The sequence below is a fragment of the Jaculus jaculus genome, chromosome 8 (genome assembly GCF_020740685.1).
Source record: "Jaculus jaculus isolate mJacJac1 chromosome 8, mJacJac1.mat.Y.cur, whole genome shotgun sequence".
Classification (NCBI taxonomy): domain Eukaryota; kingdom Metazoa; phylum Chordata; class Mammalia; order Rodentia; family Dipodidae; genus Jaculus; species Jaculus jaculus.
The window spans coordinates 41556408-41678303 of record NC_059109.1 but is presented as its reverse complement, the minus strand read 5'-3'; the positions used below and the strand labels follow the sequence as shown (position 1 = coordinate 41678303).

General features: G+C 42.2%; 3 protein-coding genes, 2 non-coding genes and 1 pseudogene across 7 annotated transcripts; 4 read left to right on the top strand and 2 right to left on the bottom strand.

The window, feature by feature from the left end:
- Positions 1-1127: 1127 nt before the first annotated feature.
- Knl1 (kinetochore scaffold 1) lies at positions 1128-74098 on the bottom strand. Of its 2 annotated transcripts, XM_045156168.1 has the most exons (27): positions 73858-74098; positions 62488-62539; positions 61164-61203; positions 59522-59581; positions 55722-55783; positions 51054-51106; positions 49677-49710; positions 46538-46575; positions 41489-41535; positions 35019-37229; positions 32199-34361; positions 30611-30749; positions 28409-28476; positions 23520-23618; positions 20884-20999; positions 19597-19687; positions 17787-17903; positions 13894-13981; positions 11673-11750; positions 11350-11389; positions 9370-9471; positions 7644-7744; positions 5891-5959; positions 5042-5151; positions 4344-4462; positions 3053-3175; positions 1128-1972 (listed from the first exon to the last, which is right to left on the bottom strand). In XM_045156168.1, the coding sequence occupies exons 2-27, from the start codon at positions 62520-62522 to the stop codon at positions 1867-1869; spliced, it is 6309 nt and encodes a 2102-aa protein (XP_045012103.1). In that variant the 5' UTR covers positions 62523-62539; positions 73858-74098; the 3' UTR covers positions 1128-1866. The 2 variants fall into 2 exon arrangements, with proteins under 2 accessions (XP_045012103.1, XP_045012102.1); XM_045156167.1 differs by having other exon boundaries at positions 32199-37229.
- LOC101599281 lies at positions 70123-71338 on the top strand (annotated as a pseudogene).
- A 183-nt stretch (positions 74099-74281) lies between the features above and the next one.
- Trnas-gcu lies at positions 74282-74363 on the top strand. Its single transcript has one exon. It is a non-coding gene; the product is annotated as a tRNA-Ser (tRNA).
- Positions 74364-81717: 7354 nt separating this feature from the next.
- Positions 81718-94669, bottom strand: Rpusd2 (RNA pseudouridine synthase domain containing 2). Its single transcript, XM_045156980.1, has 4 exons — positions 94537-94669; positions 88328-89094; positions 85013-85309; positions 81718-82640 (listed from the first exon to the last, which is right to left on the bottom strand). Exons 1-4 carry the CDS (start codon positions 94667-94669, stop codon positions 81918-81920), a joined length of 1920 nt encoding a protein of 639 aa, XP_045012915.1. The 3' UTR covers positions 81718-81917.
- LOC123463066 lies at positions 90699-90805 on the top strand. Its single transcript, XR_006638678.1, has one exon. It is a non-coding gene; the product is annotated as a U6 spliceosomal RNA (small nuclear RNA).
- Ccdc32 (coiled-coil domain containing 32) lies at positions 94469-111637 on the top strand. 2 transcript variants are annotated; one of them, XM_045156768.1, is made up of 4 exons: positions 94469-94579; positions 98122-98377; positions 104014-104170; positions 110686-111637. In XM_045156768.1, the coding sequence occupies exons 2-4, from the start codon at positions 98134-98136 to the stop codon at positions 110819-110821; spliced, it is 537 nt and encodes a 178-aa protein (XP_045012703.1). In that variant the 5' UTR covers positions 94469-94579; positions 98122-98133; the 3' UTR covers positions 110822-111637. The 2 variants fall into 2 exon arrangements, with proteins under 2 accessions (XP_045012703.1, XP_012804747.2); XM_012949293.2 differs by having other exon boundaries at positions 94511-94579; positions 98127-98377.
- The last annotated feature ends 10259 nt before the right edge of the window (positions 111638-121896 follow it).

Below are 121896 nucleotides of genomic sequence, written 5' to 3'. Positions count from 1 at the left end.
TTATTTGAGAGAGAGAAATAGGCAGGGAGGGAGAGAACGAGAGAGAGAGAGAGAGAGAGGGAGGGGAGGGAGGGAGGGAGGGAGGGAGAAAATGGGCATGCCAGGGCCTCCAGCTGCTGCAAACTTCAGATGCATGCTTGTGCATCTGGCTTATGTAGGTCCTTGGGAATTGAACCTGAGTCCTCTGGCTTTGCAGTCAAGTGCCTTAACCACTAAGCCATCTCTCCAACCCAAGGACCATATGACTTTTTTACGTACAGCTCAAAAGTAAAAATCTAATGGAAAGCTGGACGTGGTGGTGCACGCCTTTAACCCCAGCACTCAGGAGGCAGAGGTAGGAGGATCACAGAGAGTTCCAGGCCACCTTGAGACTACATAGTGAATTCCAGGTCAGCCTGACCCAGAGTGAGACCCTACCTCGAAAAACCACCACCACCACCACCACCAACAACAACAACAATAAAAATCTACTGAAGGCCTGGCATTGTGGCACACACCTTTTAATATAAAAGATAAATAAATAAAGAAATGTAAAAAAAAAAAAAAGTAGCATGATTAGGATTTGGGTAAAAGTACTTTCATATTTGTTTACCTTAGAGATAATACTGTTCACTTAATAACCAATGCATATACTTGTTTTTGTGCATAAGAAAGATGTGGCTAGAACTATCCCAAACTAGTTTTGGATGTGATATTGTCTGAAATATTATTTAATAAAATATGAAAAATCTTGCTGTAAGGCAGCCTTTATAAACATGTAAAAAAGAAGACATACTATCTGTTTACTACATTACAAATACAAAAAACATTAATATATTTACATAATGTACTGGGCAAAAATGAATTAAATTTCCCTAGAAAAAGAATACTCCTCAGGAGTAGACTGAACATTCCATGGGGCTAAGGGACATGCCCCAAAGGTGACCATGTACATGCATGTCCTAACCCCAATAAAAACAAATTCACACACATACACACACACACAAAAAAAAAATACTCATTAAGTAGACATTAATACATTGTTGAAAAAGAAGGCTGTCAGGAAAAGATGACATGTATTCCATTAAAAGAGTGCTACTGGTTTCTCTTAATTGCATTTCTGAAATAAGAGGAAAAAAGATGAGTAGTTTGTAGACATGTTTGTTTATGTTGAATAATAGGGTATCACTACAGATCCTAGGTTTGTCTTGAACATACAGGGTCAAGTACGTAATTCTGCTGCTTGAGTCTCCTGAGTAGCTAGGACTATAGGTGTGTACTATGTCTGGCAGCCAACAGACATGTTTCTACTCCAGAAATATACGCTAGGAAAAAGTTCAAAATATGCAGAACATTTAAATATGGGGAAGGAGTTAATCTTTTTGTCAGTGGTAACATCTTTTCTTATACTTAAAAACTGCTCACTAGGACTATACCACAGTAGAGATCACCACTTTATTAACCTATTGCTTTATGCATATAAGGCAGGTGTGCTACCACTGAGTTTTATCCCAGCCCAAATACCTCTGTAGTCAGGAGAAATTTCCCCAAGTGTCCTACTACTTAACCTCAGATACAAAATAAAGCAACTACAATGTAGGCAACTTAAGGCCTTTCACATTTCTGACTAGAGATTTTAGAAGTAATGATACAAATTAAGGATAACATCATCAAGAGACATTTTACTAGTCCTTTAAAAGCAATGGAGACACTGGCATATCATTAAGCACAGTTTTGTTTCATTTGTTTGAAACAAAGCCCCACTATGTAGCTCTGGATGGCCTGACCTTATACTCTCCTATCTTAGCCTCCCAAGTTATGAGAGTATAAGCATGTGCCACCAAGCCCAGGTAAGTATTTTTCTTGTTACACATATTGTCCATCAGTCTAGTGGTAGATCTTAAGTAGATCTTGGTAAATTTGCTTGACTACATTCTTCAGGTAGTTGTCCTCAAATGGTACTTTAGATATAATGGTAGCAATTTCATTATGGCTGTAAGGAACAAAAAAGTATTATTATTATTATTTTGGTTGTGTTGTTTTCAAGGTACGGTCTTGCTCTAGCCCAGGCTAAATTGAAATTCACTATGTAGTCTCTGGCTGACCTCAAATTCCCATAGCTACCCTGCCTCCCAAGTGCTGGCATTAAAGTTGTGTACTACCATGCCTGGCTGGCCTTGATCCTACTACCTTTATATCTCAGGGGATGGAATTAACCAGGGCTTTATGCATGCTAGGCAAGTACTCTACCAACTGACCAACATTCCCAGGCAAGAATATTTTCGTTCTTGATTTCTGTTTTAGGGAAAAAGAGTTCAAAAAGTAAAGATAAGCTGAACATGGTGGCGCACGCCTTTGATCCCAGCACTTGAGAGGCAGAGGTAGGAGGATCACCGTGAGTTAAAGGCCACCATGAGACTACACAGTGAATTCAGGTAAGTCTGGACTAGAGTGAAACCGTACCTCAGAAAACTAAAAATAGATAAATAATAAAATAAATAAATTAATTAATTTAAAAAAATAAAGATATGCCAGGAGTGGTGGCACATATCTTTAATCCCAGCACTTGGGAGACAGAGGGAGGAGGATAGTTGTGAGTACGAGGCCACCCTAAGACTATAGAATGAACTTCAGGTCAGCCAAGGCTAAAAGTGAGACCCTATCTCAAAAAAAAAAACCAAACAACCAAACAAAAAATCACTAAAGATCAAAGAAACAAAAGTGAAGATAGCATGAGACAACTGACAAATGGACTCCAAAATCCACTGGAGATAGTAATAGATTGATGACTTTAAAAGAACAAATTCTGCAAAATGAAGTCAGAAAGAAGAGACTTAACTTGTTGCATTTCCTGGCTATGATTATTGTTGTTGTTGTTTTGTTTTTGTTTTTTCCAGGTAGTGTCTTGCTCTAGTCCAGGCTGGCCTGGAATTCACTATGTAGTCTCAGGGTGGCTGCGAACTCAAGGTGATCCTCTGCCTCCTAAGTGCTGGGATTAAAGGTGTATACTACCACACCTACCTTGAAGAATCTTTTAAATGAAGTTAGTCTTACCAGATGGCTGTTTACTTACTCAGTATTTCCAATGTGACTTTGAATGGTGAAAGGCAATGGGGTCAATGGATAATGGGCTGAGAGAGAGAAAGTTATCTCAAACTTCACAAATGCTGCATAACTGGAGAATAAAAGCTTCAGTCTACAATAGACAAGATCCGTAATTAAAAATATTAAATAAAAATAGGTTAAAATGGGCAGATTTTCCTTTTATAGTCATACATGTAACAAGTGTTATGTCTTTATCAAATGGGACAAAAGGCAAAACAACTGAGAACAAGGTAGTATAATGGTTACTTTTCATAGATATTTATGAAATACGTTAATTTTTTTTTTTTTTTTCAAACAGGGTGTCATGAAGCCCAGGCTGGGCTTGAAATCAATGTGACAGAGGGTGACCTTAAACTTCTGCTTCCACCTCCCAGATACCAGAATTATAGGCATATGCCACTACACCTTACTGTAGATCAAAATGACTTCCTACGTTCTAGGCCTGACCTACACCCCCTGCCCTAGGGGTGGGTGGGTATGTGTGTAGGGTTTGAACGCATGCTAGGCAAGTGCTCTACCTCTGAGCTATATCCCACTCCTCCTTTTTATTTTGAGGTAGAGTCTGTCTATATTGCTCAGGGTAGGCTTGAATTTACTCTAGTGCAAACAAGATTTAAGTTTGTAATCATTTACCTCAGCCTCCAGAAAAGCTAGGATTGCAGGCTGGTGCTATAAGGCCCAGCTCCCTTTTTTGTTTGCTACAGGCCCTGGCACACATGCCCAGTCCCTCCCACTCTATCTCTTTTCTTCTTTTTTTTTCCTTCAAGGTAGAGTCTCACTCTGGCCCAGGCTGACCTGGAATTCACTCTGTAGTCTCAGGGTAACCTCGAACTCCTGGCGATCCTCCTACCTCTGCCTCCCCAGTATTGGAATTAAAGGCATGCACCACCACACCTGGCCTGGCTCTATTTCTTTCTCTGCTTGCAAATAAATATAAGTATATTAAAAAAAAAAAAAAAGTAAATGGGGGGAGGGGAAAAGATGGCCCTTTTTTCCCCCACAAGCTGCTCTTGGTCAGGTGATTTCTCCCAGCAATGTGAACCTGAGTGCAACAATGTCCAAGCCTAAAACTGCAAATACCACCAAAAGTTATGATATAGGTATGGAATAGTTTTTCTCATAGCCCTCAGGCCAACCCTACTGATACTGATCTTCCACTATTAGCCTCCAGAACTGGAACATAATAAGTTTGTGTTCATTTAAGCCATCCAAATTTATATTAATCTATTATGACAGCCCAGGGAACTGTATACACTTACTTGGTATCATTTATATCTATATTCATTAAATTATAATTCGGTCCCCATCTCTTTAAAAACTCAATTTCCTCTCCAAGTAGTCTGCAATGGTTCACTACCAGTGAGAGTTCTTGAAGCATCTAGAAAACAAAAAGATGAAATTTCAGAGAGGGGCAAATATGAGGAAGGTATATATGTATATATATAATATATGAAAATATTACAATGAAACATTACTTTGGGAGTTGGGGATGTAGCTCAGTTAATCTAGCATGTCTAGCATGCATGAGGCCTTAAGTTTCAATCTCCAGCACCCCATACACTAGGCATGGTGGCACATGCCTGTAATCTCAGCATCTGGGAGGTGGATGCAAGAGGAAATAAGTTCAAGGTCTGGAATTGTGGTGATGACTCAGCAGTTAAAGGCACTTGCTTGTAAACCCTGCCAGCCTGGGTTCAATACACCAACCATACATGTAAAGCCAGAAACAGCAAGAGACCCTGGTGTGTTATACTACATACAACTAACTAAAACCTGAAACCCATCATTTTGGATACTAACTAAAAAAGTTAAAAAGAAAACATTTCAGGGTTTAGTGGTTCTGTCAGAACCCTCAAAATGTTTTAACTCAGGATACTATTTTACATATAAATTTTCGGTTCTGCTTTTTGGAATACATAGTACAAATTTTCCTTTGAATATGACAATCATACTTTACCTGAGGTACTTGATGTTGTGTTATACATTTCTTCTTCCAGGATTCCTGTTTCTCAATGTACTGAAAAATAAGCTTATGCACTAAAAGGGAGGAAGGAGGAGCTTTATCTTCTGGAGAATGAAAAGAAATTAAGCAATATATTATTTATTATTCATATATTTTGCACTGTGCTAATAGCACATATTTTATATGAGGGTAAGGTATGAATGCTATGTAAACTGTACATTCTCTCAAATTACTAGTTATATAAATATTTTGAGATAGGGTCTTGCTTTAGCCCAGGCTAACCCTGAATTCACTATGTAGTCTCAGGGTGGCCTCAACCTTAATAGCGATCCTCCTACCTCTGCCTCCGAATGCTGGAATTAAAGGCATGTGCCACCACGCCTGGCTGTTTGCTGTTTTTTTGGAATATGTTGGCTGGCTGGTGATGGTTCCCTTCCCTCTGCTTGGATGTAAGGAAGCAGCTTCTTCCACCACTTAAGGAACTTCCTCCTGGATCTGTAAGCTTGAAATAAATCCCTTCTTTTTCTAAATTGTCTGGTTTGGATGTTCATCTCAGCAATGTGAAGCTTTCTACAACACTATCCAAGCAGTTTTTCCTAAAGCATACATTTCTTTTTTGAGGGGGGTGTCCAAGATAGGGTCTTACCCTAGCCCAAGTTGACTTGGAATTCACTATGTAGTCTTAGGGTGGCCTAGAACTCATGACAGCCCTCCTATCTTTGTCTCTCCAGTGCTAGGATTAAAGGTGTGCACTCCACACCCAGCTGAAGTATACATTTTAAGCACAAATTATACTTACAAATCACAAACAAATTATAAGAGGCTTAAATGTTTTGAACTTACCATCTAAAATAGACTGAAAATTGAGCTCAGCAATCGCCCTGCAAGTTTTGTCCAAGAATGGGACACCAACTAAGAAGAATCAGGAAAAGAACAATATTTATTAATTTTGTTCCCTTTAAAAATGTTTTATTTTTATTTATTTGAGAGCCAGAAAGAGACAGAAAAAGAGAGAATGGGCAAGTGAGGGCTTCTAGCTGATACAAACAAACTCCAGATTCATGTGCCACCCTTTGCATCTGGCTTATGTGGGTCCTGGGAATCAAACTGAGGTCCTTTGACTTTGCAGGCAAGTTCCTTAACCACTAAGTCATCCCTCCAGCCCTGTTTGTTTATTTTGAGGTAGGGTCTCTCTCTAGCCCAGGCTGGCCTGGAGTCCACTATGTAGTCTCAAGGTGGCCTCAAACTCAGAGATCCTCCTACCTCTGCCTACCAAATGCTAGGACTAAAAGCATGCACCATCATGGCCTAAATTTTTTTTGTTGTTGAGGTGAGGGTCATGTAGCCCAGGCTGGCCTCAAACTCACTATGTAGCTAAGAATGAACTTGAACTTTTGATTCTCTTGCCTCCATCTTCCAAGTACTGTGATTACAGGCATGTGCCAATAAGTCCAGTTTATGCTGTGCTGCCAACTGAACCCAGAGCTTTGTGCATTCTAGGCAGGTATTCTTTTGTTTTTATTTATTTATTTTTGGTTTAATTAATTAATTAATTAATTTGAGATCAACAGGCAGAGAGAGAAACAGGAAGAAACAGAGAGAGAATGGATGCACCAGGGCCTCCAGCCACTGCAAATGAACTCCAGACACATGCGCCCCCTCGTGCATCTGGCTAACGTGGGTCGTGGGGAACTGAGCCTTGAACCGGGGTCCTTAGGCTTCACAGGCAAGCACTTAACTGCTAAACCATCTCTCTAACCCCCTGCTTTTTTTTTTTTTTTTTTTTTGGTTTTTCAAGAGAAGGTCTCCCTCTAGCTCAAGTGTTGGGACTAAAGGCATACATAACTATACCTGGCATTATTCTTGAATTATATTATTTTCTGTGAACAAAATGGCCATCAATTCTCCATACCTACTATCCCTGAACAAATACAATAAAAATGATTAGTGCTTGTAGCATGGCTATAATCAGTTTTGGGTAGCCAGAATACATGTTCATTCTTTTTCTAGAGTTTTGTCCTAATTCCTTCGACTATAGAGTTTTCTTCTGTTTCAAAAATTGTAATTTTTTGAGTCAGGCATGGTGGGGTACATCTTTAATCCCAGCACTTGGGAGGCAGAGGCAGGAGGATCGCCATGAGTTTGAGGCTACCCTGAGCCTACATAGTAAATTCTAGGTGAACCTTGGCTAGAGTGTGACCCTATCTGAAAAAATCAAAAAATATATAAAATGAACAAGAGGGCTGGAGAGATGGCTCAGTGGTTAAGGCATTTGCCCGTGAAGCCTAAGGACCCAGGTTTGATTCCCCAGTACCCACATAAGACAGATGCACAAGGGAGCCCTACCTTGAAAAAAAAATGCAATTTTTTTCTCTTTGTCTAATGTTTTGTTAAATATTTTCTGCTTTAGGAACTACACAGATAGCATAATTAAAAAAAACAGACATGATCAACCCATATCCTTAAAATTTACAACTCAGGAGGATACACGAATAGCTAAACTAATGAACACATAGAACATTTGGATTGACATTTGGATCTTTAGTGAGATTAGTCATTCATTTCTTCACAGAATTACTTTAGCTTTGCTACTCACCTACTGGCTCTCCAAAGAGGATGGTGAGTTCTATTGAGTCATAAACAAAGGTAAATACAGCTTGATCATCACTCCACTCAATGCCATTCCACTCAGACAAACTAGAACAGCATAAATAAGAAAAATGAAGGACGGCATGGTGGCAAATGTCTTTAATTCCCGCATTCAGGAGGTTGAGATAATGGCCAGCCTGGGCTACAGAGTGAGCTTCTGGCCAGTTTGGGCTAGAGACCCAACTTCACAAAACCAGAAAAGGGCCTGAGAGATGGCTTAGCAGTCAAGGTGTTTGCCTGAAAAGCCTAACGAAAGGGGTTCAATTCCCTAATTCCCATGTAAAAAGCCAGACATACAAAGTAGCACGTGCATCTAGAGTGCCTTTGCAGCAGGTAGAGGTCCTGCATGCTCGTTCCCTCGTCTCTCTCTCTCTCTCTGCTTGCACATAAATAAAATAGAAAAAGAAAAGAAACAATTATTTTTTTCTTTCCTCCCTTCCTTTCCACTCTTTCTTTTCCTTTCCTTCCCCCCCCTCACCTTTTCCTTCCTTTTATTTCCTTTCCTTCTCCTCCTTTCTTTTTTTGTGGGGAGGGTGCAGTGCTAGGGGTAAAACTGCCATATGCTGCTACCCAAGAATTTCTTTTAATTTAATTAATCTATTTAGACAGAGAGAGGAAGAAGCAGATACAAAGAATGGGTACACCAGGGCCTCCAGCCACTGCAAATGAACTCCAGATGAATGCACCATCTTGTGCATCTGACTTACATGGGTAATGTGGAATCGAACTTGGGTCCTTTGGCTTCACAGGCAACTGCATTAACCACTAAGCTATCTCTCCAACCCTGTTTTTATTTATTTATTTATTTATTTATTTTGGGGTAGGGTCTAGATCTAGCCCAGGCTGACCTGGAATTTACTATGTAGTATCAGGGTGGCCTTGAACTCATGGCAATCCTCCTACTTCTGTCTGTCAAGTGCTGGGATTACAGGCTTTTTTTTTTTTTTTTTTGGTGGGGGTTTGGTTTTAAGGCAGGGTCTTGCTCTAGCCCAGGCTGACCTGTAATTCACTATGTAGTCTCAGGCTGACCTTGAACTCACAGCAATCCTTCTCCTTCTGCCTCCCACCAAACCAGCTAAAAATATTTTTTAAAAAATAAATGTTTAGCTTGGGCTGGACACACACCTTTAATCCCAGCACTGGGGAGGCAGAGGTAGGAGTATCAAAATGAGTTCAAGGTCAGCCTGAGACTACATAGCTAATTCCAGGTCAGACTGAGCTAGAGTGAAACCTTACCTTGGAAAACCAAAAATTTTTATTTGTTTGCACATGTGTGGTCTGTGCATGCATGCACATGACAGGGCCTATTGCCACTGCAAAGTCATGCTAGGCAGACTCATATATTACTTGGTGCATCTGTCTTTATCTGAGTATAATGGAATTGAACCCAGGCTGGCAGGATTTGCAAGCATACACCTTTAACTGTTGAGCCATCTCCCCAGCCCATGTAGTCACATCTTGAGTTTCTGACATGTCAAATTTGCTTGGCCCATGAATTCTAGGCCAGCGTTGCAGGCAACATAGGGACAGAATATCTCAAGACAACATAAAAGCTCTAAAGTCCTCTAAAGTTATATACTAAAATTTATGAAATTACAACTATTGCCCCAGTAGTTCAGATTCAACTAAGGCACAAGATAAAACAGAATCTGGTGACACTTGATTTTTCTTACCTCAAGTGATCCAGTAATTCTTCAGTTTCGTGTACTTGTTTTTGTGTAAATTGTATCCTACTAAGAGCCTGCTCTTTCTGTATCTCCACTTCTAATAGTTTTCTGCAAATAAAACCAGGTATTCACATAAAAACAAGGTATTTATTAGAACTATTAATAAAATGTCATGACATGATGTATCTGTGGCAAGCATTTCAGGGGCCATCAGGGCAATCCACTTCCCCATCTGCCATATTCCCACAGGATCCAAGACCTAAGATAGCAACAGCCTGCCCAAACCATCCTCCCCTCTGCCTTGGCAGGGTTGGCCCATGCACCTGGGCCCTGGCGAGGGGCAGGTCTTTGGCCCCCTGAGCCTGGGATTGAAAGCACTATCAGAAGAGAAGGCTGCCCAGCCCTCCTCCAGCCTGGAACCCAGCCAGTAATCACCACTGCTCAGCTCATGTCAAAGTTGTTCCATGTTTTGTTTAGTTTCTTTGTAGCTCCCCCACCATTTTTGATTATTGATGTACAAAAGAAAGCTAACAGTTCAGAGCCCTTGGAAATGGGGAGGGAAGACAAGAGTAAGGCTGGAAGGGTGGGGTCTGCCAAAGGCCTGAGTAGAGTGTTCTGGTCATTTAGCATCCTCTGGGTGAGAGCCCCAAGGAAACCTCATGTGGAAGGTCCCTGGGTTCTCAGGTTCTCCCAGTCCCACCCCCTCCTCCAGCCCAGGTGATGATAGAGGCAGAAAAGAACCTGCAGCCTGCTTCTCACTGGAGAGGACAACTTGTGATTAGCTTTGGGGAGAAAGTTCTACCTTACACTGGTAGTACATTATCTTACCATGTGGTAGTATATCACATTCAAAAGGACAAAAAAAAAAGTAAAATACTTGAATGAAAGCCGGGTGTGGTGGCACATGCCTTTAATCCCAGCACTTGGGAGGCAGAGGTAGGAGGATCGCCATCAGTTCGAGGCCACCCTGAGACTCCATAGTGAATTCCAGGTCAGCCTGGGCTAGAGTGAGACCCTACCTCGAAAAACCAAAAAAGAAGTTACATCCTAGATAATTCACAGTGAGGAAATGTTTTTCCGATAAACATTACTATAAAAGTAGTCTACTTAAAGCAGGTCTACTAAAAAGATATAAATCATTGTCTCTCAAATTAGGATCCAATAAGATATCCTTGGGGTCCTAAGTTCTTTAAGACAACTATTAAAATTTTATTTTATTTTTGTGTGTGCATATGGGCATGTATAACATAGTACATGGGTGGAGGTCAGAAAACACTGAGATAACTGTGCTCTATCTTCTTTCAGACAGGGTTTCTTGCTGCTATAAACTGCTAGACTGCTCCACCTTCCCATTGCCTTAGGAGCTTTGGGATCATAGATGCATTTACCACTTCGCATCTGTTTTAACTGGGTGCTTGCTGGGGAGTTGAACCTGGGCTGACAGGCTTTGCAAGCAATGCTATTAATGACTGAGCCATCTCCTCAGCCCTCCCTCCGGGGGAAAAAAAAAAATTACTATTCTTTTCTTTTTTTCCCCTGAGGTAGGGTCTCACACTAGCTCAGGTTGACCTGGAATTCACTATGTAGACTCAGGGTGGCCTGGAACTCTCCGTGACCCTCCTATTTCTGCCTCCCAAGTGCTGGGATTAAAGGTGTGTGCCACCATGCCTGGCTTTTTTTGTTTTACTATTCTAATGCAAACTGTTTATTTCAGAAACTAAGAATTTGGACAATGAAGAGAAAAACAACCCTACAGAAATATGGGACTCTGAAATCAGAGTTGCCATTATTATTATTATTATTGGTTTTTCGAGGTAGGGTCTTACTGTAGCCCAGGACTATAACTCACTATGTAAACCAGGTTGGCTTTAAGCTCAATGTTAAGGCTCATGTCCCTAAATCATATGAGTGTGGAGGTAGGAAGTCACTTCATTTAGTCTTATGGATTGTAACTTTATATTTCGTAACACTCAATTGTAACCTGACCTTTGAAGCTCCTCTTCTTCTATTTTGAGCTGTTCCAGTTCTATGGGAAAAAAAAAAAGAAAAACATAAAAATGACACAAGTAGAATATTGCTACAAAAAATTCTTATTTTACTTAATGTCAACTAATATATAAATTAAGTCAGAAGGGCTTTCTCCCTGGAGTTATCCTTTTTTTTGTTTGTTTGTTTTTGTTTTTCAGGGTAGGGTTTCACGAGTCCAGGCTGACCTGGAATTCACTCTGTAGTCTCAGGGTGGCCTTGATGCTGGGATAAAAGGTGTGTGTCACCACGCCTGACAGGAGTTATCTTTTTAATACAGTTACCTTCCTCTGCAATTCTCATTTCTGAGTCCCATTCTTCTGTAGGATTGTGTTTCTCTTCATTCTCCAAATTCTTAGTTTCTAAAGTAAGCAACATGCATTAGAATAATAAGTCAAAAACAATTTAAACATCAGATATGAAAAGAATAGATGACTTAAAACAAAGTATTAAAATATTTTACAAATACCCATCATTCCCTGCCAATAAATCACTGAATTAAAATCATAATTTGGTATATAGACTTCTGGCAGTAAATAAGTAAACTCTGAGGTAATAGAGAGTGGCCTTTTCTAAAACTATTTGAGGCAAGATCTTGCTATATTGCCCAGGCTGACCATGAACTTACGATCTTCCTGTGAAAACCTCCCAAGTAGCTTGTATTACAGGCATGTGCCACTATGTCCAGTTTTTCTCTATCTTTTTCCTTTCTTATCTCCCTCTCCACCTCTGAGATAATGGTCTCAGGCAGCTCAGGCTGACTTTAAACTTGTGATCTTCTTGTCTCTACCTCAAGTGCTAGAATTCTAGTTATGTGTTACCATGGCCCAGTTAATGTGGTAGTATGGATCAAACAGAGGGACTCATGCAGCTAGGAAAACACTCCACCAACTGAGCTACACTTCTAACAGGCACCTTTCATGTCTTCTTAAAGGTCACTATGAGATAGAATCAACTCATACATATAATTTGCAGGTGTGAAATAGTTATTGTTAGGAAGTCCTCATAAACTAAGTAGTAACAGATATACACATAAAATGAGTATAGTTTAAAAATATAACTTTGTGGGCTGGGGAGAAGGCTCAGTAGTTAAAGGCACTTGCTTACAAAGTCTGATATCCAGGTTCAATTCCTCAGTACCCACATAAAGTCAGGTGCACAAAGTGGCATATACATCTGAAATTTGTTTGCAGTGGCAGGAGGCCTAGAGTTCCCATTCTCTCTCTCTCTCTGCTTGCAAATAAATAACTTAAGTCCCATTTTGCTTTTAAAACCTGGGAGCCCCCCCCAAAATCAATAAACATTGTTAAATTGACACTAGAGTATTTGCAAAGCAGGCATATCTAGCAGCTGGAGTCACTCCTGCTGGTTTTTGCTTGTTTTTTTTTTTAATATTTTTTGTCATTTTTATTTCTTTATTTGAGAGTGACAGAGAGAGAGAGAGGGAAAGAGACAGATAGAAAGAGAATGGGCGCACCACGGCTTCTAGCCTCTGCAAACGAACTCCAGATGCATGTGCCCCCTTGTGCATCTGACTAACGTGGGTCCTGGGGAATCGAGCCTCGAACTGGGGTCCTTAGGCTTCACAGGCAAGCGCTTAACCGCTAAGCCATCTCTCCAGCCCTGATTTGGTTTCTTTTGAGGTAGGGTCTCACTCTAGTCCAAGCTGACCTGGAATTGACTATGTAGTCTCAGGGTGACCTCAAACTCATGGTGATCTTCCTAGCTCTGCTTCCCTTGTGCTGGGATTAAAGGTGTGCACTACCATGACCAGCCTACTCATGCTTACTTTTTAAATTTTTATTGTTTTTGGTTTTTCGAGGTAGGGTCTTCACTTTAACCCAGGCTGACCTGGAATTCACTATGTAATCTCAGGGTGACCTCAAATTCACAGCAATCCACCTATCTCTGCCTCCCAAGTGCTGGGATTAAAGGCATGTGCCACCATGCCCTGCTTCATGCTGACTTTTAAAATTAATTAATTTATTTGTAAGCAGTGAGAGGTAGAAAAAAGAGACAGATAGAGAGAGTGGATATGCCAGGGCTTCCAGCTGCTGCAAATGAACTTCAGTCACATATGCCACTTTGTGCATTTGGCTTTATGTGGGTACTGGGGAATCAAACCTGAATTGTTAGGCTTTGCAGGCAAGCATCTTAACTGCTGAACCATCTTTCCAGTCCCAAGACCCCAATCTTTACTGTAGGTAGGCATTTACATAAAACTATCATTTAAATTTTTGCAGTCCTAGGATAGAACTCAGGGCTTGTGCATGATAGGCAAGTACTCTACCACTAAATTGTATGACCCTAATCTCTACGAAAGTATTAAAAATACCCACAATGATTGAGATGGGGAGGTAATATGATGGAGAATGGAATTTCAGAGGAGAAAGTGTATGGGGGGGAGGGAGGGAATTAACATGGGATTTTTTTTATAATCATGGAAAATGCTAATAAAAATTTAAAAAATAAAATAAAATAAAATCAGGGAAAAAAAATAATTACCCATTTCCACTTCAGTAAGACAGTTATTGATCTTCTTAAGTATGCTGTCCATCTCATTTATCCTTATCTGAAGTTTCTCTTTCTCATTCTAAATATAAAATGTAATACATAGTAAGGTTAAATTGCTAAACATAACATTATATGTTCAAATTGGTGCTTTAACTGTCACGTTATGATCATGAACAGGCACTCTGCCACTGAGCAGACTTCTCTGTCATTCTTCCATTTTTTTTTCTATTTTTTTCCTCACACCAGGGTCCATGTAGCTTACATGGGTCCTGTGGAACCAATCCTGGGTCCTTTGGCTTTGCAGGCAAATGCCTTAATGACTAAGCCATCCCCCAGTCCCCACTTTTTTCTTGACAGAGGGCCTTGATGAATTTCCCAAGTTAGTCTTGAACTCATCCAGTGAGCTCAGGCAGGCCTTGAATTTGTGATCCTCCTGCCTTTCTAATAGCTGAGATTATGGCCTGGTGTCACCACTCTGGTATGAGCAGTCAAATCTTAAGATTAACATCAAAGGAAGCTGTACAACATGATGGTGAATGCCTTTAACCGTAATACCTCGGAGACTGAGGAAGGAGGATCATTGTGAGTTTTGAGGACAGCCTGGAACATAGAACAAGACTGCCTGAGGGGCGGGGCATGAGATAAGGTCAAAGCTATAAGTATGGGTTAAAAAACAAAAGAACTTAATGTAGCCAGGCATGGAGGAGAGGTAGGAGGATGGCCGTGTTTTCGACCAGCCTGGTACTACAGAGAAGAAAACACAAAACAAAATATCCCCTCCCAAAACAAGCTGGGCCTAGTGGTGCACACCTTTAATCCCAGCACTTTGGAGGTGGTGGTAGGACTGACTTGAGTTCAAGGCCACCCTGAAACTACATTATAAATTCCAGGTCAGTCTGAGCTAGAGTGAGACCCTACCTCTAAGAAAAAGAAAAAGAAAAAAGGTTGGCGTGGTGACGCACACCTTTAATCCCAACACTTGACAGGCAGAGGTAGGAAGGACTGCCATAAATTCAAAGCCACCCTGAGACTATAGAGTGACCTCTAGGTTGGCATGGACTAGAGCAAAACCTTACCTCAAAAAACTACCACCACCACCACCACAACAACAACAAAACTGAATATAAAAAGAAGGCAAGGTGCAAACCTTTAATCCCACCACTTGAAAGGCAGAACTAGGAGGATCACCACGAGTTCAAGGCCATAGTAAATTCAAGGTCAGCCTGAGCTAGAGTGAAAGCCTACCTTGAAAGAAAACAAAAAACAAAACAAAACAAAAGGTAATTGTGGCTGGAAGTGCTGGCACACCTTTAATCACAGCATTTAGGAGGCAGAGGTAGGAGGATCACCATGAGTTCGAGGCCACCCTGAGACTATATAGTAAATTCTACATCAGCCTAGACTACAGTAAAATCTTACCTCAAAAAACAAAAACAAGTATGAGTTAATTTTTCTCCTACCTCTGCCTCCCAAGTGCTGGGATTAGTCATGCACCACCACCTGATTTTTTGTTTTTCCAATTTTTTTCTAATATTTATTTGTAAGAGCCAAAGGAAGGGTAGGACTCCTTACAACGTGCTCCCTGGAGACACAAAATGGCCTGGATATCCATGACCTCACAGTGCCTGACACTACCTACACAAGACCATCATAAGAGGAAAAGATCATGACATCAAAATAAAAGAGAGACTGATTGAGATGGGGAGGGGATATGATGGAGAGTGGAGTTTCAAAGGGGAAAACTGGGGGGAGGGAATTACCATGGTATATTTTTTATAATCATGGAAGTTGTTAATAAAAAAAAGTTTTGAACAGAAAAAAAAATTATTTATTTGAAAGTGAGAGAGAAAGAAGCAGATAGAGAGATGAGATGCACCTGGGCCTTCCGCTGCTACAAACAAACTCCAGACGTATGCACCACCTTGTGCAGCTGGCTTATGTGGGTCCTGGAGACTTGAACCTGGGTCTTTTGGTTTTGTAGGCAAGTGCCTTAACTACCAAGCCATCTCACTAGACCTCACATTTCTTTATTATGGTATATCTTTTCTACATGTGTTTCATGAAATATAGGATAATACTTTAAAAAATTCTTTGAACTTTTATTTTTTATAGATTTGTTTTATTTACATATTTGAGAGAGAGAGAGAAAAGGATTTTCTTGGGCCTCTAGTCACTGTAAACAAACTCCAGATGCATATAGGCCATCTTGTCCATCTGGCTTATGTGAGTACTAAGGAATTTAATCCGGGTCTTTTGGCTTCATAGGCAAATGATTTAACAGGTAAGTAAAGCCATCTCTCCAGACCCTATTCATTTATTTTTTATTTTTTTAAATTTTTATTTATTTATTTGAGAGCGACAGACACAGAGAGAAAGACAGATAGAGGGAGAGAGAGAATGGGTGCGCCAGGGCTTCTAGCCTCTGCAAACGAACTCCAGACGTGTGCGCCCCCTTGTGCATCTGGTTAACGTGGGACCTGGGGAACCAAGCCTCGAACCGTGGTCCTTAGGCTTCACTGGCAAGTGCTTAACCGCTAAGCCATCTCTCCAGCCCTCATTTATTTTTTTTTGAGGTAGGGTCTCACTCTATACCAAGATGACCTGAAATTCACGCCTGGTGCCAGCTATTTTTAATTGCTCTAAATAATAATAATAAAATTTCTATTACTGGGCTGGAAAGATAGTTCAGTGGTTAAAGGCACTTGCTTGCAAAGCCCGATGGCCTGGGTTTGACTCCCTAGTACCCATACAGAACCAGATGCACAAAGTGATGTATAAATCTAAATTTTGTATGCAGTATGAGGCCCTGGTGCACCCATTCTTTCTCTTTTTTTGCTGATAAATAAAATATTTAAAGGTGGGCATGGTGACGCACACCTTTAATCGCAGCACTAAGGAGATAGAGGTAGGAAGATCACCATGAGTTCAAGGCCACCCTGAGACTACATAGTGAATTCCAGGTCAGCCTGAGCAGAGTGAGACCCTACCTCGAAAAAGCAAAAAAAAAAAAAAAAAAAAAAAACTTATATTTCTATAAAAGGAGATAATGTAGCAACTTCTCATACTTATTTGGCAGTGTGGTTTAAGCAGAGCTTTTTATTTTTTTTTCATTTTTTGTTTATTTTTATTTATTTATTTAAGAGCAACAGACAGAGAAAGGCAGATAGAGAGAGAATGGGTACACTAGGGCCTCCAGCCACTGCAAACAAACTCCAGACACGTGCGCCCCCTTGTGCATCTGGCTAACGTGGGTCCTGGGGAGTCGAGCCTTGAACCGGGGTCCTTAGGCTTCACAGGCAAGTGCTTAACCGCTAAGCCATCTCTCCAGCCTTTTACATATTTTATTTAAGAAAGAAAGAGTAAAGCAGATAGAGTGCATATGGTAGGGCCTCTAGCCACTGCAAACAAACGTGGGTACTGCGGAAGTCCTTAGGCTTCTCAGGCAAGCGCCTTAACAGAAAAGCCATTCCTCCAGCCCTTACTTTTTTTTTTTTTTTTTTTTAAAGGTTTAGAGAAACTCTGTTAAATTTAGAGAAGGAAAGAGAAGTACAGAGGGGTCCAGCCACTGGGAAGCCCCTACATCCCACATTTTAAAAATTTCTGTGTTTACTTATTTGAGAGAGACAGAATTGGTACTCCAGGGCCTCCAACTACTCCAAACAAACTCCAGATGCATGTGCTACTTTCTGTATCTGGCTTATGTGGATACTAATGAATAGAACCTGGGTCCTCAGGCTTCACAGGCAAGTATCTTAACTGCTAAGCCTTCTCTCCAGCCCTATGTCTCACTTTTAATAAATAAGTTTTTATCTAAGTCTCATTCACACATCTACTAAGACATATTATTCACATTCTATACGTTTCTATATATTGTCTCAAATTACCTGAGCTGAATGCACCAACTTGCTGTACAGAGCCACTTTGCCTTGATGAGTGAAGACTTTAGTCATCTTAGTATAACTTGATTTTATTTTGTTAAGATAAATTCCAAAGGTCTTCAGCTGTAAGGGAGTTAAAAGTACATTGCACTAAAACAAACTAATGAGAGAAGGTTAAGTGGTTTGGGAAGGCAAGTTCAATAGCTGATGTTTAGGCTTTGCCCATTCTAGATTCTGATTCCTAAGGCAAGATACTTCTCATTTGCAAGTTAAATTTTATATATTTGTGGTTGTCTGTACCTTACTTCTTTCCTCCCTCCCACCTCTCCCTCTTCCCCCTCCCTTTTTTCCTTTCTTCTGAGATAGGGTATCATATTTTAGTACTGGATGGCTTAGAACTTGCTAGGCAGACCATGCTGGCCTTGAGTTTGCAGCAATATGCCTTCGCCTGCCTTCCAGTACTGGGATTACAGGCAAGAGCCACCACATACCTATTAGAGAATAGGACCAAAGACTTCAGTTTTAACTGCTGCCTTTAATTCATGTATTCATATTGCAAATTAGAAAATGACTAGCTCTTAGTTACCAAAACACTTTTATGTATTAGGGTACCTGTTAAATAGGTCCATAGAATATAATCAATTAAAGAAAATCTTTTCTTCATTTAAATCTAAATGAAAGGCAAACAAGTAGGAAACTTCACATATAGTTTACACACTAAATTGACCATCACAGGTTTAAAACTATTACTTGTATATAATTAAGAATGCAGGGCTGGAGACATGGCTTAGCGGCTAAGGTGTTTTCCTGCAAAGCCAAAGGACCCCAGTTTGATTCCCCAGGACCCACCCCACGTTAGCCAGATGTACGAGGGGGTGCATGTGTCTGCAGTTTGTTTGCAGTGGCTGGAGGCCCTGGTGTGTCCATTCTCTCTCTCCCTTTCTCTCTCAAATAAATAAAAAAGTTTAAAAGAAAAAAAAAAGAATGCAGTAATAAAGCCGGGCGCAGTGTTGCATGCCTTTAATCCCAGCAATTGGGAGGCAGAGGTAGGTGGATCACTATGAGTTTGAGGCCACCCTGAGACTACATAGTGAATTCCAAGTCAGCCTGGACTAGAGCGAGACTCTACTTCAAAAAACAAAAAATAAATAATAATAAAGAATGCAGTAATAAATAAAAATTTTTTAAAAAAAGAAGTAGAAGGACTGGAGAGATGGCTTAGTGGTCAAGGCATTTGCCTACAAGGCCAAAGAACCCCGGTTTGATTCCTGAGGACCCACGTACAAGGGGGTGCATGCACCTGGAGTTTGTTTGTAGTGGCTGAAGGCCCTGGCATGCCCATTCTCTCCCTCCCTCTCTCCCTCCCTCTCTTCCTGCGTCTTTCTCTATAACTAAATAAATGAATAAAAATTAAACCAAAAAAGAATGCAGTAGCATACTACATCTAAGAAACATTAAAGAATCATCACTTTTCATCAAGTAAGAGTTACTTATTTCAAAATGTCTGTATTGATTTTTTTTAATATTCATTATTTATTTATTTGAGAGAGAGAGAGAGAGAATAGGTGTAGCAAGGCCTCTAGCCACTGCAAATGAACTTCAGACGCATGTACCACCTTGTGCATCTGGCTTCCATGGGCCCTGGGGAATCAAACTGGGGTCCTAAGGCCTCATAGGCAAGAGCCTTAACTGCCAAGCCATCTCTCCAGTTCCCTGGATTGATTCTTACTCAGAAACTAAGATAAAGTACCGCTTAAGAGAACAAGGAAAGAAAATAAAAAAGAAAAACAAAAAAAACCAATAAACATAAAAGTACCTCTTCATCAGAACAATGTCTCATTTTTTCCCACAGGTTCCTATTTACATCAGTCAAAAGTTTGTCTTGATTCAATGCAGACACCTTTAATCTAAAACCACAGAAAATTTAGTACAGTGTTCAGAAACTGGCTTAGATAAAATAACTTATAGCTCAAAAAAATAGCTCAAATTTTCCAACAGAATAAAGAGAAAAATTCACTCAAGAAATATAGCAAGTCTGATTACTCAACACTTGAAATATCCAAAATTTTGGTTACAAGCAGAATTCTCATCTTAATATATTTGCTTGTTCCAATATGAAAACTGCAGAAAACCTGGTGTGGTGACCCTTACCCTGTATTTCTGTACTGGGAAATAGAGGCAGGAGGATCAAAAATTCAAGGTCAAATAAAATAAAATAAAAGAGCCAGGCATGGTGGTACATGCCTTTAATCCCAGCACTAGGGAGGCAGAGGTAGGAGGATCACTGTGAGTTCAAGGCCACTGTGAGACTACATGGTGAATTTCAGGTCAGCCTGGGCTACAGTGAGACCCTACCTCAAAAAAACAAAAATAAATAAATAAATAAAATAAATGAGTCAGGCATGATAGCACATACCTTTAATGCCAGCCCTTGGGAGGCAGAGATAGGAGGATTGTTGATGAGTTTGAGGCCACCCTGAGACTGGTTGCAAATAAATAAATAAATAAAATATTTAATAAAATAAAACAAATAAAGTAAAAAAATAAGATGGGCACAGTGGGGCTAGAGAGATGGCTTAGTGGTTAAGCACTTGCCTATGAAGCCTAAGGACCCCGGTTCAAGGCTCGATTCCCCAGGATCCACGTTAGCCAGATGCACAAGGGGGTGCACACGTCTGGAGTTCGTTTGCAATGGCTGGAGGCCCTGGCACGCCCATTCGCTCTCTCATATCTGCCTCTTTCTCTCTGTGTCTGTCGCTCTCAAATAAATAGATAAAATTAAACAAAAATTAAAAAAAAAAAAGATGGGCAGAGTGGTACGAGACTTTAATCCCACCTCTTGGGAGGCAAAGGTAAGGAGGACCACAGTGAGTTTGAAGCCAGCCTGTAATTACATAGAGAGTTCTAGGTCAGCCTGGGCTAGAGAGACCCTGCCTCGAAAACAACAAAAGGGTAAAACTCTTCCACCTATGTCATATAGTCAGTTAATTTCATTCATTTTTACTCATGCTATTATTCTAACTAAAATAATGCATAGACTACTTTCTTACAAAAATCCCCCCAAAATAAAACAATGACATAGAAAAAAATTAAACTTTCTTACTCTTCAATCTTTTGGCGCAGAATCTCACAATCTTCTCTATAAATCTGTATTTTAGGTCCATAAACATACTGTCTTAACATCAGGTCTTCTGGAATAGGTGATGTGTTTATAGTAAACTGAAAAAAAAAAACAAAAAAAACAATCAATCCTTTAAAATTGGTACCTTTATTCTTTATTATTATTATTATTATTTTGGTTTTTCAAGGTAAGGTTTTGCTCTAGCCCTAGCTGACCTTAAATTTATGGCCATCCTGCTACCTCCCAAGCACTGAGATTAAAGGTGTGCATCACTACATTTGGCTTTAAAAAAAAAATATTTTAGAGCCAGGTGTAGTGGTGCATATTCTCTCTCTCTCTCTCCTTGCAAATAAAGAAATGAAAATATTTTTTAAAGGTACTATAGGGCTGAGGGATGGCTTACTGGTTAAGGCATTTGACTGCAAACCAAAGGACCTTGTTCAATTCCCCAGGACCCAGGTTAGCCAGATGCACAAGGAAGTGCATGTGTCTGGAGTTGGTTTGCAGTGGCTGGAGGCCCTGGCATGACGATTCTCTCTCTCTCTCTGTCAAATAACTAAATAAATCAAATATTTAAAAGACACTATATTAAATGAGGTAATTCAGGATTATAAAGATAGATGCCACATGTTCTCCATCAAAGTGCCAATTTTTGTGCATCTGGCTTTACACGGGTACTAGGAAACTGAACACAGGCTGGCAGGTATTGCAAGCAAGTGCTGTTAGCCAGTGAGTCATCACCCCAACCCTTTTTTTTTTTTTGTTTCTCGAGATAAGAGTCTCACTTTGGCCCAGACTGACCTGGAATTCACTATGTACTGTCAAGGTGGTCTTGAACTCATTGAGATCCTCCTACCTCTACCACCTGAGTGCTAGGATTAAAGGCGTGCACCACCATGCCCAGCTCCTCAGTACCATTTTTATAAGTTATAAAAACAAGGCCAGAACACATATAAAAGCTAGATGTGTTTGGGGTCTATAATCCCAATGTGCCTCAGGTAAGATGGGAAGCAGAGATAGGAGAATTGCCTTAAAGCTCATGGGCCACCAAATTTGTCAAAAGTAGCAATGTTAAGGAGACGGCCACAAAGACGGTAAAAGGTGAGGACATTCAAGGTTGTTCTCTGAACTCCACACTGACATACATACAAGCATGTGAGTGCATGCTCACACACATTGACATGCTCTTTTGGGGGTAGTAATGGGGATAGAACCCAAGATTTTGTACATGCTAGGCAAGCACTCTGTCTCTGAGATATTTAAATTATTTTTTATTTTTATTTGAGACCAACAGACAGAGAAAGAAAGAGGCAGAGAGAGAGAGAGAGAGAGAGGGAGAATGGGCGTGCCAGGGACTCCAGATGCATGTGCCATCTGGCCTACGTGGGTCCAGGGAAATCAAACCTCGAACGGAGGTCCTTAGGCTTCACAGGCAAGAGTTTAACTGCTAAGCTATCTCTCCAGCTCTTTTCTTTTCTTTAATTTGCAGAGAGAGAAAGAATGGAGAGAAAGAGTGGGTAAAGGCAGGGCCTCTAGCCACTGCAAATAAACTCAAGAATCATGCACCCCTTTGTGCATCTGGCTTTATGTGGGTCCTGGGGAATCAAACCTGGATCATTAGGCTTTGCAGACAAGCACCTTAACTGCTAAGCCATCTCTCCAGCCCTTGTTCTGTTCTTTTTGAGATAGGGTCTCATGTAGTCCAGGCTGGCTTGTGACTCACATATAGCTGGGGATGACCTTGAACCTCTGATCCTCTTGCCTCCACACTCTGGGGGTAGAATTATAGGTGTGTGCTATCATGCCTTGTTGCATGTGATGTTAGGATGGAACCCAGGGCTTTATGCGTCCTATGTAGGCACTCTAGCAACTGAGCTATATCACTAGCATATGTTTTCGTTTTTCAATAAATACTTCCTTTGATTAGTTTTGTAAAAATATCATGTATTTTATTTTTTTTTTTTTTTTTCAGGTAGGGCTTGCTCTAGCCCAGGATGACATGCAATTCACTATGTAGTCTCAGGCTGGCCTCAAACTCACAACGATCCTCCTGTCCTACCTCTGCCTCCCAAGTGCTGGGATTAAAGGTATGTGCCACCACACCTGGCTAAGGTCACTATTTTAAAAATATTTATTTAAATTATTTATATGAGAGAGAGCAAGAGGCAGATAGAGAGAAAATGGGCGTGTCAGGCCATCTAGCCACTGCAAACGAATCTTGTTCTAGCCCAGGCTGACCTGGAATTCACTCTGTCGTCAGACTGGCCTCAAACTCACAGTGATCCTAACTCTGCCTCCCAATTGCTTGGATTAAGGATGTGTGCCACCATGCCTGGCTTTATATATATATATATTTACTATATATATATATATAAACATATATATTTTTCTTCTGGTTTTTTGAGGTAGGGTCTCACTCTAGTTCAGGCTGACCCGGAATTCACTATGTAGTCTCAGAGTGGCCTCGAACTCACGGTGATCCTTCCAAGTGCTGGGATTAAAGGTGTGCACCACCACACCCGGCTCCCAGCTTTATATTTTATATCTTTCCCTCCTCACCCAAAACACTACCATGTATCTTAGCCAGAATAATTATTTTGCCAGGATACTGTACTTACTTTAGCTGGGAGATTGCTCTGCCGAGGTTTTTGTATCAAGATATGGACCTGAAGAAGTATAAAGAACTCCTTTATGGTAATTCTCCCATCCTTGAGTTTCTGACAAAAGAAAATAAAGGTTTTGTGAAAAAAATTAAGTTCACTTTGACTATAACCACATATGTATCCAAGTAGCTTAAGCTGTTCAGATATATATGAAAATAGCTAAGTATTAGTAGTTTATACATAAGCAGATTTTATATTAGATTACTTTTATTACCTAACAGGGTATCTCTATGAAGTCCAGGCAGGCCTTGAATTCATGATCCTCCTGCCTCAGCCTTTCTCTTGCTGAGATGAAAACTGTGCACCACTTAGCCTAGCCTAACATCATCATCAATATATTTTATTCTTTGGTTTTTTGAGGTGTAAGACCTCAGTCTATCTCAGATAGACTAGAAATTCACTATGTACTCTCAGGGTGGCCTCAAACTCATAGCAATCCTCCTTCTACCTCTGCCTCCTGAGTGCTGGGATTGAAGGCATGCACCACTACACCTGGCTATTATTTTTAAAAATATTTTAATTTCTCCCTCTCTCTCAAATAAATAAATAAATTGAGGCTGGAGAGATGGCTTAGTGGTTAATCCATTTGCCTGCAAATATTCAATTCGACTCTCCAAGATCCACATAAACCAGATGCACAAGGGGCCCATGCATCTGAAGCTTGTTTACAGCAGCTGAAGGCCCTGGCGTGCCCATTCTCTCCCTGTCTCTCTCTCTCTCTGCCTCTTTCTCTCTCTCAAATAAACAAATAAAATATATCTAAAATATATATATATATAATTTTTTTAATTTTTTATTTATTTATTTGAGAGCGACAGACACAGAGAGAAAGACAGAGAGGGAGAGAGAGAGAATGGGTGCGCCAGGGCTTCCAGCCTCTGCAAACAAACTCCAGACGCGTGCGCCCCCTTGTGCATCTGGCTAATGTGGGATCTGGGGAACCGAGCCTCAAACGGGGGCCCTTAGGCTTCACAGGCAAGCACTTAACCACTAAGCCATCTCTCCAGCCCTATAAAATTTTTTTTAAACATTGAAAATAAGGACTTAGCGGTTAAAGTGTTTGCCTGCAAAGCCAAAGGATCCCAGTTCAATTCTCCAGAACCCAAATTAGCCAGATGTACAAGGGGTGCATGCATCTGTAGGTCATTTGCAGTGGCTGGAGGCCCTGGCACGCCCAGTCTCTCTCTCCCTCCCTTACGCTCTCTCAAATAAATAAAATATTTAAAAAAATTTTTAGTTGGGCTGGAGGAATGGCTTAGCGGTTAAGGCATTTGCCTGCAAAGCCAAAGGACCCTGGTTCGATTCCCCAGGACCCACGTTAGCCAGATGCACAAGGGGGCGCATGTGTCTGGAGTTTGTTTGCAGTGGCTGGAGGCCCTGGCATGTCCATTCTCTCTCTCTCCCTCTATGTCAAATAAATAAATAAATAAATAAATAAATAAATAAATAAGGGCTGGAGAGATGGCTTAGCGGTTAAGGAACTTGCCTGCAAAGCCTAAGGACCCAGGTTTGATTCTCCAGGTCCCACATAAGCCAGATGCACAAGATGGTACCTACATCTGGAGACTGTTTGCAGTGGCTAGAGGCTCTGGTGCACCCATTCTCTCTCTCTCTCTCTTTCTCCTCCCTCTGCTTCAAAAAAAAAAAAAAAAGTAAAACAAATTTAAAAATAAATAAATAAATAAAATATTTAAAATAAAAATATTTATTTATTTATTTGCAATGAGAGAGAGAACACATGCTAGGTCCACCTGCCACTGCAAACTCCAGGTACATGCACCTCAGTACATCTGGCTTTATGCAGACACTGGGAAATTGAACCTGGGTCTTTAGGTTTTGCAAGCAAGCACCTAAATGGCTGAGCCATCTCTACAGCCACACTAGCATTATTATTTTTATTTTTTAAAGATAGGGCTTCATTCTAGTCCATGCTGACCTGGAATTCACCATGTAGTCTTAGGGTGTCCTTCAACACATGGTGATCCTCTCATGTGCTAGGATTAAAGGCATGCAGCATCACACCTGGCCTAACATTATCTTATTAAGGTTCTTCAAAACCCCAAACACTGGTCTCTTATGTTCATTTCTACTTAATAAAGTTTGGGTATTTTATCCTTTCCAAAACCATGTTAATCCCCAAGGTCACATGTTAATAGTACGTGGAAGTAGAGGATAATTAGAATTACATGAGGTCTTAAGGTTGGGGCCCCATGATACCACTAGTTGTTTAAAGAAGAAAGAACTCAAAATGTTAAGCTTGCTTTGTCTTGCCACATGGCACCATAGGCCACCTAAAAACTACAGATTACCTACTAGCATGGAGGCCTCAACAGAGGCTGAGCACATGCCAGTGCTATGCTTTTCCCAAGAGCTATTCTTTAAAAACTACCCAGTTTGTGGTACTCTGTTACAGAATAAAAATGGATTATGATACCATACACTTCATGTAACTGCTACATTGAGAGTTGGAGAGATGGTTCAGTGGTTAAAGACACTTGCTTGCAAAGCCTAATGGCCCAGTTTCAATTTCCTAGTACCCAAATAAAGACAGCTGCACAAAGTGGTTTACACAGCTAGAGTTCATTTGCAGGGGCAAGAGGTCCTGGCACACCCATATTCCTCAACTCTCCCTCTGTCAAATAAATAAATTAAAACAATTGCTATGCTGACACATTAACAAATTAAAACTGCCCTGCATATTTGAAATACTTTAAAAATATTTTATTTGTGTGCATACATGTGTATATATGCACATGTGTGTGCAAATGCCCCACATGCACACTTAACAAGGCCAGAGTTGGGGTGTTCTCTATTGTTCTGCTCTATTCACTTGAGACAGCCTCTCACTCAGCCTGGACCATTCCACTTTTCAATCAGACTGGCTGACCAGTTAGCCACAGTGATTCTATCTTTGCCACACTTAGGACTGGAGTTACAGGCGTACATAGCCATATTTTTTTAAAATATTTTTTGTTCATTTTTTATTTATTTATTTGAGAGCGACAGACACAGGGAGAAAGACAGATAGAGGGAGAGAGAGAGAATGGGCGCGCCAGGGCTTCCAGCCACTGCAAACGAACTCCAGACGCGTGCGCCCCCTTGTGCATCTGGCTAACGTGGGACTTGGGGAACCGAGCCTTGAACCGGGGTCCTTAGGCTTCACAGGCAAGCACTTAACTGCTAAGCCATCTCTCCAGCCCCATAACCATATTTTTATGTGGTGCTGGGAATCAAACTCAGGTCCTCAGGCTTGTGCATCAAGCACTCTTACCCACTGAGCTATCTTTCCAGCCTCTGAAATACATTATAACTTTAAAAAGTCCTAAAACTGGGAATATAGCTTAGGAGAATATTTGCCCAGCATGCATGAAGCCCTGAGATTTATCACTAGAACCACATAAAACCTAGCATGTTGACCTACATCTATAATAAAGTTCAAGGTCAATTTCATCTATGTGGAGAGTTGGAAGCTAGCTTAGGCTACATGAGACCCTGTCTTAAAACAATAATAACCTCTAAAACAAGAAGAAAAGATGTGTATTAAAATAATATGGGCTGGGTGTGGTGGTGCACACCTTTAATCCCAGCACTTAGGAAGTGGAGGTAGGAGGATCACTGTGAGTTCAAGGTCACTCAGAGACTACGTAGTAAATTCCAGGTCAGCCTGGGCTACAGTGACACTGTATCTTGAAAAACCAAAAAATTAAAAATTAAAAAAAGACATGGAAGGTTGGTGTGGTGGCACACACCTTTAATCCTAGCACGTTGGAGACAGAGGTAGGGGGATTGTTGTGAATTTAAGGCTACCCTGACACTACATGGTGAATTCCAGGTCAACTTGGGTTAGAGTGAGACCCCACCTTGAAAAACCAAAGAAGAAAAAGATATGGAGTTGGGAAAATGATTTAGTGAGCAAAAACACTTGCTGCATAAACATGAAGACCTGAATTTAATCTCCAGCACCCACAAAGCAATCTTGCTATAATCATGCATGCCTGTAACCCTTGCACTGAAAGAGGCAGGGGCAGAAAGATCACTAGGAATTGCTGGTCAGCCAATCTTATAAAAAAAAAATGGGGCTGGAGAGATGGCTTAGCGGTAAAGCCCTTGCCTGTGAAGCCTAAGGACCCCGGTTCGAGGCTCGATTCCCCAGGACCCACGTTAGCCAGATGCACAAGGGGGCACATGCATCTGGAATTCATCTGCAGTGGCAGGAAGCCCTGGAACGCCCATTCTCTCTCTCTCTGCCTCTTTCTCTGTCTCTCTCAAATAAATAAATAAAAATAAACCAAAAATATATTAAAAAAAAAAAAAAAGGCATAAGCCGGGCATGGTGGCACACGTCTTTAATCCCAGCACTTGGGAGGCACAGGTAGGAAGACTGCCATGAGTTCGAGGCCACCCTGAGACTACAGAGTGAATTCCAGGTCAGCCTGGGCTACAGGGAGACTCTACCTTGAAAAACCAATAAATAAATAAATGAATGGCACAAGAGCTGGGCATGGTGGTGCACACCTGTAATCCCAGCACTCAGGAGGCACAGGTAGGAGGATTGCCATAAATTTGAGACCACCCTGAGACTACACAGTGAATTCCAGACCACCCTGGACTAAAGTGAAACCCTACCAGAAAAACAAACAAACAAACAAACATCAGACAGCAGCTCAGATTCAGTGAGATACTCTATCCCAAGGAAATAAGGCAAAAGAGCCTTAGAGGTGGACACCTGATGTCTTCGTCTAGCCTCTATATGTACATACATGTGCACAGAGTGCATACATCTGCACATGCATACATACAACACCCCCCACACACAAAGAAAGAAGAAAGATAATTTAACATACCTCCCTCAAGTTCTCTTCACCGATAGTGTCATCAAGAAACTGTGATTCCATTTGGCTATTGCGGTGTGCTAGAATTAAAGCAAATATATGTGATAAACAAGTCAAAACTAAATTGTAAACAATCTATGTTATCTTTCAGATTTATGTGTTGTTCATGATTGTGAAATCATCAACTGGAATGTTTCTGGAAAGATACACATTTAGCAGGGCAAATACTATACTTTTAAGGCTCTATTCAATGTTTCCCCAATAAGCTTCTGAAGGAAATAAGTTTTCTCTGTAGGATAACACATCTCATTTTATTAAAATTAAAAAGCAATTACAATAAAGCTGGGCATGGTGGTACACATCTTTAATCACAGCACTCAGGAGGCACAAAGGAGGAGCACATAGGAGGATTGCTATGAATTCAAGGCCACCCTGAGTCTGCATAGTGAATTCTGGGTCAGCCTGGGCTACAGTGAGACCATACCTTGAAAAACTAAAAACAAGAAACAATTACAATAAACTAAGTGGTGCTGGGCTGAAGAGATGGCTTAGTGGTTAAAGTGCTTGCCTGTGAAGCCTAAGGACCCAGGTTTGATTCTTCAGGACCCACATAAACCAGATGCACAAGGTGGCGCATGCATCTGGAGTTCCTTTGCAGTGGCTAGAAGCCCTGGCACACACATTCGCTTTCTCTCCCTTTATCTCTAATAATAATAATAATGAAAACTAAATGGTAGTAAAACACTGCAGCTAGGTGTGGTTATAGACTTTTGCCGTTGTGATACAGTCAGGATCTCAAACTGCCTTCTAAATATTTATACTTATGGTCATAACTCAGTGCTGCTCTCAGCATCTAAGAAGTTTCTTGTTTTTAAATATTTATTTATTTATTTATCTGTGTGTGTGACAGAGAGAGAGAGAGGGACAGAGAGAGAGAGAGAGAGAATGGGCTTCTGACCACTGCAAATGAAATCTAGATACATACACTGCCTTGTGCATCTTGCTTATGTGGCTACTGAGGAATTGAACCTGGGTCCTTAGGTTTCATAGGCAAGTGCCTTAACCACTAAGCCATCACTCCAGCCCAGAAATTTCTTTTTGTAGTGAGTAGAGCTTAATGCAGAGATGCCTATCTCGCCAAAGTGCTGAGAATAAATGACTATGTGCACTTGAACCCTAAGCAGGACATCTGTATCACCCCTTCCAAGGCTCAGAGAACACTGCAAAACAAGGGCAGAAAAAAAAAATTTAGGAGTTGGAGGATAGGGATGAGTGCTGTACAACACTGCCTTCTGGACACGACATTGACATTACATTAACTCATAGCAGCTGTGGTTTCTTGAACAAGACTGAGCCTGTTAACATTCCATCCTGAATGTGGAAGGGTCTCATGAAATCTACTCTTCCCAGGGGATCTATATGCAGTTAATGATTGCTATGGAAAGGGAGATCACATTCTTCAGTAGTGTACCCATTAAATTACCCATGAACCAGTAAAAAAACAAAACAAACAAACAACAACAACAAAAAACCCAATACATGTTCATGGGAACAACCCTAATTAAATTCAATAGGTCATAAAAACAAAACAAAAAGAAACCCTTAGTTAGTCATCATGGCTCACATCTTTAATCCAAGGCTGAGGTAAGAGAATTACCATGAGTTCAAGGCCAGTCTGAACTACAAAGCAAGTTTAATGTCAGCCTAGGTTAGAGTAAAACCATGCCTCAAGGAAGGAAGGAAAAAAAGGAAGGAAGGAAGGAAGGAAAAAGAAGACACAGAGAGAGAAAAGAAGCTCATGAAGACATAAAAGTGGGAAGGGGATGAGCTGGAAGTTTATGCATGGGAGGAGGATAAAAGAGGGCAATGGAAGATAAATATGATCAAAATATATGCATGGGGCTGGAGAAGATGACTTAGTGATTAAGGCATTTGCCTGCAAGGCCAAAGGACCCCGGTTTGATTCCCGAGGACCCATGTAAGCCAGACACACAAGGAGGCGCATGAATCTGGAGTTCGTTTGCAGTGGCTGGAGACCCTGGCGTGCTCATTCTCTCCCTCTCTCACACTTAAATAAACAAAATGTTATCTTATTCTTTATAACTTGGAAAAGGCTTAAATACCATTCAAATAATTCCTAAATTGAAAAACACCAGTTATGAATCAAGAATTTAGATAGCTGCTATTATTTAGCCTTTGTATAATAAGTCTTACTGCTGAAGTCCAGAGAGGTTCCATCAGCCTTGATAGAATCCAGAGAGCTGCTGCAACTAGACGGGGTCCTGCTCAGGCTTTTTATCAATACACTGTTAACATTTTTATCATTATCCTCTTCAGTGTGGTAATCAAAAATCTGAAAGCATCAATTAAGAAACATCAGCCATATAAAGTTATGACACTGTGTATTTAGAAACATTTCTGGTTTAAAGTACTTTCCTTCACAGCTGATAATGATTTGTTTGGCTGAAATGAGTTAAGTCATATTAAAGCTTTATATGAAGCCTGATGTGGTGGTACACGCCTTTGATCCCAGCACTTGGGAGGCAGCAAAGCCAAAGGATCCTGGTTCAATTCTCTAGGACCCACGTAACCCAGATGCACAAGGGTGCACACGCATCTGGAGTTCCTTTGCAACAGCTGGAGGCCCTGGTACAACCATTCTCTCTCCCTCCCCCCTCAAATAAATAAAACATATATATTTTTTAAAAAGATGCAAAAAGAACCGGGCATGGTGGCACATGCCTTTAATCCCAGCACTTGGGAGGCAGAGGTAGGAGGATCACCGAGAGTTCAAGGCCACCCTGAGACTACAGAGTGAATTCCAGGTCAGCCTGAGCCAGAGTGAGACCCTACCTCGAAAAACAAAACAAAACAAACAAACAAAAAAAATCAACAATTTGAAGATGGCTTAACCTTTTTTTTTTTTTTTTTTTTTTTGACATAGGGTCTTGCTCTAGCCCAGGTTGACCTGGAATTCACTCTGTAGTCTCTGGGTGGCCTCAACTCACAATGATTCTCTTTGGCTTTCCAAGTGTGTGCACCACCACGCCCAATATGGCTTAACTTTCCACTGCATTTGTGTAGCTATCAAAGAAAATTATAAATTATTTAAAAATTATGTTATTATAATTTTCTTTGATGGGGTCTTTTTTGATAGGATCTTGATATATAGCCTAAGCTGGTCTCTAAATCATAGCAATCCTCCTGCTTTAGCCTGATAGTGCTGTGATTATAGGCTTGTGCCACTAGGTCCTATTATCTTAATGTCTTAGACAAATGATTCCTGAAGATTCCAAAGAGGAAATTTCTCTGGCCTATAAGTGGAAATAATTAATTTCTACTTAAAATTCAGGAACTTAAAACTTAAAATTCGTAAGTTAGAAAGTATAAAATTTAGGGACTGGAGAGATGGCTTAGTGGTTGAAGCATTTGCCTGCAAAGCCAAAGGACCTTGGGTCAATTCCTCAGGACCCACACACACTAGATGCACAAGGTATCACATGCATTTGGAGTTTGTTTGCAGTGGCTAGAAGCCCTAGAGTGCCCATTCTCTGTCCCTCTCTTATTACTCTACCTCTTTCACTCTCTGAAATAAAAAAAAAAGTGTGTGTGCGTGTGTGTGTGTGTATGTATAGGTATATATAAAATTTAGTTAGACATGGTAATGAATCTTAAGTATTTGGGATATTGAGGTTATAGGATCCTGAACTACAGGCCGGGCTGGTCTTCATACTTAGCGTTCACCTCAAAAGCAAACAACCATACAAAACTCACGAACATTCCTTGGTTCAAAGCAGCTTACTTCCTTTTCTTGTGTAGTATCAGCTTTTCTGACTTTTTTCTCAGCTGGTACATCATCATCTTCTTGTACCCAGGTCCTTTTTTGGATATTGCAGGTTTCTTCCATTTTGTTTTCAAATGGTAATATCTCTTTGTGGCTTATTTCAGTCAAAGCCTTTTCTTCAATCTCTGTACTGATAGAGTCTAAGGAATTAATCTCACCAGGATATATAGGGAGATTTTCCTCATTTATATATTGAGATGGACTTAAGTTCAGTTTAGCTACAATAGATCCAATGCCTGAATCTTTACTGGAGACTGGCTGGTTTTCTAAGTAATTTAAATCTGCTGGAATCTGCTCTAGGTCATCAGTACCAGTGACACTACAATTTCTCTTATTTGGCAATTTGGGCAAAAAGATTCCCAAAGAACATCTTCTCATTTTGTCTTTAACAGCTCTCTTTGGTGGGACAGCAGTAGTTCCAACTCCAGTATGTGTTTCTTCATCTCTCTTATCTTTAACATCATTAGAGACTATGTCATGTGTTTCTATAGCTTGCACTCTCATATTATTGTGTGTTTTATCTTCTAATTCTAGTAACTGGTCTGAAGGAGGTAGCAACTGAACAGCTTGAAAATCTAAAATCTCTTCTGTTTTTCCATTGAAATTATTCAGACTTGGTCTGACAATACTAGAGCCCGGAACATTAGATATGACTGTAGATTCTGATGCTTTTCCATCATTGGCAAGGGTTTGAATGACTTGTGTAGTCAAGTCCAAGTTACTAATGCAATCTACAGATGTATTACATTTAGCTTTTTGGATACTTTCCTTCAGTTCTTTTTTATGAGATACAATAAGGTGTTTCTCATTACTGAGTATTTTAGATTCTTTTTCACATGTAGGTGTAGAAGACTTTTCTATGAGAAAAGCTGAAGTCTTATTTCCAGCATTAGACAGTGTCATTTCATCTTTATTGACAATATTCTGTCCTTTTTGAATTAATGGTTGAAGTTGTTGGGTTAAGAGATGAGGCTGAGAAGCAACACAAATGTCATCAACAAAAACATTTACTTGCTCATTTGGGAGCTTAAAAGACACACGCTTATTAACTTTAGCCATCTCTTCCAGATTTTGACTACACACTAATGTTTGATTTTGAGGCCCCTTCATCATATCCTGATCTGTCGGTACTGTTATGACAGAGTCTAAGTGTTGTGTAGAAGTAGTCTGAATTTCTTCCTTCAAAGGACACGATGCAAAGAGAGGCAGTCTTTCAGATACTATACAATATCCACTTGCTAAATTATCTACATTAATAAGCTCATTTTTCACTTGGCAGTTATTGGCTTTCTCTTTATTTTTATCAGCAAAAGATATGGAATTTCCCTCCAAGTTATCAGAAGTAGTAACATTTGGTAAACAGAAATAATTATCACTGGATCCACAAACAGCATCTATATGACTGGTTGTAAGATGCACATTTCTTCTCTCTGTACTATTTAAGTGGCAGCTTTCAGTTTTAGCTTCTTCTAATACACAGACCTGGTCTTTCCCTGTGACCTTCTCTTCTATATCAGTTCTATGGCACTTTATGATTTCCGTTTTATTCTGCTCACCAGACAATGTATGTGTAGGAATAAGCATTGTCATAAGATGCTTTTGTTCAACTGCTGTTTGTTTTTTAATGATTTCTTGGGCACAGCTATGATTCAAGTTTTTTCCTGTTGCTATTTCAAATTTAGGGTACTCACGAAGTATTTCTGTGGCTTGACAATCAATGAAAACAGTGTGGGACTTGGTGACTTCCAGATCATCAGCTTCCTTTCTAGGCCTATTACTAGACTCTTCTTCCAGCATTGATAGCTGACTACCTTTTGCTGCTACACGGACACTTTCATTATTTTCTGAAAAGGAAACACTCTCTTCAGCAGGGGCAGATGTAACCTTTGGTTCTCGCAGGCTCTTCCTTTTGGATTGTTCAAGGTTAAGTCTGTCCGGAAGTACAGTTTTGTCTTCTGCTTGATAGTCAATGAAGACAGTGTGGGACTTCGTCATTTCAAGTTCATCATGATCATCTACAAACATCACAGTCTTGTCTAGAGGCCTGGAAGTTTTTTCATGTGGTGAGACATTTCTACAATCTGAGACACTTGAGTGACTTCTAGTGATCTCCATGTCATCCTGCCCACAGGCATACAAAGCTGTTTTAGAAGTTTCTGCTAATGGCACCAAATTGAAGTCCTCTCTCTCTCTCAGAGTGATTTTATTATTTATTCCCACCATAGGACTCTGGGGGTTATCTATGTTGTTTTTATCATTCTCTGAAAATTCAATGGTCTTGCCATCCTTGAACTCAAGGCTATTTCTTCTCTGACTTTTGCCTGACAGTAGTTCATTGAGAAATCCAGGCTTTTGTAGATCTTTGACATTTTTCCTGGTGGTTAATTTGGATACGTCTGTGTTATCAGCTATAAATGTTGCAGCTTCCTTTCTAGGCCCACTGCTAGACCGTTCTTCCAACACTGTTAGCTGACTACCTTTTACTGCTGGGTAGCCACTGCCTGAAAAGGAAACACTCTCTTCAGCAGGGGCAGATGTAACTTTTGGCTCTCCCAGGCTCTTCCTTTTGGATTGTTCAAGGTTAAGTCTGTCTGGAAGTACAGTTTTGTCTTCAGCTCGATAGTCAATGAAGACAGTGTGGGACTTCGTCATTTCAAGTTCATCATGATCATCTACAAACATCACAGTCTTGTCCAGAGGCTTGGAAGTTTTTTCATGTGGTGAGACAGTTCTACAATCTGAGACACTTGAGTGACTTCTAGTGATCTCCATATCATCCTGCCCACAGGCATACAAAGCTGTTTTAGAAGTTCCTGCTAACAACATCAACTCAGAGTCATGTTTATCTAATACTGGTCTATGGTTTATTTCCACTGTGTAACTCTTGGTGATATCCATATCATTCCCATTACCTTCTGAAAATACAATAGTTTTATCAATTTTTAGTCCACCAACACTTTTCCTCCTACAGATTTTGTTGATGTTTTGCTTTTCCTTCAGAAATCCAAGTTTCTGTGTTCTGTCTTCTACCTCAGCCATATCATTGGTTATTATTACTCTAGCTTTCCCTGGGGCATTTTTATCACATTTTTCAACATTTACAGCAATCTGACTGCTTACTGTTGTGTGCTTGCTAGTTCTGTGTCCTAAATTAGTATCACTAGGTTCTTGTACTTCAGAAGGACCAAATCCAATGACAACAGTGTGGCTCTTGGTTAGATCCATAGTTTGTTCCTCCTCTGAACAAATTATTTTATCGTGAAAACAGTCAAGTGTGGGCTCATTTAAATTTTTCTTCTGTGGCTCAGGCAGTTCAGAATGCTGACCTTGTTCTTTATGTCCCACCACTACCTGTTTACCAAGCTCACCACAGTGGGCTCTATTATAGTTTGTTGTTGTGTCTTCATTATAATGAACTGGTGGAGAATCTTTATCAAGACAAGATGAAATCTTTAAAACTTGATGTTTTTCCTTGGATTGGGTGTCAGTTAAGATGTGTTTGTCTGGTTGTTGGGTTGGCTGGATAAGACTTTTGGTCATTTTTTCCCATTCATCTGAAAGACTTTTGCTATGAGATTTAGTGATGTTCTCTGGTGCTAGATCACAAGATTCAAGAGGAGTTCGGCTTCTTAAGTTACTTATGTAACTTTCAGTCAAATCCATACAGTCACCTGCTAAGAGTTTAGTCTTTTTGTCAGAAATAGGTAAGGAATTCATTGGATTCTGCAGTAATCTTTCTTTAGACACTTGAGGAACTGAGATACAACTTATGTTCATTTTCCCATTTTCTGGCACAGTTATTTGATTCTGAAACATCACTTCTTTTCCAGATATTGATATAGCTATTTCTTTCTTTGTATTTGGCTGATCTTGTTTAAAAATATTATTATCTATTGCAACTGTGTGACTCTTGGTAATATCCATGCTATCTTCTCCTGAATAGATAGTCTTCTCTGTGGGAAGAGGGCTGGCATCTGGATTGGGGCATGTTTTAGAATAATTACCATCATGCTTCAGCAAAGCTTTTTCCTCTGCCATACCTGACAGACACATGGTTACTTCCATGGCATCATTATAGCTAGAAAAAAAAGCTGTCTTATCACATTGAATAACTTGACTAGAACATAGAGATTCTGATGTCATGGCCAATGTTCTAGCATCCTGTTTACAAGTCTGAGGAACTGTACAAGTTTCTGACCCCATGATATGACTTCTAGTAATATGTTGAGGGTTTAAAAAAGAATCTTGAAAAGCAGCATTTAATTTATCCTTAAGAACTGATTTCTTCTCTGGAGCTTTAGCCTCACAAACTGTTGCAACATCCATCATGACATTCTGAGTCTGATTTTCTTTTTCAGATATATTAGTTGCTGAGGGCAAAACCTGTATCACATGGTTAGTTGTCAAGTCCATACATTCATTGCCATAAATTGTAATATCTCCTTTAAGCTCTCCTAAGTTGGCATTACTGAATGGGGGAACCAAAGTCTGAATATTGCCTGTATGACACTGGGTGAAATTCATCCCATCATCCTGTTCACTGAAGATTCTAGTCCTGTTACTACCATTCTCATCTACATTAGCAGATACATGCATTTGATGTGTAGAAGCTGTACTATTTGATTCTTTGGAATAAGTAAGCATCTCAGAATTTTCTTTATCAGGTCCTGTAGAAGAAGCAAGGTATTTTCCTGTTTTCAATCTTGTTATGAAGTCATTCCAATTTATTTTCTTTGCTGGGGAAGTGTTTTGACTCATGGAACATTTTAATTCATTTTTCATTGTTGAAGTCTCAGCATTATGCTTTAAGTTAGCGAGAAAGGATGTGGTATCTATCTTCATGGATTTTTCACTCGCAGAATAATCCAAAAGGCCTTTAGTAATAAGCACGGTGTGACTTGCGGTAAGGTCCATCTGGTTTCCATCTGAAAAGATGACTGTCTGGTCATTTGCCTGTTTCCTTTCATAGTTGTGCTCTATAAAGGAAAGCTGTGATGAAAGAGATAAGACAAAATGTAAATTTATCATGTAATGTTTTTTAAAGGAATATATATATACACACACACAGTTGTTTAGTTTTTTTGAGTAGGGTCTCACTCTAGCTCAGACTGACCTGTAATTCAATCTGTACCATCACACTGGCCTCAAACTCAGTGATCCTCCTACCTCAGCTTCCTGAGTTCTGGAATTAAAGGTGGCTGCCACCATGCGTGGCTAAAAGGTATTTTATAACAAGTACTAAATAAACAATCCACAATAAACTTTTCATGACACTTTAAAAAAATTTTTATTTCTTTGAGACAAGGTCTCACTCTACCCCAGGATAACCTGGAACTCACATTGTAACCCAGGCTGACCTTGAGCTCCCAGTGATCCTTCTAACTCAGCCACTCAAATGCTGGGATTAAAGGTATGAGCCATCATGCCCAGGTTTATGAAAAAATAATTTATGTGCCAGGCATGGTGGCACACGCCTTTAATCCTAGCACTCGGGAGGCAGTGGTAGTAGAACTGCCCAGAGTTCAAGGCCACCCTGAGACTACATAGTGAATTCCAGGTCAGCCTGGAAGAACGAGAAAAAGAGTTACAGGCTGGAGTGATCGCTCAGCAGTTAAGGCGGATGCCTACAAAGCCTAAGGACCTGGGTTCATTTCTCTAGTACCCACATAAAGCCCAGATGCAAAAAGTGGCACATGTGTCTTGAGTTTGTTTGCAGTGGCTGGAGGCCCTGGCATGCCCATTCTCTCTGTGTCTGCCCCCCTCTCTCTCTCTCTCTCTCAAATGAGTAAATGATGGGCTGGAGAGATGGCTTAGCGGTTAAGGTGTTTGCCTGTGAAGCCTAAGGACCCATGTTCAACTCTTTCAGATTCTATGTAAGCACAAAGATAAGGCAAGCAAAAGGTTGTACACCCCCACTAAGTGGCCAAAGCATCTGGAGATCAGTTGCAATGGCTGAGGCCTTGGTGCACCAAATAATCAATCTCTCTCTCTCTCTCTCTCTCTCTCTCTCTATATATATATATATATATATATATGTATATATATACAAATATATATAAAATAAAATTCAAAAACAAGTAAATGAATAAAATATACATACATATATAATTTAAATAAATAAATAAAAGTAAAACAAATCAAATTAAAAAAAGCAAAAACCGGGCGTGGTGGCGCACGCCTTTAATCCCAGCACTCGGGAGGCAGAGGTAGGAGGATCGCCGTGAGTTCGAGGCCACCCTGAGACTACAGAGTTAATTCCAGGTCAGCCTGAGCCAGGGTGAGACCCTACCTCGAAAAACAAAAAACAAAAAACAAAAAACAAAAAAAAGCAAAAATAAAAATAAATTAAAAGCCGGACGTGGTGGCTCATGCCTTTCATCCCAGCACTTGGGAGGCAGAGGTAGGAGGATTGCCATGAGCTCAAGGCCACCCTGAGACTACATAGTGAATTCCAGGTCAGCCCAGGCTACAGTGAAACCCTACATCAAAAAAAAAACAAAAAAAAAAAATTATTTATTTATTAAAAAGGAAATCTGGGGCTGGATGGATTGCTTAGCAGTTAAGGCATTTGCCTGTTAACCCAAAGGACTCCAGTTCAATGCCCTAGGACCCACGTAAGCCATATGTACAAGTTGGCACATGCGTCTGGATTTCATTTGCAATGGCTGAAAGCCCTGGTGTGCCCACCCTCTCTCTCTCTGTCTGCCTCTTTGTCTCTCTTAGTGTTTCAAATTAATTAATTAAAATATATACATATATATGTAAAGGAAATTTGTGCCAGTCATGGTGGCATATACGTTTACTCCTGGCACTTAGGAGGAAAAGGTAGGAGGAGGATCGCTGTGAGTTTGAGGCCACCCTGAGACTACACAGTGATTCAAGGTCAGCCTGGGCTAGAGTGAGATCCTACCTCAAAGAAACAAAGCCAAAAAAAAAAAAAAAAAGGAAATTTGGACACATTTACGAATAAAAAAATATCATGTGAAGATAAAAATAAACCTCAGGATTATGCATTTCCAAGCACAAAACTGTTACTATTGCAGGATGTGCTGATGCACACCTTTAATCGCAGCATTCAGGAGACTGAGGTAGGAACTACATAGTAAATTTCAAGTCAGCCTGGGCTAGAGAGGGACCCTGACTTGAAAAAAAAAAAATTTAAAAAAAAAAACAGTACCATCAGAAGGTAAGAGATAGGCATGGACTACTTCTCTCACAACACGCAGGCCAGCCTGACCTAGAGTGAGACCAAATCTCAAAGAAAGAACAACAAGCCGGGCATGGTGATGCACACCTTTAATCTCAGCACTTGGGAGGCAGAAGTAGGATGATTGCTGTGAATTCAAGGCCAACCTGAGACTACATACTGAATTCCAGGTCAGCCTGGACTAGAGTGAGACCCTACTTGAAAAAAAAACCCAAAGAGAAAGAGATACCACCAGTGAAGATACTCAACAGTGGACATTGCAAACCTTATAATTGGCCAGCCAGGCCAAATGAGCCAACGGGTGCAATAGTGGCACGTCTATCATGGTGGAAACCAACTGCCCTCCAACTGGACTAAAGGCCCGTTCCATGGGAGGAAATACATCCCTGATACTGAAAACTTAAAATAGGGGTCGTCATGAGCCCTAGGGGTATAATGTCTGCTGATGTCTGGATAAATGTATATACCATGCTTATCAAACTGTCCAGTAAGCACTTCTCTTAATATTCATACCCTTATACTAATGCTACTGTCACTTTGGGTAGAGAATCTTCTCTTTTCAGATGGCAGTGACCTTGGTACAACTCAGAAGGTATCATAGTGCTGGAAAGAAGTGACTGGAGTACTGAGTAACATCTCTATCACACCTTCCAAGGCTCAGGGTCTAATGCGGAAGATGTGGCAGAAAGAATGTAAGAGCCAAAGGAAGGGTAGGACTCCTTACAACGTGCTCCCTCCAGACACAAAATGGCCTGGATATCCATGACCTCACAGTGCCTGACACTACCTACACAAGACCATCATAAGAGGAGGAAAAGATCATGACATCAAAATAAAAGAGAGACTGATTGAGATGGGGAAGGGATATGATAGAGAATGGAATTTCAAAGGGGAGGAGGGTATTACCATGGGATATTTTTTATAATTATGGAAAATGTTAATAAAAATTAAGAAAATAAAAAAGAAACCCCCCCTCCAAAAGAAAAGAACAACAAGGCCAGGCATGGTAGCACATGCCTATAATCCTAGCACTGGGGAGGCAGAGGTAGGAGATTCGCTGAGTTCAAGGCCACCATGAGATTACATAGTGAATTCCAGGTCAGCCTGGAATGAGATGCTACCTTGAAAAATCAAAAAGATTGTCAGAAATACAAACTCTATCGTCTTCAACAGGATTTCAATTTACCTACCTACCTACTAACCTACATATATACACTTATACACACAAACATGATGTTTCTTCTTTTTTATTTTCAAGCCAGAGTGTCGCTTTAACCCAGGATGACCAGGAATTCACTCTGCAGTCTCAGGGTGGCCTGGAGCTCACAGTGATCCTCCTCACCTCAGCCTCCCATGTGCTGAGATTAAAGGCATGCACCACAATGTCCAGCTCTTCCTTTTTTGTGATTTTAAGGATCAAGACCCAACATGCCTGCACATACTACGCAATACTCCTACGACTGAGCTACATCTCCAAATCAAAAATCTGTATTTTAGTTGGGTATCATGGTGCACACCTTTAATAACAGCACTTGGAAGACAGAGGTAAGAGGGTTGCTTTGAGTCTGAGGACAGCCCAGGACTACATATTGAATTCCAGGTCAGGCTGGGCTAGAGTGAGACCCTACCTCAAAAAAAAAAAAAAAAAAAAAAAAAATTTTGTATTTTAATAAGAATTTGGAGATGATTCACATACTTTTAAAGTCTGAGACATATTGTTTAAAATGAGCAATGATCTAATCCTTTGTTAACTGAATGTAGGCTACTTTTCCAGTCTACAGTAATTTATTTTGTTAAGTCATTCCAGAGCTATACCATTACCATTACCATTACCATTTTTTTCCTCCTTCTTAAGGTAGGGTCTCTTGCTCAGGCTGTCCTGGAATTAACTTTATAGTCTCAGGGTGGCCTCGAACTCACAGTGATCCGACTATTTCTGCCTCCAAGTGCTGGGATTAAAGGTGTGCAATACCACGCCCAGCTCTTTTATAAATTTTTAATGGTAAAATTAAAATATAAAGGTACTTGCATGAAATCATACCTCTTTTTGTTGTATCTGAATGGGAGCACAAAGCAGGGTGTCCATTCCTATTGAGGAATAAAAGCAAATATGGAGAGAAATATATACCGTTAGCAGTCTGACTTATTCTTTTATGTTTCTCACTAGTTGTAAGTATTTATCAGTTACTAAACTCTTCATAGGGACATAAGTACCTTGGAATAAACCTAACTAAAGAAATAAAGGATCTCTACAATGAAAACTTTAAAATACTCAAGCAAGAGCAGGGCATGGTGGTGCACGCTTTTAATCCCAGCACTCGGGAGGCAGAGGTAGGAAGATCACCATGAGTTCGAGGCCACCCTGACACTACATTGTGCATTCCAGGTCATCCTCAGTTAGAGTGAAACTCTACCTCGAAAAACAAAACAAAACAAAACAAAACACTCAAGCAAGAAATTGCAGAAAACATTAAGAAATGGAAAGACATCCCATGCTCTTGGATTGGAAGAATCAATATTGTGAAAATGGCAATCTTACCAAAAGCAATCTACACATTTAATGCAATCCCCATCAAAATCCCAATGGCATTGTCACAGAAATAGAAAAAACAATCCAAATATTCATTTGGAAGCACAAAAACCTCAAATACCTAAAACAATTTTGAGCAGCGAAAATAAAGCTGATGGTATCACCATACCCGATTTTAACGTATACTACAGAGCCATAATAACAAAAAGAGCATGTACTGGCACAAAAGCAGTTATGTAGGATCAACAGAATAGAGGACCGAGATATAAATCTGGGTAGCTATAGCTACCTGATCTTTGACAAAAATGCCAAAAATACTCATTGGAGAAAAGACAGCCTCTTCAGCAAATGGTGCTGGGAAAACTGGATATGTATCTGTACAAGGATGAAAATAGATCCTTATCTCTATGCACAAGAATTAAGTCCAAATGGATCAAAGACCTTAATATCAGAACTGAAACTCTGAAACTGCCAGAGGAAAAATAGGGGAAACCCTGCAACATATCGGTCTTGGCAAAGACTTTCTGAATATAACCCCAATTGCTCAGGCAATAAACCCACAGATCAACTGCTGGGACCTCATGAAATCTTAAAGCTTTTGTACAGCAAGGATACTGAATAGAGCAAAGAGACAACCTACAGAATGGGAAAAAATCTTTGCCAGCTATACATCTGACAGGAGTAATTTATAGGATATACATAGAGGGAATTTCCGTGGGATTTTTTTTTTTATAATCATGGAAAATGCTCATAAAAATTAAAAAAAAAAAACTACATAAATGCCAGGCGTGGTAGCATATGCCTTTAATCCTAGGGGAGGCAGAGGTAGGAGGATCACTTTGAGTTCGAGGCCACCTTGAGAGTCCATAGTGAATTCCAGGTCGGCCTGGGCTAGAGTGAAACCCTACCTTGAAAAACAAAACAAAAAACTAAATAAAAGAAATCAAACAACCCAGTTAAAAATGGGTTATGGAACTAAAGAGAGACTTCTACAAAGAAGAAATAGAGATGGCATATAAACATTTAAAGAAATCTTCTACATCCCTAGCCATTGGGGAAATGCAGATTAAAACTACATTGAGATTCCATCTCACTCCTGTCAGAATGGCTACTATCATGAAAACAAATGACCATAAATGGGCGAGGATGTGGAAAAGGCGGAACCCTTCTACACTGTTGATGGGAAATCAATCTGATCAAGCCATTGTGGAAATCAATGTGGAGGTTCCTGAGTCAGCTAAAAATAGATTTACCCTTATGACCCAGCTATACCACTCGTCCTAAGGACTCATCTCACTACCTTACAGACTCTTGCTCAACCACGTTTATTGTTGCTCTATTCACAACAGGTAGGAAATGGAACCAGCCCTTAATGTCCCTCAACTGATAAGTGAATAATGAAGATGTAGCACATTTACACAATGGAGTTCTACTCAGTAGTAAAGAAAAATGAAGTCATGAAATCTGCAGGAAAATGGATGGATCTGGAAAGGATTATACTTTGTGAGGTAACCCAGGCCCAGAAAGCCAAACGTCTCATGTTCTCTCTTATATGTGGATCCTAACTACAAATGATTGGACTTCTGTGTGAGTAGGAATAAAACTCAGTAGCAGAGGCCAGTAAACTAGAAAGGGGATGTAAAGGGGAATAGAAAGGGATGGAGGGTGGACTTAATAGGATGGCATTTTACACACACACACACACACACACACATACATACTTATATGTAGAAGAACAGCTAATAGGTGAAAAGGCCTAAGTGAGGTCAAGGGAATAGTCTGAGTAAAGGAAAAGTGGAAGGAGGGTTAATCAAAATCTAAGAGGGTATAAGTAAGCCATATGGAAACCTACTTTTTTGAACAATGGAACACTCCGAAGCCATAGATTGTTAAAGGAAAATTTTCAGTGCCAGGGATGGGATACCTTCCAGTGAGTTGTTGGCCAGGGAGGTCTTGGATATCTCCAAATACATTACAGGCCATTGCAGAGGCTCTTAGTTACCCACCAGGAGTACATGGTGTTGCAGTTAGGTTTGCATTGCTGGTAGACATCACCTGACCACAGGCAGCTTGTGGGAAAAAGAGGTTTATTTTGGCTTATACACTTCAGGGGACGGTCCACGATGGCAGGGAAAACGATGGCATGAGCAGAGGTGGACATCACTCCCTGGCCCACATAAGGTAGACAACAGAAATAGGAGAGTGTGCCAAACACTGGCATGGGGAAACTGGCTATAATACCCATAAGCCCGACCCCAACAATACACTTCCTCCAGGAAGTTTTAATGTCCAACTGCCATCAGCTGGGGAGACCAGCACTCAGAATTTCTAAGATTATGACCTGAGTCAAACCACCACACGTGGGGTAAGACCCTATTGATGAAGACTCCACATACTTGGGCTTCAAGGCCACTGAGAAATCCTGCTGGAGCTGAGATGAAAACCTCCTACATGTAGACCAGCTGACAGAAAGGTGGAAAAGCCATTCTGCATGCAGTTCAATGGGAGAGAAGGAAATCACCAATGAAGATATTCAACAGTGGACACTGCAAGCTTTAAATTTGGCAAGCCAGGCCAAATGAGCCAATGGGTGCAATAGTGGCACGTCTGTCATGGTGAAAACCAACAGCTCTCTAAATGGACTGGAGGCCTGCTCCATGGGAGGGAATACATACCTGATATGGAAAACCTAAAACAGGGGTAGTAATGAGCCCCAGGGGTGTAATGTCTGCTGCTGTCTGGCTAAATGTACATACTATTCTCATTAAACTGCCCAGTAAGCACTTCTCTTAATGTTCATACCCTTATATTAATGCTACTCTCACTTTTGGTAGAGAACCTTCACTTTACAGATGTCAGTGACCTTGGATGACTCAGAAGGGATCACGGTGCTAGGAAGAAGTGACAGCAGTGCTCAGCACCAAAATATCTCTATGACACCTTCCAAAGCTCAGGGTCCATTGAGGAAGAGATGGCGGAAAGAATGTAAGAGCCAAAGGAAGGGTAGGACTTCTTACAATGTGATCCTCCAGACACAAAATGGCCTGGATATCCATGACCTCACAGTGCCTGACACTACCTACACAAGACCATCATAGTAAGAAGAAAAGATCGTGCTGCCAAAATAAAAAAAGAGATTGATTGAGAGGGGGAAGGGGTATGATGGAGAGTGGAGTTTCAAAGAGGAAAGTGGAGGAAGGGAAGAAATTACCATGGGTTATTGTCTACAATTATGGAAGTTGCCAATAATAAAATTAATAAAAAAAAGACATTTAGGAGACAGAATAGATCAAGGAAGGGACTAATGGCTATGAGGAATATATGAAGAGTTCAAAATTATTCTTTGATTCTTTTTTGTTTTTAATTTTTTTCAGAAGGAGAGAGAAAGAAAGAGGGGGAGGGAGAGAACTGGCACACCAGGGCATCCAACTACTGCAATCAAACTCCAGATGGCCATCTTCTGTACAAGTGTGACCTTGAGCGCTTGAGTTACCTGTGCGTGTGGCTAACATGGGACTTGGAGAGTTGAACTTGAGTCCTTAGGCTACACATGCAGCACCTTAAACACTAAGCCATCTCTTCATCACAATTCTTTGATTTTTTTTTTTTTTTTTTGGTTTTTCGAGGTAGGGTCTCACTCTGGTCCAGGCTGACCTGGAATTCACTATGTCATCTCAGGGTGGCCTTGAACTCATGGCGATCCTACTACCTCTGCCTCCCAAGTGCTGGGATTAAAGGCATGCACCACCATGCCCGGCTTTGATTCTCTTTTTTTTTTTTTTTTTTTTTTTTTTGAGAGCAACAGACACAGAGAGAAAGACAGATAGAGGGACAGAGAGAGAATGGTCATGCCAGGACTTCCAGCCTCTGCAAACAAACTCCAGACGCGTGCGCCCCCTTGTGCAGCTGGCTAACGTGGGACCTGGGGAACCGAGCCTTGAACCGGGGTCCTTAGGCTTCACAGGCAAGCGCTTAACCGCTAAGCCATCTCTCCAGCCCACTGGCTTTGATTCTTGAGTTATTGAATGAGTGAGATTCCAAGATAGGGAAATAGGAGAAACAGAAATCTACACATTCATGAAATTTCATTAGTTTACTCACTTTTTACTTATTTGATATGTATGTATGTATTTATTCTGAGTTAGGGTCTTGCTCTACTCCAGGCTGTCCTGGAACTCTCTCTGTAGTCCCAGGAAGATCACATTGATCCTCCTACTTCTGCCTCCCAAGTGCTGGGATTTAAAGGCATGAGTAACCATGTACAGCTTAAATTATTTTTATTATTATTTTTTAAACATAGTCTTGCTGCTTAGCCTGGACTGTCCTCTCACCCACTATGCTGTCCAGGGTGTGCTTGTAGTAATTTTCCTAGTTTAGCCTCCTGTTTGGATTATAGTTATGAACCATGACACCCAACTTATATTAGTGAAATGTTAAATAGAAGATCATATAAAAAGCTAAGTTCTCTATAGTTTATTATTCTTGAACATGTTATGTTAGTTGTCAAATAAACTAGATGAAGAGAAAATTATATAAGAAAAATAATGTAGTCATACTCACCAGTAATCTCACAATAATTATCATCTGAATCTTTATTCCTAAAAATTAAAAGGCATTTTTAAGATCCATATCCCAAGCAGTTACTAAGAATCACAGTAGTTAACAGACTAGGGAAGGTGAAAGGTTTTCCATAGGTTGACTAGCAAAATAAATAAATAAATTTTAAAAATTGCTTTTAAATGGTCTTAATAGTTTGTTAAATTAAAAAAATACTATAAATATTCTTACTGTATACCAGTTGCTTATTTAAAAGGAAAAATAGAGCTGGGAATGGTGGCACATGCCTTTAAACCCAGCACTCAGGAGGCAGAGGTAGGATGATCGCCATAAGTTCAAGCTCACCCTGAGACGAACAGTAAATTTCAAGTTAGCATGGGCTAGTGTGAAACCCTACCTCAAAAAACAAACAAACAAACAGAAAAACAAACAAACAAACAGAATTACCTGTAAAGCCATTAATCTTATGAAACTGTTATTTTTGTTTGCTTGAGGTAGGGTCTTGCTCTAGCCCAGGCTGACCTGCAATTAGTCTCAGGATGACCTCAAACTCACAGCTATCCTCCTTAGCCTCCTGAGTGCTGGAACTAAAGGTGTATGCCACTACATCTGGCCATTTTCTGAAACGATTTTTAAAATAACATAAATACGTTTATTCCATTACTTCAACAAGTTTTAAAAAAATTAATTCATTTATTTGTACATTTGTGAGTGGGTGTGGGTGTGCACGGGCATGCCAGAGTCTCTTGCCACTACAAAAAAAAAAAAAAAAAAAAAAGCATATCTGGCTTTATAAGGGTAGCTGGGGAATAGAACCAAAGCCAAAAGGCTTTGTAGACAAGTATCTTTAACTACTAAGCCATACCCCCAGCCCTATTTCAACAACTTTAATTTTAAAATCTCTACAAATAATACATTCACATAGTTCAAAATTAATAAATAACCAAAGCAATTAGTTATTACTTTTCCCCCCAGAGATATTTAATGCATGTGTGTATGCATACATACATATATAGATACACACATACAAATAAATATATATATATAAACATGCTTTCCTGGCTGAGAAATTACACAAAAATGTGTAACTTACTTAACCAATCCTTTGCTATTATCAATGCTACAATGAATAACCTTATCTAGACATCATTTCAAATATTTACAAGTATAGAAGTAAGATCAGTTCCCACATATCAAATCACTAAATCAAAAGTCAAATGAGGGCTGGAAGCATGGCTTAGCAATTAAGACACTTGCCTGTAAAGCCAAAAGACCCAGGTTCGATTCCTCAGGACCTACGTAAGCCAGATGCACAAGGCGGCACATGCTGCTGCAGGTCGTCTGCAGTGGCTGGAGGCCCTGGCGTTCCCACTCTCTATCTGCCTCTTTCTCTCAAATAAATAAATTAAATAAACAAATAATTTAAAAATAGGCCAATGAATACACAATTTTAAATCGTGCAAAACTGCCTTTGTAAGTTTTACTTGTACTAATGAGTGTTTTTTAACCTATCAACTGATAAAAGGTATCTCAGTATCATCTAAATTTGCCTGATGAGTAATAGAAATATATATAACCATTTGCAGTGGCTGGAGGCCCTGGCGTGCCCATTTTTTTACTCTCTCTCTTCCTCTCTCTCTCTCTGTCTCCCTCCTTCCCTCCTTCTCCCCGTCTCAAAAAGAATTTATTTACAAGCACAGAGAGTGAGAGAGATTGGGAGAATGGGTGTGCCAGGGCCTTTAGCCATTGCAAACAAACTCCAGATACATGCACCACTTTGTGCATCTGGCTTTATGTGGGCATTGTGGTGTCAAATCAGAATGTTAAGTTTTACAGGCAAGTACTTTAACAGCTGAGCCATCTCTCCAGTGCAGAAATAAATATCTTTTTATTTGCTCTAGAGTTTAGCCAGCTGTGGTGGCACATGCCTGTAATCCCAGCACTTGGGAGGCAGAAGTAGGAGGGTTGCCATGAGTTCAAGGCCACCTTGAGACTACAAAATAAATTCCAGGTCAGCCTGGGCTAGAGTGAGACGATACCTCAAAAGAACAAAACAAAAGAGTTTACTTTAAAAAAAATTATTCATTTATTTATTTGAGAGAGAGAAAGAGGATGGGAATGCCAAGGCCTCTAGCCCCTATATAAATGAGCTCTAGACACATGCACCACCTTGTGCATTTGGCTTATGTGGGTCCTGGGGAATTGAAGTGGGGTCATTTTGGCTTTGTAGGCAAGCACCTTAACCACTAAGCCATCTCTCCAGTCTGAGTTTACTTTTCTACATATAGCTTTAGCATTCCTAATTTGAAATAAGGAACTTTTTGAGTATGATGTTCAAAAAGTTTTAATTTTTGGAGCATTTCAGATTTTTCAGACTGGCAAGTTTCCACAAGCAAAGTTTATATAAATATATTCAATTTTCAAAACTCTTGAAATCTGAAGGCTCCGGTCCAAGGCACTTTGGATAATGCCAGCATGGAGTCATTTGCCTTTAATCCTAGCACTTTGGAGGTTAATGTAGGATGATCACCTTGAGTTCAGGGCCAACCTGGAGCCAGAGTGAATTTTAGGTCAGCTTAGGCTGGAATGAGACCCTGTCTTGAAAAAAAGAAGAAAAAAGCCAGTGGGGGTAGGGTGGATGCCTTTCATTCCAGCATTTGTGAGGCAGAGGTCAGAGGATCACCCTAAGTTTGAGGCCCCCCTGAGACTACATAATGAAATTCCAGGTCAGCCTAAGCTAGAGGAAAACTTTATTTTGAAAAGCAAAAAAAAAAGATATATGAAAGTCAAATTTCATCACTACTACTACTACTACTACTACTAAATCTATGTCATATAATACTTATTTAATAGGTATACCATTACATATACTTTAAAAATTTATTTTTGTTTGTTTGGTTTTTTTGAGGTCGGGTCTCAGTCTAGCCCAGCCTTACTTGGAACACACTCTATTCTCAGGTTGTCCTTGAACTCACAACAATCCTACCACCTCTGCTGCTCAAGTGCTGAAATCAAAGACGTACACTTCCACGCCCAGCTAAAATTTGTAGTTTAAATTAGTCCTAAATATGCAAAGTTAAGACACAAAAATATATTTTAAAACTGTAATAGGAAAAAAACAATATGAATATATTCCACTTACTGTATATTCAGAATATTTTCTCTTGCTTCTGTCTCTAAAAATAAAATAAAAGTTCAAGGATAATTGATGAAGTATTAGAGAAATCACATAAAGTTTTTAACAATAAATTAAGAAAACTTAGAATGACGTGGGGGCGCAGGCCTTTAATCCCATCACTCGGGAGGCAGAGGTAGGAAGATCGCTGTGAATTAAAGGCCACCCTGAGACTACATAGTGATTCCTGGTCAGCCTGGGCTAGAGTGAGGCCCTACTTTGGAAAAAAAAAAAAAAAAAAAGCTGCTCAATGGGAATGTGGTGCAGTCCCCTGGTATTAAAACCTTTTTTGTTTTTTGGATCGCTGCTCTGGTCGCCGTTGCTGGATGCTATGATCTCCCTTCTCCTGGTCCCTGGTGCTTGCTGCCGCTTGGGCTGGCAGTGGGGGAGGGGAGGCTGTGGATGGTGGCTCTAGTTCTCCCACTGGTCCATGTGATCCTCTACCTCATGATCTGCTCCTCCGATGTTCACTGTGGTTCTCCACGTCTCTTGAGTTTGCAAAGAGCTCTGGTGTGAGTGGAAAATCCCCTCACCTGGATTTTCCTGCCGCTCAAGCCAAGCCTTAAAGCTGTGGCCCCACCACTGCTGGAGTCTCTTCTGCCTGCCTATGTGGGCTCTGGATGCTCTGGATCTCTCCTACTTCTCTGCTGCCATTGGTAATTTCCTATATGCCTCACTTTTTAGTAAAAGAGTGTATTTTGCTGAGGGGGGGGGGTTGTTTGTTTGTTTGTTTTTTGGCTTTTTTCCCCCTAGGCTGCTTTGGCGTGGTTCCTATGCCATCATCTTAACCAGAAGTCTTTTCTTTTTTGTTTTCTGTACTTATGACTAAAGGCACACCCTCCAGTCATGGTGGTACTCTTTTCTTTCTTTTTTTTAAATTTTATTTATTATTTGAGAGCAGGAAAGAGGCAGAGAGAGAGGGGGAGGGAGGGAGAGAAGAAGGGAGGGAGGGAGGGAGGATGGGTGCGCCAGGACTTCTGCATACGAACTCCAGATGCATGCACCACATTGTGTATCTGGCTTACATGGGTTCTGGGGAGTAGAACCAAGGTCCTTTGGCTTTGCAGGCAAGCACCTTAACCACTAAGCCACCTCTCCAGCCTGGTACTCTTTTCTTTTCTTTTACTTTTTCCTGAATAGGGTTTCAACATATAGTGCAGAAAGGTCAGGAACTTATATAGCCCAGGCTTCTTTCTCAACATCTGAAAGCATGAGCCACTAATCTGGCAAGCATACACTTTTAAAACAGTAACACAGAAAATAAGTTTTCAATTCTCTGGTTAGATAAACCATACAGAAATTGGATAGAAAACAGACTAATAGGAACTACAATTATATATTTACCTGTAATTTCTGATTTTCTCACTGTTGTCATGTGAGATTCTGTCTGGAATACTCTAGAAGAGAAAAAAGATTACTGAAAACATTTACTTTTTAAATTTTTTATTCATTTTCTTTTTAATTTTAATTTTTGCTTTAGAGAGATAGAGACAGAGAGAGAAAGAGAATTGGCACTCAAGGGCCTCAGCCACTGAAATTGAACTCCAGAGGCTTCAGCCACCTAGTGGGCATGTGCAACCTTGCACTTGCCTCACCTTTATGCATCTGGCCTACATGGGATTTGGAGATGAACCATGGGTCCTTAGGCATTGCAGGAAAGCACCTTAATTGCTAAGCCATATCTCCAGCCCTATTTATTTATTTTTAAGCAGAGAAAGAAAGAGAGGAGGAAAAGGAAAGAATGAGGAATCAAACCCAGGTTCTTAGGCTTTAAGGCAAGTACCTTAACAGCTAAGCCATGTCTCCAACACCACACCCCCCTTTATTTATTTCCAGAAAGAGAGAAAGACTGAAAGAGGTAACATTTAGAGACAGAATGGGCATGTCATGGACTCTACCCACTGAAAACAAATTCCAGATGCATGTGCCACCTTATGCATCTGGTATTATACAATATCTAAACCAGAAGACAAGGTGGCAGTCCAGAACCGGAGCAGTCCAACAAAAAGAAAGACAAACTAATAGGATGGTATGAATGGAAATTTCAAAACATCCAGGACACTATGAAGAGGTCACAGAGAAGAATTCAGGGTATAGCAGAAAGAGAAGAATTTCACCCAAAGGTATAGTAGGTATTTTCAACAAAATCACAGAAGAAAGTTTCTCCCAAATGGGGGGGGGGGGGGTATGCCAATACAGATACAGGAAGCCTTTAAAACACCAAATAGACAAAGCCAGTAAGGAACTTCTCCTTGCCATATTATTACTAAATACACAAACCAAAGAAAATATACTAAAAAGAGTTAGAGAGAAACATCAATTCACAAATAAAGACAAGCCTATCAGGATAACAGCAGACTACTCAACACAAACATTAAAATGCATCTGGAGTTTCTTTACAGTGGCTAGAGGCCCTGGTGTGCATATTCCACCCCACCCCTCTCTCTCGCTTTCCCTCCCTCTCTCTCAAATAGATAAATAAATACTTGATGGAGAAATAAGGACTTTCCACAACAAAAACAGGCTAAATGAATGCATGACCGCTAAGCTGGCACTACAGAGAATATTTGAAGAGATTCTTCACAATGAAGAGAAAGAAAAGCACACACATGGGAAAACAGGAAAAAAATAAACCTATTCAAATAATACTTAATACAAGACAATAAAGAAAAATGGGAAGTGCTACAAAACAAGAAAAATTGCAAGAATAAATACACACCTTTCAATAATAGCTCATTTTCAATGGCCTTAATAACCCAACCAAAAGACACAAGATTGCAGCGTGAATTAAAAGGCAGGATCTTTCTGTTTGTTCCTCCAAGAAACTCAACTCTCCATAAAAGAGACACTATATTAGGGTGAAAGGATGGAAAATGGCATTTCAAGCAAATGAGCCTAAGAAACAAGCAGGTGTTGCTATCCTAATATCTGCCAGGACAGACTTCAAACCAACATTAATGGAGAAAGATAAAGAAGGTTGCATCATATAATGGTAAAAGAACAATTCAACAGGAGGACATTACAATGCTAAACATATACACATCTAACGTGGGTGCTCCCTACTTGATTAAACAAACACTACTAGATTTAAGGTTATAGATAACACCAAGCACAATTGTAGTGGGCAACTTCAATACTCCACTCTCATTAATTGACAGGTCTTCTGGGAAAAAAACAAATAGAAAAGTATCTGGAATAAATGGACCTAGCAGATATCTAAAGAATATTCCATCCAAATGTTGCAGAATAAACATTATTTTCAGCCAGTACATGGAACAGTCTATAAAATAGACCATTATGACACAAAGCAAATCTTAACAAATGCTGGAAAATTGAAATAATTACTTACACTCTATCGGTCCACAGTGGGATTATACTGCAAATAAACAGCAAGAAAAACTATAGAGCATACACAAAATCATGGAAACTAAACAGAACACTATTGGATGATGAATGAGTCATTGAAGAAATCAAGAAAGAAATAAAAAAAATTCACAGAATCAAATGATAATGAGTACACAACATACCAAAACCCATGGGACACAATGAAGGCAGTCCTAGGAGAGAAATTTATACCTTTAAATACCTACATTAAGAAATTAATGATGGAGAATGGAATTTCAAAGGGGAAAATGTGGGGGGGGGGAGGGAATTAACATGGGATTTTTTTTTATAATCATGGAAAATGCTAATAAAAATTTTTTAAAAGCACAAAACATAAAATAAAAAAAAAAAGAAATTAGAAAGAGCTGACAGAAAGCTGGAAGAAGCCATTCTGCATGCAGTTCAATGGGAGAAAGAGAAACCATCAGTAAAGATACTCAACAGTAGACATTGCAAGCCTTATATTTGGCCAGCCAGGCCAAATGAGCCAATGGGTGCAATAGTGACACATCTATTAGGGTGGAAACCAACTGCCCTGTAATTGGACTGAAGGCCCGCTCCATGGGAGGCAATATATCCCTGATACTGAAAACTTAAAACGGGTAGTCATGAGCCCTAGGGGTGTAATGTCTGCTGCTATCTGGCTAAATGTATATACTTCGCTTATCAAACTGTCCAGTAAGCACTTCTCTTAATGTTCATACCCTTATATTAATGCTACTCTCACTTTTGGTAGAGAATCTTCTCTTTTCAGAAGGCAGTGACCTTGGGATGACACAGAAAGTATGGTGATGGAAAGAAGTGACCGCAGTGCTCAGTACTGCAATATCTCTATCACACCTTCCAAGGCTCAGGGTCTAATGCGGAAGAGGGGGCGGAAAGAATGTAAGAGCCAAAGGAAGGGCAGGACTCCATACAATGTGCTCCTTCCAGACACAAAATGACCTGGATATCCATGGCCTCAGAGTGTCTGACACTACCTGCACAAGACCATCATAAGAGGAAGAAAAGATCATGACATCAAAATTAAAAGAGACTGATTGAGGAGGGGAGGGGATATGATGGAGAATGGAGTTTCAAAGGGGAAAGAGGGGGGAGGAAGGATATTACCATGGGGTATTTTTTATAATCATGGAAGTTGTTAATAAAAATTTGGAAAAAAAAAAAAAAAGACACCTGAAAAAAATAAAAGAAATTAGAAAGAGGGCTAGAGACATGGCTTAGTGGTTAAGGTACTTGCCAGGAAAGCTAAAGGACCCAGGTTCAATTCCCCAATATCCACATAAAGCCAGATACACAAGGTGGTGTGTGCCCATGGAGGTCATTTGCAGTGGCCAGAGGCCATAATGTGCTCATTCTTTGTCTCTCCTTCTCTCAAATAAATAAATAAATAAATTGAAATTAAAATTTTTTAAATTAGAAAGGTCATAAATAAACAACTTAATGCTTTACTTTAAGGCCTTAGGAAAAAAAACAAGGCAAACCAAAAATCAGTATATGGGAAGAAATAATAAGTTTAGGGCAGAGGACTGGGGAAATGGTTTAGTGGTTAAGGCATTGCCTGCAAAGCCAAAGCACCTAGGTTTGACTCCCCAGGACACACACAAGCAAGTTGCACAAGGTGGCACATGCATCTGGAGTTTGTTTGCATCGGGTGGAGGGCCTGGCACGTCCATTTTCTCTCTCTCCCTCTCTCTCAAAAATAAGTAAAAATTAAAATATGTATTTTTTGGGGGGGGGGGGTTGAGGTAAGGTCTCACTCTAGCCAAGGATGGCCTGTAATTCACTATGAAGTCTCAGGGTGGCCTCGAACTCACAGCGATCCTCCTACCTCTGCCTCCCAAGTGCTGGAATTAAAGGCGTGTGCCACCATGCCAGGCTATTTTTTGTTTTTTTGAGGTAAGGTCTCACTCCAGCCCAGGCTGACCTGGAATTTACTCTGTAGTCTCAGGGTAGCCTTGAACTCATGGCAGTCCTCCTACCTCTGCCTCCTGAGTGCTGGGATTAAAGGCATGCACCACCATGCCCAGCGATAAATGTGTCTTTTTGATGCTGGGGAGATGATTTTTTTTGTCTTCGTTTTTTTCTAAACATTTTTTTTTAATTGTTTTTTTATTATTTATTTATTTGAGAGCGACAGACACAGAGAGAAAGACAGAGGGAGAGAGAGAATGGGCGCGCCAGGGCTTCCAGCCACTGCAAACGAACTCCAGATGCGTGCGTCCCCTTGTGCATCTGGCTAACATGGGACCTGGGGAACCGAGCCTCGAACCGGGGTCCTTTGGCTTCACAGGCAAGCGCTTAACCACTAAGCCATCTCTCCAGCCCTTGTCTTCGGTTTTATCGAGTAGGGTCTCACTCTAGCCCAGGGTGACCTCAAAATCATTCTATAGCCCCAGGCTGGCCATGAAATCATAGTAATCCTCCTACTTCTGCCTCTCAAGTGCTGGGATTAAAGGTATGTACCACCATTCCCAACTATATCTGTTATATAGATAATGCTAAATAACCTTGAAATTACCATTTCTCAAATACTAAGCAAGACATAGATTATCCAAACCAGTTAGAAGCACATTTGATTTGCAACTATTATATGTAGCATTATAATCATTTCTCCTTTCTACTTACTTTATAGTATCTGCAAAGCTGACACGACGAGAGCTCTTTCTATTTCTTAAAGTACTAGATTCCTAAGAGAAAACATAAAGTAAAAGCCATAATGAAATCACTGTGAATTAGGTGTCCAGAGTACTACAGACAGGGATTAAATCTTATTTTGAATTAATTTGATATCTAATATCCACAATTATCCCAATATACAATTTAATGTACATGATTTCTAAGTATTGTTTTTGGAGCATCAAGGCTCAAAGCCATGGCCTCACATGAATATAATTTGCTTTAGTTGTTATGTCTGTTTGCTCTGACACAATGTTTCACTATGTAGTTCAGAATGCTCTTGAATTCAAGATCTTTCTCCCTCAACATCCTAAGTGCTGAAATTACAGGTAAGAGTCACTACTCCCACTCTGAATAGGATTTTCAGTATGAGATAAAGTAGGTATACTGAAACAAACATAAAACAAAAAAGACTGGGTACACGGCTGGACAGATGGCTTAGCAGTTAAGGCACATGCCTGCAAAGCCAAAGGACCCAGGTTCAATTCCCAAGAACCAATGTAAGCCAGATGCACAAGGTGAAACATGTGTCTGGAATTTGTTTGTAGTGGCTGAAGGCCTTGGTGTACCCATTCTCATTTTTTCTCTCTCTCTCAAATAAATAATTAAAAAACAAAAAGGCTGGGGACAAAACAAAGAGATATTTGGCCAATTTTATTGATTGTTATGACATACACTTCGATTAAAAAAAAAAAAAAAGCCGAGAATGGTAGTGCAGTCCTTTAATCCCAGAACTTGGGAGGCAGAGGTAGGAGGATCCGAAGACCTGCCATCCTTGGTTCAGTTCCCCAGTATCCCTGTAAAACCAGTTACACAATGTGACATGTGCATCTGGAGTTCATTCACAGTGGCAGGAGATCCTGACATGTCAATTCATTCTCTCTCTCTCTCTCTCATAAGGTATTTTAAAAACCATACACTTCTAAAATTTAAAAAAATATATTGAGCCAAGTATGGTAGCACACACCTTTAATCTCAGCACTCAGGAGGTAGAGGTAGGAGGATCACCATGAGTTCAAGGACACCCTGAGACTACAGAGTGAATTTCAGGTCAGCCTGGACTAGAGTAAGACCCTACCTTGAAAAACCAAGAAAAAAAAAATATTGTGAAATACACATAATATATGCTTTGTGGTGAAAACTACATTAACATTGTACTCCCATCTGAGACACCTTTTTTTTTCAAGGTAGGGTCTCTAGCCTAAACTGACTTGGAATTCACTATGTAGTCTTAGGCTGGGCTCCACCTCTCAGCAATCCTCCCAACTCTGCCTCCCAGTGCTAGGATTAAAGGCGTGCACCACCACGCCCAGCTTCTTTAGACATTTTTAAATTAACAGTATAATAATGTTAAGTGTATCTATCCTGCTGTGCAATCACTCTCCAGATCTCTATTCATCTGACAAAACTGAAACTATATTTATCTATTAAAAAATGTCTTCTTCCGGCCAGGCAGAGAGAAGGATCAATGTGAGTTCAAGGCCACCCTGAGACTACCTAGTGAATCCCAGGTCAGCCTGGGCTAGAATGAGGCTATATCTCGATAAACAAAACACAAATAAACAAACAAACAAACATTCAAGGCCACCCTGAGACTACATAGTGAATTCCAGGTTAGCCTGGGCTACAGTAAAACCCTACCTCGAAAAAACAAAAACAGGGCTGGAGAGATGGCTTAGTGGTTAAGCGCTTGCCTGTGAAGCCTAAGGACTCGTTTGAGGCTCATTTCCCCAAGACCCACGTTAGCCAGATGCTCAAGGGGGTGCACACGTATAGAGTTCATTTGCAGTGGTTGGAGCCCCTGGTATGCCCATTATCTATATTTCTCTCTATCTGCCTCTTTCTCTGTCTGTGGCTGTCAAATAAATAAATAAAAATAAAGAGTTAAAGTTAGGCTTATAAAAAAATGTTAGATGATTGGACTTCTGTGTGAGTAGCAAGAAAACTCAGTAGCAAAGGCCAGTAAGCTAGAAAAGAGATATAAAGGGAAGAAAAAGGAGGTGGGGGGGGACTTAATAGGATTGTATTGTATATATGTAAGTAGAAGAATAGATTAATGGGGATGAAAAGGCCCAAAGTGAGGTCAGTGGAAGAGACTGAGTAAAGCAAAGGTGGAGGGAGGGCTAATCAAAATCTAAGAGGATATAAATAAATCATATGGAAACCTACTTTTCTGGACAATGGAACACTCAGGAGCTGTAGATTGTTGCTAGAAATTTTTCAGTGCCAGGAATGGGATACCTTCCAGTGAACTGTTGGCCAGGGAAGTCCCTGATGCTCCCAAAACATTACAGGCCATTACGGAGGCCCTTGGTTTCCTACCAGGAATAGATGGTAAGACCCTATTGCTGAAGACTCCATATACTTTCCACATACTTGGGCTACAAAGCCACTGAGAAATCCTGCTGGAATGGAGCTGATAACCTCCTCTATGTAGACCAGCTGACAGAAAGCTGGAAGAAGCCATTCTGCATGCCGTTCAAGGGGAGAAAGAGAAATCACCAGTGAAGATACTCAACAATGGACACTGCAAGTCTTATATTTGGCCAGCCAGGCCAAATGAGCCAATGGGTGCAATAGTGGCATGTCTGTCATGGTGGAAACCAACTGCCCTCTAATTGGACTGGAGGCCTGCTCCATGGGAAGGAATACATCCCTGATACTGAAAACTTAAAACGGGGTAGCCATGAGCCCTAGGGGTGTAATATCTGCTCTGTCTGGCTAAATGTATATACTATGCTTATCAAACTGCCCAGTAAGCACTTCTGTTAATGTTCATACCCTTACATTAATGCTACTCTCACTTTTGGTAGAGAATCTTCTCTTTTCAGACAGCAATGACCTTGGGATGACTCAGAAGGCATCATGCTGGAAAGAAGTGACCGCAGTGCTCAGAACTGCAATATCTCTATCACACCTTCCAAGGCTCAGGGTCCATTGCAGAAGAGATGGCGGAAAGAATGTAAGAGCCAAAGGAAGGGTATGACTCCATACAACGTGCTCCTTCCAGACACAAAATGGCCTGGATATCCATGACCTCACAGTGTCTGACACTACTTACACAAGACCATCATAAAAGGAGGAAAAGATGATGACATCAAAATAAAAGAGAGACTGATTGAGATGGGGAGGGGATATGATGGAGAATGGAGGTTCAAAGGACAAAGTGGGTAGAGGGAGAGTATTACCTTGGGATATTTTTTATTATCATGGAAATTGTTAATAAAAATTTGAAAAAAAAATGTGAAAACCTAAGAGGTAGGAGGATCACTGGGTTAGAGACCAGCCTGAGATTACACAGTGAAGTCCAGGTCAGCCCGGGGCTAGAGTGAGACCCTACCTTGGGGGCAAAAAAAAAAAAAAAAAAAAAAACCCAGACACATGTGCCCCCCTGTGCATTTGGCTTATGTGAGTCCTGGGGAATCAAACCAAGCAAATGTCTTACCCGCTAAGCCATCTCTCCACCCTTGTTTTTTTTATTTTTGAGAGACAGAGAAAGAGCCAGAGAGAGAGAGAGAGAGAGAGAGAATGGCGTGCCAAGATCTTCAGTGTGCAGCAAATGAACTCCAGATGTGTGCGCCCCTCATGGTGCATATGTGATATTGTGCACTTGCATCACTGCATCTGGCTATGTGGGAACTGGACATTTGGACCTGAGTTCTTGGGCTTTGTACGCAAGCACCTTAACTGTTAAGCCTATTCTCCAGCTTGAAGATACTAATCTATAAAGCATTTCACCAGAGACTTACCTGAACTGTTTCATTTCCACTTCGAAGATCCTGAAGAGGACTCCTTGGTGGTTTCAAAATCTGGAAGTAATAATTAAATTTAATAAAAAAAAAGAAAAGAAATTCTAGACTGCATACTAATATCCCAAACTCTGGGATGCAGACCTAATGCACCAGCTTTCTTCTTCTTTTCTTTCTTTTAACCCAATAAAACTTTGCCTCACGCCCCCCCCCCCCAAAATCTAGTGGAGCCAAGCGTGGTGGGCACACCTTTAATCCCAGTGCTCAGGAGGCAGAAGAGGATCACCATGAGTTCAAGGCCACCCTGAGACCATATAGTGAATTCCAGGTCAGCCTGGGCTAGAGTAAGATCCTAACTCAAAACAACAACAACAAAAAATCTAGTGGAAGTCAGGGATGATGGCACACGCCTTTAATCCCAGCACTTGGAAGGCAGAGGTAGGAGGATCCCTATGAGTTCAAGGCCACCCTGAGACTACATAGTGAATTCCAGGTCAGCCTGAGCTAAAGTGAGACCCTACCTCAGAAAACAAAACAAAAAAGTATTTTACCTGGCATACAAAACTGTTGTAAGACAAAAGCTCTGTCTAAACTGATTTATAAACAAAATTTATAATGGATTATGAAACTGAAAAACTCTAAAAGGTAGAAGTGGCTATAGTTAAATCTTATTGATCAGGAATTCTAACACCAACCTGGTAGGGTCTCCTTTCTCTTATTTTATTCTGACTGTCCAACTGAGTACAGCACATCTAGCTCACCCTATTTCCATGTTCAAATTCTGTTTTTCTTTTTTTTATTTGTCTTATTTTTTTGTTTTTTCAAGATAGCTCAGGCTGACCCAGAATTCACTATGTAGTCTCACAATGGCCTAGAACTCCGCAATCCTACCTCTGCCTCCCAAGTGCTGGGATTAAAGGCATGTGCCACCATGCCCAACTTAAATATACTTTTAAAGAAAAAAAAATTATTTCAAATATACTTTATGGACTGGAGAGATGACTTAGCAGTTGAGGCACATGCCTGCAAAGCTAAATGACCCCAGGACTCATGTAAGCCAGATGCACAAGGTGGTGCATGTGCCTGGAAGCCCTGGTGCACCCATTCTCTCTCACTCTCAAATAAATAATAAATTAATTAAAAAATAAAAAAATCTTTTAAATGTAGTTTCAGCATTTATAGTAGCCAGGCATGGCGGCGCGTGCCTTTAATCCCAGCACTTGGGAGGCAGAGGTAGAAGGACTGCATGAGTTTGAGGCCACCCTGAGACTTCAGAGTGAATTCCGGGTCAGCCTGGGCTAGAGTGAAACCCTACCTCAAAAAACAAAAACAAAAACAAAAACAAAAACAAAAACAAAACAAAAAAATTATAGTATAGTTTACATAGCATAAAATTGATTAAATTAGCATGTTTGAACATGTTACAGCAAACTCATTGTTTTTTACGTTAATTAAAATGCATTAAATACAATAAAATTCATAAAAATATGAATTTCATTATATTTACAGAATTTTGTAACCAAGTTAAATATATAACGCTTTATCCAGAGAGCAACAGGAAGCTAGTGGAGGCTACAGTAAAGTCACAGTCAAACAACTTGTGGTTATACAGTTACCATATAGTACGATAGTTATTTCTTACTGAGGAATGCCGTCTTCTAACAGGTCTGGTTATATTGTCTCTGAAATAAAAGGGAAAAATTATGTATATGTAGATAAACAACCGAATTTCTAAAAGTTTCCATCATATTACCCCCTACATACTTGTATTATTAAAAATATTTTATTTATTTGTAAACAGTGTGACAAACATTCCATGCCTCTGTTTTTATGTGAGTACTGGGGAATCGAACCCAGGTCATCAAGCTTTGCAAACAATTACCTTTAATCTCTGTGTTATCTCTCCAGCCCCTGACATACTTCTAAACTGGCCATCATTTTTACTTAGCACTCTGGCCAGCAAAATTTACATTATAGTACAGGCTTTTAAATTTGGTATTTGGGAACTCAGTGTTTTAAAAGCTACATTGTGCATGGTGGTGCATGCCTTTGATCCCAGCACTCAGGAGGCAGAGGTAAGATGGATGCTGTGATTTTGAGGCCAACTACAGAGTGAGTTCCAGGTCAGCCTGGTAGAAAAAAAGGGAGGAAGGAAGGCCAGGCTAGGGGTGTAGCTTAGCGGCAAAGTAGATGCTTAGCATGCTCAAGCCAGAGTTCAATCCCAATCATAAATAAATTTAAAAAGTTTTTTAAAAAGATACATTGTGGCTGGGTATGGTGGTGCACACCTTTAATCCCAGCACTTGGGAGGCAGAGGATCACATGAGTTTGAGGCCACTCTGTGACTACATAGTGAATTCTAGGTCAGCCTGGGATAGAGTAAAACCCTACCTAAAAACTAAAATAAAATAAATAGTTGGGATACAGGATGGCTTAGCAGGTAAGGCACTTGCTGCAAAGCCAAAGGACCCAGGTTCAATTCCCCAGGACACATATAAGCCAGATGCACAAGGGGGTGCACTTGTCTGGAATTTCTTTGCAGTGGCTGGAAGCCCTGGCACACCCATTTTCTCACACCCACACTCTCTCCCCCTCTCTTCTCTGACTCCAATAAATAAAAATAAATAATTTTTTAAAGTTAAATTATGTGTGTGCTAAAAAAAACTATGTTTATAGGCTGCATACAGATCACCAGTTTATGATGTTAATTTTGGAGAAATCATTTCATCTCCTGAGGCCCTTAAAGAGATAGTACGTAATATCCAAAGTCTCTCAATTCTGACTGACTGTAGATAATTTATACAAAGAGAGGTAAGGATACCTACCACTGTGGCATTCCTATTTGGCTTTATATGGGTACCAGGGAATCAAGCCTATGTCGTTAGGGTTTGCATGCAAGCACCTTAATTGCAGAGCTATCTCTCCAGCCCAACTATGACATTTTAACCAAAACAGAGTTAACTTACTTTTCTTCAGTCATCTCTGAAGATATTCCATCCATTCTTGAAAACTTTTTTTCTGAAACAAATACAAGGTATTTGAACAAATAAGACAGCAGAAAACCATAGTGCACAAAGAGATTAAGAGTACAGTTGTGACTTTAGAATTACTTTGTAAAGCATAAAAATAGAAAGGAAAAACCATATTATGGATTCTAAAACATGAGTCATTTAAGTACTGTGTTATACTACTGGAAAATTTTCATATTCAAAAATAAAATCTAGCTAAGTATGGCAGTGCATGCCTTTAATCCCAGCATTTAGGAGGCAGAGGTAGGAGGATCACCATGAGTTCGAGGCCACCCTGAGACTACATAGTGAATTCCAGGTCAGTCTTGGCTAGAGTGAGACCCTACCTTGAAAAACCAAACCAAAACAACAACAAAAAATTCTAAAGTGGATATGGTGGTGTATTCCTGTAATCCCAGTGCTTGGGAATTGGATGTGGGATCAGAAGTTAAAGATCAGTAGCAAGTTAAAGACCAGCCTCAGCCTGGTCTATATTAAACCCTGTTTCAAAAACTCAGCCCCTCCCCCACAAAAAAAATCAAGATAATATTTGTGACTCACTCATATTAGGATGAAATTAACTTTCCTAATTAAAAAATGGACTGGTCTACATAATAATTACATAAAACATAATTAGATTATATAATTACATAGTATTCAACCTCGCAGTGCCTGGCACTACCTATACAAGACCATCATAATAGGAGGAAAAGATGGTGACATCAAAATAAAAAAGAAGGGGAGGGGATGGAGAGTGGAATTATAAAGGGGAAAGTGATGGGGGAAAGAATTATTATGGTTCATTGTCTATAATTATGGAAGTTGTCAATAATGAAAAATAAAAACTGGGCTGGAGAGATGGCTTAGTGGTTAAGGCAGTTGCCAGCAAAGCCTAAGGAACCAAGTTTTATTCTCCAGATCCCTCATAAGACAGATGCACAGGTGGCACATGTATCTGGAGTTCATTTGCATCGGCTAGAGGCCCTCGCATGTCCATTCTCGATCTCTCTGTCTCTCAAATAAATAAAAATAAAATATTTTTTAAAACTTAAAAAAGAATGTAAGAAAAATAAAAATAAAAATAATAATAGGGCTGGAGAGATGACTCAGTGGTTAAGGTGCTTGCCTACAAAGCCTAAGGACCTGAATTCAATTCCCTAGTATCTAGGTAAAGCCAGATGCACAAGGTGGCACATGCATCTGGTGTTCATTTGCAGCAGCTAGAGGTCCTGGTGTGCCCATTCTTCAAACTATCTATCCCACCTCTCAAATAAATAAATAAAATATTTTATAAAATAAGCCATAAGCGGAGCCGGGCGTGGTGGCTCACGCCTTTAATCCCAGCTCTCGGGAGGCAGAGGTGGGAGAATCACTGTGAGTTCGAGACTGCCCTGAGACTACATAGTGAGTTTCAGGTCAGCCTGGGCTAGAGTGAGACCCTACTTCGAAACCGCCCCCCCCAAAAAAAGCCATAAGAGGGGCAGTGGTGGCACATGCCTTTAATTCCTGCACTCCGGAGGCAGAGATAGGAGGATCACCATGAGTTAAAGGCCACCCTGAGAATACAGAATGAATTCCAGGTCAGCCTGGGCCAGAGTGAGACCCTACCTTGAAACAAACAAACAAACAAACAAACAAACAAAAACTGGTTGAACTCTAAAGAATCAACAGATTAAAGGTGAAAATCATCAAGATACCTCAAGATATGAAAAAAAAATTTTTTTTAGTTGGATGTGAAGGCACATTACTTTAATCTCAGCCCTCTCTCAAATAAATAATTCTGCTACAAATATATTAATTATTCTATTACCTCCCAAACTACCCTTGCCTTAATAGTAAACTATGAGCACAGGGATGGTATGCCTTATTTTTGCTATTACAGCCTAGTAGCACTTTGCAAATAGTAGGAGCTCAATTATTATTTGCAAAGTAATTTTTAAAACATTTTCTTTCTCCTTCCTTCCTTCCCTTCCCTCCCTCCCTCTCTTTCTTTCATTCATAGAATGGGCACACTAGAGCCTCCACAAACAAACTACAGATGCATGTGCCATCTTGTGCATCTGGCTTACATGGGTCCTGGGGAATCAAACCTGAGTCCTTTTGCTTTGGAGGGAGTGCCTTAACTGCTAAACCATCTCTTCAGCCCAGAACGAGTAACTTTTTTGGAGTGTATGGGTGCATGTCTGCCAGGGCATGCATGTGGTCAGAGGACCTTACCTTCCACCTTGTATGAGGTAGGGTCTCTTGTTCACTGCTGCACTCACTAACCATAGGTGCATGAGTAATTAAGAAACAGTTATTTACAGTTACTAGGGGGCCAGCTGTTGTGGTGCACACCTGTAATCCTAACAATCTGTGTGAGTGGCAGAGCCTGGAGTATCATAAATTTGAGTCCAGCCTGGGCTACAAAGCAAGTTCCAGGTTAGCCTATGAGTCCATTACTCAGAAAGAAAAAGTGGGGTGGGGGAGTAGGTAGGAGGCCTGATGGGTACTCTTGATGCTTTAATGTACAAGTGCTGAGGACAGGACACTCAGGCTGGGGTGGGTGGGTGTGTTTGTGTAGTGGCAGTCTGGCAGGTCCCGAATATTACAGACAGTATGAGGTGGGCACAGAGGTACAGGGACCAGAATTAAGAAAACAAAGAAAAAGAGAAAGTTACTCGGGGCCAAGGGTATATCTCAGTGGTGGTAAAGCATATACTTAACATGTGTAAGGCCCTACATTTGATCCTCACCACAAATAAAGTTACATTTATGACTACAAACTTGTAATTTTTTTTTATTTGTTTGTTTTTTGTTTTTCAAGGTAGGGTCTCACTCTAGTCCATGCTGACCTGGAATTCACTATGTAGTCTCAGGGTGGCCTCGAACTCACGGTGATCCTCCTACCTCTGCCTCCCGAGTGCTGGGATTAAAGGTGTACAGCACTATACCCAGCTTCTTTCTTCCTTTTTGCAGGCGTAATGTCATGACCACTATTATGACCAGATTAACATCAATGAGTTAAAGTTAAATTTACAACCTCAATACCATAGCAACCTGTTACCAGCCAGGTCCATATTTTGTTAGTCTAATATAAGCCCTAGGCTAATAGTCATTTTATCTCAAGAAGTCTGTAATCTGATTAAGTACTTTGTCTTTAACCTTCTGTTACTCATATCTTCATCTACATACTTTTACTTTACAATCTATGTAACCACTCTGTAACAATCTTTTTCATCAAACATTTAACATCCAACATTAAGGTTTTCTCTCCAATTTATCTTTAGTCAGTTCATCTCATAACTACCAACAAAAATTTTTGTTGTCCTTACCATAAGACTTTTTTTTTTTTTTTAGGTAGGGTCTCACTGTAGTCCAGACTGACCTGGAATTTAGTCTCAGGGTGGCCTTGAACTCTTAGTGATCCCCCTACCTTTGCTTCCTAAGTACTGGGATTAAGGGCGTGTGCCATCATGCCTGGCTTTTTTAAACTTTTATTTATTTGACAAAGAAAGAAAGAGAGAGAATGGGCACGCCAAGGCCTCCAGCCACTGCAAAGGAACTTCAGATGCGTGCACCCCTTGTGCAGCTGGCTAATGTGGGTCCTGGGGAATTGGACCTGGGACCTTTGGCTTTGCAGGCAAACACCTTAACCATTAAGCCAACCCTCCAGCCCTCTATAGGACTTTTAATATAACTATTTAATTTTTTCCCCCTCAAAAGGCCTTTTATAAAATTTTGTTTATTTTTATTTATTTGAGAGCAACGGGGGGGGGGGGGGAGAATGGGCATGCCAGGACTTCCAGCCACTGCAAACGAACTCCAGACACATGCGCCCCCTTGTGCATCTGGCTAACATGGGTCCTGGGAATCCAGCCTTGAACCAGGGTCCTTAGGCTTCACAGGCAAGCGCTTAACCACTAAGCCATCTCTCCAGCCCATAAAAAGGCCTTTTGAAATAACTTTTTTATGAAAGAGAAGATCGGATTTGACTTATAGTATTTACCCAGTATAAACGTATAAATTATATCATTTATTGATTTTGGAACTTTGTTTCTTATAACTTTCCTGAAACATGTTTCTTTTTAATATGAAAGTAGATTCAAACATTATTAGAATTTTTCTTATAAACTCAGTATCAAGGCCTTCTAAATTTAAACATAAATCTTGAGGCTGCTGTCTGTTAGTAGTTCCATAGAAGCATAGAAAGATAAAGTAATTGTAAAAACAGTTACAAACTTCTTATAAGAAGTCCCCATCTGTTCACAACAAGGTGGCATTCACCCATCATCATGTTGGCCAGGACCCTGAGATTCCCTGTGCTTACAGCCCCCTGGCTCTGCAAGGCAGGGAAGCTAAGAACGAGCCTTTTTTTTTTTTTTTTTTTCTCCTAAATTCCAGGGAGAGTTTTGGACTTCCCTCAGGGCTACAAGGCAGCTTCCTGATCCTGCCTTTTTTTTTTTTTTTTTTTTTTTTTGTTATTTTTATTTATTTGAGAGCAGAGAGAAAGAGGCAGATAGAGAGAGGAAGAGAGAATGGGTGCGCCAGGGCCTCCGGCGTGTCAGGGCCTCCAGCCACTGCAAACGAACTCCAGACGCGTGCACCCCCTTGTGTATCTGGCTAACATGGGTTCTGGGGAATCGAGCCTCGAACTGGGGTCCTTAGACTTCACAGGCAAGCACTTAACCGCTAAGCCATCTCTCCAGCCCCTGATCCTGCCATTTTAAGAGTAGGAGAATCTTGCCTTTTTTTTGTCTATGCTCTTAATTACTTTTAGTGTTCCTTCTGGGGGAACACTCAATAGTAAAAATTGGTTATGCAGTCTTGTACAGTGGGTTTGGTGGAAAACATCCTCTACAATGAAATGGTACTGCTCAGAACAGAAATCATTCTACAGCCTTAGGGCTGTGAGCCACACATACTCATACATACACATTCATTTTGTGTGTGTGTGTGTTTAAATGTTTATTTGTTTATTTATTTTGACAGAGGGAGGGAGAGAGGTGAGGGGAGAGGTGCAGAAGGAGAGAGAATGGGCACATCAGGGCTTTCTCCTCACATGTGCCACCTTGTACCTCTGGATTATGTGGATACTAGGGGATCAAACCTGGGTCCTTAGGCTTTGCAGGCAAATGCTTTAACCACTAAGCCACCTCTCTAGCCTTCTCCCCCTTTTTTTTTGGTTTTTCCAGGAAGGAAGGGTCTCTCTAGCTCAGGCTGACCTGGAATTCACTATGTAGTCTCAGGGTGGCCTCATACTCATGGTGGTCCACCTACCTCTGCCTCCCAAGTGCTGGGATTAAGGCATGCCTGGTCATACACATTCATTTTAAGTGCACTTTTCATATAGACTCTAGACAATCATTTCTCCTTCACATATTCATTCATTCAGAAGCACCATATTCCCATTTAAAATTTTTATTCTATTGTATATATGTAATTACAATGTTTGTAATGGGGAGGTAATATGATTGAGAATGGAATTTCAAACGGGAAAGTGTGGGGGTGGGGAGGGAGGGAATTACCATGGGATATATTTTATAATCATGGAAAATGTTAATAAAAATTAAAAAAAAAATTTATTCTATTTACAACTCCAGAGATCAAAATCAAACCTTGTTACCAGGCAGGGGGCCAGGAGAGGCTGAGGATGCTAGAGGAGTCGGAGGAGCTATTAGGGAGAGGTGGTGGCCAGAAGGACCTGGTGAGAAGAGCAGGTAGAACAGAAAGAAGGCTGTGCACGAGAGTGAAAAATAGGGTATTTCGGACCATTTGCCAACACATTGGCAGAAATGTTTTAAATCAGTGAGAATTTGGAAATCAAAGTACCATTCTCAGGCCATTTAGACACACTGTCCAGCTTATATTGTGGCCAGGCAGAGTTGCAGAGAATAATAAGATGTTTTCCAAGGGTCCCAGAGGCTTTGAGTTCTTAAGGAGACAGGGAAAGACCAAAAACAAGGGTGACAGAAAGGAACCGGGGCTTAAGCTGGGTTTACACAGAATGCCACTATGACCCCCTGGCTGTATAGATGCTTAAGAGGCAAACATACTTGATTAGCTATTGGAATTAAGAAAAAGTAGCCTGGTGTGGTGGTATATACCTTTAATCCCAGCACTTGGGAGGCAGAGGTAGAAGGAGCGCCAAGTTCAAAGCCACCCTAAGACTACATAGTGAATTCTAGGTCAGCCTGGACTAGAGCAAGACCCCACCTCCAAAAAAAAAAAAAAAAGAGAGAGAGTACATATATTGTTTTTTTCCTCCAACTTACACATACATATATCAAAGGGCCACTAAGTTGTTAGGACATAGATACTCATTAAATTTACTGAACATAGGGGCTGGAGAGATGGCTTAGTGGTTAAGTGCTTGCCTATGAAGCCTAAGGACACAGGTTCAAGGCTCGATTCCCCAGGACCCACTTTAGCCAGGTGCACAAGGGGGAGCACACCTCTAGAGTTTGTCTGCAGTGGCTGGAGGCCCTGACGGGCCCATTCTCTCTCTCTTTCTGCCTCTTTCTCTTTGTCGCTCTCAAATAAATAAAAATTAAATTAAAAAAACTTTCAGGGCTGGAGAGATGGCTTAGCGGTTAAGCGCTTGCCTGTGAAGCCTAAGGACCCCGGTTCGAGGCTCGGTTCCCCAGATCCCACGTTAGCCAGATGCACAAGGGGGCGCACGCGTCTGGAGTTCGTTTGCAGAGGCTGGAAGCCCTGGCGCGCCCATTCTCTCTCTCCCTCTATCTGTCTTTCTCTCTGTGTCTGTCGCTCTCAAATAAATAAATAATTAATTAATTTAAAAAAAACTTTCAGTAGGCATTAATAATTCTTTCCAGTGATATTATAATATTATAAAAAAATTACTGAACATAATTCCTTAGTAAGTGGAACTGTTAGGTGTTTTTGATCTAATATTGCCACCCAAACCAAGTAAGTTTGGAACCACTAGTCTATATAATCCAGAGGTCTGCAAACTGCCATCATTGAGCCAATTCAGCCCTTGAACAATCTTCTATATATTTAATGCACTGCAAAAAAAAAAAAAAAAAAAAAAAAAAAGCAAACAGAAGCCGGGCATGGTGGCGCACGCCTTTAATCCCAGCACTCGGGAGGCAGAGGTAGGTGGATCCCCGTGAGTTCGAGGCCACCCTGAAACTACATAGTGAATTCCAGGTCAGCCTGGACTAGAATGAGACCCTACCTCGAAACCGCCCCCCCCCAAAAAAAAACCGGGCTCGGCAGTCCTGGCACAAGCCTTCCTGCCGACGTGTTGCGGCGAGAAGACAGCTTTGTGCGGCATGTGCACTAAGTCTTCAAATACAGGAAGCCTAGGGATGTGTAAGCTTCAAGGGTTTTCTTAGATGTCTATTTCTTCAAAATGGGTTTTTTAAAAATTACTTATTTATTTGAGAGCGACAGACACAGAGAGAAAGACAGAGGGAGAGAGAGAGAATGGGTGCGCCAGGGCTTCCAGCCTCTGCAAACGAACTCCAGACGTGTGCGCCCCCTTGTGCATCTGGCTAATGTGGGACCTGGGGAACCGAGCCTCGAACCGGGGTCCTTAGGCTTCACAGGCAAGCGCTTAACCGCCAAGCCATCTCTCCAGCCCTCAAAATGGGTTTTAATGTCACTTTCTTGAGACCTTTTGCAAGGCTGTTGGTACCATTTACTCTTCTTAGGAAGAGAAGGAATTTACATTCAATGATTCTGCAGAGATATGTATCTCCCAAAATACCTGCTTTGTCCTAATTCTAGTAAGGCTAGTGCATCCCCTCCTGAAGAGCTAGAGGTGGATGGGTGGAAAACTACAATGACATCCAGCATTGAAGGAGGAGGTTGTTTTGACAGTCTCAAACAACAAGGATGAAGATATTCCGGCTGCCATCAGAGAATTAATTGAGGTGTGGAGACTGCTTGGTAAAGAAGTAGCAGAACACTTTTGAGCAGAAGAGTGCAAAACCATTATGGAATATGCTTCTAAATCATCCCCCCAAAAAATGTTTTAAAAATCTGTATACTAAGGAAAAACTGAAAAAAGCTAAGCAGATTAAAAAAGAAAGTGAAAGCAGAGGCTAGGGAAGAAGCAATGACAGCCAAGTTGCTCGAATGCCCTAAAGGAGATAAACAGCAAGACTTTTTCCTCCAACTGTGGGACAGACAAATGAACACTGCCATGAACTGGAAGAATGCCCAGGCTATGCAGTTTGGACAACCTCTGGTTTGACATAACTTACGATAAGTACATGAAACCCAAAGAACTAAAAATACTATTTTTCAACTTTTAGAATGTGAAGAATGGAACAGAAAAGATGTTGATCTTCTCCAAATCTATTTCTGCAGTCTTAAAGTAGATGGTGTCTACCATACAGAATTGGTTAAACGTTATGGAGAAAAATGGGAAAAATTGCTTTTAACAGCAACAGAAAAACCTCATGTAGATTTATTTCCAAAGAACAAGATTATATATTTAACTGCAGATTCTCCCAATGTTATGACTACTTTTAAGTGTGATAAAATTTATGTGATTGGATTATTTGTTGATAAAGATTTGCAAGCAGGCACATCTCTAGCAAAGACAAAGCATCTAAATCTAGCAACAGAATGCCTTCCATTAGATAAATATTTACAGTGGCCCAATGGTAACAAAAATCTCACCTCAGATCAAATGATCCGAATCTTGCTGTGTTTGAAAAACACGGTAGCTGGGAAGAAGCTCTGAAGTTTGTTCCCAGGAGAAAACAGTGGTTATCTGGAGATTTCTCAGCATCCTCAAGAGTTTGTCAACAAATTAAAGAAGATAAAGACTTCTAATTCATTTTTGAAACACTAAATGTACATACAGAGGAAAAATGACCTCAGAAAATTTAATAGCATAAAACAAATTGGAAGTACAGTCTAATAGTGTATTCTTGAGTTAACTTCATCTTCTCTTAAAGGTAGTTTCTCCAGACTAGATTCAAGATGATGTCCTTTACAGAATACTTAAATGTCTGCAAAACTTTTGAAAATATTTTTGGATTTTTTTTTTTTGTAAAAAGACAAGATAAGTCTGTTTAATAATCTTGAAGTGAGCACATTAAAACAGTTATGCAAAAAAAAAAAAAAAGTGTGACAGAGAACATCAGCGACCTGCATCCTGCAAAGCCCAGGATACTATCTGGCTCTTTGTTGACTACTGACTTTATAAAACCAATATCTAGAGTAAATATTTTCAGGGGGCTGTGCAGCATAATGGATAGAGCATTGGACCTCTAGACTATTATTTTCCACAGTCAGCAATGATATAGATTCTAGATCTGTGCTGCCAAATACAATACTTATTTTCATTAAAATGAGAATTTAAATTCAGTTGTTTGAGACCATAGCTACATTCCAGGAGCTCAGTAGTACCTAGTAGATACCATATGAGAGAGCAGATATGAAATGTCACAGAAAGCCCCACTGGAGGGAATCACCCTACCCATAATCTAGAGTCAGTATCCTCTATGTTCTTATTTAGCAAACACATCATTAATATTAACCACCCAAATATTTGTACCCAACTTAAACGTATTTGTCATCTTGTAAACATTTCCAGCCATTCACATGGTCAAAAAGAATTACTTTTAATCTAACCTGTAACTACCAAATCTTACAACAAATTAACTCTCCATGTCTATAAATCATCCCTCCAATGATTTGGCCATCCAATGACTCCATCTTCTCCATTAAATCTGCTTTATTCTTCATTATCCGTCAATTCATGTCTTCCTTCTCTGTATTCTAACCACACTGGAATGTCATATAATTCTTATTCTGCCTTACAGTACTGCTATTTGGATATATGATTCACTTTCTGGACTGAAAATCCTTCCGCAGGGACGCTCAATTTTCTGCTCCCAGCCCTAGCAAAAGACAGCATGTATTTAAAACTTCATCTAATCTAATCCAACTAAAGTGATCTCAACACCTAGACTATTAATGCTCCTAACCCACAGCTTTTATCTCTGTTGACTCCTGTTACAACTAGCTCCTTACTGGCAGAAAACACAAGAGCAAGAGCAGCTTGTGGAAGGAAAGGGTTTATTTTGGCTTACACTCAAAAGGAAGCACCGTGATGGCAGGGGAAAACAATGGCATGAGCAGAGGGTGGACATCACCTCCTGGCCAACAGCAGCAGGAGTGTCCCAAGCACTGATAGGGGGAGGTTGGCTATAACACCCATAAGCCTGGGCCCAACAATATATGGCCTGCAGGAGGATCCAATTCCTAAACTGCCACCAGCTGGGGACCCAGCATGCAAAATACATAAGTTTACTGGAGGGGGGGGCACCTGAATCAAAACACCACACCCCAAAGTAGGAGATGAAGATGTGTCACGACGTCTTTGGGACCCCAACCGAAGTCCCCTGAACACATTCGAGCCCAAGTCTGCTCTGCTTGGTGGCCCCTGGAGCTCCTGACGCCAGCGCGTCCAGGATGCGCAGAAAACCCTAGTGTCCAGACCCCAGGCCTCAGACACGCCTGGTTCAAGGACTGACTGGGAGGAATGAATCAGGTCCTTAACACCCTCTGTGATGTCCCGGGGTCACGCCAGAGTAGGGGTCACAACACGCCGGGTATCCCAGCCCCTCCTCACCTATTGCAATCAGCACTCAATACACTAATTTTATCGGGGACACGCGAATCAAAGCACCTAATAAACCTATCTTTAAAATTCCAATTAACCAAAAAAAAAAAAAAAAAAACGAGAGAGAGAGAGAAATCCAACTGGCAGTAGTTTTCTTCCCCAAGGGGGTTTAAATCCTGAGCCTGATGACGGGAAAAGGAAGATTTAAAAAAAACTAATTTGTGGTACATCAATATTGACATTAAAGTTAACGTTAGAACTGCAGAAACCCGAAAATCTGTTACTGTGCCGACACTTCTGCAATCAGAAGCAAGTCCAGGACTTAAAAGTCAGTCTTTGCTGTCACTTCATCTGCAGCCAAAAAAAATCAAACGACCGTGAGATTGGAGGGGAGAGCGGCCGGGGAGCGGTGAGGGCCGGACAGGGACAGAGGATGGCAGGGTGGGGCGAACCTAGATGCCGCGGGCGCGAACCGCCAGAGAGCGGAGCCGAACCGAGCCGAGCGGAGCCGAACCGAGCCGAGCGGCCCAGCGCCGGCGGGCGGGAAAGCGCCGCGCAGGCCGAGCAAAGCGAGCGAGGCAGCCACACTCGCTTCTTCCCCGGCGCTTTCCGAGGCCCCCGCGCCGACAGCGCGAGCCCCACCTTCCACCGCGGGCTCTTCACGCGCTCACAGGAACCCGGCGCCCTCCCGGGGTCCAGAACCCAAGGGCCTTTCTCCTTCCCCGCCTCGGGGCACTCACCGCGCTTGTTGGGGTTCGCGCGCTCGTCCGGCAGACGTCACCTCACAACGACCCGCCAAGCTCAGGAAGTATTTAAATCTAACCGCCTCTGCGAGGCGCATGCGCAGCGCCACTCCGCGCACAGGCCACACCCACTAACCCCCGACCGGCACCCTTCCTAAAATGTCTTTGAACTTCTTTTTGACCGCCTCTGCGTTAGCTTCATTTCCTTCGAACTGACTGAGTTTTTTGCTGAATTTTTCTTCGCCCCTCTCAAGTGCAAACCTCCCCTTGTCTTGGGAGCGGCCATCTTCTTTAGATTGCCTGCTATTCTATTAGAGAGTTCGGACGTTTGGCTTCCGTACAAAATGGCGACTTCCATGACGTTACGTCACAGCCCTCTAGTATCACTCCCTATAGCTACCAGGAAGGAGCAACTTACGAGGACGAGGTGGCCGAGTGGTTAAGGCGATGGACTGCTAATCCATTGTGCTCTGCACGCGTGGGTTCGAATCCCATCCTCGTCGGTAATATTCCTTTTTAATATCCGAGTCCCACCAGTTGCAGCATTGAAGCAGTTGTTTTCCCAGTCAATTTAATCTGAAACTTCATTCTCCGCATTAAGTTGTTTGTGCGTGTGTAGGTTTTTTTGTTTTTGTGTGTGTGTGGTATTGGGATTTGAAGTATTGAGTTATTTGAAAAACTTTTAGAATACCATGACCTTACAGAGGAAGAAAAGGAGAGTTCTAGAAATCATAAAAGGTGTTGAACTTAATTTTCTTATAAAATAAAAACCTGGGCTGGAGAGATGGCTTAGCCGTTAAACGCTTGCCTGTGAAGCCTAAGGACCCTGGTTCAAGGCTCGATTCCCCAAACCCACGTTAGCCAGATGCACAAGGGGCCTCTTTCTCTCTCTATCTCCCTGTCACTCTCAAATAAGCACTAGGGAGGCAGAGTTAGGAGCATCGCAGAGAATTTGAGGCCACGCTGAGACTACATAGTGAATTCCAGGTCAGCTTGGATTAGAGAATGAGACACTACCTCGAAAAAAAAACAAAATAAATAAATAAAGTAATTTTAAAAAAATTAGCCAGGCATGGTGGTGCACCCCCTTAATCTCAGCATTCAGGAGGCAGAGTTAGGAGGATTGCTGTAAATTCGAGGCCACTCTGAAACTACATAGTGAGTTCCAGGTCAGCCTGGGCTAGAACAAGACTCTACCATGGGGAAAAAAAAGAAAGAAAAAAAAAAAAGTAAAAAAACAAAATGAGGGCTGGAGAGATGGTTTAGTGGTTAAGGCACTTGTCTGTGAAGCCTAAGTACTCAGGTTCAATTCTGCAGTACCCACATAAACCAGACGCACAAGGGGTGCTGCAAGAGTCTGAAGTTCATTTTGTGATGGCTAGAGGCCATGGCATGCTCTTTCTGTCTCTGTCAAATAAAATAAAAAATTTTAAAAATATATATACAAGCCGGCCGTGGTGGCACATGCCTTTAATCCCAGCACTTGGGAAGCAGAGGTAGGAGGATCGCTGTGAGTTCGAGGCCACCCTGAAACTACATAGTGAGTTCCAGGTCAGCCTGAACTAGAACAAGACCCTACCTAAAAACACACACACACACAAAAATTATATATATATATATATATATGTATGTGTGTATATTATATATATATATATATATATATGTGTGTGTGTGTGTGTATACATGTATATGTATATGTATGTATACATACACACACACACCCCTTACATCTATGTGTTCTATTGCCTAGCTCCTAGTTGAGAAGTTGCGATTATTATGGACTCTTACTCTAGGCAGAGGTAGGAGGATTGCCAAGAGTTTGAGGCCACTCTGTGACTACATAGTGAATTCCAGGTCAGTCTGGACTAGAATGAGACCCTACCTCTAAAAACAAAATAAAACAAAACAGAAAAGAAAAGAATTCAGTGAGCTTTTGTTTCTGTTTTTCATTTTTCAAGATAGGGTCTCACCCTACCTCAAAAAAACAAACAACAAAAAAAGTACAAAATATACTAATATTAACCTTACCTAAGGGTTGGGGATATAGCTCAATTGGTAGAATGCTTGCCAAGCATTCACAAAGCCCTCCCTGGGTTTGATCCAGCATACCAAACTGGGGATAGTGGGGCATTCAGCTTGAGGTATATATTATTAGACCCTAACTCAAAAAAAGAAAGAAAGGAAAGAAGGAAGGAAGGAAAAAGAAAGGGCTGGAGAGATGGCTTAGCCATTAAGGTTCTTTCCTGCAAAGCCAAGTAAGCCAATTTCAACTCTCCAGAACCCATATAATCCAGATGCACAAGGTGGCCCATGTGTCTGGAGTTTGTTTGCAGAGGCTGGAGGCTCCCATTCTCTCTTGCTCTCTGTCTCTCTCTTCCTCTCTCCTTCCCTCCCCCCCCCCCTCTCTCTCTGTGTCAAATAAATTTTTTTAAAAAATTAAAAAAGAAAGCCGGGTGTGGTGGCACACACCAGTACTTGGGAGGCAGAGGTTATGAGGATTGCCATGAGTTCAAGGCCAGCCTGGGCCTATAGAGTGAGTTCCATATCAGTCTGGGCTAGAGTAAGATTCTGTCTCGTAAAAGCAAAAACAAAGCCAAGGTGGTACATGCCTTTAATCCCAGAATTTGGGAAACAGAGATAGGAGGATCGCCATGAGTTCGAGGCCACCCTGAGACTACATAGTGAATTCCAGGTCAGCCTGAGCTAGAGTGAGACCCTACCTCAAAAAAAAAAAAAAAGAAAAGAAAAGAAAGAGAGAAAGAAAAAAGAAACAAAAACAAAAAACAAAATTGTTGCTAGGCATGGTGGCATACGCCTTTAGTCCCAGCACTTGGGAGGCCAAGGTAGGAGAATCACTGTGAGTTCCAGGCTATCCTGACACTGCAAAGTGAATTCCAGGTCAGCTTGGTAGACAACAAGACCTACCTGGAAAAGAAAAAAATTGTGCTGGGCATGGTGGCACATGCCTTTAATCATAGCCCTCGAGGAGGCAGAGGTAGGAAGATTGCTGTGAATTCTAGGCCAGCTGAGACTACATAGTGAGTTCCAGGTCAGTTTAGGGTACAGCAAGACCCTACCTCCAAAAAAATTAAATTTATCCTATAATTTTTGTTACCAACAGAAATCAGATATTTTTACATTACTTCTTTAGACTTGCTATGGCTTCAATTTGTCTCCACAAAGTGTTGGAAATTTGGTCCCTGCTACAGAAGGGTGAGAGGTAGGATCTTTGTGAAATGAGGGAGAGCCCTATAAATGGGTCAATATCATAGGAATGGTTTACACAGAAGCCCCCCCACCAGATGTTGGCACCATTCTCTAAGATTTTCTAGCCTTCAGATCTATGAGTACGAGCCAAATAATGCCCCCTCCATACTTACTAGCAGCTTGGAACTTACTCTGTAGTTGAAGTTGGCCTCCAAGTGGGTATCTTCCTGCCTCAGTCTTCCCACTGCTAGGATTATAGGAGTGTGCTACCAGGTAAATTTATATTCTTTTTTTTTTTTTTGAGGTAGAGTCTCACTTTAGCCTAGGCTGACAGGCTGGTCTGGAATTCACTATGTAGTCTCAGGGTGGTCTTGAATGCATGGTGATCCTCCTGCCGCGGCCTCCTGAATGCTGGGATTAAAGACGTGAACCACCATACCCGACCATTCTTTCTTTTAATTTAATTAATTTATTTGCAAGCAGAGAAAGATAGAAGGGAGACAGAGAGAATGGGTGCCTTAGGGGCCCCTAGCCACTGCAAATGAACTCCAGATACATGAGCCACTTTGTGCATCTGGCTTTATGTGGGTACTGGGGAACTGAACTGGGGTTGTTAGGCTTTGCAGGCAGGTTCCTTAACCACTGAGCAATCTCTCCAGCCCTCTTATTTATTTATTTGTTTACTTACTTACTTATTTACTTGTTTATTTATTGGAGAGGGGAGAGGAAAGAGAAAGAAAGGTAGATAAACAGAATGGGTGCACTAAGGTCTCCAGCCACTGAAAACAAATTCCAGACACATGTGCCACCTTGTGCATCCAGTTTACATGGTTATTGGGGAATTGAACCTGGGTCCTTACGATTTACAAGCAAGCACCTTAACCATTAAGCCATCTCTCCAGTCCACATTCTCTTTTTCTAATTTTTATTATTTGCATGCAGGGAGAGAGAGAATGAGTGTGCCCCAGCCTCTAGCCACTGCAAATGAGTTCCAGATGCATGCACCAACTTGTGCATCTGGCTTTCATGGGTCCTGGGGAATCAAACTGGGGTCCTTTGGCTTTGCAGGCAAATACCTTAACCACTAAGCCATCTTGTCCATCCCCCTGTAGATTCTTTCATTACAATTTCCCAGCATTCCTTACTCTCTTGCTTCTGGCTCTTTGCACCCCTTCTAGGTGGAGCCCTCAATGTTCCCCACCACTTCCAGGTAAATTGTCCATTCATGCTTCTACTTCCGTAGAGACCAGTGAGGGCTGTATCATTTTCCTGAGGTCTACCAGTTTCTTTCTTGAACGATGATTTATTTGGGAAAATTGTCAAGGTGCAATGTGCGCAGTTTTTACAAGTTAAGGTAGTTGGGGCTGGAGAGATGGCTTAGCGGTTAAAGCACTTGCCTGCAAAGCCTAAGGACCCAGGTTTGATTTCCCAGGACCCACATAAGCTAGATGCACAAGGTGGCTCATGAGTCAAGTTTGTTTGCAGCAGCTAGTGGCCCTGGACTGTCTATTCTCTCTTTCTCTCTCTGTCAAATAATTTTTTAAAAAAATTTAAAGAGGCTAAAGGCCTCAATTTCTCCAGCTCCATGTTAGGCTATTTGAGAGAGAGAAAGAGAGAGAACAATTTTGAACGGAAAGGAAATTTAAACGATGGTGATAGAGTTAGAGGCGCCATCTACTGGAGGCTGCAATTGTAGTACTTGCACAAAATAGGAACAAGTTATGGAGACTTTCCAAAATTTCAAAAACACATCTCAGATCTCTTTTTCTAATTTTTAAAAATATTTTATTTATTTATTTATTTATTTATTTATTTATTTATTTATTTATTTATTTATTTATTTATTTATTTATTTAGTTGATACAGAGAAAGAGGCAGAGAGAGAGACAGAGAGACAGATAGAGAGAATGGGCGCACCAAGGCCTTTGGCTTTGCAAACGCCTTAACCGTTAAGCCATCTCTCCAGCCTCCTTTTTTTTTTTTTTTAAATTACTTATTTGAGAGCAGCAGACAAAGAGGCAGATAGGGACAGAGACAGAATGGGCGCGCCAGGGCCTCCAGCCATTGCAAACGAACTCCAGACGAGTGCGCCCCCTTGTGCATCTGGCTAACATGGGTCCTGGGGAATCGAGCCCGAGTCCGGGTCCTTAGGCTCCACAGGTAAGCGCTTAACCGCTAATCCATCTCCCCAGCCTCTTTTTAAATTCTATTTATTATTTATTTGTAAGCAGAGAAAGGAAGAGAATGGACCCACCAGAGTTTTCTGCCACAGCAAACAACCTCCAGACACATGTGTCAGCTTGTGCACCTGGTTTATGTGGGTACTGGGGAATTGAACCAAGGCTGTCAGGCTTTGCAAGGAAGCACCTTTAACTTCTGAGAAACTTGCCCAGCTCACAAAGTATTTTTGAAAATAATGTGTGTGTATGTATGTATGTATGTATGTATGTATGAAAGAGAGAGGCAGAGAGAGAATGAGCCCACCAGGAGATGTAGAAGGAGGTAAAGGGGAGAAAGAAGATGAAGAAAATATTTCTGGCCAGGCATAGTGACAGATGCCTTTAATCCCAGTTTTGGAGTGGCAGAGGTAGGAGGATTGTGGTGAGTTCAAGGCCAGCCTGAGACTACATAGTGCATTCCAGGCCAGCTTGGGCTAGAGTGAAACCCTACCTTAAAAGAACAACAAAATGAGTTGGTATTATACCAATAAATAAGTTTCCAACTCATACACAAATTATGGGAGACTATAAACTTTTCCAGAGATCAGGAGCAAAACCACAATGCCCACTTTTGTTTTCTTTTTCTTTTTTTTTTTGGTTGGGTGGGGGAGGTGTACCAGGGCTTCTGGCCACTGCAAACAAATGCCAGATTCTTTTTTTTTCCCGAGGTAGAGTCTCACTCTAGCCCAGACTGACCTGGAATTCCCTATGTAGTCTCAGGCTGGCCTTGAACTCACCACAGTCCTCCTACCTCTGATAAAAGCGTGTACCACCACACCCAGCCCCAAGTGCCAGATTCTTGTGCCATCTTTTGCATCTGGCTTATGTGGGTGTCTTGTGAATTGAACCCAGGACAGTTGGCTTTACAAGCACCTTTAACCACTTAGCCATCTTCCCTGTCCATCTGTTACTTCGTGTGTGTGTATGTTGTTTGTGTGTGTGCATGTAGGTATACCAGGGTCTCTTGCTGCAAAGAAACTCCTTTTTGTGTCTGGCTTTACATAGGTGCTGAGGAATTTGCAAGCAAGCACCTTTAATCACTGAGTTAACTTTCCAGGCCATATTACTTCTTTTTAAAATTATACTGGAGGGGCTAGAAAGATGGCTTAGCGGCTAAGCACTTGCCTGTGAAGCCTAAGGACCTTGGTTCCAGGCTTTATTCCCCAGGACCCAGGTAAGCCAGCTGCGCAATGGGGCGCATGCGTTTGGAGTTTGTTTGCAGTGGGTGGAGGAGGCCCTGGCATGTTCATTCTCTATCTATCTGCTTTTTCTGTCTGTTGCTCTCAAATAAGTAAATAAAAATAAAATAAAATGTTCTATCCAGAGCACTAGAGAAGGGGAAAAAAAGGCATCAAAGCATGTAAACTGGTGTCTTACTTTCAGATGACAAGATTATTCATATTGTATGTGGAGTTTTCCTAGTATCATATATTAAAGACTATTTCCTCCAACTGTGTGGTCTTGGCATCATCAAAAATCAATGGAGGGTCTAGAGAGATGGCTTAGCAGTTAAGGTGTTTGCCTGCAAAGCCTAATGACTCAAGTTTGATTCCCTAGTCCCCATGTAAAACTGGATATTCGAAGTGGTGCATGCTTCTGGAGTTCTCTCTGCTTGCAAATTAATAGCCATCTCTAAGCCATGAGGGCTGGCTGTGGTGTTGCACACCTTTAATCCCAGCATTCAGGAGGCAGAGGTAGGAGGATCTCCATGAGTTCAAGGCCAACCTGAGACTACATAGTCAATTCCAGGTCAGTCTGGGCTAGAGTGAAACCCTACCTCAAAACAAACAAACAAACAAACAAATAGACTAAAAAAAGCCATGAGCCACGTGTGTGGCACACACCTTTAATCACTGTACTTGGGAAGCTAAGAGGACCACCATGAGTTCAAACTCAGCCTGGGTTGCAAAGTGAGTTCCAGGTTAGTGAGGGTGAGAGAGTCATTGCTTAAAAAGAAAAAAAGAAAAAAAGAAAAAGAACTAAGGAGATGGCTCAGTGATTAAAGGTGCTTGCTTGCAAATATGCATCTGTAGTTCATCTGCAGTGACTGAAGGCCCTGTTGTGCCCATTCTCTCTCAAATAAATAAATTTTTTTTTAAAAGCCAGGTATGGTGGTGCATGCCTTCAATCCCAGCACTCAAGAGGCTGAGGTAGGAGGATCCCCATAAGCCCTCTGGGGCTACAGTGTAAGTATGAGTCTGGACTATAACGAGGCCTTACTATAAAAAAAAAATGGGGAAAAATATTTTGCGGGGCGGACAGTTTCGAGATAGAGTCTCACGCTAGTTCAGGCTGACCTGGAATTCACTATGTTGTCTCAGGGTAGCCTTGAACTTGGTGTTTCATGCTTATGATTTTGTGGGCAGAGGTAAAAGGCCTTGATTCAATACCCAGCACAGGGGGAAAATAAGAAAACTAGACACACAAGATGTTTAGAAACAGGATATATTTACAACCTGAAGTCTCCAAACTCTAGCTAAAGGGAGGAGGTAGTAAATATAAGTAGATCCCTTTAGAGCCTAACCTCACTCTTCCCAAAACCCTGAGTACCAGCTAATGGTATCAGTCCCTGCCCTATGGCCCATCCCTGTTCACAACCCAAGAAGCAATCCCCCCAACTGGCCACATCTCTCAGTCTTCTTGCCAGTCATCCTGTGCCCAGGCAGGCATGGGTGAAACATATTCAAAGTCTGGCCCTTTATAGCGAAGGGCATGCAGGAACATCACAAGGTCCTGGGGCAAGGGATCCTGTCGCAGCAGCCGGCACTCTGCACAGAGTGGGTCTGTCTCTGGATTCAGGACATCTGCTTCAGCTGCCTTCTCTGCTGTGTCCAGATGCTGAGGGACTGCCTCAACTACTCCATCCATCTTCTGCGCAGCTGTAGCCAACTCTTCCAGGCTACCCTTGGCCAACTCTGAGGTGGGAGATGTAGAGTCCGTGAGTCCTGGGGACAGGTCACCCTCACATAAATCTAACACATTCAGGCTTTGTTTGGCCTGGTGCTCTGCAACCAGGTCCCGGAGCAGTTCCTCATCTGTCTTGGGAACATTACCACCCTGGCCTCTGGAGGGACCCCAGGCAGCTGAATTGTAGATGGGGTCGTTGAGAATGGGGTGGCCCAGGAATTGTAGGTGGACTCGGATTTGATGGGTACGGCCTGTGAGTGGCCGGCACCGTACCACACTGGAGTGGCCATTGTAGCTGAGCCTCTGGAACACAGTCTCACAGGGCTTGCCCCGGGGATCTACACGGCACACTCCTATCTTGTAAGATACCACTAAGATGGGTTCCTTGCAGGTCACTTCCTTGTCAGGGAACTCCCCTGCAACTCGGCACACATATTCCTTCTCCAGCTGCACAGGATAAAGGGATACAGTCAGTTCAAAACATAAACTCACCATGCCCAAACCCGCTACAGTGGAAAGAATGCACCCATGCACCAATGACAGAGAGGCTATTCAAACACCAGTGCCAGTATTTGTCAGTTTCATGAGCCTCCGTACGTACTTCACCAAGCTCTTTAAATCTCTGTAACTCATGTAGAACATATGAAGTTAGCTAAACATTTACGTCTCAGGACTGCTGTCGGCATTCAGTAACTCAGGCTGGCATGCATTAAGTACTACTACTATGTGTCTGGACACGGTGGCACACACCTTTAATCTCAGCATGGGAGGCAGAGGTAGGAGGATCACCCGAGTTCAAGGCCACCCTCAGACTACATAGTGAATCCCATGTCAGCCTGGGCCAGAGCAAGACCCTACCTTAAAAAATCAAAAAATAAATAAATAAAATAAAATAAATAATAAATAAATAAATAAATCTCATCAGGCACTGGAGAGATGGCTTAGTGGTTAAGCACTTGCCTGTGAAACCTATGGACCCTGGTTCAAGGATCAATTCCCCAATGCCCAGGTAAGCCAAGGTGGCACATGCATCTGGAGTTTGTTTGCAAAGGCTGGAGGCTCTGAAATACCCATTCTCCCTCTCTCTGTCACTCTCAAATAAATTTTAAAAACTTAAAAATTTAATCAGCCTATCAGTATTCTTCAACTTCAAAACAGTACCTTACAAAAAGAGGCAGTGTAGATCATCTCTATAGACCTTCTGATCACTGTCTTCCAGACACAAAGTGGCTTGCACATGACCTCACAGAGGCTGATGCTGTAAGACCCACACAATAGGAGGTGGTAAAATGATGACATCAAAATGTACCAGGGCCAGGCATAGTGGGACCTTTAACCCAGCATTCAGGAGGCACAAGTAGGATTGCAGTGAGTTCAAGGCCACCTTGAGACTACAGAGTGAATTCCAGGTCAGCCTGGGCTAAAGCAAGACTTTACCTTGAAAAAACAAAACAAAACAAAAAACAAAAAAAAAAAACAGACTAGTTGGAAAGAAGGGGTTCAGTGGAGTGGGAAGAAGGAACAATGATCATGGCATATTGTGTATATTTATGGAGGCTGTCAATAAAAAATTCTTCTGTTTGTTTTTTTGAGGTAGGATCTCCCTTAACTCAGGAAAGTTTTTTTAAAATAATTTTTATTTATTTACAAGCAGAGAGAGAGGAGAGAGACTAACAGAATGGGTACATCAGGGATTCTAGCCACTGCAAACAAACTCCAGATGCATGTGCCACTTTGTGCATTTGACTGTACACGGATAATGGGGAATCAAATCCAGGTCGTTAGATTTTACAGGCAGGTACCTTAACCACTAAGCAATCCTTCCAGCCCAATTATTATTATGTTTTATTTATTTATTATTATTTTTGTTGTTGTTTTTCGAGGTAGGGTCTCACTCTAGTACATGCTGACCTGAAATTCACTATGGAGACTCAGGGTGGCCTCAAACTCACGGTGATCCTCCTACCTCTGCCTCCTGAGTGCTGGGATTAAAGCCCTGTGCCACCAAACCTGGCCCAATTAGTATTTTTTTAAGATCTTCTGAGAGCTGGAGATGGTTCAGCAATTAGGTGCTTGTCTATAAAGCCCAAGGACCTGAGTTTGATTTCCCAGTACTCACATAAAGCTAAATGCACATGGTGGCATTTGAGTTTGGAGTTTGCAGTGGCAAGAGGCCCTGGTGCACCCATTCTCTATCTGCCTCTTTTTCTCTCACAAATAATATATTTATTTTTAATATTTTTATTTTATTTACTTGTGAGAGAAAGCAAGAAAGAGGCAGATAGAAAATGGGTGCATCAGGGCCTCTAGCCATTGCAAACAAACTCGAGATGCATGTGCCACCTTGTGCATCTGGCTTACATGGATGCTAAAGAATCAAACCTAGGTCCTCAGGCTTTGCAGGCAAGTGCCTTAACTGCTAAGCCACCTCTCTAGCCCAAATGAAATATTTTTTTAAAATTTATTTATTTGAGAGAATGAGGCAGAAGAAAGAGAGAGAAAGAATGGGTGTGCCAGGGTCTTCAGCCACTGCAAACGAACTCCAGATGCATGTTCCACCATGTGCATCTGGCTTACGTGGGTCCTGGGGAATTGAACCGAGGTCTTTTGGCTTTGCAGGCAAGTGCCTTAACCACTAAGCCATCTCTCCAGCCCCAAAGTATTTTTTTAAAAAGACCTTCTGAAATACATAGGATAACCTAGTTTGGCACTTGAGGTGCTGAGCCAGATAAACGCTCAGATCTAGAAGTCTGTAATGTCTTGACACAGAGTACTTGTGAACCCTGAAAGCAGTCTGTGTGGACAAAAGCCTGGCTCACCTGCCGGTCCCGAACCTGCTCATGAATCTTCTCAGAGAACTCAGCTGTTTTGGCAAACATGAGCACCCCTGAGGTAAGGCGATCAAGCCGATGCAAGGGGTGTAATTCCTTCAGCTGGTGCTCCTTGCCTAGGATGAAGATGACTGTGTTGTGCCGGAAACGGCCACAGGGGTGGACAGGGATGGAGGAAGGCTTGTCTACAACCACCACATCTTTGTCCTCAGCTAGAAGGCGGATGGGCTCTGCTGTGACTGGTGGCTCATGCCTGTGCACAGTGTTCCTCAAGAAATCGTTGTCCTGTGAAAAATATACAAAACCAGTCAGCTTGGGGGACCAGCGGCCTGTATACAGCCAACTTCACACCCAGGTTCTCCTGTTTCTTACTGACATAGAATGGCCAGTCTTCCTTAAGCAGAAAAGACAGTGTGCATAGTATGACCTCATTTTGCCCACACATACACAGCTGACATTGGAAAGCACACAAGTCAGGCATGGTTTCACATGCCTTTGAGCCCAGACTTGGGAGGCCAAGGTAGGAGGATCGCTGGGAGTTTGAAACCAGCCTGGGACTACAATGTAAGATCCAGGTCAGCCTAGAGGGAGACCCTACCTCAAAAAAAAAAAAAGGTACACAAACGTGTTAGTGATAAGATCTTTAGGCCAGGCATGTTGGCACATGGCTTTAGTGCCAGCACTTGGGACGACAGAGTGAATTCCAGGTCAGCCTGGGTTAGAGCGAGACTCTACCTTGAAAAGCAAACAAAAAAATCTTTGGGAGGTCAATTATGGATGTTTTCTGGCTTTATTAATTTGTATATTCTTTTTTTAAATTTTTATTTATTTGCAAGCAGAGAGAGAATGTGTGTGTGTGTGTGTGTGTGTGTGTGTGTGTGCGCGCGCGTGCATGCACATGCGCATGCCAGGGCCTCTGCAAACAAACTCCAGATGCTTGCATGCATCTGGTTTTATGGGCTATTAGGGAATTGACCCAGGCTTCCAGACCCTCCAACAAGTGCCTTTAACCACTGAACCATTTCTTCACACATACACATACACACACACACACCCCGGCCACCGCCCTTTTTGAGATGGAGTCTTACTCCAGCCCAGGCTGACCTGGGACTCACTCTGTATTCCCAGGCCGGCCTTTAACTCATAGCAATCCTACCTCTGCCTTCTGAATGCTCCTACAAAATGCTGGGATTAAAGATGTGCACCACCACATCTGGCGATTCTTTTTTATTTATTTATTTGAGAGAGAGACAAAGAGGCAGAGACAGGAAGAGAGAGAATGGGCATGCCAGGACCTCCAGCCACTGCAAACCAATTCCAGATGCACGTGTACCCTTCTGCATCTGGTTTACGTGGGTCCTGGGAGTTGAACTGAGGACCTTTGGCTTTGCAAGCAAAGGCCTTAACCACTAAGCCATCTCTCCAGCCTGATACTTTTTTTAAAACTTTAAAAAAATTTATTTATTTGTTATCTCAATCACACCTTCCATGGCTCAAGGTCCACTGCAGAAGAAGTGATGGAAAGAATATAAGAACCAAAGGAAGGGTAGGACTCAGTATAATGTACTTCCCCCAGACACAAAATGGACTGGAGATCCATGACCTCACAGTGCCTGACACTACCTACACAAGACTAGGAAGAAAAGATCATAACATCAAAATAAGAGAGGCTGATTGAGAGGGGGAGGACATATGATAGAGAGTGGAGTTTTAAAGGGGAAAGTGGGGAGAGGGAGGAATTACCATGGGATATTGTTTACAATTATGGAAGTGGTCAATAAAAAAAAAATATATATATATAAAATAAAAAAAGAAAAAAATATTTATTTGAAAGAGAGAATGAGTACACAAGGGCCTCCTGTTGCTGCAAACAAACTCCAGACACCAAGTGTCACTTTGAGCATCTGGCTTTACATGAGTACTGGGAATCGAACCCAGTCAGTCAACTTTGCAAGTAAGTGCCTTTAACAATTTCTCCAGCCCTCCCCCTCTAAAAAACTTAATTTTGTATGTGGTGTGCATGTGTGTGGATGCCAGAGGTTGACTTCAGTGTCTCTGTCTATTGCTCTCCATCTTATTTATCGAGACAAAGTTTCTCACGGAACCCAGAGCTCACTGATTTGGCAAGTCTAGCCAGGCAGTGATGGCTCGAGATACCTTGTCTCTGCCTTCCAAGTGCTTGGATTACAGACACACAGCACACATGCGCTCACTCCCGTGAGGGGCAAATGGTTTACTAACTGAGCCATCTCAGCAGCCCCTCCTTTGTATATTCTTTACTATAATGTTGAATGCCTCCACAAATCATCAATTATAACTTTGTATAAACAACATCATCTTGTAAATTCAGAGATCACTTACTTTCTACACCTAAATTTGCTACAGCTATATATAATTGAGCAAATCAGGTACACTTGCCTGGACCTCAGTTTCCTGGTCTAAATGTGCTGTAGTTTTCAAAATTGAGATGGAAGAGGTGATTCCCAAATGCTAAAATTTCTTTGTAAGGAACAACCATGGTGAGTCAGTGTTATGACAGGGGTGTTTGGCAATTCTTACATGTGAGGAAATTTTTAAAGAAGGTATCAGCTAATTGTAATCTCTTGACAAATTTTTAAAAGATTTTATTTATTAATTTATTTGACAGAGAAAGAGGGAGGGAGGGAGAGAGAATGAATGGGCGCACCAGGGCCTCCAGCCACTGCAAATGAACTCCAGACGCATGCGCCGCCCCCCCCCCCCCCCCCGTGCATCTGGCTTACGTGGGTCCTGCGGAATCGATCCTCGGTCCTTTGGCTTTGCAGGCAAGCGCCTTAACCGTTAAGCCATCCCTCCAGCCCTTGACAAACTTTTGCAGGATACAAAATGTACCGCAATATAGTATATCAAAGGAGCACAAGAATTTCAATTTCTCAAAAAAAAAAAAAGAAAAGAAAAGAAAAGTAAAGTAAAGAAAGAAAAAGAAAACGAATTTCCGTTCCTTGGAAACAAAGAAGCCAGCACCTTGCTGCTGGAGGATGCACAACAGGTTGAGTAAAGAACAGAAGCATGTTAAGGCGGTCTACCGAGAACGGAAGCTAAGAGTTCCAAGTGAAAACAAGACCGCTTCTGAATGACCATCACTTTACTGCACCTACTCGCTACCAAGTCTGAAAAATAAAAATACACACACACACACACACACACACACACACACACACACACATATATACACACACATACATACATACATATACATATACATATATACAAGGCCCTGCCTCCTCTGCTCGCCCGATCCGGGCCAGGCCCGCAGGACTCCACCTTGAGCACGATGCTGAGGTCCTGCACTGGCTCCTCGTTGAGATGCAGCCGACCCGCCCGCACGGCGGCTTCGTAGTAGGCCAGCGGGTGGGCTCGGAATTCCGTGCTGAAGACGTGCATCAGGCTGTGGCCCACCCAGCGGCCCTTACAGTAGGTCCGGAAGTCGAAGTAGTAGGGCCGCACCTTGCGCAGGCCGCCCTCGAAGTAGTAGCTGGTCTCGGCAAAGTGCTCATCGCCAAAGCTGACTCCAGTCCGCCGCTTCTTCGGGGGCGGCACCACCCGCTCTCCGGGCGGGCCCCGCCGCTTCTTCCTCCGGCCGGCGGCGGCAGCAGCTGAAGCCGGCGCCCCGTTCCCCGCGGCCGCCTCCAGGCGCCCGGTCAACGGCTCCCCGCTCGCGTCGCCATCAGCGTCTCCGTTTTGCTGGGCCGCAGCCTGCGGCCCGCCCGCCGCCTCGGCTGGGGTGGAGAGCGCCTCGGTCATCGCCTCCTTACAACTGCATCCCCTCGTCCCGGCAATGCTGCGGCGCCACTGCACAACGACCTGCCACCACCGGGGGCCGCGCAGCCACATGACAGCGGGGCCGCCATCCCGGCGGTCGCGATCTGATGGCGTCACCGGCACCAGCCAATCAGCGAGGCCCGGGGCGCGGCGCGGGCTGCCAGCAGCGAACGTTTGAATGAGGAAGTGGCCGATTGAGGGGCTGAGGGTGTCTCTCTCCAAAGTGACCTGACGCCAACGTGCCCCAGTTAGAGATCTGGCGCGGTTTCCTGAAGGGAATCTCGGGGAGTTCTGTGACTGGAAGGAGGTGATCGTATGCCTTCCGTGTGGATAGGCTCTGTTTCCCCAAGTCTGGAGAAACGCTGGGTTAAAACGAGTCGGAAAGTCGTGGTGGAACACGCCTGTAGTCCCAGCACTCGGGAGGATCGCCATAAGTTCGAGGCCACCCTGATACTACATAGTGAATTCCAGGTCAGCCTGGGCTAGAGCAAAACCCTACCTCGGAAAACTAAAAAAAGGAAAAGAAAAAAAAAAAAAAACCAACACCGGAAGAAAACAACAAAAACCAAAAACAGGCAAAAAAAAAAAAAAAAAAAACAACAACAACAACAACCAGAACCACCACCGTGTCATTTTCTTTCTTTCTTCCTTCTTTTCTCTTTCTTTCTAATTTTTAAATTTTTATTTATTTATTTGAGAGAGAGAGAGGATGGGCGAGCCAGGGCTTCTAGCCACTGCATACAAACTCCAGATGCATGCACCACCTTGTGTGTCTGGCTTACATGGGTCCTGGGGAATCGAACCTAAGTTCTTTGGCTTTGCAAACATGTGCCTTAGCCGCTAAGCCATCTCTCCAGCCCCTCCTTCTTCTTCCTTTTTTTTGGGGGGGGGGGAGGATGGGAGGGTGTGTTTTTGTTTTTTAGTTTTGAGGTAGGGTCTCACTCTAGCCCAGGCTGGCCTTAAACACATGGCTATCTTCCTACCTCTTCCTCCCGAGTGTTGGGATTAAAGGTATGTATCACCATGCTGGGCTATTTTTTAAAAATTTTTTTATTTTTATTTATTTATTTGACAGACAAAGAGGGAGGGGGAGACTGAGAGAAGGGGTGCATCAGTGCCTCCAGCCACTGCAAATAAACTCCAGACACGTGTGCCCCCTTGTGCATTGGCTAACTTGGATTCTGGGAAGTAGAACCCGGGTCCTTTGGCTTTGCAGGCAAATGCCTTACTGCTAAGCCATCCCTCCAGCCCTAGGCAATATATATATATATATATTTGAGAGAGGGAAGGAGGGAGAGAGCAGAGAGAGAGAGAGAAAATGGGCGCACCAGGGCCTTCAGCCACTGCAGACAAACTCCAGATGCATGTGCCCCCTTGTCCATCTGGCTTATGGGGGTCCTGGAGAGTTGGACTAGGATCCTTTCAATTTGCAGGCAAACACCTTAACCGCTAAGCCATCTGACTAGTCCCCTGGGCTATTTTTTTTTCTAACATTGTAGTTTTTTTTTTTTGTTTTGTTTTGCTTTAAAAAAAAATATGAAAGAGGGAGAAAGGCCAATAGAGAAATAGAATGGACATGCCAGGGCCTTCAGTTGCTGCAAACAAACTTCAGATGCATGTGCCATCTTGTGTATCTGGCTAACATGGGCTCTGGGGAATTGAACCTAGGTCCTTTGGCATTGCAAGCAAGCACCTTTAACTGCTAAGCCATTTCTTCAGCCCTAAATTGTAGTTTTTGACAGTGCTGAGGATCCATCCCTTGGCCTCAAGTGCTCTGTGATTGAGCTGAGCCCACTGCCACTACTGAAGGATAAATGGGGGCAAGATAGCTTTTTTATATGCAGTCAGCCAGGCCCAAACTAAAAACAAGGAGGCGCTTGCTTCGGCAGCACATATACTAAAATTGGAACGATACAGAGAAGATTAGCATGGCCCCTGCACAAGGATGACATGCAAATTCGTGAAGCTTTCCATATTTAGAAAGAAAGAAAGAAAGAAAGAAAGAAAGAAAGAAAGAAAGAAAGAAAGAAAGAAAGAAAAAACAAGGAGATGCCACACCACCTGCCCTGGCAAAAGTGGAATTTGTGTCTGATTCATTCTCAGCCAAGATGGCTACAAACAATTCCTCAGACCCTACTTCTTTCTTAATCTAACACACTTGAGTGGACTGGCCCCTCCTGAGTCAGACCCTTTGAGTCCATGAACCACTCAAATTCTTTCCTACACACAGCTGAGTCTGACAAAGTCCAATTACATAAAAGGACTTGCCATGTGAGTAATCACTCTTTTGGCTATTTTCCTGGCATCTGAATCTTTTGGTGTCTGCTTTAGTAAGCTTCAAAACAAACAACAATAAAGCCACATGTGGTGGTTTACATCTGCACTCCCAGCACTTGGGACGTGGAGGCAGGATTGTGAGTTCCAGGCCAGATGGGATTACATCGGGAGACCCTGTTACAAAATAAAACAATTATCCAGCACTTAGGAGGCAGAGGTAGGAGGCCAGCCTGAGACTACATAGTGAATTCCAGGTGAGCCTGGGGTAGAACAAGACACTACCTCAAAAAAAGCAAAAGAAATAAATAAAAAAAGGGCTGGAGAGATGCCTTAGTGGTTAAGGCACTTGCCATTGAAACCAAAGGACCCACCCATGTAAGCCAGATGCACAAGATAGCACATGCATCTAGAGTTCTTTTCCAGTGATTGGAGGCCCTGATGTGACCATTCTCTCCCTTCCCCTCTGTCTCTAATAAATAAATAATAAAAATACTTTAAAAATTAAAACAGCAAACCAAAACCCACAAAAGAGAATAGTGGCTATACTACAGTAAAGTAGAATCCAAGACAAGGTTGCTGGCATGACTTCCAGACATGAGGATGTAGTAGAAGAAATTAAAGAAACCAGACCCCCCCCAAAAAAAAAAAAGAAAAAGAAAAAAGAGATACCAGACCCAGATGATACTCTAAAACAGTTTCTTTCTCTTTTTTTTGGTTTTTCGAGGTAGGGTTTCATTCTAGCCCAGGCTGTTCTGGAATTCACTATGGAGTCTCAGGGTGGCCTCGAACTCATGGTGAACCTCCTACCTCTGCCTCCCAAGTGCTGGAATTAAAGGCGTGCGCCACCACGCTTGACTAAAAACACAGTTTCTATTGTACAAGCTTTTACCAGGAAGACTGCATGGCCCTGAGTCTCCTCCCTATCTATGCAGCTGCACCCTGCTTATATGTTATCTGGTTAGTGCAGACACAAACACCCCTGAACAGCTTTCTGTTCTACATTTGCATTTTTTTTTTCCATAACAAGGATGGGTTTTGGTTTTAGCTTTCCAAGCCCAACATCTGGTATAGATATGTTTTTTGTTGTTGTGTTGTTTTGTTTTTTGATTTTTAAAAGTAGGGTCATGCTGTAGCTTAGGCTGGCCTGGAATTTACTATGTAACTTCAGGTTGGCCTCAAACTCACAATGATCTTCCTCCTTCTGCCTGGGATTAAAACATGCACCACCATGCCTGGCTTGTTTTATTTTGTTTTTGAGGCAGGGCCTCACTCTAGCTTAGGCTGACTCACTTTGTAGTCCAGGCTGGCCTGGAACTCAGTGATCCTCCTACTTTAGCCTCTTGAGTGCTGGGATTAAAGGCATGTGTACGAGGCACGGCTGGTTTGGATAGTTTTATGCACACATGAACTATATTCAAAGAACAAAGATGAATTAGTTGTATTCCAATTGCTAATTTACAATTGGAAGTTTGGGAAAATGTACTTTACAGAGAATTGGCTCCTTGTGATTTCTGTCAAAGGCATCATATATCCTGCTATGAAGATAACAGAGAGATGGAATTGAATTTGTTTGGTGAGCATAGAATCAGTGAAAAGACTTCAATCAGTGATGCATCCATGGAGTAACTTGAGGCAGCACTTGTAAAGTTCCCAGCCTCTTTTTGTGACTCAGATACTACCAGGTTCATGTCCCCTTTCCCATAATCATTGCCACAATCTTGCCTATTCTTTGTTTCTACTTGCCTTACTTTCCACTTTCTTCAGTTTTCTTTTTCCTTCCTTTCCTTTTTCTTTTTGAGGCAGAGTCTCTCACTCTGACCCAGGCTGACCTGCAATTCACTATGTAGTCTCAGGCTGGCCTCGAACTCACAATGATCATCCTACCACCGCCTCCCAAATGCTGGGATTAAAGGTGTGCACCACCATGCCCGGTTCCTCAGTTTTCATAGTCATAGAATGCTTAGTTGTAGATGTGAGTACCTGTAGTAACATGGCAGTGGCTTGTTGGTACCACGGCCACACTAATGGGTTTGGAACATCTAGAGGCAATAGGCTCAGCCAAGTTACTTACACTGCTGATTGGCTGTTTTATTATATTTCTTTGGGAGAGAGTAACTGTCTTAGAAGAATTGGGGACAGATAAGGGTTATAACTCGTTGAATATATTGATAGCTTCTGGAGGATGCCAAAGTTATTTTTCAAGGAGCGAGCAAGAGAGAGAGAGCGAGAGAGAGAGAGAGAGAGAGAGAGAGAGAGAATGAGGACACATGAGCATGCCAGAACCTCCTGCCACAGCAAATGAACTCTAGATACATGTGCCATTTTGTGCATGTGGCTTTACATGAGTACTGGTGTGGGGGGGTATATATAGGTACTGGAGAATAGAACCTGAGTGGTCAGGCTTTAAGCAATGCCTTTAAACCACTGAGCCATCTCTCCAATCTTGCCTCCACAGGAATGCACAGCTCTCCTAGATCATCTTTCCAGACAAAATGGGTATACGTAAATTTAGATTTATCTAATCTTAAGAACCGACACACACCTTTAATCCAAGCACTCAGGAGGCAGAGTTAGGAGGATCGCTATGAGTTCGAGGTCACCCTGAGATTACATAGTGAATTCCGGGTCAGCCTGGACTAGAGTGAAACCCTACCTTGAAAAACAAAACAAAACAAAACAAAACAAAAAATGTTGAACAGAGGTCACCATGGTTTATTCCATGGTGTGAAAATGTCTGTGGGAGGAATGGCTAATTGAGAACTTCGTCCAAAGAGAACTCTACCCAGGATCCTCAACCAGTGACTCCAGCTGACTGGTCCATAGGCCATATCTAGTGGTTTCTGCTCTATCTTAAGCACTGATCTGGTGTCCTGCTCCGCTGCTTGCCGCCCTGGCTGCTTGCCATTTCTTTTTTTACTTTTGCTCGCTATATCCCGAATAAAATCACTCGTTCAAAACTGAACGGCTCTCGTTGGTCATCTTTCCTGACAAAACAGTTATGCATAGAGCCTAGGGGCTTTCATAACTACCTGGGTTTTAGAAGGTGTCAAGCATTTTGACGTTGCAACATGACCGCTGTCATCTACGATGTCCTCTCTGGAGAACTACGCATTTGAGTTACAAAAAAAAAAAAAATCGCAAAAAAAAATCTCATAACGTTTTCAGTAAGTTTACGATTCATATCTAACCTGGGCTGGGTGGAGGGCTAGAACCTTCAGGTCCACAAAGAATCAAGCCCATGCGGGGAAGGACAGGGAACTGGGCTCTAGGCAGCTGATTCCACCGTTTCCCGGCAACCGCTAGTCCCGCCCCACGAGCTCAATTCGGCCAATCAGTCCACGGAACGTCGCAGGGCCTATAGTAATTGGAAGATTCCTGACCCCGTCACTCAGACTCCGCTCCTCTCGCTTTCTTCCGGGCCGCCAGAGACGCACCTGAGTCGGCGTTTGCGGTCTGCTGGGCAGGCGATTGCGCTAGGTGAGGAGGGGCTGGGATACCCGGCGTGTTGTGTCCCCTACTGTGGCGTGACCCCGGGACATCACAGAGGGCGTGAAGGACCTGATTCATTCCTCCCAGTCAGTCCTTGAACCTGGCGTGTCTGAGGCCTGGGGTCTGGACACTAGGGTTTCCTGCGCAGTCCTGGACGCGCTGGCGTCAGGAGCTCCCGGGGCCACCAGGCGGGGCAGACTTGGGCTTGGATGTGTTCAGGGTATTTCGGATGGGGTCCCAAAGACGCCGTGACACATCTGCCTCTCGTGCTTTGGGGTGTGGTGGTTTGATTCAGGTGCTCCCACCCCCCTCCAGTAAACTTATGTGTTTTGCATGCTGGGTCCCCAGCTGGTGGCAGTTTAGGAATTGGATCGTCCTATAGGCGGTGTATTTGTTGGGGCCAGGCTTATGGGTGTCATAGCCAGCTTCCCCTTGTCAGTGCTTGGGACACTCCTGCTGCTGTTGTCCACCTGATGTTGGCCAGGAGGTGATGTCCACCCTCTGCCCATGTCATTGTTTTCCCTGCCATCATAGGGCTTCCCCTCGAGCCTGTAAGCCAAAATAAACCCTTTCCTCCCACAAGCTGCTCTTGGTCGGGTGTTTTCTGCTAGCTACGTGAAGCTGACTGCTACAGGGCCCTTGCGCTGGCCGAGCTCAGTCAGCTGGAGTTTTTCAGACTTTCCCAGCTGTCCAGATCTTTAAAGACCTTCTTGAAAGGTGTCACGCTATTCTATAAGCCTAGGTGGGTGTGAAAGTCCCTGTGTCCTGTGCATAACTCTTTTTGTCTTCTCTGCTCGATATATTTCTTTAAAAAGATTTTACTTTTTAAATTTTATTTTATTTTTATATTTATTTTATTTATTTGTCAGAAAGAGGCAGATAGATACAGAGAGAGAAATGGGCATGCCAGGGGCCTCCAGGCACTGCAAATGAACTCCAGATGCATGTGTTACCATGTGCATCTGGCTTACATAGGTCCTGGGGAATCAAACCTGGGTCCTTGGGCTTCACAGACAAGCACCTAGAAACCGCCCCCCCCCAGAAAAAGAGTTAAAGCCAGACGTGGTGGCTCATGCCTTTAATTCCAGCAGAGGTAGGAGAATTGCTGTTGAGTTCGAGGCCACCCTAAGACTACATAGTGAATTCCAGGTCAGCCTGAGCTAGAGTGAGACCCTACCTTGAAAAACAAATAAACAACAACAACAAAAGCCTCTTTCAGTGCTTTCTATAAGTCCTAACTGTCTAGATTTGATAATTACACATGGCATACACTTACCAGATTATCATGCTGCATACCATAGAAATCCCATAATTGGGCTAAAGAGATAGCTCAGCGAGTAAGGCTCTTGCCTGCAAAGCCTAACAACCCAGGTTTGATTCCCCACTATCCACATAAAGCCAGGTGCACAAAATGTTGCATGCATCTGGAGGGCATTTGCAATGGCTAGAGAATGGCATGCCCATTATGTCTCTGTATCTGCCTCTTCCTCTCTCTTAAAAAAAAAAATAAATAAATAAATTAAAACATACTGCAAGGACCATGTACTCATTATGTGTAGCAGGTAGGATATGTATCTCATGTTGCTCTTTTTCTTATTCATACTTTACTTTTTATAACTTTTTACTTTTTTTTGTTTTTTTGAGGTCAGGTCTTACTGTAGCCCATGCTGACCTGGAATTCACTATGTAGTCTCAGGGTGGCCTCGAACTCTCTGCAATCCTTCTACCCCTGCCTCCCGAGTGCTGGGATTAAAGGCATGAGCCACAACACCTGGCCAGCTTAATTTTTTATTAGTACTATTTTTATTTTACTTTTTTTGGTGAGGCATGATCTCAGTTCAGTCTAAGCTGTCCTGGAATTCATTTTGTAGGCCCTGGCTAGCCTTGACCTCACAGTAATTATCCCCCCTCAGTCTCCCCAGTGTTGGGATTAAAGGTGCACCACCTTGTGCATCTGGCTTTACCTGGATACTGGGGAACTGAACCTGGTCCTTAGGCTTTGCAGGCAAGCACCGTAACTGCTAAACCATCTCTCCAGCTCTTTTTTACTATTAGTATTATTATTTTGCTTTTTTGAGGCAGGGTTTCACTCTAGCCCAGGCTGACTTGTAATTCACTCTGTAGTCTCAGGCTGGCCTCACAGCAATCCTCCTACCTTGGCCTCTCCAGGTACTGGGATCAAAGGCATGTGCCACCATGCCTGGCCATTTTCTTTTCTTTTTTAATGTGTTATTTTTATTTTTATTTATTTATTTGAGAGTGAGAAAGAGGCAGAGAGATGGAGAGAGAGAGAGAGAGAGAGAGAGAGAGAGAGAGAGAGAGAGAGAGACAGGGAGGGAGAGAGAGAGGGAATGAATGAGAATTGGCTTGCCAGGGCATCCAGCCAATGCAAACAAACTCTGGACACATTCACCACTGGCTTATGTGGGTCCTGGGGAATTGAACCTGAGTCCTTTGGCTTTACAGGCAAGCACCTTAACCATTAAACCATCTCTCCATCCCTTTTTCATTTCTTTTTATGTCTTTCTTTCTTCCTTCCTTCCTCTTTCTTCCTTCCTTTCTCCCTTCCTTCCTTCCTTTCTTTTCTTTCTTCCTTTCTCCCTTTCTTTTCTTCCTTCCTTTCTTTCCTTTCTTCCTTCCTTTCTCCCTTCCTCCTTTTCTTTCTTTCTTTTCTTCCTTCCTTCCTTCCTTCCTTCCTTTTTCTTCCTTCCTTTCTTCCTCTTTCTTCCTTTCTTCCTTCCTTCCTTTCTTTCTTTTCTTTCTTCCTTCCTTTCTTCCTTCCTTCCTTCCCTCCTTCCTTTCTTCCTTCCTCCTTTTCTTTCTTCCTTCCTTCCTTCCTTCCTTCCTTCCTTCCTTCCTTCCTTCCTTCCTTCCTTCCTTCCTTCCTTCCTGTCTTCTCTTTCTTTCTTTCTCTTTCTTCCTTCCTTCCTCCTTTTCTTTCTTTCTTTCTTTCTTCTTTCTTTCTTTCCTTCTTCTTTCTTTCTTTCTTTCTTTCTTCCTTCCTTCCTTCCTCCTTTTCTTCCTTCCTTCCTTCCTTCCTTCCTTCCTTTCTTTCTCTTTCCTTCCTTCCTTCTTTCCTTCCTCTCTCCCTTCCTTCTTCCCTCTCTTCTTCCCTCCCTCCCTCTTTCTCTCCCTCCCTCCCTCCTTCTCTCCCTCCCTCCCTCTCTTCCCCCCTCTCTCTCTTTCTCTCTCTCTCTCTCTCTTTCTTTCTTTCATAGGGTCTCACTCCAGCCCAGGCTGTCCTGAACTCATTCTGTAGTCCCAGGTTGGCTTTGCATTCATAGGGATCCTCCTACCTCTGCCTCTCCATTGCTGGCATTAGAGGCCTGCACCAGCATTCACTGCTACATTTTAAATTATTGTGTAGGGGGGGAACACAAGGCTGTTATCTTTTTCAAATTTTCATACAAATATCTATTAGATGATAAGGATATCCTCCTACATAGCCCTGTAGGTAAAGAAATACGTGAGTATCATATACTATACTATATCTTTAAAACTGGTTCTTACTCTCTTGGATTGTGTTCCAGCTCAGACTCCAAATGAAAATGTTTGAGAACATTGACTCTACAGCCACAAGATCTGGCCGGGATCTCTGGGCTGAAATCTGTTCCTGCCTGCCAAGCCCTGCCCAAGAAGATGTTGCCAACAATTCCTTCTCGGACTCCTTTGTGGATTCTTACCCTACAGGAGATGGTCACACTGGGGCAGCAGACCTTGCTGTCCAGCCACCTGTAAAACCCTGGGCTCCCTTGCAGGATTCAGAAGTGTATTTAGCATCTCTAGGTGAGTTAGTGTTTTCTGTCTGTCTGTATCTCTCTCTCAACTTGGTGTTTTTTACATGCTTTAAAATTTATTTATTTATTTATTTGGGAGAGAGAATATGGGCTCACCAGGGCTTCCTGCTACAGCAGACAAACTTCAGATACATGCACCCCTTTGTGTATCTGGCTTTATGTGGGAACTGAGGAATCAAACCTGGGCCATCAGACTTGGCAAGCAGATGACTTTAACCGCTGAGCAATCTTTTTTTTTTTTTCGAGGTAGGATTTCACTCTAGTCTAGGCTGACCTGGAATTCACTATGTAGTCTCAGGGTGGCCTTGAACTCACAGCAATCCTCCTACCCCTGCCTCCCAAGTGCTGGGATTGAGGGCTGCACCACCAAGTCTGGCTTCGACTTGGTGGTTTTAAGGAGACAATTCTGATACATAGTTTTTTGTTTTTCCTTGACACATGCATGTGCCAGATGTCAATTTAGTGGTTATTTGTTGGAAAGGATTTCTTCCACTTTTCTTTCTTCTTCTTCTTCTTTTTTTTTTTTTTTTCAAGGTAAGGTCCCACTCTAGCCCAGGCTGACCTGGAATTCACTATGTAGTCTCAGGATGGCCTTGAACTCATGAACTCATGGTGATCATCCTATCTTTGCCTCCCAAGTGTTGGGATTAAAGGCATGCACTACCATGCCTGGCTCCTTTTTCCTTTTTTTTTTTTTTTTTTTCTCCTGAGGTAGGATCACTCTAGCCCAGGCTGACCTGGAACTCTGTAGTCCCAGGCTGGCCTCAAACTAAGGTGATCCTCCAAACCTCCTGAGTGCTGGGATTTAGTCCTTCCCCGTTTTAAAAAATATTTTATTTTATTTTATTTTTATTTATTTGAGAGCGACAGACAAAGAGACAGACAGAATGGGCTCCCTTGGGCCTCCAACCACTGCAAACGAACTCCAGATGCCACCTTGTTCACCTTGTGCATCTGGCTTATATGGGTCCTGGGGAGTCAAGCCTCAAACTGGGGCCCTTAGACTTCACAAGCAAGTGCTTAACCGCTAAGCCATCTCTCCAGCCCCTCCCCTTTTAAAAAAAATATTTTATGGGCTGGAGAGATGGCTTAGCGGTTAAGCACTTGCCTGTGAAGCCTAAGGACCCTGGTTCGAGGCTTGATTCCCCAGGACCCACGTTAGCCAGATGCACAAAGGGGCGCACGCGTCTGGAGTTCATTTGCAGTGGCTGGAAGCCCTGGCATGTCCATTCTCCCTCTCTCTGCCTCTTTCTCTCTCCGTCTGTCGCTCTCAAATAAATAAATAAAATTAAGCAAAGTTTAAAAAATATTTATTTATTTATTTATTTATTTATTTATTTGGGGGGAGCAGATAGAGAGAGAATGAGTGCCACAGTCTCTAGCCACTGCAAACGAACTCCATACACATGTGCCACCTTGTGCATCTGTCTTTTACATGGGTACCTGGGAATCAAACCTGCGTCCTTTGGCTTTGCAGGCAAGTGCCTTAACCCCTAAACCATCTCTCTAGCCCCCTTCCACTTATCTTGCACTTCATTTACAACTGTTTTTTCACTTCTGCTTGTGACCATTGCACCTAAATTCTGTCTTATTTCTTGGCATTCTATAGAACCCCCTTGCTTACAAGTTGTGGCCTACATGAATTCGAATAACTAAAACATGTTAACATTTGTGTATTTTGATAGCCCTGGAGCTACATGGAGAGTTCTAATACTAGAGTTTGAAAAACTGTTATGTTATTAATTGTTAGAAATAGTACTAATTGTTAGAAATGACTGAGCCACCTCTCCAGCCCCAAAGATTATTTTTATTGCCAAATAAATTTGTATCAAAAAGTATACTCTGAAAAAAAGTATACTCTGATAAGAGCAACAGTTTAAAAGTTAGCCAGTTAAGGGGTAGAGAGATGGCTTAATGGTTAAAGTGCTTGCCTGCAAAGCCTAAGGATCCAGGTTTAGTTCCTCAGTACCCACATAGAGCCAGATGCACAAGGTGGTATGTGTGTCTGGATTTCCTTTGCAGTGGCTGGAGGCCCTGGTGCACCCATATTCTCCCCCTCTTCCACAAATAAATAAAATATTTCTTAAAAGGTTAGTCAGAGCCAGGCGTGGTGGCACACGCCTTTAATCCCAGCACTCAGGAGGCAGAGGTAGGAGGATTGCCGTGAGTTCAAGGCCACCCTGAGATGACAGAGTGAATTCCAGGTCAGCCTGGACCAGAGTGAGACCCTACTCCGAAAAACCAAAAAAAAAAAAAAAAAAAAAAAAAAAGGTTAGTCAGGCTGGGCGAGGTGGCGTATGACTTTAATCCCAGCACTCGGGAGGCAGAGGTAGAAGGTTCACCGTGAGTTTGAGGCCACCCTGAGACTACATAGTTAATTCCAGGTTAGCCTGGACCAGAGTGAGACCCTACCTAAAAAAAACCAAAACCAAAACCAACAACAAAAAAAAAAAAACAAAAACAAAAAAGTGATGTTACTCAGTTAAATGTGAGAAGATATGTAATTCCCTTTTTACATCCTTAAGGAAAAAAAATAGAACCCCTTCAATATCAGTTGCAAGTTTTTTACATAAGGGGCTCATGTTGGTAACTTACAAGAATACAGTGTGTATTATTTTGGTCAATAGCTGCTAGCTGATGTGGGTTGTTCAGAAATGAAAATAAGATTGTATATCATAAAATTTCCTATTGGTCTGCAATTGAGATCCATCCCCCAAAAGCCATCATTTGCTCAGGTAGAGTTATGCATTGCTTAACAATGAGATGTTCTGAGAGATGGGCTTTTAGGTGATTTCTTTGTCCTTCCTTTCTTTTTTTGTTTTTTGAGGTAGAGTTTCACTCTAGTCCAGGCTGATCACTGTGTAGTCTCAGGATGACCTCAAACTCGTGGTGATCCTCCTACCTCTGCCTCCGAAGGTGTGCATCACCACGCCGGGTGTTTAGGTGATTTCATCATTAAAATTATCAACACAGGAGTGTACTTATTTAAACTAAGACAGGTCTGACATCACTAGGTGATACAGTCCTATGAAATCACTGTGGTATATATGGCCTGTCCTTGACCAAAAAATATCATTACAAATTGCATGACTGTGTGAGTAAGTGAAAATAACACTAAATTAAGGCAAAAGTTAAATGGTGATGTCATTTCTTATGTGTTTAAAAGTGGAAGTCTGTTCAACAATTGTACTTAAAATGCAAAGAGGAATAATTAACATCTGTCATCAGGAAGCCATACAGGTCACTTAAGGGGGTTACAAGATGTTTGCTTTAAAAATAATTTTTTTTTTCTTTATTTGGAGAGAGAGAGAGGGAGAATGGCCATGCCAGGGCCTCTAGCCACTGCAAAGGAACTGAGTGCTGAGTGCTGGATGCATGTGCTACTTTGTGCATCTGGCTTACATGGGTCCTAGGGAATGGAACCTGGGTCCTTGGGCTTTGCAGTCATATGCCTTAACTACTAAGCCGTCTCTCCAGCCCAAGATGTTTACTTTTTTTTTTTTTTTTTCTGGGGTAGGGTCTCACTCTAGCCCAGGCTGACCTGAAATTTTTTTTTAAATATTTTTTTTAAATATTTTTTTAATTATTTATTTATTTATTTGAGAGCGACACAGAGAGAAAGACAGATAGAGGAAGAGAGAAGAGAATGGGCGCGCCAGGGCTTCCAGCCTCTGCAAACGAACTCCAGACGCATGCGCCCCCTTGTGCATCTGGCTAACGTGGGACCTGGGGAACCGAGCCACGAACCGGGGTCGTTAGGCTTCACAGGCAAGCGCCTAACCGCTAAGCCATCTCTCCAGCCCCTGAAATTTACTATGTAGTCTCAGGCTGGCCTCGAACTCATGGTGATCCTCCTACCTCTGCCTCCTGAGTGCTGGGATTAAAGGCGTGCACCACCACACCCAGCAGATATTTGCTTTTTATTATGCTGAAGCAATGAGGCCACAGAATAAGCACTTTTAATTTTTATTTATTCATTTATTTTTTTCTGAGGTTGGGCCTCACTCTAGCCCATCCTGACCTGGAATTCACTGTGTAGTCTCGGAGTTGCCTCGAACTCATAGCAATACTCCTACCTCAGCCTCCCGAGTGCTGGGTTTAAAGGCCTGCACCACCATACCTGGACCTCTGTTCTTTTTCTTTAATTAATAATTTAAGCTGGATGTGGTGGCTCATGCCTTTAATCCCAGCACTTGGGAGGCAGAGGTAGGAGAATCACATGAGTTTGAGGCTACTCCAAGACTACACTGTAAATTCCAGGTCAGCCTGGGCTACCTCAAAAACACAAAAAACAACAAAAAAATTAGCCAGGTATGGTGGCACATGCCTTTAATCCCAGCACTCAGGAGGCAGAGGGAGGAGGATCATTTTAGTTTGAGGCCACTCTGACGCTACATAGTGAATTCCAGGTTAGCCTGGACTAGAGCAGGATCCTACCTTGAAAACAAAAAAGTCACAAATAGAGATGTTAGTGGTCTCTTATGATTGATTCTCATCAAGTCAATTTTAGTGTCTAATGAACCATTAGATCGCTCATCATTTTCTGTAATTCTTTCTCATGAGATTTGGAAACCACTACATGTCACTGTAACCAGAAGAAAAACTATTCCTCAGAGATATTACTTTCAGGGAGTTGAAAAGATGATAGGATACATATATCAAGCCAGGGAAACAAGCATTCCTCAGATATCTGCTAGGCTTATGTGATTTCAAAGAAAGCATCATTGATTTATTTTTGAGGATATATGGATTTTCTTTTTTTCTGGGGTAAGCATTTACTGATACAATGCATTGCTATATTTTGAACATTTTATTTATTTATTAGAGAGAGAGAAACCACTAAGCTATGTCTCTTGCCCTACAATGCATTTTTAAAATTTATTTTAATCTGTTTATTTTTTATATTTTGGGTTCTCTTTTTTTTTTTTTTTTTGTTTTTCGAGGTAGGGTCTCACTCTGGTCCAGGCTGACCTGGAATTAACTCTGTCATCTCAGGGTGGCCTTGAACTCATGGCAATCCTCCTACCTCTGCCTCCCAAGTGCTGGGATTAAAGGCGTGCGCCACCACGCCCGGCCTCTTTCTTTTTTTTTTTAATTTTTAATTTTTTGTTTGTTTTTCAAGGTTGGGGGTCACTCTAGCTCAGGCTGACCTGGAATTCACTATGTAGTCTCAGAGTGGCTTTGAACTCACAGTGATCCTACCTTTGCCTCCAGAGTGCTGGGATTAAAGGCATACGCCATCACGCTTGGCACTATTTTGATTTTTCAAAGTAAGGTCTTACTGTAGCTCAGGCTGAACTGGAATTCACTCTGTAGTCTCAGGGTGGCCTCAAACGCATAGCAGTCCTCCTATTTCTGCCTCCTGAGTGCTGGATTAAAGATGTGTGCCACCATGCCCAGCTAGCTTCTTTTTAAATTAATTTATTTGCAAGCAGAGGAGAGAGAGAGAATATGGTTGTACCAGGGCCTCTTGCCCCTGCAGATGAACTCCAGACTCATGTACCTCTTTGTGCCTCTGGCTTTATGTGGGTATTAGGGAGTCAATCTGGCACCCGCATGCTTTACAAGCAAGTGCCTTAAACCATTGGGCCATCTCACCAGCCCCTCCATTTCTTTTCTTTTTAGAGAAGAAGCTAAGAAGAATTAAAGGTTTAAATGAAGAAGTGACTTCCAAGGACATGCTTCAAACCCTGGCCCAAGCCAAGAAGGAATGCTGGGAACGGTTCCTCCAGGAAAAACTAGCATCAGAGTTTTTTGTGGATGGACTTGATTCTGATGAGAGGTAATTGATTGACAGTCCATTTCACTGAAAGTACTTCTCTTTTCCTAACAAATTCTGGGATAGTGACATTTGAGAACTGGTATTAGTTGATATCAACATCAGCTCTTTTGCCCTGAAACAAGCCCTTGTTAGATTGCTCTAGCCAACCTATAGTTTTTTGAAAATGGCAAATACACCTTGGTCACAGATGGAATAGAGTTGAGGATAAACCATTATGTTCATTTTTTTTTCTCTCAATTTTTATTGACATCTTCCATGATTATAAAAAATATCCCATGGTAATACCCTACCCCCCCCCCCCACTTTGCCCTTTGAAATTCCATTCTCCATCATATCCCCTCCCCCATCTCAATCAGTCTCTCTTTATTTTGATGTCATGATCTTTTCCTCCTCTTGTGATGGTCTTGTGTAGGTAGGGTCAGGCACTATGAGGTCATGGATATCCAGGCCATTTTATGTCTGGAGGGAGCACGTTGTAAAGAGTCCTGCTCTTACATTCTTTCTGCCACCTCTTCCGCATTAGACCCTGAGCCTTGGAAGGTGTGATGAAAATGTTACTCAGTACTCCAGTCACTTCTTTCCAGTACTATGATGTCTTCTGAGTCGTCCCAAGGTCACTGCTATCTGAAAAGACTAGATTCTCTACCCAAAGTGAGAATAGCATAAGGGTATGCTTACTGGGAGGTTTGGTGAGCATAGTATATACATTTATCCAGACATCAGCAGATGTTACGCCCTAGGGCTCATGACTACCCCTGTTTTAAGTTTCAGTATTGGGGATGTATTCCCTCCTGTGGAGTGGGCCTCCAGTCCAATTAGAGGGCAGTTGGTTTCCACCATGATAGATGTGCTACTATTGCACCCGTTGGCTCATTTGGCCTAGCTGGCCAAATATAAGGCTGGCAGTGTCCACTGTTGAGTATCTTCACTGGTGGTATCTCTTTCTCCCATTGAACTGCATGTAGAATGGCTTCTTCCAGCTTTCTGTCAGCTGGTCTACATGGAGGCGGTTATCAGCTCCATTCCAGCAGGATTTCTCAGTGGCCTTGCAGCCCACGTATGTGGAATCTTCAGCAATAGGATCTTACCATCTATTCCTGGTGTGAAACCAAGGGCCTTGGCAATGGCCTATTATGTTTTGGGGGCATCAGAGACTTCCCTGGCCAGCACCTCACTGGAAGGTATCCCATCCCTGGCACTGAAAATTTTCTAGCAACGATCTATGACTCCTGAGTGTTCCATTGTCCAAAACCGGAGGATTCCATATGATTTATTTATTATTTATATCCTCTTAGATTTTGATTAGCCTTCCCTCCACCTTTCCTTTACTCAGTGTCTTCCCCTGACCTCACTTTGGGCCTTTTCAGCCCCATTAATCTATTCTTCTACTTACATATACACAATACCATCCTATTAAGTACCCTCCTCCCTTCCTTTCTCTTCCCTTTATCTCTCTCTCTCTCTTTTTTTTTTTTTTTTAGCTTACTGGCCTCTGCTACTGAGTTTTTCCTTCTCACACAGAAGCCCAATCATCTGTAGCTAGGATCCACATATGAGAGAAAACATGTGGTGCTTGGCTTTCTGGACCTGGGTTACCTCACTTAGTATAATCCTTTCTAGATCCATCCATTTTCCTACAAATTTCATAACTTCATTTTTCTTTACTGCTGAGTAGAACTCCATTGTATAAATGTGCCATATCTTCATTATCCACTCATCAGTTGAGGCACATCTAGGCTGGTTCCATTTCCCAGCTATTATGAATTGAGCAGCAGTAAACATGGTTGAGCATGTACTTCTAAGGAAATGAGATGAGTCCTTAGGATATATGCCTAGGAGTGCTATATCTGGGTCTGTGTTCATTATTTTTAAGTATGCAATGTGCCTTAGAAAGTAATCAACCAACATTTTATCTCCAAAACTCCATTGCCATAGAATTTTGTTTCCTCTTTTTTTTTTTTTTTTTCCCAAGGTAGGGTCTCACTGTAGCCCAGGCTGACCTAGAATTCACTATATAGTCTCACAGTGGCCTCAAACTCAAGGTGATCCTGGTGATCCTCCTATCTTTGCCCCTTGAGTGCTGGGATTAAAGGTGTGTACCACCATACCTGGCTTAAATTTTTATTTATTTACTTGCAAGCAGACAAACAATGGTGAGGGTTGTGGAACAGGCCTCTAGCCATTGCAAATGAGCTCCAGATGCATGCACCACTTTGTGCATAGGTTTACATAGGTACTGGGGAATTGAACCTGGGCTGTCAGGCTTTGCAAGCAAGTGCCTTTGACCATTAAGCCATCTTTCCAGCTCGCCTTATTACTATTATTATTATTAATATTTTTTAGTTTATTTGAGGAAGGGGGGGGGAAGGGTGTGCCAGGGCCTCCAGCCTCTTCAAACAAACTTGAGATGCTGTAAACGAATGCATCTGGCTTATGTGGGTCTTGGGCAATTGAACCTGAGTTTTTAGGCTTTATAGGCAAATGCCTTAACTGCTAAGCCATCTCTCTAGCTCTTTTTTTTTTTTTTTTGAGGCAGGTTCTAGTCCAGTCTGACGTGAAACTCATTCTGTAACCTGGGCTGGCATCAAACAATTTTACTACCTCAGCCTCCAATACTGGGATTAAAGGCATGAGCCCCCATGCCTGGATAAGAATTTCTGTCATGTTATAGCTACTCAGTAAGTTTGTGTAGATCAAATAAGTAGATTTCTTTCTTTCTTTTCTTTTCTTTTTTTTTGGGGGGGGGTGTTGAGATAGGGTCTCACTATATATATTTATTTTTATTTATTTATTTATTTTTGTTTTTCCGAGGTAGGGTCTCGCTCTAGCTCAGGCTGACCTGGAAGTTAACTGCTAAACCATCTCTCCATCCCCCCTAGTTCTTTTTTAAAAAATTATTTACTTATTTTAGAGAGAAAGAGAGAGAGAATGGGTCAGGGCCTCTAGCCATTGCAAACAAACTCTAGATATATCGGCCACCATGTGTGTCTGGCTTATGTGGGTGCTGGGGAATTGAACCTGGGTCTTTAGGCTTCACAGGTAAGCACTAAGCTATCTCTCCAGCACCCACCCCCGTTCTTTCTTTCTTTTTTTTTTTTTTTGAGGTAGGGTCTCGTTTTTGCCCATGCTAACCTAGAATTCACTTTGTAATCTCAGAGTGGCCTCAAACACAGTGATCCATCTACCTTTGCCTCCTGAACGCTGGGTTAATGTCATGCACCACCATACCTGGCCTCACTTGTAGTTCTGATTTTGAGAGTTGCATTATGTCAGATGAAGTTACTAAGGAAATTAAGGGCAGTATATAAATAAAACTCATAATTGTGCTTTGCTTGTTTTGTTTTGTTTTTTTGAGGTAGGGTCTCTAGCTCAGGCAAGCCTAGAATTTACTATGTAGTCCCAGGCTTGCTTCAAACTCAGTGATCCTCCTACCTCTGCCTTCCAATCGCTGGGGGATTAAAGATGTGTGCCACCATGCCCAGCATGTATTTTACTTTATAATTTGCAAAGTGCTTTTACTTAATGTTCGGTCAGTGTACTCTCAAGTCCTTCAGAAATCAGTGTAGCATTTTAATAAAGCCAGTTACCTTCAGATAGCTTAAAAGTTAATATATAAACTTCTATCTCGCTGGGCATGGTTGTGCACACCATTAATCCCAGCACTTGGGAGGCAGAGATTGGTGGTTTGCCATGAGTTCAAAACCACCCTGAGACTATGTAGTGAATTTCAGGTCAGCCTGGGCTAGAGTAAGATCCTACCTCAAAAAACCAAAAAAACTAACTCTAAAGGCTCAACATAAATGGGTCTTAAACTAATGTAAACATAGGTGCTTTGCAAATGAGCAAATTTCTGATCCATTATTAATTTGGTATTTACCTATAGTCACTCCTCTTCCAGTTCATTCATATATATATATATATATATATATATATATATATATATATATATATATATAAAATTACAGGAAGAGATAAAGAGGCAGATAGAGAATGGGCATGTCAGGGCCTCCAGCTACTGCTAATGAACTCCAGACACATGTGCCCCCTTGTGCTTATGTGGGTCCTGGGGAGTTGAACCCGGGCCCTTTGGCTTTGTAGGCAAATGCCTTAACCATTAAACCATCTCTTCAGACATGGAGTTGAATTTTTAATTTTTTTCCCCTGCTTTGTTTTGTTTTCAAGGTAGGGTGTCACTGTAGATCAGGCTGACCTCGAACTCACAGTGATTCCTTCCTACGTCTGCCTCCCAAATTCTGGGATTAAAGGTGTGTGCCACCTCACCTGGCTGTCCTTCCAGTTCTGAGAAGACAACTTGCTCCTGCATAATTGTCAAGTAGGAATTTTTCTTTTTCTGAAATCAGGCTGGTACTTCTCTGTGTACTTATCCATACCTAAAATAATATGGCTTTCCCTTTGCCATAATTTGAACAACTCAATAAAAAGGGTGGTAAATGAAGGTGAAATGTCCCCTTCCTCTGATTCCCTGAGCTGTGGGCAGTCAGCTGCTGACATTTGGACTTGCTCCTCATGCCTACCTCTGTTGGGAGCCCTTCGGACACTGATCAAAACATGCTTTGGGAAACTGTAGCTAGGCATTTGCTTTCAAACTTCAGAGTTTGTGTTTTCAACAGGCCATTTTGCAGTGATCTTGTGAGGACCAGGTAGGTGACTCTCCTCACAGAATGTTTTTGGGAAAGAATTAATAGGGCTGAGAGATACAACTATTCAAAGCATAATACCTCCCTATACTTGCTGGGGTCTAAAATCTATTGTTATGGCTTTGTGCTTCTTATTGTTGTTATTTATTATTATTTACATTTAAAATGTTTGTTTATTTTTATTTATTTATTTGAGACAGAGAAAGAGGCAGAGAGAGAGAATGGGCACACCATGGCCTCCAGCCACTACAAACAAACTCCAGATGCGTGCACCAGCTTGTGCATCTGGCTTACATGGGTACTAGGGAATTGAGCCTCGAACTGGGGTCCTTAGGCTTCACAGGCAAGTGCTTAACCACTAAGCCATCTCTCCAGCCCTATTTTTTTTTAAATTTTTTTTGTTTTATGTTTATTTATTTATTTGAAAGTGACAGACAGAGAAAGAGGCAGAGAGAGAGAGTGAGAGAGAATGGGCACGCCAGGGCCTCTAGCCACTGCAAACGAACTCCAGATGCATGTGCCCCCTTGTGCATCTGGCTAACATGGGTACTGGGGAATCAAGCCTCGAACCAGGGTCCTTAGGCTTCACAGGCAAGCACTTAACTGCTAAGCCATCTCTCCAGCCTTTTTTTTTTTTTTTTAAGGTAGGATCTCGCTCTGGCCTAGGCTGACCTGGAATTCACTATGTAGTCTCAGGGTGGCCTTGAACTCAGAAGGATCCACTTACCTCTGCCTCCCAGGTGCTGGGATTAAAGGTATGCACTACTACACCCAGCATGTTTTGTTTTTTTTTTAAACTGAGATAGGGTTTCACTTTGTAGCCCAGGCTGACCTTGAATTTGTGGCAATTCTGCCTGCCTTGAGTCTCTAAAGTGCTGAGATTAGGGGGCTGGAGAGATGGCTTAGTGATTAAACGCTCGCTTGTGAAGCCTAAGGACCCCGGTTCGAGGCTTGATTCCCCAGTATCCACATAAGCCAGACGCACAAGGTGCTACATGCGTCTGGAGTTCATTTGTAGTGGCTGGAGGCCCTGGTGCATCCATTCTCTCTCTCTCTCTCTGTCACTGAAATAAATAAAAATAAAAAAAGAATTAAAAAAGGATAAAGTGCTGAGATTATAGATGTAAGTCACCACACACAGCTGCTTTGAGGTAATAGAGCATAGAATGGGGTTTATACTCTCTCTTATTATTTTTGTTTTACTGTGAATATCTAATAACTGTAAGGTGTAGGACCTCGCTCATGGAAGGTGAACATAAGCTTAACAGTCACACTGTCCCCTCTCAACCCAAGCAAACAGAGAGACCCCTCTGGCATAGCGGCTATTCTTTAATGGGAACATTGGGTGCTCAGATGTTGCTATCTTGGGAACTTAAACAACCCACACGCAAAAAAAAAAAAAATGACACTTTTGCAAATAATCTCTTTATATGTAATTGAGCCTTAGACTGCCTTGGGTATGTGAAGATGCTCAGGTTTCCACCTCGCTAGTAATTTAATACTTATTTGAGTGTTTCGTGCCTAACAATTTCTTTCCTCTTCAGTTCTGAGGAAAAAAGGATGGGTCTGAGTCATAAGCTCTTCAGCTCTTCTCATCAAGCCTTCCCAGGCTGTGTTTGAAGAGTGCCTGGACTGCTTAGAGCCAGAGTGCCCACTAGGGGGTAAATTATGCCACGGCACTGCCAGGATGCACAGTTGTGTAAGGAGGAGCAGAGCTGCCCATGTTCGCAGGGAAAAACAATCGTTGGAAGAAATTGGTGGTGGGCGGGACGACAGCACTTGAGTAATTGAGCTGATCATTAAGTAATTAATCAGCGAGGTCCGATCCAGCCACGCTTCTCTTCTGCTCTTCCGTAGCACTCTGGAACATTTCAAGAGGTGGCTCCAGCCGGATAAAGTAGCCATCAGTACAGAGGAGGTCCAGTTTCTCATCCCCCCAGAGTCACAGGTTGAGAAGCCGGCGGATGAGGACAAGCCGACAGGAGAACAGTAAATCGCACACACTCATGCCAAGCAGCTGCCTGGGGTCCGGGGGGAACAGTGGAGAGCTTGGCGGCAGCCAGGAGAAATCCAGGGAGGGGAAGAAAGCCCAAACTTCCATTCTACGGAGCAAACAGCTGCCAGCCCCCGAGGACGTTCTTGGAACTGGCTTGTGTGACGGTCTTGGATGAAGGGATGGACCCAGTGCGTGCTGGATCACAATGCGGCTTTCCTCTGTGTCCCCCAGCGTGACTGAGCTCTTGCTCAGGTTAGAGGTCTGCAAGGATGTAGTGAAGAAAAGTGAAAGCACTTGGAGACACTGAAGCCCTTCTGTATAAAGTATAACTTAAGTGAGCCATATTTTTCCTTGCCTCTGGGTCTTTAAGCCAATGCCCCAAGCATTTCCTAGCTCCAGTGTCAGAGCGAGTGGATCCAAGGGGGGTGAAATCAGGCCCCTTGAATTCGATCCCACTAGGCGCTTCTCTCACAAATCCGTAGTAAACAGAGGGACGGTGAGGGAATGGGCTTTTCTTTTGTCTGATTTGTTCCTTGTGGAGAAAATGGAAAAAGTGTGAAAATGTGGGGGTGTTTATATCTGCCTAGATATATTTTTTATTTCATGCATGACTTCTCCCCGAAACTTCCTCTTGTACCAGACTCCCAATTAGACTTGTAAGTGTGGTTCAGTATTTGAAACTGCTCCTGGATAGTTCCTAACTTGTTCCCTATGACAGTTTTCTTGACTGAGCCTGTGCTTTCCTCCTGGTTGGTCATGTTCTTTTCATGTGAAATGTATGTTGTCTATATAAAACTTGTCTTATCTGAACAACTGTGCTTGGTGGTGTTGACCCATGTCCTTGCGACGGGGATACTTCAGGCAATAGGGAGGTAAAGACACATGCATTATAAGGCAGGGAAGCTAGTAACCGTTGTCAGCCTCCTGGGATTTTAAAATTTGATTGATTGCTTTATTTAAGAGAGACAGTGTGATTATGGTCATGTCAGGGCCTCCTGCCACTGCAAACGTATTCCAGATACACGTGCCACTTTGTGCATCTGGTTTTATGTGAGCACTGGGAAATTGAACCCAGGTCATCAGGCTGTGCAAACTAGTGTCTTTAATTGCTGAGCCATCTCTCCAGCCTGTGGTGTTTTTTTTTTTTTTTCCATGAGAGAGAGAATTGGTGTGTCAGAGCCTCCAGCCCCTGCAATTGAACTCCAGACCTGTGTGCCATCTTGTGCTCATGTGCAGCCTTGTGTGCTTGCATCATCTTGTGCGTCTGGCTTATGTGGGATCTGGAGAGTTGAACATGGTTCCTTAGGCTTCACAGGCAAGCACCTTAACCGCTAAGTCATTTCTCCCGCCTTTTTTTTTTTTTTTTTGGTTTTTCGAGGTAGGGTCTCACTCTAGCCCAGGCTGACCTGGAATTCACTATGGAGTCTCAGGATGGCCTTGAACTCACGGCGATCTTCCTGCCTCTGTCTCCCGAGTGCTAGGATTACAGGCGTGCGGCTCACCTTTTTTTTTTTTTTTTTAATGTGAGAGAGAAAGAGAGAGAATTGGAGTGCCAGGGCCTCCAGCCATTGTAGTCGAACTCCGTGCGCCACCTAGTGCCCATATGTGACCTTGTACACTTGCATCACCTTGCTTCTGGCTTATGTGGGACCTGAAGAGTTGAACATGGGTCCTTAGGCTTCACAGGCAAGTGCCTTAACCGCTAAGCTATCTCTCCATCCCCTTGTTTTGTTTTTAAGCACTGAACCCCAGGCTTACCTGGAACTCACTCTATAGCTTAGGCTTACCTTGAACTCATGGCAGTTCTCCTACCTCAGCCTTCCAAATGCTGGATTAAAGGTGTGCGCCACCACATCTGACAACTCCTGTTTTTCACACATGCCTCTGACTATAAGCACTAAGGCTATCTGTAGGTAGGATTCTGGTCAGCTCCATGGAGTTTATTCCTGTGTAAAAGTCACCAGTCCCTAATGATGAGTATGGTATCTATAAAATCTTCAGACAAGCTGGGCATGGTGGCGCATGCTTTTAGTCCCAGCACTTGGGAGGCAGAGGTAGGAGGATAGCCAGGAGTTCGAGGACACCCTGAGATTACATAGTGAATACCCGGTCAGTCTGGGCTAGAGTGAAACCCTACCTCGAGAAACAAACAAACAAAATCTTCAGACAAGCTGCGCATGGTGGTGGTGCATGCCTTTAATCCCAGTACTTATGAGGCTACTCTAAGACTATAGTGAACTCCAGGTCAGCCTAGGCTAGAGTGAGACCCTTCCTTGAAAAACAAAAAACAAACTAACAAAAAAAAAACCCACTTCAGACAATGTTTGCTTATTTTTAAATCAAGTATTTGTCTCACCCAAATGATAGGAGCCAAATAGGTCAACTATATGCTTGCTTAGTGATATAAATGCTTTGTTAAACTTCAGATATGCTTTTTCTCTCTTTTTTTTCCATTGACTACTGGTGTTAGCTTTATTCCTAATGTTTTGATTAGTAGGATATCTTTGACACAGAAAGTAGTTTTTGGGCTGGAGAGATGGCTTTGCAGTTAAGGCACTTGCCTGCAAAGCCTAAGGACCCAGGTTTGGTTACCCAGGACCCACTTAAGCCAGATGTACATGGTGGTACATGTATCTGGAGTTCATTTGCAGTGGCAAGTGGCCCTGGTGCACCCGCACCCCTTCTCTCTCCCTCCCTCTCTCATGTGCTCTCTCTCAAATAAATAAATGAATAAATAAAAATACTTTTTTTAAAAAAGTGGTTCTTGGTGACACCTTGGAAATCCAGAACCCTGATGGACACGGGTCTGTTTTTTTTTTTAAATTTTTTTTGTTTTTATTTTTATTGATTTATTTGAGAGCTAGAGAGAGAAAGAGGCAGAGAGAGAAAATGGGCGCGCCAGGGCTTCCAGCCACTGCAAACAAACTCCAGATGCGTGTGCCCCCTTGTGCATCTGGCTAACGTGGGACCTGGGGAATCGAGCCTCGAACAGGGGTCCTTAGGTCACAGGCAAGTGCTTAAGCACTAAGCCATTTCTCCAGCCCTGGACACGGATCTAGATCAAGCTTTCAAGCTGCTATTTCTCCTGGGGTCAGATGCCAGAATTTGCTCATTCTTCAGAGCCATCTGATAGCTTTGACTGGATAGCTGAAAGAAAAAGATGAAGACTCTTTTCATCAGCTTAATGATAAACCATAGCAAATATTTTTCCTTAGTAATGACAAGGAAGAAAAGTGATAAGGCCTAAAATATCAAAGTACAAGCTAGTCCTAGGATGGTAAGAGAATATTTTTTATACCAGAAAAATATTATTTCTGTAAATTAGGCAAAACTGTAGCTCTCCTTTTTTTAAAAAAAAATTTTTTATTTATATATTTATTTGAGAAAGAGGCAGATAGAGGGGATGGGCATCCCAGAAACCCTAGTCACTACAAACAAACTCCAGACACATGTGCCACCTTGTTTATCTGGCTTTACGTGGTTACTGGGGACTCAGACCTGAGTCCTTTGGCAACAAGCACCTTAACTTCTAAGCCATCTCTCCAGACTGCTCTTTCTTTCATTCTTTTTTTTTAAAAAATTAATTAATTTATTTATTTGAGAGCGACAGACACAGAGAGAAAGACAAATAGAGGGAGAGAGAGAGAATGGGGCGCGCCAGGGCTTCCAGCCTCTGCAAACGAACTCCAGACGCGTGTGCCCCCTTGTGCATCTGGCTAACGTGGGACCTGGAGAACCGAGCCTCGAACCAGGGTCCTTAGGCTTCACAGGCAAGCGCTTAACCGCTAAGCCATCTCTCCAGCCCTCTTTCATTCTTTTTGTTGGGTTTTTGGAGGTAGGGTCTCGCTCTGGCTCAGGCTGACATGGAATTCACTATGTCGTCTCAAGGTGGCCTCAAACTCCCAGATGCTGTGATTAAAGGCATGCACTAACACACCCAGTACCTTGCTCTTTTTTTCTCTCTCTCACTCTTTTTTTTTTTTTTTTTTTTTTTGAGGTAGGGTCTCACTGTAGCCTAAGCTGACCTGGAACTCACTCTATAGTTCCAGGCTGACCTCAGACTCATAGTGACACTCCTACCTCTGCCTCCCAGGTGCTGGGATTTAAGGCATGTACTGCTATGCTCAGCTAACTAGATCTTTTCCCTACCTCCCATTTTTTTTAACCTTCGAAACAGACATGAGAGTACATGAGTGTTGATTTTGAGGAAACCCTGGTGGAGATGTGAGAGGAATGTCCCAGGTCTCCAATAACCTTGATTAATAGAGACAGGTCTCTACAAGAGGGAATCCAGTGAGTCACAGCTATATTTTCTTAAAGGTGACAGCTTAAATGATAATGTAAAAAAAAAAAAAAAAAAAAAAAGATGAAGCCTTCCCAGTGTTGTGGTGCATGCCTTTAGCCCCAGCACTTGGGAGACAGAGGTAGGAGGATTGATGTGAGTTTGAGGCCAACCTGGGGCCTCAGAATGAGTTCTTGGTCAGCCCTGGCTAGAGTGAGACCCTACCTTAAAAAAATAAACATTTTATATTTATTTGAGAGAGAGAGAGAATGGGTGCACCAGGGCCTCCAGCCACTACAAATGAACTCCAAACATATGTGCCACCTTGTGCATTTGACTTATGTGGGTCCTAGGGAATCAAACCTGGGTCCTTTGGCTTTGCAACCGAGTGCTATAACCTCTAAGCAATCCCTCCAGCCCTGATGTCTGAGAAGTATTTATTTATTTTAAAAAAAAGAGCTGGGCGTGGTGGCATACGCCTTTAATCCCAGTATCAGGAGGCAGAGGTAGGAGGAGGATCATTGTGAGTTCAAGGCCACCCTGAGACTACATAGTGAATTTCAGGTCAGCCTGGGCTAGAGTGAGACCCGACCTCAAAAAAAAAAAAAAAAAAAAAGAAAGGTAAAAAAGGTGAAACCCCATTTATTAAAACCAAATTTTAGTTCCTAAGGCTAACTATATATTAATAATAGGTTTATCTCAGGCTATTGAAGTGCCACTAAATTTGAAACCAACCACCTGCTATCTTTGTCGTGTGACTTACTGTATGGTCACAAATAAGTCAAATGGCCTCTTTGTGTTCCAGTTCCCTTTTAGTAATTGAACTAACCGTAGGAAACAGAATATTGACCCAAAACGCTGATGTGTTTCCTTTGACCCTGAAAACTAAGGCACTCAAGGGAGAACTTCCTCAAATCAGTGAGAATTATGGCTTGGAGAACCTAATCACCCCTAACTTCCTTCCTGGTGTCCTTCTTCAAACTGATGGAAAGTCGGAGCAAGCGCTGTGATGTTTAGTGCTAACCCACAGAGCCAGCGAAGGGTGATTACCCAGGAGCAAGGCAGTAATGACCTGCTGTACCCAGAGAAGGTTGGGTTGGAGCCAAGGAGATAAGGTAAGTGACTGCCACTGTCCTTCCTGGCACATGCACTCATCACCCCATGCTTGGCAAGGCCAGCGTAGGAATGGCACAGACTTCTATCCAGTACCCACTCCAGAAATAGGTTCCAGACATATGCACAGCAAGTAAACAAATATTCCAGCAGCTGTTACCAAGGTGTGTCCCTTTCTGGCAGGCCTGCCTACCAGGATGACTGCTAGAAAAGGGACGGTGGGGCTGGAGGGATGGCTTAGTTGTTATGGCATTTGCCTGCAAAGCCAGAGGACCCAGGTTCGATTCCCCAGGTCCCATGTTAACTTGATGCACAGGGGTCGTATGAGTCTGGAGTTCATTCGCGGTGGCTGGAGTCTCTGGTGTGCCCATTCTTTCTCTCCCTCCCTCTTTCTCTGCTAAATAAATAAATGAAAATTAAAAACATTAAAAAAAGAAAAGGCAGCTGGAAGGATGGCTTAGCAGTTAAAGCACTTGCCTGCAAAGCCAAAGGACTCAGGTTCAGTTCCCCAGGACTCACGTAAACCAGATGCACAAGGGGGCGTATGCATCTGGAGTTTGTCTGCAGTGGCTAGAGGCCCTGGCATGCCCATTCTTTCTCTTTCTCTCTCTCTTCCTCTCCCTGCCTATTGCTGTATCTCTCTTTCAAATAAATAAGAAAAATAAAATATTTTTAAAAAGGAAAAGGGAAGATGCCCTGAGCCACTTCTGAGCATCCACCCACACCCACTGCCTTGGATCTTGCACCCGCATCAAGCCACATGAAACTGCTAATATTTTTCTTGAAAATTTGGAATGATCCCATCCACTATTTGACCCTACTTCAGTTAAAGCTTCAAGACAGGATTGGAGAGATGGCTTAGTGGTTAAAGTGTTTGCCTAAAAGCCAAAGGACTCAGGTTTGATTCCCCAGGACCTACTTAAGCCAGATGGAGAAGGTGGTACGTGCATCTGGAATTCATTTGTAGTGGCTGGAGGCCCTGGCGCACCCATTCTGTCTCTCTCTCTTTTCCTCCTCTCTCAAATATTTTTTAACTTTGTTATTTATTTAGTTACTTATTTATTTGAGAGGGAGAGTGAATGGGCATGTCAGGGCCTCCAGCCACTGCAAACGAACTCCAGACGCATATATGCGCCCTTGTGCATATAGCTTATGTGGGTCCTGGGGAATTAAACCAGAGTCCTTTGGCTTTGGCAGATAGAGAGAAAAGGTGTCCCAGGGTCTCTAGCCATTGCAAATGAACTCCAGATGCATGCACCACCTTCTGTATCTGGCTTAAGTGAGTCCTGGGGTAATTGAACCTGGGTCCTTAGGCTTTGCAGGCAAGTACCTTAACCACTAAGCCATCTCTGCAGCCCAAGCAGTATGATTATTAAGGCTGAGATTCATTCTTCTAGCCAAAGTTTGTTGAGCCCCTGCCAGGTCCTGCATGGTGGTAAATAAAGCAAAACCCCGAGGGAGGGAAGTGTAAGCACAGGGCGCTTTGAGAGAAGGGAGAGATGGAGAGACCTCGTCTAGCCAGTGGCAGGGGTGGCGCAGAGGCCATGTTAGAGAATCTGGTCCAGAAAAGCCAGTTGGAGTGAGGGTTAAGAACACGGTGTGGGGAAGGGGTGCAGGAAAAGTCCTAGAAGAGTAGTGTGTACATGGGCCTAAAGGCAAAACGGAGCTTGACAGATCTAGAGCCGGAGCACAGAGAACAAAGGAGGGGTGACAAGAGAATAACAAAGGTCTCATGTGCAGACTTCATAACCATGGTATGGAGTTAGGAATTTATGGTGGGGGAACCCGGAGCTAATGGACCATTTAAAAATGTTTTTTCAAATATTTATTTATTTGAGAGACAGAGAGAGAAAGAGGCAGAGAGAGAAAGAGAGAAAGGGGTGGGGGGAGAATGGGCACACCGGGCCCTCTAGCCACTGCAAATGTACTCCAGATGCATGTGCCTCCTTGTACATCTGGCTTATGTGAGTACACTGGGGAATCAAACCTGGGTCCTTAGGCTTCTCAGGCAAGTGCCTTAACCCCTAAGCCAGAGAGAGAGAAAAAGAGAGAGAACGGGCACACCGAGGCCTTCAGCTGCTGCAAACAAACTCCAGATGCATGTGCCACCATGTGCATCTGACTTACATGGGTCCTGGAGAATTGAACCTGGGTCCTTTGGCTTTGCAGATAAGCCTTAACTGCTAAGCCATCTTTCTAGCCCCTAATGGACCATTTGAAGAGGACCAGTGATAAGGTTAGATTTGCACCATAGAAAGATGGTAATGGGGACTAGAGAAATGGCTTAGTGATTAAAAGCACTTGCTTGGGAAGCTGTCCTGCCTTGGTTCAGTTCCCTAGCCAATTATGTAAAGTAAGGCCCAAAAGGTGCTACAAGTGTCTGGCACACAACTTATAGTGGTAAAAGGTTGTGGCACTAACCCCTGCCATGCAATAAAAAATTAATTAAAAAAATATTTTGGGGCTGGAGAGATTGGCTTAGCGGTTAAGCGCTTGCCTGTGAAGCCTAAGAACCCTGGTTCGAGGCTCGATTCCCCAGAACCCACGTTAGCCAGACGCACAAGGGGGCACACGCATCTGGAGTTCGTTTACAGTGGCTGGAGGCCCTGGCACACCCATTCTCTCTTTCTCTCTATCTGCCTCTTCCTCTCTCTGTCTGTCACTCTCAAATAAATAAATAAAAATGAAAAAAATTAAAAAAAAATATTTTGTGCTGGGCATGGTGGCGCACGCCTTTAATCCCAGCACTGGGAAGCAGAGGTAGGAAGATCGCTGTGAGTTCGAGGCCACTCTGAGACTACATAGTGAATTCCAGGTCAGCCTGGGCTAGAGTGAGACCCTACCTCGAAAAACCAAAATAAATAAATAAATAAATAAAAATAAAAATTATATAGTTTATTTACTTGACAAAGAGAAAGAGGTATAGGGACTGAGAGAGAGTGAGAGAGAAAGGGAATGGGCATACCAGAGCCTCCAGCCACTGCAAACAAACTCCAGACGCATACACCTTGTGCATCTGGCTTACGTGGGTCCTGGGGAATTGAACCTGGGTCCTTTGGCTTTGCAGGCAAGTGCCTTAACTACTAAGCCATCCCTCCAGCCCAAGTTTGTTTGTTTTGTTTTGTTTTTTTTTGAGCTAAGGTCTCACTGTAGCCCAAGCTGACTCAGAATTTACTATGTAGTCTCAGAGTGAATGCATGACAATCCTCCTACCTCTGCCTCTTGAGTGCTGGGATTAAAAGTGTGCACCCCAGCACTCGGGAGGTAGAGGTAGGAGGATTGCCATGAGTTCAAGGCCACCGTGAAACTCTATAGTGAATTCCAGGTCAGCCTGGGCTAGAGTGAGATCCTACCTCGAAAAACCAAAAAAAAAAAAAAAAAAAAAAAAAAAAAAAAAAAAAAGAAAGAAAGAAAGAAAGAAAGAAAGAAAATGTGCACCACCATGCCTAGCCCTATGTCTTTGCTTTATACTTTTTTTAGTTTTTTGGTGGGTGACAGTTTCGAGGTAGTGTCTCACTCTAGCTCAGGCTGACCTGGAATTCACTATGTAATCTCAGGGTGACCTTGAACTCATGATGATCCTACTTCCTTTGCCTCCCCTCCTGAGTACTGGAATTAAAGGCATTTTCCACCACACCTGGCTGCTTTATATCTTCTGTTTATTTATTTACTTATTTGAGTGAGTGTGTGTGTGCATGCCAGGGCCACTGCAAATGAACACCAGACATTTGTGCCACTTTATGTATCTGGCTTAAGTGGTGGCTTGGAAATTGTACCTGAGCAGGCAGGTTTTGCAAGCAAGTGCCTTTAACTGCCAAACCATCACCCCACCCTTTTCTTTGTATTTTCTAACTTGATTTTCTTTTCACTGTTGTATAACAGATAGAATCATATATAGTGGGTTGTACTTTCCAGTGATGGAATATACCCCAGTCTATACATTCATGTTACAGTGTGATGTGCACACTTCTCCACTGAGATGTTGGGTCAATATTCCCCCCCACCCTTTTTTTTTTTTTTTTGAGGTAGGGTCTCGCTGTAGCCCAGGCTGACCTGGAATTCACTCTGTAGTTTCAGGGTGGCTTCGAACTCTTGGCAATCCTCCTACCTTTGCCTCCCGAGTGCTGGGATTAAAGGCGTGTGCCACCATGCCCTGCTAATCTTCCCTCCCTTTGAACTTGGCAGCTATGTAACTGCTTTGCTAATCGAGTATAGCACAAGTAATGTGACTTCTGAGGCTAAGTAATAAAAGCTGTCCACTTCTTTCTCTGTCTCTCTTCCTCTCTGTCTCCCTCTTCTTCATTCCAATTCTTTTAAATTAATTTAATTGAGAGAGAGAGAATGGGTGCGCCAGGGCCTCCAGCCACTGCAAACGAACTCCAGATGTGTGTGCGTGAACCACTGGACTTGAACAGAGGTAACTTAGAAACCACCTGAAACACAAAGAGAAAGTGGATGCAGTAAACCAAAGCAAAGCAAGGTGCCAAGAGACAACAGCAGAGACCAGGGCAGAAGTGAGAACTAGTTGTGAGGAGATGATGGCTTTGGGAACAAGGGTGGCAATGAGACTAGAGGGAGGAGGACATGAAAAGTATCTGTGGGAAAGGACCTCTGGGGCTTGGTAACTGAGCGGCAAGAATGAAGCATGGCCCCTTTGTTTCTTTCTGACGCAGAATAGTAATGCTAGTTAGCAAATGATGGTGCAGGGACTGGGGAGATCTAGCTCTGGTGGTGCTTTCGTGGCTGTACTGTACTGCTTCCTATAGGCCAGACCGAAGCAGCAGTGGGCAGCTGCTCCTCACCTGACCACCCCCTCCAGGCCCAGGCTCAGCCCTCACTGGGGGCCCCTGAGCTAGTGTGTGGCTGAGGATGCTCATCAGCTCCCATTCTCCCCTCCTGTCCTGTCCCGAGCGTTAAAGTGCCATATATTATTCTGAAGTGAACTTTCCTCTTCCAAAGATGCCTTTCTTCCCCCTTTGTGCTGACCTATCCTCTTTTAAAATATTATTCCTAGCTGGGCTTGGTGGCGCACATCTTTGATCCCAGCACTCGGGAGACAGAGGTAGGAGGATCACCGTGAGTTTGAGGCCACCCTGAGACTACATAGTGAATTCTGGGTCTATCCAGTCAAATTAGAGGGCTTTTGGTTTTCCCCATAACAGACATGCCACTATTGCAGCTGTTGGCTCATTTGGCCTGGCTGGCAAAATATAAGGCTTGGAGTGTCCACTGCTGGGTATCTTCACTGGCGATTTCTCTCTCCCCTTTGGAACTTCATGCAGCATAGCTTTTCCCAGCTTTCTGTCAGCTGGCCTACATGGAGGAGGTTTTCAGCTCAGCTCCAGCATCTCTTTGCCTCTTTCTCTCAAATAAATTAATTTAAAAAATTTCTAGGGCTGGAGAGATGGCTTAGCAGTTAAGCGCTTGCCTGTGAAGCCTAAGGACCCCAGTTTGAGGCTTGATTCCCCAGAACCCACGTTAGCCAGATGCACAAGGGGGCACACGCATCTGGAGTTCGTCTGCAGTGGCTGGAGGCCCTGGCAGGCCCATTCTCTCTCTCTCTCTCTGCCTCTTTATCTATCTGTCACTCTCAAATAAATAAAAATAACAACAACAAAAATATTTAGCCAGGCGTGGTGGCGCACACTTTTAATCCCAGCACTTGGGAGGCAGAGGT

Excerpts from the sequence above, each read along its gene's own strand:
- Knl1 (XM_045156167.1), bottom strand. The coding sequence starts at position 62,522 with ATGGATGGAATATCTTCAGAGATGACTGAAGAAAA. Across the intron at positions 49,711-51,053 it reads GAGAAAATCAGAAATTACAG|AGACAGAAGCAAGAGAAAAT; the intron begins GTAAATATATAA and ends TTTTATTTTTAG. Across the intron at positions 3,176-4,343 it reads ATAGATATAAATGATACCAA|ACTGAAGCTTTTATTCTCCA; the intron begins GTAAGTGTATAC and ends TGTCTATTGTAG.
- Rpusd2 (XM_045156980.1), bottom strand. The coding sequence starts at position 94,669 with ATGAATCAGGTCCTTCACGCCCTCTGTGATGTCCCGGGGTCACGCCAC. Across the intron at positions 89,095-94,536 it reads GACCGCAAACGCCGACTCAG|GAAACCGCGCCAGATCTCTA; the intron begins GTGCGTCTCTGG and ends GATTCCCTTCAG. Across the intron at positions 85,310-88,327 it reads ACCTCAGCATCGTGCTCAAG|GACAACGATTTCTTGAGGAA; the intron begins GTGGAGTCCTGC and ends TATTTTTCACAG.
- Ccdc32 (XM_045156768.1), top strand. The coding sequence starts at position 98,134 with ATGAAAATGTTTGAGAACATTGACTCTACAGCCACAAGATCTGGCCGG. Across the intron at positions 98,378-104,013 it reads AGTGTATTTAGCATCTCTAG|AGAAGAAGCTAAGAAGAATT; the intron begins GTGAGTTAGTGT and ends TTTTCTTTTTAG. Across the intron at positions 104,171-110,685 it reads GGACTTGATTCTGATGAGAG|CACTCTGGAACATTTCAAGA; the intron begins GTAATTGATTGA and ends GCTCTTCCGTAG.